Raw genomic sequence first — 144,179 nt, forward strand, 5'->3', positions numbered from 1 at the left:
TGCGTGTATGTGCATGTGGATGCACTACAACCTATATCAAGCCATTGAAATACTTCGTTATTTTATCTAATATGTGTTTGGGATATATTTTCTTCCACTTTTCTAAGCTATTACTAGCTATGAAAGTGAGCTTTTCCATTTCTAATACTTGTTCTATTGTGTTATACCATAGATATAATTCTGGTGCTTTTGGTTGTTTCCATGTCCTTGTCAGTTGTTTCAGTGCAGTAAGACGTAGCATATTAAAAATATTTCGATCCTTCGCTTTTATCTTACATTGTATGTTGATACCTAAACAATTTTCTAATGTCAGGGATTCTTTAATATCTATAATTTCTTTCATGGCCTTTTCTACCGCTTCCCAAAAGCTCTTTATTACTGGACATGTAAAAAATATATGCGTATGATTTGCTTTATTTTCCCCGCATTCTCTCCAGCAACCAGCTCCTGCTGCTGGAGACTTATTTTCCAAGCAAATTCTCTCCAATGTTTTGACTTAGTTATTTTAAAATTATCTTTTAAGGAGTCTCTCCAAGCCTCGCCTGAAATATTTATGGATAATTCTTTTTCCCATTTTTCTTTTGCCTTACTCTCCACGTTTGTTAGTTTTTGCAATATTTTATAAACATCAGAAAGTTTTCCTGTGCCTTTATTTCTATTTTCTGCCAAATATTGTAGTAATTCATTTCCCATTTTCTCTTCTGAATATTGTTTAATGTAACTCCTTACCTGTAAATATTTAAAAAGGTGTTTTTGCTCCAAGCCATATCTAGAGACCAGGGCTTCATATGTGTCCATTGTATTTTTAGTAAAACATTGTGAATATGAGATGAATCCCTTACTAGCCCACCCTTGTAAAATCCTAGCTGTTCTATTAGGTATAAAATCTGGGTCATGAATCATTTCTCGAAGTTGAACATTCTCACTTTGTGTTTTTAATCGTTTGCATAGTTGCCTCCAATTCATTATGGTATTCTCAATACAAAATACTTGTTTTTGTGTCTTTTTTCTTAAAAAGGGCAATGTTCCAATTAACCCTGCTGTTATCTCTCTCTCTATGTTTTTCCATTTTACCTCAGTATCACATTTCATCCACTTCATTATTGTTAAAATTTGTGTTGCATAGTAATAATTTTGTATATTTGGAGCACCTAAACCTCCTCCCTCTTTCTGTTGAGTTAATAATTTAAATTTAACTCTGTGTTTTCTATTATTCCAAATAAAATCCCATTTAAATTTATAACAATTTTTGAAAGATTGTTTCATCTGTATTCCAATAGTTATAGATTCACATTTATTTTCATTTATTCTATATCCTGAAACTGTACTATATTGATCAATCACATGCATTGAAAGATCAGGTGATGTTAAGTAAATCATTATATCATCTGCATATAACCCTAATTTATGTATTTCTTTCCCTATCTTTATCCCTTTAATATCTGTGTTTTGTCTTATGGCTATTGCCAGCACCTCAATATACATTGCGAAGAGGAGTGGTGAGAGAGGATCTCCTTGTCTTGTTCCTCTTTGAATAGCAAATCTCCTTGACAGAGTACCATTTGTTTTAACTATTGAAATCGGTTTACTATAAAGTGCTTGCAGCCATTGACAATATATTTCATTCATACCAAAACTCTTTATTGCCTCAAACATAAAAGGCCAGCTAACTAAATCAAAGGCTTTTTCAGCATCCAATGTCATCAAAAGAAGATCTTTATTCTTTTTTTGTGCATAATCAATTATATCCAATGTTCTTCTGATATTATCTGCCAATACCCTTCCTGGAATAAAACCGCATTGATCAGGAGTAATTATATCTATCATTACCTTTTTTAACCTATTAGCTAATATTGCTGATATTATTTTATGATCTGTATTAAGTAATGATATAGGTCTATATGATGCACATTTTGTGGCATCTTTCCCTTCTTTATGTATAAGTATTACTATAGATGATGCCCATGTTTGCGCCCATTTTCTTGTATCCAGTGCGTACCTATATGCTCTAACCAATAAAGGACTTACTTGATCATTAAACACTTTATAAAATTCATTTGTGAAACCGTCATCACCTGGAGATTTTCCATTTTTCAATCCCTGTATTTGCTTGTATACCTCTTGTATTGTTATTGGTTTTGTTAACATTGCATTATTTTCTTGTGTTACTTTTGGTAGCTCAAGATTTCTCAAATAAGCCTGAATATCTTCTCTATCTACGCTTACCTCTGTCCTATACAATTTTTCATAATAACTAGCAAATTCTTCCGCAATCTGATCCTTATCAATTATTATTTCAGCTTGTTCCCTCTTTAATTTTGTTATATGTACTTTCTTCATTTGATTCTTGAGTTTGTAAGCCAGTATTTTTAAGGACTTTGACCCGCTATCATAACTTTCTTGCTTTGTAAACCTCATTAGCTTTTCAATCTCAAATATACGTATTTTTTCTAATTCTTTTCGTTTTTCCTTTAGTTCTAGCTTGTCTTTGTTACTATTTGTCTTACTATGTCTATTCTCTATTGCTTTTATGTCCTCCATTAACTGTTTCTGTTGTGCTCGTCTTGCCTTTATTCTGGCTGAAGAATACGAAATGATATGTCCTCTCATTACAGCTTTGGCTCCTTCCCATAATGTAATTGGGTCTATTGCTTCTGTATCATTTATTTCCAAATAAACTTTTAGTTCTGTTTTAATTTTTTCTATAAACTCCGTTTCTAGCAGAAGTGAGTTGTTTAATCTCCATCAAGTGGGTGTAACTTGAGCGTATATTGTCCAATTGGCTCGAAACTTTTCAGGATTCATAAGAGTCCAACCCTGAGGACATATACATGCCGATATTGACTCAAAGTCATAGTGCCCCATAGTGGCAACAGGAAGTAGGCCTAAAAGTCAAGTTGCTATACTTTAACGTATTCCTCCTAGAGATTTCATCAGATCAACTTCAAATTCGGTCTGTGTCATCTAAAGACCTCAACGATGAAAAGTTATTAAAAGCAAAACTTTTCATCCAACGGTGTGGGTGTGGCGGGGCGGCCATTTTGAGCATTTATCGATGAAGACGTCGTAACTTTAGTGTACATTGTCCAATTTGGACAAAATTGATTTTTGGTCATAATGCCCCCCGCTGGCAACAGGAAATCAGCCTTATATGACAAACATCATCCGATTGACATGAAACTTATAATGTGTGATACATGTGATACTGAGCCGCCCTTATACTTTAACCACGCCCACTTACTCAGGCCACGCCCCCTTTTATGACTTTTGAGTCTTGTGTGTATCATTGAACTCAGCAGAGAGTTCCTTTGTCATTGGTGATGGTTTGACCCGCCTCTTATGCTTTAGCCATGCCCCCTTCTATAACTAATGACCCGTTTGATGTAGACTATTGTGTGAGGTATCATTGAACTCAGCAAAGAGTTCCTTTTTAATTGGTGACAGTTTGCCCCGCCCAATATGCTTAAGCCACGCCCCCTTTAATAACTAATGACCCATTTCTTGTACACTATTGTGTGAGATATCATTGAACTCAACAGAGAGTTCCATTTAATGCACGGTCGCAAGGAGCAGCATAGAATTGTTATCCAATCTTTCTTCAAAAAGCTTCCTTGCAAATAAGATTAAAATGATAATATCATTATTCACTATTTTGCAAACAAAAATGAATAAAAACGAGATGAGAGAATAATGTAAAATGTTTGCATACTATGTGTAATGTCTGTTGCAATAAAATTATATATTAAGACATGAGACAATCTTTGAGATATAGCAAAGGATGCTGGCCTAGTTTGTTCCCCATGAAAGACCTTACAGAAAATCAGGATACAGATCTAAGCTTTCATTGCAAGGCAATCATTGCATCTTTGTATAATCTTGCATGCCATGAAAACTTCTGAAGCATTAAATTGAAACAGGGTCGAACCACATAATGGCCCAGATAAATCAATGGGTCCATTAAAACTGTGATGAATGATAAAGAGATAATGTTATCTATGTGGAGTAAGGGGTTGTTACTGAACAAAAGCCCTTTTGCAGGTCACCCTTCTTTGAAATCATCGATTTGCACACTAAGCATTACCTGACCAATGCACCAACACAGTTTTGTTCTGCCACTGAACAGCACAGTTAGGAACTGGAGAAACCATGCTGTTATTTTTTATTGGAAGCCAGAGCATTTCTCATTGGGTATTTCTTTTCTTAGTAGAAAACTGAAACCCTACTGAACTGAATATTAATATTAGACAATTCTGCAAAATCATAGTTTAGATTCAATTCAATAACATTTATTTAAAGTGCTCATATTCTGCTCATTTTCAGGTACATAATTGTATTTAGAGGTTGTACCAGAATAGGTTTACAAGGTTTAATTTTCAAAAAACACCATATTTTTGTTATGTGTGTTGAGCTCTCTGTTTTAGCTGTAGAGTGAGGCATCACACTTCTGTTTCATCTTTGTTGGGAGTCGCACATGCTCAGAAGCTAGGTAAGCACTGCTAGCTAGTCAGTTGCAGAGTATGAGGGCGTGCCATGCTAGCATCTAGGCGAGCATTATAACGTGTTACAAAGTGACGCACGTTTGTCTCTGAAGTAAAGGCTGGACTACAATAGAGCTGTTTGGAGCAGTTTGTGAACAGTGTTTTCTGTTGGAGATGGTAAGTCCCTTTGGGGTGGACTTTGGTTTTCTTTTCACTTTGTAAACCTATAACATGCACAATAAACATATATAACACAATAAAGGAAATGGAACAAGCCAAAAAGCGTAATATGAACACTTTAATCAATATCTGTGCATGGCAACACCAGTATAGCTAAGGCGTATAGATAAGGTTAGGTAACATCAACACTAAGGTTTTGGAGAGTTTGCAGTCGTGGCCAAATGTAGTAATTATATATTACTGGTCTTAGCCACGATTCAATCTGACACTTGTAGTCATCCATCCACAACCTCAACACCTTTTATATTTCCTACATAAGGTATACATACATTCTGCATCGGCATCAAATGTTAGCATTGGATATAAATCACATCCTGCAGAATCTGCACAGTCAATAGGATTTCACTTACAAATTCAATGGTAGTTTCTCTGGTTCCATGGCTAATTTCAAATGGGAGTTAACGATGGGTGGTGATGGTCTGGCAAAGTTCTGGCAACGCAAAACCTATGACGTTTCAAAGAATTATTTTATTTTACATTTTTGTTGAAGGAGATTACTTAGGCCTAAATATACATGTCTTTTGGCTCCAGATCAACTCTATGATGTATTTGTTAGGACATCCATGTTCAAGCAGGGCCATGTAGCCAGGACTATACTGACCCAGGCTGGGCAGAGGTATTGGAGGTTGTTTAAATGGCTGACATTCCTCACTATTTTGCTGTTATTATTACCTTTATGCATCTTGCTGGAAAAATCTTAATGTGCTTAAAGTGCTCCAGTTGATTCTCTCATTGTCATCGATTGCTCCATTACAGCTGTCCACAGGGGAAACAACAACAAAAAAAGTAGCCAAAAAGTTAACAATAGCTAACAAGGAAAAGTTGCCAAGGTCCAGACCTCAGGGACCTCACTGTGTCCCAGATCCTCCCCCCCGGAAATACAATGTCACCTCTTTCAGAGCACCCTCTTCTTCTCATCCAAATACCCAATTAACTGGGGTCGTCATCCATGGCCAGCAGTGTCAGTCAACAGTGCAGGTCTGCCACAAATAAATTAGTCCTCGAGGTACCTCCGCTCCCCACATCAAACATCACACAACTAATTGGGCACTTGAAAGGCAATGAAATGACAATGTAAGATTGAATGTTGTCTTTCGAACATAATTGGAATGCAAAAGAGAAGCCCCCAGGAGAGCCATCTCCACCTTAGTGCCTTCCTGGTATATTTATTAACCTTTATCACTTCAACAGATGAGAAACATGAACTTCTCAGTTGACCTTTCAACGTTTTCGGTTAACTATGATGGATGACGTTGGGGGCAATAGAGTTCACCAGCAGCTTTGAGAATGGCAATGAGAAGGTCACGAGTTGACTGTCAAAATGTCTGAAAGTTTACAGCCGCCTGAGTGTCAGGTGTGAATAATGGCACGTCAGATATCCTTTCGCACATCGTTGCAGCTTTTTGGTTCCCAGCTCAAATTAATGAGCCTCGGCGCGAATAAAAGGCGGGGAAAGATTGATGCACCGCTGTCCTTCATGTATCACTGCCTCCCATGCCTGAATGATAATCCTGCCCATCAAAACTGGACAACAGAGCAGCTGCACACGGTTTTGAAACAAGATCTCCTTCTCTCATGCCGAGTCTTTGATGCCTGAACAACTTCCCAGTCTATCTGTTGAAACAAGTCAGACAAACTTCAGTGAATTGAGGTTCTGCGGTTGTACTAATAACTGGGCATGACTGATTTTAGGGCAGACACATGCTATTTCAAATGGTATTGAGTTTGATGTGTTAAATGTTCAAAATACATCTGCAATACTTTATTACAGACAGTGAAGCACCAGAGAGGCTGAGTGCAGCCTTGAGATTAGAGAATCCTGCTTATTACTGAACACTGACCACTGACTTTTTGGATAAAATCAAAGGAGAATGTCTGTACTGTCAGGGCAGGCAGTTAAAGTGAATTCTTTATGTATCTAAGTGACCTTGGATAAATCACTACTTTATTGGACAATCAGGAAAAATGTACTGCTTCCAAAATCAATTTTGCATGCCTTATGCAATCTTGGCCTACGGTATTTTTTACTTGAAATAGGTGTGATCACAGGAAAGCCCAGCTGAAGGGTTTGTCAGGACATCCTTCGTCCACCCATCAGTTTTGAGAAATGAAGCAATGACTTCATCCCATCTCTGCCATTAAGGGTCACTTTTCCGAAAAGAAGAGGAAGACATGATATTATACCTGCGCCCCAGGAACCCTTCCACAATGAGACAACATATTTTAAGAGCCTTGGCACATTAATTTCCCATTTTCCTCTCAATCATATCTCCCTGCTTGTGTTTGGAGTGAGCATGCTCCATAGGGAATCGATTAAATTATGCATGGGGACAAATTGATACTCTGAGCTAAAGGTGGTTCATTAATTTCTCTCCTCCATTTTCCTGTTATGATTCAGATGAATAATTGAAAATTCAATATCGTCACTGTCACCCAAAACGTCTCCGAGCGCAATGTCAGTCTCTCATTTTAAGGCATTATTAGAATGTCATGGGCGAAGCAGGCTGGAAAGAATGACGGTTTAGAGGATGGATCGACAGTTCTGCTTTTATCGCTCTCATTACTAATTCTTTCAAATGTTATATTTTAATTGCCACTGCCGTCGCCAGTGTAATGGGGACGCTGATCATTTTAAAAAGATTTCCCACTGATGTTGCAAGGCTTTTTCTTTGCATGTCTGCCTTGTGAGGGCTTTTGCCAGCCTCATAAAAAATGTGCATTCATTCTGTGCTGTAATGATCCGTTATTTCATGTCACTTTATTTCAAATATTCATCATCAATACATCATGTAAATTCATATTGTTAATTGTTCAGACACTGTGAAACTAAACAAACATAGGGAAATATATAAACAAAAAACGACTATTTTGCTTAAGAGCTTTGACCCTTATATCATTTAACTCCATAACTTAGGACAGCAGCACTCTCCTAACTATATATTATCCATTTACTTGTTTAATGTATGAATTTAATACTTTTGAATGATTTTAGGGGAGACACTAGGTGAATAGGGAAAATATCTTGACTAATAGTTATCACCATGAAATGTCCCCAGTTGATTACTGATTACATATTGTTTTGTTATACAAGTTTTCTGAAATATGAAGTTTAAATATGCAAATGAGGAAATATTTAATGCTAACTTATGTTGAATTTAGAAAAATGTGTAGTACAATAAACACCTCAATGTGTATTTTGGATGTTTTTTCCCCCCAGTAGTCTGAAAGAATACATTCTATAAAAGCAATGTAGCCCAAAACCTCAAAGTAAAAAAAAAAAATTATCATGTTTTTGCCTGTAGTGCCTCCCTTAAACACAGAAACCATCCCACAATTTGCTTCCCACTTTAACATAAAAATACTGTCATCACACTTCAAAACTACATATTGATCAAACCCACATGTGAGGACATTATTGTACAGCAGATCCTGCGATGGTACAACAAAGGCTGAAGGGGACTCATGCCAGAGAGGAGCAGTGGGCATTGGTCAGCGAGGGAGTCATAAGCTGCACTGCAGCAATCCATCATTTGGGGTTTCCAAATCTTTCCCACACCCACTGCATATTGACATACTGGGTGATACATGGTCACAGGGTACTCGGGATGTTTGATTTCAGGGCAAAGCGTATGGATTTTCTCTTCAGAGACAGCAGCACACATGGCCTTTAAACCACTCCAGTGGTCTGGTAAATAATTTATTTACTATCCTTCCTGTGGGAGCTCAAGTATAAGTAGGCCAACATGTCTGACAGCGCGGTGAAAGATGTCCCTCTGCCTGCCGGTGATAATTCTCTGCATTAGGACTTCACATTAGATTTTAACTAGCCCTCTTTCGGCTCGATAGTCGTGGCTTTGATGCCAGGTCTGCTCAGCGTTTTGATCTCAAAACAGAGAAGCCTGCAAAAAGCATGGTTTGGCAGTACTGTTTGGTTCAGATGGTGGATCAGGGGAAAAAATATACCCGACGTGAAGACCCAGAAAAAACAACACTGATCACAAGCTGGAAGATAGTCTGATGCTCCCAGTCTGGGAAACCCCCTTCAGTCTGTCTGCTTGTTATTGTGAAAGAGATGGAATTTACTTTAACTTTACAGTTGTCATTAGTTATTATTATTTTCATATTGTTGCTGATATCCCTCAGTCATGTTCTTGCTGTTGTTAAATAGAGTTGACATGGTTGTTGCTTTTGCACTAATGTTAACATAATGTTTTATTGTATGCATCTTAAAAATTTTACTTTTCCTGATTGTACTATGTACTAATGCCATTATGGTTGCTGTGCGCTTGTGATTTTTTGTCAAGAAATATCCAGCATGGTATTTACTGTAGCACATTTCCGAAGCAACTAATGAACATAATGATCTTTCAAACATGGCTGCTACGTTTTGTAGTTGGACTCAAATACAGACTCGGATACAGATCAACAGATGGAGGATCAAAGGTAAGTGTTTTATTTACAAAAGGGAAGTTGAATCCAGAATGGAAGAACAGGATATAGCGAGGGCCAGGCAGCTGAGCTGGTGAGCTAGTGTGGAGATCCAGGCTACAGACAGTGAGTTTGGAGTTCTGTCACACGGGAGAGACAAACAGGCTATTACTTGAAACGAAGAACAAAAACTAGATACTTCAAGACAAACTTAGATTCTAAATTCAAAGTTGGCCAAAGTACTTTACTACTTTAGATAGGAATAATCTGGCAGCAAACATCAGAAACCAGGAGTCTTTAAGCAGGATGGTTGATTGGAAATGACCGTCAGGTGTGTAACTCTGCCAGGAGCCAATAACTAAATGGCCACCCACAAACAGACACACACGTACAGACACAAACAGGCACGTGCACAGACATCAAAAGAGGCTTGAGCACCTGCCCTTTTTCCTCCTCGAGAGAAAGTGCCCTTTTTTATGGATGCATGTTTTTATATATATATATATATATATATATATATATATATATATATTACTTGGCTTGTGTGGAGGTGAGTGACGATGAACTAAAGACTAAGCAGCCAGTGCCTCAAGTTTACAGCTAATTATCGGAAAGACAAAACAAATAGTTAACTTCTGTCTTGCTAACATGCATGAGCTACTAGCTTATGTAATAAGTTAGTTAGGTTTAGCTGAGGCACCATGTCCCTACGTTCTAATGTACTGTACTTAATGGAGACACTCCAGGTGAACAGCTACAGTACAATCAGTGTCTAATAACATCATCACAATCACCACATTGATGTGTGAACTAATTAAAATGCGCTAATTTGCATTCATTTGACAAGGCACTGCAGGTGAACAGGATAAACAAAATAACTAAAACATTTTAGCACAGAACTTCCCCAGTTGATGAGTTAAGAGTCTTTCCCCTTTAAATGTTAGGTATAAATATGTAGATTAATTTAGAAGAAATCTACAGATGCAGCCTAAAACAAAAAACAGCTAAATATGTATTTTGGAAGTTTTATTTCAGTTAGAGTAAAAGAAGACATGGAAGTGAAATAGACCAAGATCTCAAAATTGACGAAAACATGGAAAAAAGCGTCCTGCATAAAACAGTAACTCACTAAACAGCCTTTTTCAGTTTACTGAGTTTAGTTAGTTTGTGAAGATTCTTGTTATTTATTCCAATAGCACAAAAATAATTAAAATGATTTATTGCCATTTGCAAAATAAATAAATTCTTAGTGAAACTATGTCCCTCTCCTTGGTGCAGTCACTTATTCTGAATATATACTTGAAACTAGTAGCATAGAAAACACGCACACTGTGCCAGAGTTTCCTTGCTGCTCTTTGTGATTAACCTGGTGAATACTAAAAAGTCTCTGTGTGAACTGATTATTTTATATATAGTATTTATTAAAACTATTAAACAATTGCGTAAGGGAAATAAGATAAATTGGTAAGGTAGCCAGAGTTGTGTTAATATATTTAGTGTTTTGTTTAAAGTGCTTATATTGTGCTTTTTGGCTATTTTCCTTTCCTTTATTGTGTTATATATCTTTTATTATGCATGTTATAGGTTTACAAAGTGAAAAAGCCCAAAGTCCACCCCAAAGGGACTTACCATCTCCAACAGAAAACACTGTTCACAAACTGCTCCAAACAGCTCTATTGTAGTCCAGCCTTTACTTCAGAGACAAACATGGTCACTTTGTAACACACGTTATAATGTTCGCCTAGCTGCTAGCATGGCACGCCCTCATACTCTGCTTCTGACTGGCTAGTAGTCCTTACCTAGCTACTGTGCATGTGCAACTCACAACAAAGATGGAATAGAAGTAACGATGCCTCACTCTGTAGCTAAAACAGAGAGCTCAACACACAGGGTGAAAAGAGGAGCTGCAACAATGTGCAGTACAAGTGTTTTTTGAAAATTAAACCATGTAAACCTTTTCTGATTTAACCTCTAAATACAATTATGAACCTGAAAATGAGCATAATTTGAGCACTTTAAATTTCATATAAATAATTATTTATTAACTATTAGGCCTTTTTCCTTGAGCCCCTGCTGCCCAAAATGTATCTGCACGTCCCTGGACACAAAAGAAGGAGGAGAAACACGGGACAAAACAGAAAACTGCCGAGCGCAACAGCGCTGACTATGACAGTGGAATGCATAACGTACAACCTTTATCTGCTAGACTATAGATATCTACCAGGCTACGAAGATTATGATGTATGGCTCCACAAAGATTTCACAACTAAACTTCAACCTAAAACTGTTAATTGTGACCTTTTTAAATGTATCAATTTCTATCTGTCTATAATCGAGTCCTATAATTGAAACTTGATATAATTTGTAATACTTTGGTAGGAAATCATTTGGATTATTTGCTTCAGAAACAGGTTTAAATATTCTCACTACACAGTTTTTCTTGGTTTTAAGAAAAAAAAGGTTATAAGGTCTCAGTTACAGAAAAAAATAAGATAAGATGAGATGAGAGAATAAGGGAATGAGATAGCTTGTGTCTAGCAGGAATTTATATCAGCTAATAATAAAGGCTTTCCAGACTTTTAGTAGGCTAATTAAAGGAGACATTTAGTGAAAGACAGACCTCAACAAACAAATATAGTAATTAGAAAGTAATTATTTTGCATTAATATGTTTGTAAAATATATCAGCCCTACGGCAGGTCAAGTCAAAATAATGCCTTTCCAAGTCCCCCTTTTTGGAACCAAACAGTACTGTACAGTCACGTTCCCACTTGAATAAATGTGTCAGCTTCCTCCTTCTCTTGCACAGTGATAATTCTTCAATCAGTGTGTGACAAGATAAAAAAAGTACTTGGCAGCTGTCACACATCATCAGGGAGGGGGAGCCCATGGTGGAAAATTAATGAGATCTTCCCTGAAGGCCGTCACAGTTTTGTCACAGCTGGACTCTGAGTGGTTCAGTGGCCTCATTGGGGAGATTTTTCACTATAAATCTTGTTATTGTGCATTCATGGCTAACTATGGCACACCACATGACTACAGTTTGCCATGCTTCGGTTAGCTGGAGATAATTTAAGCAAAATCACAGTGAAACAGTGTTCTGCTAGAGAAGCGTCTACTCTAATTTCATTCCAGAACATCCACCTACCCTTCTTACTTTAACAGGATAAAGAGTTAACACAGGGCTATGCTTTATTCAGCATGACTGTGTCTCACTCTGGCAGATTTCACTATACTAGTAATTTACTGGAGGTGACTGAGAAACCGCGCAGCACCAGGGGGAAAGTACATGTGTGCCTTCCATGTTTCAGGATCTGTTCACTCCACTGGTTCCCACAGAGGCCAGGGCAATGCCTTCACTCTGCTGCCTTCAGGCCACCGGCAGACTCACTGCACTGTATATAGATCCAAAGCTGGTGTGAAGCAGAGAACACATTTCCTTCTGCAAACAGAAACAAAATGTAAATAGTCACTTTGTCAATGATATCACAAATATGATAATATTATAATATCTTTTAGAAGAACTTGCATAACAATAAAGAAAATAATCCAAAATACAAAATGATTCAAATAAGAAGATTGATTTGATCCTCATCAGCTCTGTTCTGCCAGCTTTTGTTGAATTTTTATTTCTAAATGCATATAGACAAATCTCCCCCGTTTGTTTTAAACATAAACAGGTTAGTTTGTTTGCCCAGTTTTCAGAAATCTACGTCTTACGTGAATAAGTCAACCGACATATTTCATGTTAATCATCTGAAATATTAGAAAATACAACAGAGGAAGAATCTGTGATATGATCAGAAGCTCCAGAACAGGTAGTCATTTGACCTCTCAAGTATGAACTTTCATTTCAATCTTTGAATCTTCGGCACTGTGGCCAAAGTCCTTAAAATGCTCAGAAAAAAGGAAATATGAACATCTACATGTGATTTAATAGAAAGCTACTACATAAATCTTGTGGTCGGATTGATTTGTCAGCTATTCAAAATAAGTTTCACATTGACTCAGTTATTAAATTCATTGATTTATTCTTTAACTTTTGAGAAGTCTTATAGGATGCTGTAAGGATGGGTTTCACAACCCTTCCGGCATTTAATTACACATGATTGTTAAACACTTGATTATAATCAAGATAATTATGGATCAACTGAATATTTATAAGGCCTAAGAATAGGCCACCATAGAACAATACTGGTGTCAAGCAAGGACCAAATTACATTTAAACGAGCAGGCTAATTAAATATCTAAGAGGACTGTCTTCATGAGGGCGCAGGGTGCTTAAAAACTGCTACACTTCATTTTTTTAATTAAAATGTAGGTTATATGTTTGTGCCTCACACTGTAAGGTATGCTGCACTAATATTAAACAAAACAAAACAAGTTAGGATAATTCCTTAGAAAGTTCTCAGAAATAAAATGTTGGAACTAGGTTAACCCAAATTTGAGTCCACAGGGGATAACAACATATTGTAAGTCTCTTCAGAAAACAACAGCAGCAGATGATGATATTTCTAGTGCACGTTGAAATGTGTATGTGTATGAAGATCCCGGAATGAATCACCTGTGACCATGCAACAATTCCTGTTTGCGAAACAAGAATCAATCAAAAGCAAGTCTAGACATGATAAATAGCAGCCCCAAGAAACACGTAGCGATTTAATCAGCCTCATGGAGAGCCCAGGTTGAAACTGGGTGTCACAACCACAACCAGATACAGAGGCCCCCTCGAGGTTAATCTGAACTTTCAAAGAAATCCAATTAAAATGGCAGCACCAAAGAGACAAACACTTGTGCGGCATCTTTTGTGTAACACTGCTTCTGTACAAGAAAAAATAAGGTATTTTCTCACCATGACACCTAAACAGGGACATAGGGCCCAGTTCTGCAGCTGTTATAAAAGTCAGCATTTCCTTTTGTGCAGTAGAAATGTGGGGTCTGCAATGACACAAAGACTCTTTGTTCATCTGCTCCGTTTGTTTCGATGGGGTCACATTGCCATCTTTCTCTCTGACAGAAAGGAAAAGATAAGACCACGGTAGGATCCACAATTGAATCGTAACACAATAGGAACTGGGTTGTACTATAATTATATCTCAGATACCAAACCTCTGGTTACTGCCTCCCATTAACAAAAAAAGAAATTATAAACCTTCAAAATGTTTTTTTCTTTTATGACATCTTGTGCTTATTGAACAGTATGTGTGAAGAACCTAGTTCTAAAAGGATACAAAAATAGCGCACTAGTTGTTAAAATGTGCTCCCAAGGTGTATGAGTTTTTTGTCACCTGTTTTGTATTACTCCTCAGTACAACACAAATGTGTGATGATTGTTCTGTTACTTTCTTTTGAAACTTTATGAAGGATACAAAGAAGTCTACTACATGACAACACCCTTACAAAAAAGGTACTATATATTAAATAGTCTATTTTGGAGAATATTTTGCTTTAGAAGTGCAACTTGCTAGCTAGCAGACAAATCAAGCAAATATGCCAGATGCACACACACACACACACACACACACACACACAAACACACACACACACACACACACACGGTTGGGTTACTGAAACTTCATGAACTAATTGGAATGATGAAGGTGTAATGGTGGGGTCACAGCGTGTCAAAGATGACTGCAGGCAGGAGAGGAAATAATGTGGGCAGATAGGTGGGGGTTTGCATAAGTAACATCACCTGTGTGTGTGGACCATAGCTGCATTGGGCCTTTTAAAGGTCCTATGACATGCTGCTCTTTGGATGCTTTTATATAGGCCTTAGTGGTCCCCTAATACTGTATCTGAAGTCTCTTTCCCGAAATTCAGCCTTGGTGCAGAATTACAGCCATTAAAGCCAGTCCCACAATGAGCGTTCCTTAGGATGTGCTTTTTCTGTGTCTGTAGCTTTAAATGCTATTGAGGAAGAGAGAGGTGGGGCAAGGTGAAGGGTGGGGTGTGGCATTGACCAGCTTGCGGCCACAGTTGTAGCTCTATTTCCTCATGGGCGGGCCAAATTCTCTGGGCAGCTGTGGGCGGCGGGCAAAGCAGAGAAAGGGGAGGTAACCTTGCTCCTTATGACCTCATAAGGAGAAGATTCCTGATTGGTCCATCTGAGCTTTCGTTTTCTCAAAGGCAGGGCAGGATACCCAGGGCTCGGTTTACACCTATCACCATTTCTAGCAACTGGGGGACCATAGGCAGGCTGGGGGAACTCATGTTAATGTTAAAAAAAACTCATTAAGTGAAATGTTCATGCCATGGGACCTTTAATGATAAAGCAACAAGCTAGCCTCCAATAAGCTAATCTTTTCTACACACAATTCATTCATTCAAACACATAATTAAATTGAATTAAATAAACTTGAGTCCTTCCACATCTGTTGTAAAGGACATGTTCGGGTATTTAGCAGCAGGCTTTTCTCATGAACTATTTGTATTATAACAATGAAAAGTAGTAGGCTACAATGTACTGTAATTCATATATATTCCATGGTATTATTACTGTACTGTAAGCCTCACATTGACTGTGACTGTCTAAGACAGCGAAAATCTGCATACGGAGGTGGTCGGGGTGATGAATGGGTCCCAAAAGAAAGGGCTTTCAAGATAGGGAACGGAGTTTGCAGGAAAACCCAAGACTTTCACCCAGGAAACGGGTGTTTGTGTCCTGGGAGTACAACTTAAAGAGGACCAGTATTAACCCAAACCACAATCTTTTTTCTAATCTTAACAAGCCATTTTGGTGCCTAAACTTAACTTTCACGTCGCCGTATTACAGTCGCTTTTTTGTGGCTAAACTTGTCACAAAATTTGTCTCAAACTGTCACTGTCACCTTTCTCTCTGCTTAAATGTCACGACCGCTAAACTTAACTGTCATGTGGCTGTAGCCTAGAAATCTAGACGCACCCTAGTGGCAGCAAATTTATTTTGCAGCCAGGGTCAGTCTAGGCACTCTTGGCTTGCGAGTTGGAAAAACCAAATTTTGGTCAGGCCAATCACATCGTGTATAGAGTCGGTGGGCGGGCTTATGGTTGCTGCTGCTGGGAACAGCGGCCTTCTGGAAGACTTGGAGTTAAGCTTTTCTTTGAGAAAAGAACAAAGAACGGCCCAGAAATCATTCTTAAAAAAGGAAGATGTGTTCGGAGTTTTGCCGACCGGATACAGCAAAAGTTTAATCTATCAACTAGCTTCTCTACCTCCTTTGTTGCTCTGCCTGGTTGTAGCTCTATCCTATTACGTGCAGAGGGAATTTCGAAAGACAAACGGTTATCCCGTCCCTCGGATTGAGCCCTGCCAATGGTGAGTTCCCAGACCCAACATCTGGATGTGGGTCTGGCTTGTCAGGCTAATGTGGCTGGTCAAAGTCACATGTCCGGTCGGCAATCGCCGCAATTTCGAGATAAGATTTTATTGTTATGCATGAGTTTTCATACGATACCATACAAACCCGTCAATGAGAATGGGTTTAATGGCAATGCTGCTGGGTCTATTTTAGCAGGTCAGTCCATTGTTTCCGAATTGGAGTATTATTATTATTTTTAAATGGCATTGAAATGATTAGAAAACATTCTTCTAATTAAATTTTTTTGTGGAAATATTGCAGGGATTTGGCAAACTTTGAGGGGATTAGTTGACTTTGCCTTATCTATTTTCTGGAATCTAGTGTGACACGAGTCACAACTTCTGTACGCAACTTCTGTCACAACTTAGATACTCCCTGTGGTTTTGATGGGGACTGTAAATGTGAAAGTACCATGTCATCCCCTTTCCCATATCCCAATTACAACCCCTCTCACCGCTCTGTGGACAGTTAAGCAAATGGTCCATAGCTGTTCTTACCTCCACCTCCTCCACCCATGCTCAGCCCACATCAACAGCATGGCAGTTCACTGCTCACACAGTCTACCTCAACCTCTCGGTTTCTATTTTTAGGTCCAATTTGAACTGTGAGAATTTCCATTGTTGCCCCGCATCTGCTAAGAATATTGCATGTGTTTCAGGTACAGTAACCATCATTTAATGCATTCAAGCAATATCATGCAGTTTCTGACTCACTGGCTTAATGAGCAGTCTTATCTGCACCTCATAATAATACTCTTATATTTGAATTTGTTTAATGAAAGTGCATGTCGCCACGATGCCACTGCTCTAAGTTTGTTTTTAATTAAAGAAAAGTCTTTATTGAGTCCTAATAAGGCACAAACCTAAGGAGTGATGTAATATTCACTGGTACTACTTGCTACTACTAGCATGTCATAGCTCTGTGAACAATGACTGTTGAGACCTAACACTCATATTATCTCTATTCATCTGCTCTATATTTATGGGTCAGGAAATCCACCCACTCCCCAGAAAATCCTTCTGAATGTCAGCATAGCCATTTTTCCCACCTTTGTCAGTTGAGTCTTTTTTGCCAGAGCTAAACATCCATTTGGTGTCACAGATATGGAATGTGCCAAAAAATTTATATAAATCCTGCTGTCCCATTTTCATCTCCAAATGAAGTGTTCGCCGATTGTAAGTGGACTGTACTAGTTTCTAACGAGATATCTGTCTTTTCAGACTTTAAAGATTAGTACATTACAAGTATAATCAGACAACTTTAGATTTAGTTATAACAAAACTTCTGTGTTTTAAATTTTTTTAATGATTCAGGTGGTAGAGCTTCCTGGAGATGTGCTTTGCTTCGTAAATGAGACTGCAGACTTTGAAAATGTTCATTAATACTGAGATGCCCCGCAGCATAGAAATTAAATACTATGGGCCCTATCTTGCACTCAGCGCAATTGCCTTTGTACACCGATGCATGTATCATTCCCATTTTGCACCCGACGCACAGCGGACTTTTCCCTCCACAGACGCACGTTGGTAAATTAGGCAATGTATTTGAGCTCCTGGGGGCGGTTCAGCAAAAAGAGAAGGCGTGTTCCGGCGCAAACGTTACTTGGTGCTATTCTGCAGTTTCAGAAAACAATTCCGCCACTGACCAGGAAAAACCTGGTCTAAAGTCAGTAGGCGTTATTCAGATGCTATTTCAGGGGCGCATGCATGGCCATAATGTAGCGTTTGCACAACGCGCATACACTTTGCTTCTCTCATCTACACGGACGCAGCAGTTCCCATTTTTGCAAACCATACATAATTACAAAGGAAAATATTACTGAAAACGTGCTTCAGGTGTTTGGATAGGTCAGGAGGCACTTTACAGTACAGTCCTCAAAAAGTCGCAGCATTCTTTGTGGCTTGTTGTGTTTTACACAACATTTCCATGAATCATGGATGTGTTGATGACATAAATGAGGAAATATTAGAGGACTTAAGGAGACGTGATGCTGAACTACGGCGGGATATGGTCCGGGAGTAATGCGCGATGCGCTCCTGATTGAGCGGGTGGACGGAGATGGAGAGGGGGGAAGAGGAAGGGGCACAACAGGTGCAGGTGGTGCGTTTGGAGGCCCACGCTCCATGGCTGCAGCAATCCTCTTCAGACTTGAGGAGATGCGCCCGAGGGGCCGCAGCAACATCACCACCCGGTCAAGACGGACATTTATTACTTTGCCGCATCTCGCATCGGCAGCTCCCGCTGGCATGCGGCAGGAAAATCCGCCGTCATAATAGCAATCTGCCATGGAACAAGCGCGCCTGCTCTTAAAGGGAATGTGAGATGATGCTCTGATTGGTTTATTGCACGTTACACCAAAACCACACCTAGCTACTTCAGACCAACCCATTTTAGATTTGCGTCGGGCGCAAGAGTCATTTATCCCGCCGGTATAATAGCAACAGCGGCCGAGATCCGCCCACAAAGCTACTTGCGTTTTGCGTTTCATACTTGCGTTTCAGATCGTTGAAATAGGGCCCTATATCTGAATGTTGAAAATCAGTATTGTTAACCATTTAAGGCACAGCTATGGCACATTATGCTTAAAGTAATGGATAATCTGCATTTTAAGTACATAGATCTCTTATAATACCATGCATTGATAAGGATATCACATTAAATGACATCTTCTTTAAGCCACTGACTTCTGATTAAACATGAGTTGCCTGGTGCTTCTTACACAAAAGCCAGCATTTCAATTTCAAAGCTGCCCATTTGCTTGAAGCAGCACAGGGTCCCTCTGCATAAATCTTGGCCCATCTCTTGGCGGGGGAAACAAATGAGTGTCTTAAATTAAATTTGAGACAATTAGGCTGCCTGCTATATGTAATCGGTTTTCTGGAATGATCAAACGGTCACAACTCAGGCCTGCATTAGAGGAAATGTGGGCGGAATAAGAGATGCAACAAGGGAACTTGGGCTGAGGAGTCCCAGATGTTTCATCAAACAGTTTGGTAATAAGATATCACAGTGTTTCCAATGGCACCCAGTACCATCTGTATCTCTTACTTGCATTTCCTTCTTTTCTCTTTCATCCTGTTCACTACATGGACAAGGCATTGATAGCCATAGAGAGCAAGATTTATTTTACACAACTCTGTGCCACAGCTACTTCAGAGTCAAAATTCAGATGTCAGGCTCAGAGCATTACCCTCCGTTATCAAATTTCCATATACGACTGGCAGTTCAATTTTGCAGTTCAGCAGAGCTTAATCCAAAGGAGTTTCTGGGAAGTAAGGCTGCAGATTTACCACAGCAATATTTAGTGTGTTGTGTTGGAAAGTAATTACACCATGCAGAGAAAAAGACCCAAAGTTTTAGGAAGGGTAGCAACCAAGAGCTGAGAGACGGACAAGTAGCGAACACGCTAGGAAAATGTACAAGATTTTATGTTCCCTGTTGGTGTCGGCACCTTAGCCCATTTTTGCTTACAAACTGCAGGGTTGGGTCAGGCCTCAAATATTCCTAATGAACGTTAAGGGGACTATGCATTTCTTACAGTGGAAGGCAGCTTAAGGATGCTTAAAATATTTGAATGAATGACTATAATGTATACTGTTCAGAAGAAGAAAGTAGTTTTGACAAATTGTGACCTCTTCTTCACCAGTCAGTCAAACTTCTGAAGTTCGTGGACGACACCACCCTCATTGGGCTCATCTTTGGTGTGAGTCGGCTTACAGGTGGGAGATTGACCATCTTGTGACTTGGTGTAGTCAGAACAACTTGAAGCTGAAAACTCTTAAGACATGTGGAGATGGTTGTGGATTTTAGGGAGAACATAGCCCCACCCGTCCCCCATCACCCTGTGTGGTCGACACTGTGGAGTCTTTCCACTTTTTAGGCTCCATCATCACTCAGGACGTGCTCCTGCGTTGGCTGTCATTTCAGTGTCCAATAAATATCACCCACCACCACCAAAAGGAAAGAACTAACACTCAGCAATCACGCCTGGATACTTGAAGACAGAAATCACTAAAAAGGCAATGAAGTGAATACAATTTCAACAATATGGCATTTAACCATGGTTGGTGCTCTGAATTGGATCACCACAAGCAAACTGATATTCTGAGGCACATACATTGAATGTGCACCACACCTGGTTAAATGAAATGTAAGAAGATGTCTTTTTTTGCAGACAGGAGAAGCAGCAAATCAGAACAGTATGGGAGTGACAGCTTCCCTGAAGGAAAAGTTATTGAAGCAAAGCAGTATTTATAGACATGGCAAAACATTCTGTTTACTCCCTTCAATTCCTTAAGGAGGAACATGCAGTATTCATTCTCCAGGTCTACATCTTCTATTTGTGGAGGACATTTTATGTATAATGCAAGGCTCTACATGGGATTAGACGGTTTAGATGTTGTGTGGCAAAGACGTAACATCATCATATGCCAGCTAGCACTTAACACTCTAAGGAGAAATGCTCACTAATTGAGGTCAAGGGTGCTCTTTAACCATTTAAAAAAAAATCCTTTTCAGCCCATTTGTCTGCTCCTTTTAACACAATGAAATGGAGAAGTGTCCCATCGGAGTCCTGTGCTGAAATTAAAAGCCTTATAATACGTCAGACCTCTTGTCACTGAGCTGAATGGAAAAGCAGCTCTCTCGTCTATTGCTGATACGGGAGGGGAAGGGCTACTTTATTCACTAAACGGACCTATTATAGCTTCATCAGAGCCGCTGCAGCTGCTGCGATCTCACGTCAATAGACTTGTCAATCAGAGTCTCCCCAGGATGCTGTGATAGGCTACTTATCAAGGTCCCCTGGACTTAGAGCTGAAAGGTTGAGGAACAGACTTTCCTAGCAGTCAAATAGCCGCTTGCCGGAATTGAAACTAATTACATTTCTCAAGCATATATTTGCATATAGTCAAAATATGCAAAACAGAAGATAATCTATGTGCATATGGTGTGTCCATTGGATGTAAGAGAAAATAAACAAAGCTCTTTCATGGTGGTTGCCTGTCTCTGAGCATTAGTCGGAATATGGAAATTCAGCACTGCTGGCCATGCACTGTTGGTCACACTGTACATTTCCATCTACATCTGAGACCCTATTGTGTTTCACACTGTTCTCACAAACAAAGCTATGTCATATAAAAACATACATGCTGACTGTGTTGTGTTTATGTGCAGTCTGTTGTCCAGAGACTCAAGACTGAAGTTTAAGAACCGTTTACTTTTAGATATACACGTTTCTGAAAGAGAGAGCCAATGGGTGGAGCAGCTTTTCAGAGCATTAGTGAAATGATAATGAACTAAATAAAAACACAAATTTCAATCAATGCAAATGCAATTAAACATAAAATTAGGAATCATTCATGTCAGTAATAACCTTAGAAGATCAACAAGCACATTTTTGGACACTGTTTAGAGCCAAGGAGGGAAGTAGTTGGGGGAGGTAGTGTGTCTTTTATGAGTGGCAACAATTGTGTATCACATTCAAAATGGACACCAGAGAGCGGGGTTAATGTCGTAAAGCACCTTAACCCTAATGCATCACTACAGAAGAAGAAATAATACATTCGAGATCATACGCAATAAAACAGATCTCAGCTATTTTGAAAATATTCAGAAGTTTTGCCAGTAGCTTAGAGTGGCTAATTTTAGTTAATGTTGAAAAACTTTTGATAGATATTGCGGTGTAACTGACATTATAGAGTTGTGTTTGGCGAGTGGGTTGAGTAAATTGTGTAAAAGAAGTGGACGTAGCCACCGTGGACTACCCTATGCCACGAGTTTGGCATTTTGCCGGTTGCATTCCTTCTTTTTTTAGCCATAACCTTATTTGACCTTATTTGGAAGAGAGGGTGGAGCTATGCCCTAAAGCATACCCTGCTTTATCGTCTACTTGACTATAAATGGGACCATAATTTACAAAATGACCACCATGCTGTATTGAAGAAGACTTGAAATTAGCGATTGGGACCATAAACTCATTGTGAAAATGTTAGGTCATTTTCTCATAGACTTCTATACAACCATACTTTTTTTGGCAACCAGTGGACTGCTGGCCATTAGAAACAATGCAGGTGTAAGGCAGTTCCACATTGGCTTCACTCTTCAGGCTCGGAGGTTGTGGCTTGAAACCCACTCTCACTGTCTCTTAGTTCCATTAAATTGGATTATTTCTGCTTCCACGGCAGTTCTGGAAAAAAACAGTTTAACCTGACGTCAGGTCAGCACTGCAGTCGATATGCCCTTAGTATTCTTTTCTGTGCCACTATTGTCTGAGGGTCTGACATAGTAGGTCTTTAGCAAATGACCATATCGTATATCAGCAGTCAACACAGCAAGATGGTCACTGATCACAGTAATTCTGTCCATGTTTTCTCATGAAGGACATAGCTCCATCCACCCACAGGATGAAAAAAATCCTTTTCCAGATTCGAGTTCCAGTCTGTGCACACTGGCTGGTTTATGGGTCTGGTGCCCAGTGGAGAGCAGTTAATTGACATTGACTGTTGCATGTCTACCAATAGAGCCAAGCCCCCCCTGCAGCCTGAGTGCTGCTCAGAGAGCACAGAGGCAGCTCGAGCTGAAAAGGCTACCTCAGAGCATAAATACTAATGGAATTGATTTATACCTCCATTTCCTGCGTGGAGAATTCAGGAGCAGCCTAAAGTGGTGGAAACGCAGCTGCACTGTGCAACCCACAGAGGCTCTGCAGTTCTGTCACTGGATGACCAACTAGGTTTGGTGTCATTATAAAGCTGCACTGGAAAAATGGTTTTGTGAATATAATGGCACACAAGAAGACTGGAAGAAGAGAAACAAAAGGAAGATGTTGTTGGTGTGGATACATTTCAATCTCACCTCCAAAAAATGCTTGGTGAATGGGCTGATAAGGTAGATTTGGATCCAAATTTAGTTTTGGATGGCAACTAAAACTGTCATCTCTGTAGATTTAGTCTTATTCTATACAGTAGTGTATTACTAAATTCTGATTCAAGCTTAAAACACCTCACAGCTGGCTGGCTAATTAGTAGCCATTAAGCAGCCATTTACGAGGCTAATATCCACTACATTTATAATAAACACATATATAAGCTTGTGTGCAAACATTGACATAAGGAAAGAGAAGGTTAGCAAGGAAAGTTAAAAAGATGACATAACCTGAATCCATACTCTGTTAGGATGGCACTTTGGACAATTCTGCAGGACAGAATTTATGTGAAATGGTCCTATTCAGTATTTTCAAAATATGCTATTGAGTTGCATTATGAGAAGTGTAGGATTACTTTTAGTGACTAGACATAAGAAATCAAGATACCCTTCACTACCGACTGTTTTTCTTTTTCTTTTGTGTTTTATTTGTTGAAGTATCCTTTAAAGCAGCCCCTACAGGTTGGAAGCAGAATTGTCCATTACAGCTGTCATTCGAACTACAGATCCGCTACCCGATCTGGCAAACTTGCATAGTGCGGTTATAGCTGATAGAGGGCCGCAAAGCGAACGCAGACGTGCCGTTCACCCTGTTACGAGTTGATGAACCACTGAAACAATTTTGGAAACATTATTTTAAGGCACAAAATAATCTTTGGTGTTGCTTTAAAGCAGCATGGCAGAATGTAAGGATGAAAAGTTCAGAGTGGATTATGTTAAAAAATCTTCGATTTAAGATAAAGATATTTAACAAATATACTGAAGTCTTCCTACCTTAACCAAGTGTTTTAGTTTCCTACCATAACCATATCTTAGTTATACTGAAGCTGCACGTATATAGTCTTCTACTATACTTGTAAAAGTGGAACTATAAAATGCACAAGACATGTTTCTGAGCAAGCCAAAATGACTGTCTGTCTTGCTTCTTTGACTTGGATCTAAGGAAATTGTCTTGAAATCTGGTTTATAACTTCATTTGCTGTTGTGGACTACACCAGGTACACTTTTCATTAATGGGAAGCGAAGATATTGTTGTTAATAATCAAACTTAATACTACTGCCATTGCCTCTACTACTGGTACCATGCTAATAATAACAACAACCCGTCCCTGGGATCTCTGTTGAGGAACTGGCAGAGCATAAATGACTCAACATCTGTTGCAACAGACAGTGAGAATGATTTCCCCCCCCTGCTCTGCAAACCACATGTGCTTATTGAAGCACGGCAGCAAAACACCAAGTTGTCTGCTGTATCAGGGAAATTAAAGTACTTATTTATGTACAGGCTGAACTACAAAATAAATGAATGTGTTCAAATATTTGTTTTTTTTAAAGAAGTTGTGCCTCTTTGTAAAGACACAGCCGCAACGAAAATAAGGTTAACATGGCTGCTAACCTTTAAAAGTGAAATTTACTGATGTATGGGTGGAAGGTATATAAATGACATGCTTGGCATAGTACATGCTGAAAGGCGATGACAGCAACCTTTTCAAAAGAACCCTGATTTAAAATCAGAACCAAAACTCTGACAATTAATAAACCTGAAAATGTCAAAGTATCATAATCAAATTGAATTGAGTTGTAATGCCGACCTCCTTTTTGTGCAGTAATTAAACTCTGAAGTCAGTGCCATCCCTAATCTTTTCTTGGCATTCCTCCATTATCACTTGTTTGATTTAAAAGGTTTGCTGATCACAGACCCACTTATGATGAACAAACTGCGATGAGAGAGATGCTATTTGCATCGCTTTGACGTCCCTGTGGTGTGCTCACTCTGACACTTTCAAAAGTCTCTGTTTTTTGAAAAACCCTCCAATCACGATTTGAACAACACAGTGCATTCTGTTTACAGCCCTTTTCGCTTTTATTGAATAGATGTTGAAATTCCTTCTGAGAGAAATGCAACAGCCACAATAAGATGAAAAACAGAATTGACTAACAGAAAACAGCAACATGTGATATACATTGAAGGTCTTTGCACATATACTTCCTTAACGAATGCCATGCAATGGCATGTGATCCATGACTCACGTCTTAGTCTCACAAGTCAGGGATGATTTTGCCTCCCCAACCAGAAATACACTGTACGTCACTACGACTGCTTCCATATATTGTTTTTTTATTTTTTTATTTTACACAGTAGGAGCAGCAGCCAAAGGCCCGCTGCAGAACTATTTGAATGCAGAAACACAAGACGATGAAAAATTATATGAAATCACTTTATTCTCAGAGTGTGCGGTGATTCCATTTTTGCAGGAAAGTTACAGACTGAAATATCTGTCTAAAATGGCATGCAGTGAGGCTAACAGGTGGCGCTTTGAAACACATAGAAGACACAAAACGATTAGCAACAACCTTGCCTACGTCGCACACCATAAGCATGCATACATTTTGTCAACAAATAGGGAGATAGAGAGAGGAGGGAGAAGAGTGAGAAGATTTCGCAGTACAAAAGAATGCAAATTTCAAAAATACCAACCACCAGAGGACAGAAACAGGACTGGCTACAGACGGGAAAGAAAAATACTGCACGACAGTAAGCATCTTCTCAACACGTACAGAACAGAGAAAGACAGATGCAAAGAGAGAGAAACATCAGACAGTTACATTCAAGTCACATCAAAGGAGTAATTTTCTTTTTTTATGTGTCATATTTTTCAGGCAGTTTTTTAATCATATTAATGGCTGTATGAGCGGCAGAAATAAGTGACTTCAAACCGAAGTGGCTTTGTGACAACTTGACAAATACTTATTGATAACGCATGACTTGGGCAGTAGTCTATAAGCCATTTAGAGCTCAACCAATTGACATTTACAAGATGATGATGAATGGGTGTATGGGGGTGTTGGCGGATGAGATGCAAAGGGTGAAAGGATTTCAGAGCACACCAGTTTGGAAAAGACTCACTGGTAGCCTGATGAACTGCACACACTGATGATGTTTGGTGAAGAAGGTTTCGCCGCTGGGAAAGTCCTCTACTTGGGTTGACTGGGCAGTAATCATAGCTTTCTGGAATATTCTTGGGCCAAAGAAGAGACATGTCATTTAGAAATAAAGGTTGGTGTACAGTATGCGTGCTAGGCCACTGGCAATGCAATTGTTCAATTTAAGTCCAGGGCTAATAATGCTTTAGAGAAGGCTAGTTATGGTTTAAACTTCTATTCAAACTTAAAGCTAAAATACCTGAGAATTTCAGAATAAATAAGATGCAGTAAATAAATACAATGAAACCTCTTGACTGAGCCTACAACTACCAGCACTATTCTTTGGTTTGATTGGATAACTACTCTGATTATGGATTCATGTGTTGTTGATGCTCGGTTCCATAACTGCAAACAACTATTGGTTGCTAACTATATGCTAACACGCTGAACGGAGGCTGGCAAAGGCAGTTTACTAGAACAATAAAATCACAAGAAGTTCGATAAATGTGCTCTACAGGTGACCTCACTGTGCCCTCGGATGTTTTTTTTAAATATATTTTCAACATGATTACAGAGCTCACAAAGCGCTGGATTTGCCACGTCTATGCCACAGGAATGCACACATTCAGAATTTCATGTTAAGCTAGCTCAATAAAAACAGTGGCAATGTGGCAAAAAAGAAGACCTTGATGCAGCTACTGTGCTCATGTGAATCACAAAAACATTTTCTAACAAAATTGTATCACAAGTTTGAACTGATCTCTGCTAATAGCACACTTATGCTTTCCCTTAAACTTTGTGTGGGATTTTATTTTCTGTACATGGCAGCTATAAATAACTCTGCATTTAGTTGGTCAAGTCATTATTCCTCATATGTATATTTGATTCCTTCTAGCGACTATTCAGGCTATATCAACATCAAATTTAAGTTTCATCATGATACTTGTAGGATAACAAAGGCATCGACTGAGGCCGACTGTAAATATCCACGTTTGTGTGTTACCAGCACAAGTCTGGTGGAATGTCTGAAATATCTGGAATGTTCTAACAAGACACTGTGGAATGAAGGACATAAAACAAGACATATGGAGAAACCTTAGATTTCATCCTAATATGAACCCCCTTGAAATTTGTCCCATGACATTTACAAGCAGGACAGATTGGACTCTACTGAGCAGGTAAACGTTTTCTCTTGTACGGTCATGGGGCTGTCACGTTTTTCATCTAATTTCTCATTAGCATGTATTGTTAATGTCTGCATTTGAAAATTTGATTTGCCGTTTGGCTTGTGATTTTGAACACAAATCCTGCTTGTGCTCAAATTCTGTAACACATGACTGAACATTGTTTACTACACAAAACAAATCCCCCCCCCCCCACCCCCCCGTTCTATTTTATAATCAAATATGTCTGACCTATACAAAGGCTTTACTGTTACTATGCAGACACATCTGTGCCTTTAATGTCGACTAACACGTTAAGGAGAACTTTTAAACACACAACACTGAAGATTGTCTGTTATTGCTGATTTGGGTTTAACCAACGGACACAGGACAACTTCATCTCGAACAATATATTGCACTATTGTCACTGTCTGTTCACATATAGTGTGTTCACAACATGGTTGTGTTTGTGAAGTTTCTTTTTTTTCTTTTTTTTCTTACAAAACAATTGATGGAAATGTCAACAAAAATCCAAATGAACTAGCCTGGTCTAAGATTTACACGTGCTACTGCAGAAGCAGAGCAAGCGACACCTGCCACAGGACATAAAAAACTGAGTGTTCAAACACAAACATGTACAGCAAGTGAATTTAGAGTAAGAATGTCATCTAACTGCTTTGAGACGGACGTCATGTATGGAGAACATTCATAGTTTTCCCCATGCAAGAACATTTCAGACACAAAGTCAATGATCTCCTACTGGTGGACGAGATGTCAATTAAATAAAAATGGAAAACCAGTTATTGCCTCATATATTAATGTATTTCGCTTTATCATAACAAATGCAATGGTATCCAAATGTGTACTTCACTTCACAAAAGTTAACTGCATGCTTGAAAACAAAAGTAAACAAAACTAAAATATCTCATTTTAAATGAATTCCATCACTTTCTGGTTTTATAGGTGATGTTTTGACTCGACCAGTGCTCATATTACACGTTCACAATAAACCAAAGAGAACATAAAGTGGGACAGTTTACAGGGTGAATCCTCACAACGGAAAACTAATAAAAATGCAAGTATTTATATACACTCTATGTATCAAATATTAGCAAGAACAGAACAGGAAAATTCAATCAAATTTTGATATGATTTGGATAAGTTCCTAAAAGTTAAAAATATGGCTTATACTCTTAGTCATCTTGTTATATGTCATATTTCACTCATATATAATTCTCTCTTTTTTCATAACCAGAGGCTATTTACAAAGAAAAAGGGTGAATGGTCGGTGATATCTGATTTTATTGTAAGTGCCTGACATTAACAAAACGTGGCATAAGATTTGCCTTGAAGTAAAGACATTAGATCTGTGTCGGTGTTACATACTCTTAGAATAGGGTTATCAAGAAAGATGCTCTATATGAGAGATTAAAAAGTATATATCACCATCAGAGATCAGCTATTTTAAATCAAGGACAAAGTCATCCCAGGAAACTTAGAAGTTGGGTGAAAGGGGCTGGAGGGTGGAGAAAAGTGTGACTGCAGGTTTAGGCGGGGGCAGGGTGGTATACGGCAGTAGTCTTGGTTTCGATGAACGTTACGAACGTTATGAAAGTAGATTAACAAAGTTAACCACATTTCACCCAACACTGTTACTTTTTATTGAACATATCCATGAGCGGGGTCGGGATGAATTTCATGACCGTATCCACGATGCTCTCCTCTTCCTCCTCGTCGCCGCAGCCGGTGGGAACCGCCTTCTTGGGACGGGTGAGGCTGCCCTCGGAGGCCTGCTCCATAGCAGCCGCTGCCTCGGCTTCCTTCTCCTCCTTCTTCTTGATGCCATACTACACAGGACAGACAAAAAGAAAAACAGGCAAACATATTAAGCCCCATTCAGATGTATTTCTCGAGGGGTCACTGGTTTGAAGTTGAACCTTTTTTTAAAACAAATTCTAGGAGTGGTTTGACAATTTAGGAAAGACGCTCACGTCCTTTCTTGCAAAGATTTAGATTTGATTTTGATTGATTGAGACCACTTTCGCTTGTACCAGGGTACAAGCAGCCGAAATGGGTTTCCTCAGGAGGGTGGCTGGCGTCTCCCTTAGAGAGAGGGTGAGAAGCTCAGTCATCCGTGAAGAGCTCGGAGTAGAGCCGCTGCTCCTTCGCGTCGAAAGGAGCCAGTTGAGGTGGTTCGGGCATCTGGTAAGGATGCCCCCTGGGCGCCTCCCTAGGGAGGTGTTCCAGGCACGTCCAGCTGGGAGGAGGCCTCGGGGAAGACCCAGGACTAGGTGGAGGGATTATATCTCCAACCTGGCCTGGGAACGCCTCGGGATCCCCCAGTCGGAGCTGGTTAATGTGGCTCGGGAAAGGGAAGTTTGGGGTCCCCTGCTGGAGCTGCTCCCCCCACGACCCGACACCAGATAAGCGGACGAAGATGGATGGATGGATGGATGGATGAGACCACTTTCGTTTCTGTCCGCTCCCTATGAAACTATAAACTAATTAGTTTAGCTTAGCATATCGACTGAAAGCAGAGGGAGACTCCAGGAAGTCCCATAACTTTCCATTAACCACACCGTCTTTTAGGGAAGGCTAACTGTTCCCCCTACTTTTTAGTCTGTAAGCTAAGCTAGGCTAATTGCCTCTTGGCTCCTGCTGCATAATTAGCGCACACACATGAGAGCTTTATCAAATGTATCGTTAAACTTTGTCTTTCAGCACTTTTGCGCCATCCCTACCTTCAATTCAATTCAATTTTATTTATAGTATCAAATCATAACAGAGTTATCTCGAGACACTTTACAGATAGAGTAGGTCTAGACCACACACTATAAATTCCAAAACCCCAACAATTACAGTAATTCCCTCAAGAGCAAGCATTAGCAGTGGCTTCCTGCAGTACATTGTGTCCAGTAATGGGCTCTGGTTTTGTTCCTACCGTGAAAGTGCAACTTTTATATAGTTTTTTTTTTTTACTCATATTTAACCAAACACGTTCATTCTATTTTTTATCTAGTGTTCCTCTGGCCAGGCCCCTAAACCTGACCTTGACACTGCAAAGCATAGAATTGCCCCGTTTTTTTTATTTCTACCTCCTGTCTCACCTAACGTTCTGATTCACTCAGAAACGTTGTAAACTGCAGAAGTGAGGCACCATGACAAAAATGTGATTAAACACTATATTAAGCTTAGCCTTAGTTCATGCAGGACACGGAAGTCATACGCCCGCTGACTAAATCATCGTTCCTATCAGGCACACACCAATCACAGCCATCCCTGCTACACTGACGCTGCTTCACTCACTGCTGCTGCTTCTGCTGCTGGCAACGCTTTGCATCCACCACCCCTGCCTCCACCTTCCTAGTTCAGACTCCTAACATGACCATGACTCAAAGTTTAAAATTGTTTTCATTGTCTTTCTTTTGGCTCACTCATGTATTACCCAGGGGAGGTTCTGCATTGTGCTCTCTGTTTCAGCTTAGCTTGCTGCTTGGCCGGTCCAGGGAGCATTATCAAGAGCGGAGCCATCGGCGCCAAGCATATCTGTATTTCCATTTGTTGCAATATATGGTTAAATCTATGACGAAAGTGTTCCTGTCTGAAATGATTTCTATGTTTAGAATAAAGGTGGGAAATGCTTTTCCCCTCACTTCAAAAAGGAACAAAGAAGACTGGTGCTCACTCACTGCTGAGAATACTGTGACTGACTTCAAAATGTGGCAATTTTTACTTTACTTAAAAAGTAGAGAGGCGTGAGGCGTGAAATGATAATTTTATGGAATTGAGGTAAATTGGTTGAAAATGATTGGTACTCTTGCGACGTAATTCACATTTCTTCATTTGCATGAATTAGCTGCAGGCTGCTTCCTCATTAAGTTTAAGCACAATGTACTGCAGCTTTTTTGCGTCCTGCATAAACAGCAGTTACTATCGATTTCTTAAATTAGATGCAGGCGTGGAGCTGAAGAGAAATGTTGTTTTCGTGCTTGTGCTTCTGGGTTTGGGAGTGCACATGGGAGTTTTAACTGCTGCTTGGTCTAATTTGACCTTTTTGGATATTTTATGTACCAATTACAGGCAGAGGCACATAAGCGGAGTAATGTACAATGCTAACGATTACCATACAAAGCCCTGAGCCACAACAGACTTCAATTAAATCAAGACGAAGAAGAAGTGTTTAGAGGAGAAACAGCACAAAATTGCAATTTAAACATAGAAAGAATAACAACAGCTGGGAAATATGTTCACCAGCGCCTTGCTTATAGCTGTCTTGTGCAATTTGAGTCATCTCTCTGTAATACTCATCAAATGTAAAAAAAAAAGAATTGCAAATTTGATGATATCACTCAGCTGGCACCTACAATAAGAACTGGACAAATTACAACTTGATCTACATCAAGTTGGGGCGACACTGCTGATATTTTGGAGAAGGTTGTTGCACAATGACAACATGAAACAAACAAGTCTGGACAGGCTAAGACAATGTACCACTAATGATCCATGTCGGCTTAAACACTGCTTCCTTAATTGAACTTGAATCTTTTATTAATTTGAACAGATGGGGAGTGGATGATATTAGTTCTAACTTCAAGATCATTTCAGTATCATTATCTTGTTTGCATTTGTTTTGATGAAAAGGTTCCAGATCTGGGTTCACTGTTACCTAAAGTATAGTTTGAGTAAAATGACAACTGGTGGACTGCAGAGCACAGGAAGGTCAACGGGCTGAGTGATGGTTGATCTTGAGGCAGAGATGTGGAAAATGAGCTGGACTCCTTCCTGCTGCACTCCCAGGTGCACGTGAATGTGATTCTGCAGCAATAAATATTTTAAAGGACTACTAGGGTCCATTTCTGCTGTGAAGATGTTTTATCGAGGCGGGGGCAGTATAAGCATCTGTGTGTGTCTTAAAGTGAAGCAATGGGGTTGTTGAGGGAAAAATATGCAAACACTAAGGTTTTTAAATATTATTATTCAAATTAGTTTGCCATTTTTTTTAAGTTTGCATCCAGCTCAATAATATCGGCTTTTAAAACAAAAGCTTTCAAGGAACATATGAGGTCTGGAAAGTCATTTGTAAAAGAATAACAACTAAATAGAAGAATGTTTGTAATGAAAGACTTCCAAGGCTAAAACACACTGATAAATAATAGCATCTGGCTGGTTCTTTGACAACTGCTTCACTTCTGGTCTTATATAACACTGAATTTGAAGGATTCTGTCTGCAGCCAGTGAGACCATTTGGGCTCCATCTCCTTTAAGTTCTTCATCCCCTGTCAGCTAATAAGACGCAGCTTTGTGATCCCCGGTCTTAAAGCGCAAATCTTTTTCCTCAACAATAATGCAACAGCAATAAATGCCAAACCAATTTCTGCTATAAAACTAAAGGGTCAACATTCAATCAGCAGGAAGCTGCAGCAAATAATCAGTGAAAGACAGTAGAGTTTATATCTATACTTGGACTCTTCATCTTTATCTCTTCACTCTCTCAATGCTTATGGCTACAGTAACAGCAGAGCATTAAACTAATTCACATGACATGAATGCTTTTATCTTTTTTGTAGGAAACATTTATAGTATGTATGTAAATTATTGACTTCATTATTTGACAGTGAAGATTATTATTAAGGAGATATTCCAACATGGATGGAGACGAGTATCATTTATCCATCTTTAGAATAACTAGTACTAGAATAACTGTGAAAACAACATGAGCATTCAAAACTAGGTACCTTTGCACTAGAGATGAAGAGTGGAATCATGCGTGTTAGGTCAATACCTAAGATATGTTTCCTCCAGACTTTATGACAGCAAAAACATGGGTGTGATTGGTTGCTGGATACCTCCTCTGTTTTTCACTCTGCTCCCTTGATTGTTCTCTACTTTCCCTCTATGCCGCTCTGTTTTGTTCTCTCGCAATCTGTCTTAGTCGGCCTCTCTCTCACCCTCAGACTTGTTACAAAATTACAAAAGCCTGCATCAGTTGAAAGGGAAGACAGTCACGCTTAGTCAGCCCCTCACCACTCGCGCTAATCAAACACTTTCCAAAGATATGCTGTCATATCGCTCCGTCTCCCTTGTCTCTATTCTTTCCAAAACTAAACTAAAGGTCCACTGGGCATCAGTTTGAGGATCAGTTCTGCATTCCAAAGATAGCTTCACAAGGGCTACACATGGAACAGTTTTAAACCCAACTCGAAAGCTCTCAAAGAGTGTTCAAGTCAAATATTCAATGAAATATTAGCAATGTCAAGAGGAACATTTGACTGCAAGCTGCAGACACTTTGATGCCATTAATTAACATTTTACTACAGATGAATTAAATAGTAAGCATGAATTTATCAAAGACAAGATAATCTTGCAGAGCCAAAAAAGGGGTCAATAAGACAAAAAAAATCAGTTTGAAGCTTTTAAAACTGAATTTCATCACCAAGGAACCCTGTTTGTGTTAACGGAACCACATACAGCACACTTGTGTTCACGAACCTGACCAGTCTGCAACATATGCCATGCTCCGCACAGTACAGACAACTGCTTTAGATTATCCAGGTTAACTGCAAACATTGTCTCTGCAAAGACACGCTGCTGTTGAGTCTTCAAAATAAAAGTGGAATTTAATTAATCGCCATTGTATTATGGGGCTGGCAGAAATCTTAGGGGTAAAAACTCAACATATCTGCAAAAAACATGTCTGCAAAACATGTCTTCCTGTAATGTAGATGAACTCATCCTTCAATCACGCTTTAGTCGGATATTGTAGGGACATTTTTAAATAAAATGAATGTTTTGCAGAAAGTGAATATACACATGTCTGCAATAGTTAATAAAAAAAAGTAATCCAGGCAACATTAAGGGTTCAGTATGCATCACATTAAGAAAGTAGCGCGATCAATCATACAAATGGAGATAACACACTTTCAGAAAGTCTCTCCACAAATGCATTCATGGTGTTATAATCGTGTTATAATCGTTTTTTCACATGAAAAGTGACAGAAATAGTTGTGCAAAGAATTTAAAGAGAGCGTGAAAGAGACATTCAAATCCTGCTTACTTTCACAGCTGGCCAATCCCTACTTAAAGTGGGCATGTTTGTTTGTCAGTTTCGGAAAGCAGGATTCAGATACTGACCAATGATTCCACAAGCAAACAAGAACCTTTACTAGCTGTATCGGAGTATTCTTACCTTATCCCTAATGCCCTGTCGAAGGTTTTCTCTCTCTGCCTCCATTTTTGCATATTTGGCCTTCCTCTCCTCCTCCTGTTGCCTCAGCGCCTCTTGCCTTTCTTCCTCTTTTTTTGCAGCATCGGGATCCTTCTCCTCCTCCCCACCAAGCATCTTGCCCATGTCTTTGGTGGCCCCTGTTGTTGGTGGTGATAGAGAGAGAGAGAGAGAGAGAGAGAGAGAGAGTAAAGTGCGAAATAACACAAATTGTCAGGCAAAAGTCTTTGAACGAGTGATACCGGCAATTCACAGTAATTGCACATAATAGATTTCAGTTATTGGCTGTTGCTAACCATTTTGTGTGCACAGTGATACATCTAACATTTGGATAATTCAATAGACATTGCTTTGTATTTCAATCCATTTCAGGCCAGTGAAAGAGCACCACAATCTTCCCTCAAGTGAATCAAAGACAAAAGTGCCTTTGTGTCAAGTGTGACAACAGATGGAACAAGAGGTGAGTGCCACGAACAAGAGTCTGAGATAAAAGACACTGCAATAAATTATTAGCAATTTTCTTGATTGCCTTTGTCCTTTGCTATCTCCAACAGGAATTTCAGCCTCATGCAACGTGTCCACTTGGACTAAGGCTCAAGCCCTGAGAACAAAAGGCTTGAGTGCTGTTGAAAGAACCATAATAAACCAACACTGGAGGTCACTCTGCTACTAATCCCATCATACATGTTAGAAAGCCTAAACAAGAGATGAAGCAAATATGCATTTATAATTACATTCTGTTTATTACAATTTTGACTTGTATTGTAGCTTTGACTTTTTTTGTTTCCTTATTTCATCACTTCTAACTGCTAATTATTTTGGAAATTAGACATTTCCTGCCATTGCTCTGACTGTTACTTGCTCTGGATCGGAGCATCAGTTCATGTTTCTTTTTCTGATGATGGCAAAAGATGCAAGATGCAAAAAAGAAAAGTCATTTTGATTAAGTCCTCTTCTTGACGAAGTCTGGTTCATTAAAACGCCTGCAGGCACTGGCAAAGCGGCCTCAGGCGCTGACACCATGCTGTATCTTGACTTCTTCTTCTGTCTGTGTGGAGCATCTGGCGTGTGCTGCGGGCATCAAATGACAAGCTTCACATGTCCTCACACAGCTGGTGTGTTTTGTCCAACTACCCCAGTCTCCCTAGGACCTGCAATGTCCAGTGCCAATCCGGAAACAAATACCCTATGTCCTTTTGTGTAGGGATGTAGAGAGTAAGGGTGTGAAGGTTGTGATGAAGACCAGAGTTCTTGATCTGTTTTATAATTGCCTAACCTTAACCTTACACAATGTGCCACAACCACAACCACTCCCTAATGTTAACCATAAAAAAACGTGTGTGTGCACACGGTCAACACTGTTGGAGCTGTCAGGTATCAAGCCATAACAAAGCATATAAAGACATATTCTGCCATTCACTCTTGTGCAACACGAAAACAACATCCACAGACAGAGACAGAGAGAGAGATGGTCCTTCACAGAAAACATTTTGTTTTGTCAGTTCATAAAGCAGAACCTTGTAGACTAGAGTTACTTTCTTGCAGTAACACTCATAAGAACTAGTCTTAGAGAATATTTCTGTCTGCTTTGCCCCATAGGCCAAACCAAACTGCTAAATGGGCCTGCGAACTTTCCGCCTGATTTGTTGCTGGTAGCTTGAGGAGATTTCCCAAATCTTGTATGCATAGCAAGCTGACTCTGTCGCCGAAAATCCCTTCTCACTTCAGGGATATTAGATCATTCTATGGTCACGCTGAACAGAGAAACTTTTGAAAATGAAATTTGTTAAACTTTAGCGTCTGAAGATTCAAATTAAAATCACACGACATGATGACAAGAAGTACCAAGATATATATCATGAAGTCCAAGCTCAAACAAGATATAAGACCTGATCTATTTTCCCATTCTCATTAGAAGTGATCTACTACTACTACTAAAATATAAATTATTGCTAGTAAATTGTATACAATTAGGTAACAATATGGATATACAGTAAGGTAGCATCTTTAACACATGATTAACTCAATCTGACAATCTGTTTGATCTTGTTTAGTTACAATTATTCTTGCATTAAAAGAGAACTATTTTTCAGTATACATTAGCTGTCATATCAGACAGATAAACCTCTTTTTGGGGCCTACTGCTGATGTTTTTGACTTCTTTGCAACTGATGCCATTTTATCTCTTGTATTTCACATTATGAAGTGCCTTTGCCAAGCTTCCACATGACTAATCTCGATGCTCAGGGCTAATTAGCTCGTCTGATTGTGACAAAGTTGCTGCGTAGAGGCGTGAGACAGTTGTTGTTCCCAAAAGCCTTGATGTCGTCAAACGCTGCCAGCTGTGGAGTCTGGAAACGGTAAGCAAAGCAAGAAAGCTCCAGAGGAACAGCTGAGAGCCTTAGCTGCAGTTAGAAAAACATGGAAACATGGTCTAAAGTACTTAATTAGAAAGCACAATGAATAACTCCTCCCTCACCACAATCAGAGCAATTCACGGCAACTTGTTGATTACTTAAAATGGTAGAAAAAGGCAACTGCAAATAAAGGTTTTAACTGGAGTTCTAAAATATCTTCCATGACAAATACAATAAAATCTAATCTAAATCTAAACCTAAACCCATCTACCAGAACCATTCAACACTTTAAGTTATGTGCTGGTACAGCCAAAAAAATAGGATCCGATAGGAAGACAGATGTGCTGATTGACATCCCATGCAATGGCTGAATGGAACAATAAATGGCAAGGACCCTAAAGAAGAGACTGATTGAATATCAGATATCTGTGAACACCAGATCAAAACTAGTCAGGACATCAACTGGAAAGGGATCAATATTACTTTTTTACTTGCTTGTCTTTCACATGACTCAAGAAAAAGAGTCTACAGTCATGCTAGCAGCTCTGTGATGCCATAATGCTCATTGTGAAGAAAACCTAACTTTTAAATAGATATTGAAGCCAAAGTATAGGTTAATGGGAATACAAGTTGAGAATATCACAAAAACTCACAAAGACAATGTCTGCATTAAATTGCATGGTAATTCATTTAATAGATGTCGAGACATTTCACTCTGAACTGTAAATGTCAACCTGCTGGTGGTGCTAGAGAAAAAAGTCAGAGGGTCACCAAATCCTCTGGGCGCCATAAATATCTGCACCAAAGTTCATGGCAACCCATTTAATAGTTGCCGAGGCATCTCACTAGTAAAAACAATTCAAACCTCACATGAAATGAAAAGTGAAAAGTCCGGCTCAGCAGGCTTCATCCTCTGTGGATCATGAGATGTCGGTAGGAAATGTCAATGCCAATCCATCCATTGCCATCCTCAGAAACACATCGCTAGGGTGGCTAAAATTAGTTTTAAGTCATTCTATTACCCCACAGTGCTAACCTAATATGTTTAGTGCATTGCCCCAAGCAGGGAGAGCTAGTTAACCGTGCTAATTCATTACAGTTTAAAAGGGACTTTTTGTTTTAGGTCAGCTGAGACCCATGGGCTGATTTTAAAAGTAGTAGAAGGCTTTCTCTGCTTAGTTAGAATAAGATTAGAAACTGAAAAGGGATCAGGGGGCACTTTGGAAGTTATGGATTGTCGGGTCATGCGGTGGATTAGACAGGGTAGAGTTACATAAAATGCTGGCTTTAGATTTTGAGAGCGTGTGAAAACACAAGGGGAGAGTGTCTGGAAGTATCTGTGGTGCTCTGTGTGTGTGGATGAGGCTCTGCTGGGTGTTAAAGAATGGGAACAAAATGTACAGCTCTTAACTCTGTGCACAGCCACTGTGGGCTGTCAGAGCAGTAATTGAGTGTGTGTCCTCCAGGTGTATTCAAGTGTTTCCACTTGTGTGTGTATGTGGGTGTGCATGAGTTGCGTGTTTCATGCTGACGGACGGGTGAGACCACAAGAGAAGAGTCCCCTGTGGAGCCCAAAGACAGAAAAAGAGAGAGAGGGCTGAAAGAGAAGAAGGAGGAAAAAAAAGGACAGAGGAATAAGGTTAACTACTGTAGAATGAGAGCGAAAAAATGACATTGACAATGATTGTGCATAAATTAGAGATTAGCGTAACATTTACAATGATGGAAAAGAGCACTGAGGAAAAAAGAGAACAGGTGGTATTCAGGAAAGAGAAAAGAGGAATAATGCCATAGGACATTGAAGGGGAATGGTGATCGAAAGATAATCGAGAAATCCATGTCAGGGAAAAGTCATGAGGAAGAGAGAGAAGATACAAGGGAATTGGCAGATAAAGAAAGATGAGACTGGATGGCTAGGAAAAGAGAGACAGATTGAGAGAAAGAGAGAGAAAGAGATGAAAAAAGGGAAAGCGTGTTGTAAGGACCAGAGGGAAAAGGGAAAAAAGTGATAAAGCAAGAGAGAGGAAACAGCGGGATCAGCTCAAGGACTCTGTGTCCCTGCCCTCCCATCTGTCATCGGTCCTCAGCATTCCTACGACTGCCGACCAGCGGGTCCCCACGGACCACACCAACCATCATCATCAGTCTCCTGCCCGGGGCTGGGAGGAAGGTGGTCCCAAAACCTAGTGGATGACCACCAAGGGAGCCTTACCGTAAAGCAAAAAACATTGTGAATGGTTACAGCGAGAGAGCATGCTGAAAATGTTAGCTGTGTTCTTCTTTCTCTCAGTGTCCTCCGTGAGTTGTATCCCAAATCCTTTAGTCATGTTACAAGACCACAGTGAAGACAAAAAAGCTCTATAGATTCTTAACCTCTTTTAGCAAATTGTTTTAGTTTAACAGCCATGCCATCTTCCTTGTTGGAAAAATGACAAAAATGCATGCCCCTTGTTTACCTGCACCCCCCCTCTCCATCTCCTAGTAGCAGAGAGAGTGCAAGGGCAGAGGGGTAGTTGAATATGTTAAGCCTGAGTCATTGATCCTTATCTGACTGAGGTTTTCAAGTTTGAATCTATGGCCCCGACCATGGCTCTGAAATATCAGTATCCTAACTGTACTGTGTATTGATAAATCCAGGGCACTGTTTTAGGTGCTGAAGTAGCAGATGGATTTGTAATTGCAACTTTTTCTCTAAATTCCACCCTTGCTCAGTATTGACTTGGATCTGGGGTGGGCTGGGGGGTATTACAAAGAGTCTTTCATGGGGCGGATTGCTAGTCACTGGTGAACGAAACAAACTAGGTCCGCCCCCCATGTTAAAATTGTACAAATCGCCTACTGAGTATACTGCAGTATTTAACAGTCTGCTGGTAATGGCATAACTAATTGTTAATTTAGTATGCAGTATGCAATACATTATTGAGTATATAGTACACAGTATGTAGTACGCAGTATGTTAGTATGCGATTTTGAAAATAATCTACCTGACCACAACCAAACAGCAGACAGACAAAGTTAGCAATGAGCTGGTAAAGAAAATGAAACAACTACAGAACCACATATTTTCTCAGCAGTTGGTGGAGACCAAAACAGAGCTAAAAGCAGAGTGAATACAGAATATTGATGTTTAGGCTAACAGGCGGATAGAAACACAACTCTGATGGATGCTAATTTTGCTCTGTGTCTGCTGGATGTGTAAATAGATAATTGCTGAAATGTCGGCCATAACAACTTGCATCATTTTGGGGTCTTATTTTTACGTTTATCTTTAACAGATTTTACGACATAATCTGATGAATCTCACACAATCAATTTTGATAATGACCTCGTGTGCAGTTTATGGTTTTTTAAATTTGTCTTGACTGGATGAAAAAAAGGTGTTGCTGAGGTAGAAGGAACCAATCTGGTATCAGTGTGATGTTTATAAAGTGACAAAAACATGTTCACATTCACATCTCGCCTACTTTTTAAAGGTCACGTAAATGTCATAGTTGCATTGTGATGCTTTTAAAGATCCGTGGCTGAGTTTCAACTCCTACACAAAGTTTTATTGATGTCAGACCTTGAAAAGATGAGAAAAAAAGAAAAGAAAACTGAGTCACTTTTCACTCTGAGTTGTCTGTGCCGGTCCTTGACAACTATTGACTCAATCAAGGAGAATAATTTGGTTTTTGGAACACAGTTGTCCTTTGGGTAAAAGGAGAGGAGAAAGCCCTGCTCGGTACAGAAAATTGCTTCTCCATTGGGATGACCAAGGGAAGATTATTTTATAGCTGAATGCTGGCAAGTTCAGTCTCCTCTAAAGTGTCTATGAGCAAGACACAGAGCTCCCTTGCTGTGAAAGTTGTAGCTTGTACTGACAAAAATCACCAACAATTTTTAATTTTATTATTGGACTTTTCTTTAAATATAGTCTAAAATTTTACTAAAAAGTTTACTAAAAAAACTACAGTGAATTAAAGGCACCACAAGTCCAGTGGATGTGTAGGTGCCAAACGGAGTGAGGACCTCAGCAGCAGAGCAGGTGGAAATACAGGAAACATGTCAGCAATTGAAGTATTTGGCAAAGCGGACAGAAACAGGGAATGATTTTTCATGTGTTGGAAGAGAAATGAAAAGAGGACACTAAGGAAGCTCCCCCCACCCCCCTCCACCCCTCCTCCACATCATACCTCAGGAAATCTCTGGGGTACATGGGAAATGGAGGCTTGAGGTACATCATTCCTGTGCTTTATCACCTGTTCGCAACCACTATCAGTGGAAGACAGCCTCACAGAGGCTGGCCTTGGTGATGAGCGAGCAGGGACAGGAGATATTTATCACCTCTGAGGATGGCACCAAGGACGAGGCAGACCACACACACACACACGCACACACACACGCGCACGCACACACACACACACACACACACACGCACGCACACACACACACACACACACACACACACACACACACACACACACACACACACACACACACACACACACACACACACACACACACACACACACACACAGAGTGCAGGTCACCACAACCCATTTACTTGTGGGATATATTTGTTTATCTTAGTAATATGTGGATGAAGCACATTCCACTAGATTAAAGATGCAGTAGGTAAGTCTTATAAAACTAACTTTCTGTCATATTTGCTGAAACTGACCCTATGTTCCAGTAGAACTACATGAATTAGGTCAAAAGAAAAAAAAAAGACAGCTCCTCTGGCACCTCCTACAGCCTGTAGTGCCATTGGCAACATTCCACCGCTCCCGGTCGATTTTCTCCAATCAGGGCCACAGGGGTGGTCTATCTGCCTGTCAATCACTGCTCAGGCACACGCATATATAGCGTTCTCCCCTCCCCCCTCCCGCGCACGAGCTGCAGAAAGGTTTTCCAAAACTCTGAATAATGGAGTGGCTTTTCAGAGGTGGCGTGGCTGCAGGATTTTAAAGATCTGAAGAACGATGCAGATGTAGCCACATTTCCTCTCAACAGGTAACATAATTACCATGAATGATTTATCTTTCACTTGGTTATTAGTAGTCAAAAGTCCACAAAGCTACGTTGGTGAGGATGATAGTAACGTTAGCACAGTGGTCGGTCTGATATGATGCTGAAATGGCTAACGGTAGCCTGCTAGTTAGCATCGTTTTACTGTTGGTGAGTAAAGTTAACGTTGTGTTGGTGTTTAGTTATTGAACATGTTGTCTGACATGCCGGCCGGCAGTTCTGTCAAACTCCGTTGTGTGGGAGGGGCTTAGGAGACGGTTTGGGCTGCAGCAGAAAGGGGGGAGGGACTGAGAAGTTGTCGATGTTCAAATTTGTTGGCAAAGTCCTGGCTCTTCACAATCTTACCTACTGCAGCTTTAATGAGACTATCAATCATGAAAATCAGAAAGTAAATGAACTTTACATTTGATTGAAAAAAAATCTAAAACAAGTTTATGATCAGAGCACTCAACATAAGACAGCCAATGTAACAAGAACTATGTCTGATTAAGAAAGAATCCCAGTAATCTTTCTAAAAATTATCCTTAGTTATAAATCAAACCCATTAAAGATTTCAACAAAAAACTATGATACATCAAGTCAAAAATACACCAAAATGCAACATTTTCCTGCCTGAAGATTTCCAGGATGATATCACTTTAGCAGCCACTTTAATCCCCACGATCACTGGTTCATTATATGATAACTGGCTTTGTATGGAATGTAGGTCTGATAGCTTCGTCTGGCTCTCCAGATAAGGACTACTGTATTTGTGTTGGAGCATGCTCTAACAACCCGTGACAGCTCGGGGTGGCACGTTTGGTCGCGTGCCAGAGATCATGGAGAGCAATCGCAGAACTTCATATGCAATTACTCAAGCGTCACTGCAATAATGAGTCATGGAGGTGACGCTGCGGCAGGCTAAATCCTCCACGGGCGACACCGAGGACTCTACCAACCACTGAGTCATGGGGGAGCTAAAACACAGACAAATGAGAGGAAAGTTTACTGTGTACAATATGCCATTTACAGTACACTACAGAATTTTTTTTTAACATTACTTAGCTATAATTTTATTCATTGTGAAGGAAAGAAACAACATGTTAATCGCAGATACTACAACAAGAAAAACTACAAAGAACTAATTATTTTGGAGGTAAAATTGTTAAGACAATCAATAAAACATTACAATAGAGATTGTATGCATTTTTTATTAAATAGACTACATGGTGGATTAAAAAAATGTATTAAGAATCATTATACATGGTTCAACAAAGCTGGGCAACAGCACATGACTGACATGAAGCTCCTACAACACATGGGGCCCTATTTTAACGATCTAAGCACATGGCGTGAAGCACATGGCGTACTTGCATTTAGGGCGTGTCCAAATCCACTTTTGCTAGTTTGACGGCGGAAACGCATGGTTCAAAAGGGTTGTACTTAGTGTCTTAATTACTGTAATCATAGGTGTGTTTTGGGCATAACATGCAATAAATTCCCATTCCCTTTAAAAGCCAGGCGCATTGCTATTATTATGGCGGATTTGCACCGTAATATTTTTATTTGTAATCTTTTGCATGTTTGTGTGCTTCTGCACTTCCCTGTGTGTGTGTAACAAGCATAGTGTGTGCGCGCTGTGCACGAGCCTAGGCGCATTTTACTAATTTGCTGTTAAAATAACAATGAAATGCTGCGCTATTGTCTTCAGACCAGGTTTTTGTTGGTCAATGGCGCGATCACTTCCTGCTGCCTCAAGATAGCAATACGCCAAGAATTCACCTGAACACGCCTCCCTGTAAGACCAGCGCGCCCATGGGTGCACAGATGGGCACAGGTGCATTTGCTATTTAAACGACGTGGGCTCTGGACGGGAAATTGACAACTGCGTCGGTCTTAAACTAGCAAAGACACTTGGGTCGGGCTTTGGGCTGCGGCGGGTGCAAGATAGGGCTCATGAAGTGGCTTTGCTCTGTGGTAACATTATCGATTCAAGGTCTCAGCTTCGGTCATCACCCTGCTGAAGTGTCCTTAAGCAGGTTACTGAACATCGGAATGCTTCAAGGGCTAAGCTGTAAAACACAGACCTGTTATGGCTGACCCTGACCAACATGAATACAGTCAGGGATAGGAGATTGTTTGAAAATCAGTTGGTACTTTGAAGGCATAATCTAACACCAGTGTTTTTTCCTATGTCTACAGCTATGTCTGGTTTTCTGATCATTGTGTGTGCTTACACTAAAGGAAATACCTAAGAATGGCTCATGAAATGCATCTGTGAGAGACAGAGGTATTAATGCAGACTTTAACATAATGAGTTGTGCAAAGTCTTTGTAAATTCAAGGACAAACATTTTGGTTTAGTATGTATTAATGAATGAGATTCTGTTGTTTTATTGGTTATTATTAAAATAGAAAACCTAAATCATCCCCTTTCTGATGGAAACAGTTGTTTTCCTGATCAGGATTTGAATATTATGTTTGCAAACGTGGATACAAGTCTTCCAAGATGATGGGAACTACTTCCTTTCAGCTGTCACACCCCCTCAGAGTTTAAATCATGTGCATCTGTCTTGACAGTTCAATGAACTGCATCAGGATAGAGGGCTAGAGATCTTTGATGGTCTATAACCTTGAAAGTAATTCACATGACATAAGTCTGAAAAAACGCACGAGAAAACGGTGAAAAGATAAATGGTGTCTTTCAGGTGTTCATTCTTGGTCTATTACAACCATTTTAGCTTGTGTTTAATTCATTTTCTTTTAGATATCTTTATATTTTGTGTGATAATGTGTTTGTTCATTGCCCATTATTTAACTTAATGTTACTTCATGCTGTTACTTCAATACCTGGTGTGTATACACTGAATTTTCAGTCAATGATTGGTAATAAAGTATGCCCAGTCTTCATCTGCTCCACATGTAAAACAAACAGTAGCTGTTGGCAACCACCAGACAACCCCCTGACATATCTAATATCAAGTTCCTGTGGTTTATTATCCAGTTTTAATATAAATTATATCTTATAACATTTGATATTAGAATTAAAATCCTTTGTAATTTTGAAAATAATTTGTTAGCATGCAAAACGTTACAGTTCCTTCCAACTTTTTTAGCTGTAGTCTTTCAGTGCCACCTGGACGTTAGTTTCCCTTCAGCTCTCTATTATATATATATATATATATATATATATATATATATATATTATATATATATATATATATATATATAGATGCTGAAGCTAACTAGCAAGCCAATTAGCTTTGTGGAGATGCTTTTATGTGACTGAGTAAAATAAAGCAGGTAATAAGGAGCCAAAGAGGTATAATCACATACAACCCTCTGCGGACAAAAGACGCACAGGCGAGTCCAAGCCATGTTTGACAACAGTCCTACTCTAAAAGGGATATTACAAAATTTCATTTTAGACATTTATTTACTATTTTAGTCATATATTTAGCTACGCTAGTGAACCCGAGACTTTTGCAAACTTATTTCAAGCACCAAAACCATTGATTTGTTTGTTTTCACAAGAGATTTGAGAAATTTCAAAAAGCAAACATCAACTTTTCAGCTTTACGGGCCAAATTATCTCTTTATACATTGCTCTGGGCCTCACTGTACAGAAAGCTGAGTTTGTTGTGAACATTTTGATATGAAACACACGTTTGTATGCATATACCCTTAAAAGCTGAATTTAAAAAGGTATATGAAAATGCCCTTAGACCTCAGAGGGTTAAGTACACTGTTCATTGATTAAAGCTAATATTATACCTGTCAATGTTTTGCTGTGAATGAACAATGGACCTGTATAAAATCTAAATTAACTATCAGACAAAGTAGTTTTTATACTTTTTATACTAAGTTTTTTCTTTTTTTATAACCACTTATGAATCAATCTAATCACTGAGATGATGTTAGTTCATTCAAACACAAATTAATTAAGGCCTAATTATAACTGGCTTGTTGTGTGTTGCTGCTGTTCTGCCAGGTAGGAGACCTGAAAGCAATTATGTCCGAGTCAGATGTGACAAAGATTTGTGGAACTCTTTGTGGAACTAAATAATTGCTTCTGATAATTGCCTTTGAGAGGATCATACACAAGTGAGAAGTTAAATAAATGAATAATTAGATCTGTCAACTAATTAGACAAGTATATAAAAAGCTTTTCACTGATTTCATATGTAGGATTTGTTTTTGTGGCTTAAAATTAGAAGACGGTTAAGACAAATCAAAAAGTTTGATTACACTGTACTTGAAGGTATCTACATAAGAGTGACATGACACTGTCATGAATGTGTCAGAAACATAAACAAGTCATAAATGTTTATGACATAACGCTTCTTTTAGTAAGTGTCATTCAGTGTTTGTCATGACAAGTTATGATTAGAGTTAGGGTTAGGGTTCATGTGTCATGACTGTGTCATGTCACTCTTATGTAGATACCTTCAAGTAAAGTGTTACCAAAAGTTATTTATTGTGTCTCTACAATGAGATAGAGTGTGACTAAGTCTGTTTTAGTGCAGAGCTATTCAAAAGATCTGTTTTGCTAAAACTTTGTTATCCATCAGTTTCTTTTGAAGGGTGTTTTACCTTATCACACCTTCACCTAGTAATCTTCACACCCACTTTCATTTGTCCTATTTATACACTTCGTACATACCTGAGATGTGACTTCTAACACCTTTGAATCCTAACATACCAGAGCCAATTAACAGGTTAACTAATTAACAGATTCATGTATCTCCCCCTGTTATAGTTCTGTATGCAAATGAACATTAAAATAATTGTGCCTGAAGCTGAACTTTTCTAAAAGAAAATCTACAGTACGTCGCAGCTCTTGTGGATAACAAGAAAAAGCAGCATGGAATGTTGATACTTGACATGGATTGTGTGTTCCCTTTTTTTGTATTTATAGTAATCAATTCAGCTGGGAAGATGAGTATGTGTGTGTAAGAAAAAGTGATATTATATTCTACATAGAACCGTTAGTTAAAATTTCTCAGACAAGAGGCCGTCAGTTTAAAACAGAACTCTTCCAAATGCATGACTTGGAAAGGGGATTTGCTTTCGTTGTCAAACAAGATCTATGTTTAGGAGAATCCATCAATACTAGATTAGCATTTTCAGTAGTAGTATTTCCCACATGACTACAGATGCTAATGCGGCTCCCTCTTCAGCTCCGCAATAAAATTCCCCCCATCATCCATGCAGCTAAAAGACTCACACATTTCACATTAATACAATAGTAGCTTCTGACATGGTTCTCATTTTACACAATTTGCCGATCTATCTAAAAAGCAATGATCCGATCATTGCCATGATGACATCTGTTTGATAGGGATGTCATCTAAAGGCTAAAATAGAGAAAAAGATGTCTTGATGTTCATTTAAAAAATGTAGAAAACACCACTGGAAGTCATAAACCAAGCAGTGAGAGGTTCGGAATCTAAGCCTCCTGCATTTCCGACTCGCCGAGCTGTTGAAAGAGAAAAGATAATCATAAGCTATGGAGCTTTACAGGCTGAAGTATTTCAGTGTTGCATACTTGGGAGTTCTTTAAGCGGGTCAACTACTTCTTTTTTTAGTAGCCGAGTTGTTTTTGAAAGGTATTAGCCAAGGTAAACAGGAAGGCTAAATTGTATCGCAAATTGTAGTACGGACTTGCAGAAAGTCATCTTTTCAAAGCTCGGAGTATCTTTGAGAGCACTGTGATGCTGCTGTCACCTGAACTAGGCATTACCATGAAAATCCCTATGGAGCTAAGCTGGCTGAGATCCTCCTCGGGTAAGTATTCTCAGCATTATGCATGCCCATTGATCCCTAACACCCAAGACTCTGCTTCTCTCTCAACCCCCAATTGTGCTTTTAGCTCCAATTTCGCCTCCTGCCTCTACGTTAACATCAACAACTATGATTCAATCGTCTGTGCCTCCTGATGGCTTTGGAAAGTCTTGGTGTATGAATTAGCTCGACGGATCTATGGCTTCCCGCTATGCATAATCAGCCTCGCCTCATCCATCGCTGCCACTCTCTGTGTATACTCAACGATCACATGGGGGAAATCTGATTTCAATGATAACTAACACTATAACTCAAACATGAGATCGCGGCAACCTCCGCGCCGTCACCCGTGGCTCGGATTTGTGCGGCTTTGGAGTGTGTGAAATATGAAAATGCAATTCATGCCAATCCCTCTCACAGCATGAGCGGTCACGCAGGAGCAAAGACAGTGCGTACATACAGAGTAGGACAGCGGAGCTCTGCATGGCTCAGATTAGGTTGCAATTTCTAACTGTGCATGCACAAGTGTGAAAAAGGCCTGCCATTCACATACATTGTGTTTATCTGCAGTTAGATAGTCAAATGCCTTTACACACCTGTATTTTAACACGTTATATGACAAGTGATGCCACCAACGCATGGACCATCAAGGAAGACAAATACAGCTGTCAGATACAATTAATGCAGGGAAGTAAAAAAGTACAGCATTTTCTTTGAAATGTTGTTGCGGAAACGTATAAAGGCTTAAAAAAGTGAACAAATGTCTACATTTTACCAAGTAATTTTGAGGTAGTTGAGTATTTGTAATATATATATTGCTCCACTACATTTCAGTTGGAAAATTTCGAAACTTTACTCCACCTATGTATATTTGACATTAACAGTTAATGTGTGTAAGATAAAGAAGATAAAAGATCAACACACAAACGTGGTGTTCTCATAACCAGATAAACAGCTGGGCAGTGTATAATGCCGGTATAATTACCTCTACAGGGGCCATTATCCCACCTAATGAGTATTTGACTTACGTACTTTTGATACTTAAAATCCTTAACAAGCACCCATGTTTTGTTCTGCACAAGCTTGAAAATGACAAACCCAAAATAAAAATGTTATTGCTACCGTTTTAATTGCAGCATAATCGTGTTTTTTTTGAGAGCATTTCTCTTTGGAGTTTACTAATAAAAAGTCAAGAAGTTCAAGTGATGCTTGATTAAAATTTGCAAAGGCACAAACATTGTAAAAAAAAAAAAAAACACCTTTTTTATTTTATTTTTTTACTGTTTTATTTGCACTTCAGTAAGAAAGAATTTTCATGTAGACACGAGTGTCAACATCCTGAGTCATCTCGTTACCTCCTTCTGTTTCAAGGCCTAAAAGTCCTTCTGTCTAGAAGTAGAAGGAAAAGGGAACTTTAAATTTGCAAATCAAAATAGGATCATATCCTTTCCTTGAATTCACGTGCTATATCTGTTGTATTTTATGAAGAGACACCAGGTGTTCCTCATATTTTACACATTCAGCAAGACTTGGTGATCACAAAAGAAAGTTTAAAAAACTTTCCACTTCAAAGCCGAACCGTCCCTAATCCGCAACTCTGACTGGCAGAGGAGATGAATAAAGATGCACTGCAATATGTGAGCATCAACATATGTTTTATGCCTTGTCACGGAGCCAGCTGCATACTCTGATGTCAAGTTTCACTTCTGACTTATTATAGCACAATGACAGTTGTACATCTGAATTCTGTCTCTCTCTCTCTCTCTCTCCTAAATTAAAGCCTGAATGGCCAAATATAATCAGATTATTTCATATAGTGATATTTTATCCTTCCTCTCCAGTAACAGCTATAGATTCCACCAACTCCAACTCTGTGTCCCAGTTCCTTACATACAACATTTTAGATGTTAAGCCTGAAGTGTCTTCACATTGGAAAAGTGACAAGCTTAAAGGAACACGCCGACTTATTGGAACTTTAGCTTATTCACCGTAACCCCCAGAGTTAACAATCGAATACCTTCTCATTCCATGCATAGTTGAGTGCTGGCGGCTCCAGCCATCAGCCAAATCACAGAACAGGCAGGTGAATGGTGCATCCGTACTGCCTTCGAATAAGTGACAAAATAAGCGCCAACATGTGCCTATTTACTGTGTTATATGTAGTGATCACAGCGGTGCAAAAAACAATGTAACATGAGACACAGCCATCTTGTAACCCTAAACAAACCGGGAACTATATTCTCAGGCGGAAGAATATAGTACTTTGGCAGAATGATTTGCTTTGCAGCAAGCCTGTCTGAGAATATAGTTCCCGGTTTGTTTACTGTTAGAAGATGGCTGTGTCTCATGTTACGTTGTTTTTTGTACACGCGTGACTCTACAAATCACAACATGTAAATAGGAACATGTCGGCGTTATTTTGTCACTTTTGTCACAATTCGGAGCAGTAGGATTACTGGAACCATTCACCTGCATGTTCTGTGCTAGGCTAAGCTACCGGTGGAGCCGTCAGACAGAGTTACAGCATGCACGGAGATGAGAAGGGTATGTATTGCCTTATCTAACTCTGGGGGTTACGGTGAATAAGCTAAATTCCCAATAAGTTGGCGTGTTCCTTTAAAAGTGTATGAAAAGTTGTCAGTATGCAGATTCACTGGGCATTTAGACCAAAAATAGCACTAATCAACAACGTTATATTATGTGTCTATTTCTGGAGGGAATATAGCATTTTGAATTTCACACCAAAACAAATGATACACCCTTTTTGGCTCACACTTTTCTCCAAAAACTCCTACTTGTCACCCTGTATGAGTGGCAAGTAGGCGTAGTTGAGAGGAATTCAACTGTAAACAAGCAGAGAGGTGAGCAGTTTTTTGGTTATATTTTGGTGTTTATATTTTTTTTCAGGCTGTGCTGCATGACTAACCTGTGGAGGAAGGCTAAAAGCTGCAATTATTATCTCACAAATAGAAGTTAAAGCAGATACATTTAATGTTTTGTTTACAAAATGTCCGGTTTTGACCTAAAGCATGTCCTGACCTCCAATTTGAGAACCATAACTACGGCACATCCAACCAGTTAGGTTTGAAAAGTGTGACTGACTGCAGCAGAAATATCCCATCGTGCCTTTCTCTTGACTGATTTTCAGTCATACCACACGCTCTGGCACACTTTCATGCTGGGGAAATGTTGGAGTATTTCGAGATGTCCTCTGATGTTCACCAAGCGACCAGACCCCTGCCTCTCCCACGGCTCTTTGAAGTTTTTTCCCGAGCGAAAACAGCGAAAGAAAGTGTAAGAAGTGAGCTGAGAATCGAGGTCAGCGCTGGATTCTCTGCGAGTTTTCTGTGGCGGCGAGGCACTCCCTGATCTCCCCCCTTTTTCTCCCTGAATTTCAAGAAATGTAATCCCCCATGTGATGGAAAAGAGAAAGAAACAAGAGGGAGAATGAAGGAAGGAAGGAAAGAAGGAAGGTGAGAATCAGAAAGACACCGGGAGAGACTGAAGGGGAGGATGAAAGAAAGAAAGGGGGAAAAGAAATTGGAAAATAGAGAGAGAAGAGTTGATTGTCCCTGAGGAAAAAAAAGGAAGTAGAGCGTAACGGCGGGGTTTCTGATGCTGACTCATCCATGTCAGTGACCTTGGCTAGCAGAGGAAGGGGACCCGCACAGAATATCAATTTTCTCCTCTACAGTGGAGACGAGCCACACTTTACATGTTCTTAACCATGTTTGACAAAATCTGACAAATCATGGTTACATAAAGGCTTCATAAAGAATCTGCTGGCTCTGTTATGAAGGCCTGTTGGTGAATTAGCAAAACTATCGTGCCATTAATACTATATACCCTCTGGCAGAAAGTCGCACTCCATCGGAACCAAAACTTTACAACATAAAAAGAGTTTCTTCCCCAGGGGCGATTCTAGGATCAGACCTTTAGGGGGGCTCAGCCCCTAATGAGAATGTGACACGGTGCCTTGCAAAAGTATTAACCCCCCCCCTGCTAAATCAGTAATTTCATTAGCCGATAATCTCTGAGCTAGCTACTGAACAAAGACATCCGCAAATATTTTGTTTTTGACTAGAGTTTAGATTCTCTGCCTGAGCCCGAGCCCGAGAAAGTCGGGCCGGACCATTATTTTCCACCACTATCCTCGGGCCGGGCCCTTGATCAAGCATTTGTGTTTTGGTTTTTTTTATCATTAGGCTACTATAGCCTAATTGGGTGGGGAGAAAGCTATGCCATAATCAGAAATATTATCTATATCCGATCGGGCCCGATCTAAGCTCCATTTTTGACATAATGTTCTAACATTCAGGAATTTTAGTTTAGACTAGTTTAGACTCAGCCAAAGGCGGGAGTCTGGCAAAACCTCCTCCGATTGGCCAACACTACGTTTCTGTTAACTCTTTCCTTGACTGGGTTACAGGTGCATAGCATCGGCGACAGCCACACAAGATATTAAACCTGTTTCAAGCCCTTTGAAACTGTAATTGTTTGTCCTCTGTCACTAACAGACAAGTTGGCAAACTTGAAGCACTAAAATAGATTTAAAAAAATATATATTTTTTATTATTATTATTATTATTATTATTATTATTATTATTATTATTATTATTATTATATCTAGCGGGGCTGAGATGAAATTTTGTGGAGCTTGAGGCCCCCTAAAAAGGGTCTAAAATTAAATAAAAATTGCCAACATTCTTCCCTTCTGCATTCAGCCTTATTAACAAGGCCCCGGATCCCCCATGACACTGTCTCTTAATTTGGCCTGACATATATATTTGGTTCAGCTTTTTAGACTCTGGACGGATGTAGCTTTTAAAGAACTACACTTCAGGTACATTATTTGGGAAAAAGCAATCGTTTTGATGCACTTCCGTCCTGCTAAATGCGTCCTTCAGCGAGACACTGAATCACCTCCAACTACAGGCCTGCTGCTCTTTCTCTGATGTCTGACCTCAGAACAAAGGAAGGGCAGAAAAACCAACATTAACTGTGAACGGTATTTTTTTTAATCACTTTCATTGTCTTGGCTTTATGACGGCAAACAAATTCAATCATATCTGATGATTTCATTGAGTCTATTTCCCTGAACCCTGAAAAAAAACAGCTGTAGCAAAACCCATTTCAATTCGCTCCTCGACTATAAGTGGAATGGCTGATGTATCATGGGAGGCTGTCAAGGTAAGGTCAGTGAGGACGCTCTGATGTATTATTAGATAGAGAAGATGGATATTGAAATTCTATTCTTGGGAGGGAGAATCATTAATGCAGTTTATTATGTCTTCGTTATGAACCTTGATGAAATTAGCACGTAAAATAGGGAGATTTTCTACATAAGAGGGTAGATTATATGTTGTATTTTAGTAAACCTGCGTCAGAGTTCATATAGAGGTTTTCTCCGCCAATGTACAACTTTCCACATATTAACTGTATTTTTCTTGTCTTTTAAGTAATCAGGGGCAAAAAGTGGCTACAGTAGAAAAAGTTACAAACTAAGAGGGCTTTTGGGCTTTATTTTGAAATAAAGACTGAGGAGAAAACTAGTGGAAGTACAAAGAACAGGAGTCATAGAAAGAGCAATACAGAACATCACCATTTTACATTAATGGTGTGTTGTCATTTGTTCTGACAGTTGATCTTTTAACTAGTACAGAGGATTATTACGGCGAGCAGAATGATGCTTAAGGAGAAAGAAACAACGCATATGGCCCGTTTTGAGTCAGTAACTTTTAAATCCCTTTATCCAAACATCTTTGTCTTGCTAAGTGCTCAGGATACAAAAGACTGAGTGTCACTAAATTCTACAAGCGGGAAAAATATATTTCTATAAAGCAAGCAGGGAGACAAAAGAATTACTCCCAAATTCTCTTCAAACGCTTCCTATGCAGTCTGTCTGGTTGGCCTCATTAACATTGGCTGTCCATGATTCACTTACTGAATGCATTTTGTCCCTAACCATGATCTTCAACTATGCCTCAAAATACATCTCACAAAAAAAATTGACTTTAACTTTCAGTAACCTTAAGAAATGGAAACTTTGGTTTCTATTCAGTGCTATCTGAGCTTCAGAGTGTGCAGTGTACCCGGGCTTGATGACCACAAAAACGTTTCCCAGCAGCCTCGTGTGTGAGCGCGGTTCTGTTTAAAATTGGATGTTCCACCTTGCAGAGAACTTGTCTTTATCTCGTCTGCTTTACTCCCTCTATTTTCTTTGGTGTTAGCAGTTAGATGGCCAACTGTTGCTATCTTTACAGTGTGTTCAAGTGCAACTTTCCATATAAGATGTGAGGTAAAGACATAAAACGTTTGACTAGTTGCGGTTTGCCTTTGTCAGCGTTAGCTCTGAGTTTCAGAAACCTAAGGTCAAATGCCCTAAAAACCTCACCTTGATTTCAACTCCTTAAAGCTGCACTTATCAATATTTTTTTTTATAACCAGACAACTGCAGTTTCCTTCAGCACTGAAGGGCTTTTTTAGCCTCTTTCAGCTCAATTGTCAAGATTTTATGAAAATGTAAAACTAAATAAAACTTGTAATACATCTCTTTAGACCTGATCACGTTAGAGATATGATAACACACCCACACGTACATGTAAAACAACACACTGTATCCACACATGCTGTCACATACAAACGCTTGCTGCTGCCTTGTTAGCGGCGGTCGGCCTCTCTTTCCTCCCTTGGTCCTAGTCGGTCAGCAGCACCAGTGAAGCCGGCGCTCGCTCAGACTTCCTGTCAGACTCGATGTCTGAGAGACAGCGGCTGTGTATGACTCACCCCTCATTGACCACCAACCGCGGAACGGCTCCGGACCGGCTCCGCTGCGTGTTGGCTCCGTGCTCCGCCGTCCTTCAGGACCCACCAGGTCCGGATTTGTTGCGGAACGGCTGCGGCCATGACTGACAGCTGTAGTCAAGAGGACCCACGAGATCTCGCGAATTCACGTAGAATAGAACCACAAAACCAACAACAGTTAGTTTCCATCCAGAGGAGTAGAGGGGAAACAGCTCTGTGCTGTGTTTTCAAGGTGTAGTGCAGGGAAATATGATCCGCCGTGAGCACGGTGTATTTTATTTTGAAAATTAACTGGATGTTTTATTTTGTTTCTGTGCTCGACTTCCTGTCCCGCACTATCTGAATTGTGCTGAATTGCTGCGGAGCTCTCCAGAGTCCGGCAAAAATAGAAGCTCTGCGTATCTGCTCCGGAGGACTGTGGACCGGAGCTGGGCCGCAGTCGGAACGCAGCCGTTCTGCAGTCAGTGGAAATACACACGCTGACTTTAATGGAAACCTAATGACTCCGCCGCTGTTCCAGAGCGGATCTGCAGACGTTCCGCAGTTGGTGGAAATTGGGGATCACAGTCAGCAAGATGCATTCACTGGCCGGCGCTGCGCACATACTGTACCAGCACACAGCCGAATACACTGTGTATGAATCAGTATGCTGATGCATGTGACAGGAGCAGCTCACTCGGAAAATTAACCTTTATTCCTCGAGGTTGAACGGGGAATGCTGGTCAGTGGCAGACAATGTTAGCGCTAGGAGGAGAAACTTGTGTGTGCCAGGTTTTAGGAGGCTAACTGGACCTGGAGGGTGTCAGATGGGAAGTAAACTGATGTCAGAGCAGCTTAGATTGCTCAGCTGGCTGATGATAAAAGCCTGGCAGGAACTCCAGCTTGGCCACCAGACTGTAAAAATTAGACTGTTAATAGCATAAAGTCAGGAGTCTGGAAAGTTACTTTTTATATGCAGCATAGTTTCTGTAGAAGTCTAGTGACTGCTAGATCTTTATAGCAGCACTTTTTAATAGTGATAGACTGATTATCAGCCCTGGCTGATTATTGGTCCCTATTTTTGGCAGTTTGCAGATTTTCTGTATCAACGTTTTATTTGCCTGATAACCGATAAAGTTAATTACTTAAAAAGTGCGGCTCGGCTACAGCTCTGTGTCTGTCCCTCTGCTTCGGTTTCACTCCCCACTGAGTTTGACTTAATGTCCCGCCCGACTATCTTTTACAGTGTACTATGTTGAAAGTGTATCATTTATTAAATAATTGCTTAAAGCATTTAAACAACGTTTTGTGTTGGAGTTTGTAACATTCTAAAATCTTAGTTTTAACTTAAAGATTTTCATTTTCAAAACCTCAGCTTTGAGAGCTCAAGTTATATTTTCTTTAAAGTGAATAAAATCTGCCAGTTCAGTGAGAATATTCTATTTTAATATTCTATTCTGTTTCCGAATCAGATGATCTTCTTTCAAGTATTTTCTACATTCAAGATTGATTTGACTCATTCTGGTGCAGCATCATCTTGAGTTATTCTTTCATACTTCAAGATACTGAGACAATGCTTGGAAAAAGGTTTGCATTGGGAACAGTTAGAGAGATATTCTTGCTGCACTGACAGGTATACAGTTGAACGCATGTTTTACGTTTACCGAGCTGAAACTGAAAGCCAAGTGTTAAGCAGACACTCCTTGAAATGACAGCATGCATGAGCGCCATGAAGCTATGAGTGTTTGCCCCTTTGCTTGAAAGGTAACAGTGCAACAGCAGTTTTACATTAACACTCGGGGTGACTCGAGTTGTTCTGAACAAATCAGAGATGGTCTGAACCTGTTGACTCCAAAGTTAAGTCTCTTTGATGTGACGCCACACCGCAGCTGCTGCTGCTCAAGTGTCTCCCCTCGAGGGCGAAAAAAAAGGGAGAAACTAATTAATCAACACTTCTCACGGCACATGATTTGATATCATCTCTTTTATCACCCCAGCTGGAATCATCAGTAATTAGCAGCTTTATCATTAGCATAACATCACCGCTGCATTGGAAATTAGCCTCTTTCTCATTCTCTGTAACCGATGCAGCATAAAAGCACCGAAGAACCAGCCAGAACCAATCTCCTCATCCAGCTTCTTACTCTCATTAAGTTTATTCAGCTAACCAACAGCTCATTGACAGGCACAGAACACCAAGGAAACACACGACAGCCTTCAACTGCAAACTTCCGGAAATATCTTTTGAAAAATGCAACTATTTTGCAACAGTTAACACCATTTTTTGGGGACATAATTGAGCTGTTCATGATTTCATATTCTTTCAAATCGATCTGCAATTTATGGCTATTGTTAATCCTCAATTTTGCACAGCAGCATAGTCTTTCCTTTTTGTAAAATTGAATTTTTTTAATGGACCTTATCTAAATGTCTCTGAACAGACTGCTGTTCAAAATCAAACTTACTGTCTAGGCAGTAATATTTAAATAAGGTAAAATGCTGACAAGGAAAAAGAAGTATTAGATTTCCCCAGACATTTAGCAGATGGCCCTTGTGAAACCCTGCCGGTGCTGTGTGTTCAGTCAGACAACCATCCCTAAGCAGCAATTACTCTTATTAAATATCAAATATAATAATTCTTCATGGTTATGGTGTATGTCAGAGTGTACAAAATCAATATTTCATTATTGATATACTGGAACACAGCGTCATACTGAATATAAAACCCAGACGTTTAAATGGTGTATTGTTACTGAAACAAAATATTCTAAGCTGTGAAAATACTATGAAATGCTTTCAAAAAAATAAAATATTGCAAAATGATTGGTGCTCATTTAAAAAAATGAATAGAAATCACTTTTAGGAAACATTAACTGAGTCCAAATAAAGTTTTAAAAACACAAATAGCAACACAAACTATTTGTGCCGTCATTTCTCAATAAGACCTCATTAAATGTAAACTGCAATGATCCCTTACCCTAACCCTAACCCTAATTCTTGCAAAGAGGACAAACATGGAGACATTTGACTGAAAATTGGTTTAAACCAATGATTTTGAGAGAAATTCGGTTAGAACATTGTATATGACGATTTCCATTGACAATGGTTTTACAAATGGTTGTTAGCTTGCACTCTCTGTGATTTGCTACAGCTACTGTTTATATGTGTTCATACACTAAGAAGAAAAGAGACCCTTTGTGCTCAAAATGTTGTAATGTTCATTTTGTCCTTAATTTGTTGGAGCATACTAAAACGCACATTCTCTAGTGTGAGGCTGCAGCTTTGTCTGAACACTGCTGCTGTCGTCTCCATCAATAGTTTACGCTCTGCTCAGGCAGCTGTGGGCTTTTGTCTGCTCGTTTGGCCTGTGGGACATGTTTCTTTGTAGCACTGTAGATATGGATTGAGAAGATATCTCCTCTCCATTGTCTTGGAGGACAAAAACTGCCACATATATCTGAACTGTGCACCACCCTGATAACAAAGCTGCCAATTCAGTCTCATAATCATTCTAGCAATAGAAAGAGCAATTCTCCTTTTCAGCATGACCCTCAGGCTGCTATTGATTCTATCATTTCAACCTCCAGGGAGTCACCGGAGTAACACAACTTCAGCAATGTCACACTAACTGTACGTGTGATTGTATGTGAAGTGTTAGCACTGAGTCAGTGATAGTCTGAGCGCCTATGGAGGGACTGACCTTTCCAGCAAAAGGGTTGTCTCCACTTCTCTTTTATAATCATATAAAATCTATTCCTATCTGTGTGTTCTCTAGCAGCCTGGACAACGTCAGGGCAGTGAGATTGTATTAAATGTCTGACAGGAGGTCAATTTCCCCTGCCCTCGATTCTGACCCTCTCTTCACAAGCGAATACATTACCAAATTGCACCACTGAACCGATGAAAGGCAGCTCCACCCTACACCCTCTGCATTAGGATACGTCCTACTATTCAGCATGACAAACCAAGGACTGATATGTTGCACAAATAACATCCACACCTACAGTTTACTGCTTAAACAATTTAATGTGCTAATTAGTGAGCTTTAGAAGTGCCGCTAGGCAGATACTGTAACCTTATGCTAAGCTAAGCTAACTGGCTGCTGGGGATAACTTCATATTTACCCAGCACCTCGAGAGTGGTTAACAGTCTTTTCATCTAACTCTCAGCAGAAAGCAAGTACTGTACATGTATAAAAATACAGTGCTCAATTACCTATTTTTGAGGGGGAAATAAACTAGAATTTTTCGCCGCGAAGGCATGAACGGTCTTCTGGAGGACATCCACCAGACAAGCGGGCGCTCGTTGGATTGTTGTCGGCTGCGGGAGGCGAGGTAGGCGGGGAGGAAACAGAAGCAAGGACGCCGGTCGGGCCTGCAAGCCCGGGTAAGGAAACTACCACACTGATCGCCACTGTCGAGACTCCTACTCACCAACGCCAGATGGATCGCACACAAAATGGATATATATGCTACAAATACACGCGGAACTGCTACGTGATGATTATCACCGAAGCATGGCTGAACACACTTGCTCATCCCAGACGGCAGTTAGCAGCTAACAGGGCAGGTGAATTTAAACAATGTCTGAGTTGAAAACGCATCTTGTTGTTATGGAAGGGCCCTGTTCATGTGAGCACAGACATTTTAATTGCATTTTGTGTTTGGCACGCTTTATCTAATGCCCCCAAAACTGCCGTTTTAGCTAAGTGGGCGCTCTGGGCATTAGCTGCAGCAGCTCCGTGTTGCTAGCACCGATTTGGCTCTTTTTTTTTTCTATTGACAGGTCTTGCATATTTATAGTTTTCAAGATTACCGTAAAAATTGCCCGGAGTTCTCCTTTAATGTCATTTGGGATGGTGGTCAGTGATTCATTAAACCAGCTATGTCAGCAGACTAATTTCATGCCTCTCTCCCTCGCTGCCAGTGACACATTTAACCGTCCCCAAAATCAAGACACTTGCCATCCAACTCACATCTGCAAACTAATTAGAGCTCTATTGTGTCAGCTGGCTTCTTTTCCATGTCTGTTTTGTTTTGTTTTGTTTTTCCCACATTTTCTCTTTTTTTCCAGTGGCTTGATGTCTTACAGAGGATATACTGTATTTGCTCAGTTCTATAAACTGGCGTTCAGTGATTGAGCTTCCCATTTTGTTTTACAGCTGATCTGTTTAACTGAGAAAATGCTATTAGCAAAGACCCAATCCCTCACACTGTGGAAGCATGCAAGGAAGCTCACTTATCAAAAAAATATAAGTAGGATCCCTTTCCTTTGCAATGAATTATTGAATTATTCTCATATGGATAAGAATAGCACAGGAGAATGCCCCTGTGAAGCCCTGGGAAGAGATATGGAGTCAGAGTTAGTTAACGGGAGTATCTAACCTGTGACCTCCCGTGCCAGTATTAATGGTTCGACCTGTTTTTTTTCGGATGCCTGCTGCAGCTCTTTAGGTGAAACGCTCCAGGAAGCGTCATAAAGCTTTTTAGCAGTCAGCCAAAGTTCACACTCCCACCCACGGCAGCCTTTCTTAACGCCCACATCTCCCGAGCCTGCGTACCTTCACAAAGGTTCACAGTGAGCACAGCTCTCAGAGACCTGCAGCTGTAGCAAAGAGTTCTGCTATTCATGTTTGGAAAGAAAAGAAGTCTGCGTTTCAAAGACCTATAGAAAAAGGGCAGATAGCTATGATCTATTACAAAGTTCCTTTCTAAATTGCTTGTTGTGAGAAAAAAAAAATGTTCTGCTGTCACACAATTCAGCCTTAAAGTATTGATCTACTGCACCTCAGTGATAAATTGGAATGTTTCACAGTGCACGGTGTCAGCCGCTTTCCCTGTCCAATATACTTGTTTCTTTTTCTGTTTTTATGGCCACCTAAAATAATCTGAATGATCTTTACTGTCCTTTCATTCAAGAGGACTCAGATGGGTGTTGTTTTTGTTGTTAAGAGGGTTTTGTTTTAACATCTGATATTACTTGGCTTTTAATTAATAATGTTCCATGAATAGGCCTACATTGCAGGACTTCAGTATAATATAGATGCAGCACAAGTACAGGGTTTTCTGCTATAATAAGATTGAAATAACATACATGTAATTTCAATTTAAAGTAATTTTGATTTCAGGTTGCAAATCCCACTTACCTACCACAATCCCACACACATCACAAAACAAATAGGTAAACGCTGCAAGCAAACTTTGTGTGTGTGTGTGTGTGTGTGTGTGTGTGTGTGTGTGTGTGTGTGTGTGTGTGTGTGTGTGTGTGTGTGTGTGTTTCAAAAGTTCATGTGGGCTTCACCACACACCAGGGATATATAAAAGCCCAGACTGGAGCCCGCTGTGGACAGCATATTCAGCCTTTGAAAGCTTAGAATCAGTATTGGTGAGTTGCCAAGGTCATCACCTGAGCTAGGGGGTTTGCTGGGAAACAGATAAATCGTGCCATGACTCAGCGCTGAAGGGATCTACCCGAAAGGCTCCAGCTACAGTAATCTCAAAACGACAACAAAAGAATGGCCAGGGGGACTCCACACTGAACTGCACTTTAACTCCCACTGAAAGCATTAAAATCTGCAAAAAGGCCAACAGCTCAGAGAACAGCAGCCTGGACTGATGTCAGGATGAAGTTAAGAAAAGTACACATGCACAAGGACCATCTCAACGCATTCTCATGAACGGGTCCGTATGATATCTTATGGAAATGTATGCACACCAAAACGTATGATATCCTTCAAAATTAGGAGACAAAAATTAAGATTAGGCACCAAAACGATCAGTTAAGATTAGGAAATTAGGATTAGGATTCCTGGGTGAAAGACTTTAGTTTTCCCTGGGAAGCAAACTCCGCACTATGGCTTGAAAGTCCTGTATGTTAACTCCCACCCATCATCCCCTTATACAGCAGCCGTCAATGTAGTGACTACAGCAACAACAACAAAAAAGTGGAATGCTTATGAATTACAGTGCTTAACTTTATGTAGCTTTTTGAACAAAAGGTTCGTGAGAACAGGCTGACCATCTGCATGATTTAGCAGCACAGTAGTTTACGGGATATACCTTAAAGCGCCCATATTATGCTCATTTTCAGGTTTATAATTGTATTTTAAGGTTGTACAAGAATAGGTTTACATGGTTTAATTTTCAAAAACACCATATTTTTGTTGTACTGCACAGCTCTCTCTCACTGCTGCAGATCCTCTTTTCACCTGGTCTCTGTTTTAGCTACAGAGGGAGACCTCTTTTCATCTTCTTCTTCTGTACTATCTTTGATTGCACTCGCATATGCGCAGTAGCTCAGATGTAGATCATGTCAGCTAGCTAGCTCCATAGACAGTAAAAGAAAGGTTGTTTCTCCAACTTCGGTCAGTTACAAGGCAGGATCAGCTGGGAGACTTCTAAATTAGAGTGCACATGTAAGTAGTTCTTATGTAGATTATGGTGAACTTGTGTGTGTTGTAGCAGTGGTTTGCTATTGAGAACGAGGGAGCATGCTAGCGCTAACGCTAACGCTATGAGCTAACGGTTGCGGTTAGCCAGCTCCTTTCGGCTTGTGATGTCACAAGCCATGCAGATTTTGAATAGCTCACCAGGAGACTGAAGGCAGGACACATTCAGAAACCATATCTCACTAAAAAACAGCATGGATGGATTTTTTCCAAAGTTTGTATGTGTGTGGAAGCACCAGAGACACAAAATAACACCCCAAATCTGAGAAAAAAGTGTCTTTTTCATAATATGGGCACTTTAAACTACACAGGTATAAAGCCTGCCATCCGGTGTCTCTCATTCTTCTCCCTTTCTGCTATCTCCGCTATTTATTTTGCAAGGGCAATGCCAGGCTATCAGCACCGTGACCTCACAACAACTAAGAAAAGGGAAAAGGGCCAGATTTCAAAGATCAGGTGAACAGCTTAACCAACGTGATAAATAAATGCACAAGGTATTTAACTGTACAGTAGGTAGCCATAGCAACTGTAATTTTTTATCATGCTACATCCAGTTAACTCTCACTGGTTGAGACATATGGACCTAAACATGGATTAAATGTGCAACACACATCTTAAAATATCCCTCTTCCTGAGGTTTCTTCCATTTTCTTGACTCTTAAAAGCTTTTTGGAAGAGTTTTTCCTTATCTGAACAATCGTCTAAAGATAGAGGGTGTCATATGTTGTAAAAAATTTAAGCCACTTGGGGCAACATAGTGATTTGTGATATTGAGGCTATATAAATAGAATGGACTTGACTTGACTTGCAGTTATGCAACACCAGCATGAACTGACAGCACATTCTGTGGCCAACGTTCGCTAACTTTGGCTTCCCATTTTGGCATTATAAGCCAAAGCATTGCTTTCTCAGTAAGTGCTAACAGTGTATGGTAGTTTTCTACCTTGTTTGGCATTACTTTCATTCTCGTATGGCTGTGTCCACCAAGTATGCATTAGAAAGTGTTTGATTTGGTATTTTGGTTGGTAAATCCAGCTTTTTGAGTTTGGTTTTATTGACAAATCAAACTTCCATGCCAGCCCGATCAAAAACTGCAAATACCTGCACTACTTTGCTCTTTACTTTGAATAAAAAAAACACATCAGGAATGCACCAAAGGAAATTGAACACTTTAGCTACAGTTTAAATGTGGCCTCCTCTAAATGTGTTTACCTTGCTCGCACATCTCAAGCCATCATTTCCTTATCCTCTGTGGTCATTTTCTACTTTTATTCATCTGCTCGTGTTGCTCTGTCTAGAGCAGTGAAGGAGGAATTTCCCTGCCACAGATGGTGGATGACATAGCCCTGATTTTATCAGCAGAGTCAGGGCAGTTATGTGTGCACTCTACCCCCAACCTTAACAACCCTCCCTTCGCCACACGTCCCTCTCTCTTGGCAGTGCACCGCTATCAGTCCACAAACTATAAATCCACAAAACCATACGATATAGTGAGCGCAAACATTTTCCGCTTGACTTGGCCCAGTTTGAATCAAACCACAGAAACCTTGGCAGCGTTTGGGACTAAGGACTGTTCAGAACACTCGGCATATGACAGTCAGCAGGACATGGAGCTTGGCCTGTACAGACTGCAAACAGGGAAAGCTGATAGTGAAGCACGTGGAGAAACATATAGAAACTAACTATCTGCAACAAAGGAAGCTCAACAAAGGCATGAATACAGCAGCGATTCAATATATTAATGAGTGTACTGATTGATTTGTGAAATCTGTGTAAAATATGATTGATTTCAATATATATATATTGCAAATATTGCTGAAGTCAACAGCTCAGTCTTTAGGATCCAGAGTCCTGCTGGCTTTTGTTCCTTCCCACTAATCAGGCAGTGATTTACACCTGGGAGGCCAGCTGACTGCTGTTAACACTAATTAACTGGTAAGATGGAAAGCTAGTTGTAGTCCTATCTGTAGAATTTAGAGGGGGAGATTCATCATTAAAGCCAGAGGTAAATGTTATGTGTTTTGTCTCGATTCATTGAAAACCATTTTTTTTTTAAAGGGATGATTTTGAGAGATTTCAGAGTTTGAGTAAAGCCTTGGAACTATAAAGGTGCGGTCATATGATCAAATATTCACTTAGTTGTTTTTTCTCTTCAAGTGATGGCCGTAGAACTGACTATTATTATTATTATTATTATTATTAAAGGATGCATTATCTGTTTCAGTGGCCATTCCTTAATCAATACAGTTAATATTTAAGCAATTTGACACAAGAGGGTATGATTTAACGTCATTATTGGTACGACAGTAATGTGGCTAGGAGGTTCATAAACATAGTTTATATTGCGATTATACATACAATGGTTATTAACGAAATAAAAGATATAATCAAACTATATTCATATTGTGGGGCAATTTGCCCCACAAAATCAACATTTAAAAAAAAAGCAACAGAGACAATGTCTGGTCCCTCCCTGTTTTGTCAGCCCGCCAACTTAAGCTAATGTTAGCTTTGTAGAGATTGTGTGATTTACAAACTGAAATCTTGTTGTAACTAAGATATCTGCTGACATTTTTTCATTTCCATCGACAGATTTAGCTACTATACAGCCACTTCAACTTCACATGTAGCAGGCTATTTTTCGTTGTATATTGTTGGAGTAATCAACACCATAACAGCTCTGGTTTCCTCCAGAGTTTTCAGTAATAGTGAGCATAGAAGCACCAGCCTTGGTGTGACTGCATGTGCTGCATGTCTTTTATCCACAAGGCTATTAGCTCAACCTTGTGCCATATGTCATACACTGCTCTGATGCCTCCATACCCTCCCCATCATTTCAAACCACAGCAGCACCACAAACACCTCTGGATAAAAACAAGTGTGCAGGGTGAAGATATACACACACCTGCAGAGACAGTTTGCAGTAGACGGTAGAAGTGTTCAGATTAATGATCCAGCAGACCAAATGGAGCCACACAGTTTAATGGACCTGCAGCAGCTCAGCAGTAGGGTTTGGAATTGTTTGGGTTTTTTCCGATACCGGTGCTAAAACAATACTTTTTTTGGTGTCGTTACTACCGTTTACGTCGGAACCGGTGCCTTATTGGCATCGTGTTTCGGTACCCAACCCTACTCGGCAGTAGACATAATTGATGAGTATTTTTGTTTGTTTTTCATGGAGAGGGTGTGACTGTGTTTGAGTCTATGTCCGCATATGTTAAATGTGTGTGGGTGCACTGTGCAATCTAAAGGGAATCACTCCTAATCCTCCAAGTATTTGCTGATGACGCCGTGATTTAAGCCAAGGAGCGAACAGTCTTTTTTTTGCCAAGGTGACATATTGAAGAGGGTGGCCATGTTGGATGCCAGTCAAGAAGATGCAGTGAAGGTCATCTGTTACTTTTTACCCTCGCCAGATAATTACACATTGTTCTCACTGGGCAGAGCAGCGCAGCATGTTGCACCAGAGAGCCAAGTGGAAAATTAATGGTTATCTAATAAAGACGTCACAAGGGTTATTTTAGGCAACAGTGGTTCCTTTATATAATCAGCTCAAACTACAACTTTTGCATTAAGTGGGCATGAAGAAAGACTTTCAATTCTCCACGGCACTAAATTCATTTAAAATTTAAACATTGAGGGTTAAATAAAAGTGTGTAATGCAATATCCACAAAACAATATAGTTAAATTAACATTATTGCAGCTGGAAATTATTTTTATTTTTCATTATTCTTTACTTGGCTTGCCATTTAACCAGGCTGATGTTTTAAGTTCATGCTAGCCAAACTAGCCTATCGCTATTCAGGTAAGCTAGTGCTTTGAAGATCATCCAGTTTATTGTCTTCATAGATAATGTTAAGTGACTGCAGTTGGAGCACTTCCAAGCCTTGATTGGCACAACAGTCCTGGTTAAATCAAATGCATATGATGAACAACTCTGAAAATGTGGTTCTTTAAAGGTTAATGTTTAAGTTTGCATATATAGAAATAAATATAGAAATATGACTCAAGGAGCACAACATCCAATCACACAGCTTTAACTTATGTTGTTTGTACTGATAACAACAAGCTAAAGCTAATTATTAGATTTTGTAGAAACCTGCTAAATATTTTAATCAGTTTCTTTTAGGTTCTGGTTCAGTTTTAGATGAATTTTACATTTTTGGTGCAGAACTTTGTTCCAAATTGCAAAAGCAAAGCTTTCTGAATTTGCTGAAACTCTTTTCCATACGTATATCAACAGCTGCTAAAGTTAATGAGTATTGTATTATTTAAAGCCATTTTCCATACACCAGATAGCAAACATTGAATCAAAAGAGGCTTAAGTGTTTCTTTGTAGAGAAATATTGAGGAGATTGATTATTATTGAAAAAAATCCAACTTTCTAATTCCCTGTGAGAATACAGTATGACCTTTTAGTAACTTTCACAGTGGCTGAGCTGATTAACTACTGTATGTTGTGTATATATTTCTATTTTCATTTGACCCAGAAGTTATACTAAACTACTTCTGTATTTTTTTCTGTTTGACTCTCCTGACCCAAACTAAACATTTGTTAAAGGATGTTAAATCGTCAAAAATGGACAGTGGAGGTCGGCACAGCGATTTTGCATAATGAAGGTGCAAACATTCGGGCCAAACAGATGACTCATTTTCTCACAGCACAGTCACTGCAGAGGTAGAGAGAGAGAGAGCCCATCTGTGGTGTGCATGTGTGCAATTAATGTGCTGCTCTGCGTCTCTAAACACAGTTGTGTATTTGAATATATGAGTATGTTCATGTATATTAAAGTGTATATGTTCATTTGTTCTTATTATTGCATTTGTCAACATGTTTTTGTTTATGTGTTTTCATATGTGCCTGTGGTATACCTGTGTATGTTTGCATCTGCATGTGTTTGCATTATGTCTCTAGTATTCTCTTGAGTCTTGTTTATGATTGTGCCGTCACATACACATCTGGAAAGGCATATGTTGTGTATATGGGTTTCATCGTCAGTAAGTAATACGTATAAGTAATACGTTGATTTTTGAAACCTGATTTCACAATCCTCCCCCAGTTCATCTGCAGGGGTTGTTAAGGTAGTTAAGCAACAACAGTGACTTTGTGATTTCTTGGCAGTGTGCTTAAAAACTTCACAACCCAACTTGGGTAGGAATATAACAACTGCAGTTTCTACTACTCCTGCAGCGGCCATCGATAACTTTATGCTCCTTTGTGTGTGTGTGTCACAGCAGCATGCGGCGTCTCTTTGCATCAGGATCCTCCGGGTGGCTCAGCAGGCCACAACACATCACTGGTTCCTTCTGCCTTTAGCTCAGACAGCCCTGCCACTGCCAACATGTGTGCGTATGCACGTCAAGTGTAGTGTAACCCCTGCAGAAAGTTGTGGATTGCTGCTGGCTTAACTGACCTGCTGTCCTGGCCAGTTTGTCCTCCATCTGTGTACTTGTGCAAAGTAAACCCTTTGTCTACAGTGCAAACTGCATACTAATTCAAACTATCACAGTGGAAAAACATCCTAAAACTGAATACACTGAATACATTTGAGGATTCATTGTGGCTCAACATCGACGCATAAGATCTCCAAAAAAATGCATGTGTTTATGAAGCTTTCAAATTAAATGTATGAAGCTTTCAAATTAGAAAATTGGTCGTAGGTTTCCAAAGTTGCAAACTGATTGATGGTTTGTCTTAGTAAAGAACAGTTAAGTACATTACATACGTATATTGTACACTAACTGCCACAGTAATGGACTGCCATCATTCGATTAGATTATATGTTGTGACTATGACTTGAATAAACAGAAATATACTAGACATACATGAACACTGAAGCCAACAATAGACTTTTGGTAACAGAAAACAAATGATCTGCACTCACATAGATCTATTCTACAGTAGCAGGAACCGATGTTGGTCTGCTAAGTGCCAGTGATCTACAGCAGCAGCATCATTCATTATTTGTCTGAGACAGTGACTCATATCAAACCTGCATGAAACCTTGGAAGCACTGCCATTAGCTTCTCCAGTCCATTAGCTGCTGTGCTCTGCAAGTCACACTACAATGGTAGACCATTTGTGCTTGGTTTTACCTCTCATTTAATATCAAAAGTGATACTTTTAGTGGTTTGTGCAACTTGGGAGGTAGGAAACATCTGAGAGTTACTTGGGAAGTAATTAATTAAGAAGCAATCAACATGATAAAGAACACAGTTTTGGATACAGTTTTGTTATGCACAGGGTTCGAAATGACTTAGGACTCTTGGGGGGTCCCCTAAAATGTAATTATAAAAAATACTGAAGACTACCTTGCTACACTATATACTGCAGGCAAAATTATATTGACATATTTTGAAGGTGGGATAATGGTCTTGGGATGTTTTTCATGGTTTGGGCTAGTCCCAGTATTGTAGTGGTGTCTGGAGAAGTGGATTGGCTATAATCTAACAGGTAACCCTCTAATTCTGGAGCAACAAAGTTACAGCACCTTATATAAATCCCTGACATGACAAAGTGGATAACAGGTCATTCTTTCCTTGAGCAAGGAAGTTAACTAAGTTACCTAAATCCACCAGGTGTACTCATTATGGCAGCACCATGCACCTTCAAAGGGTTTGATCAAATACAAATGGCATTTCTCATCCCTTATGTTAATGGAATTTGTAAAACAACTAGCCGCTGGATTGAATAATAATGATGTCTATAAAGACTGTACCTACATTAGATGGTTTACTTTGTTTTAAAGTAGTCAATCTATAACCTGAACTAAAATGTAATAATAATGTAATAACTATAACAATAACAATAACTTATTTCACCAGTAAATTGCTGTTTAACCCCAGATGGGAAAAGGGTATTTTACAAATACTGTGAATGCACCACGAGGCTACCTGTTTTAAGTGAATGCACCGTCTGTGTTGTTTAATTCCGACAACGGCAGCTGCGAGTGAATGCACCGTCTGTGTTGTTTAATTCCGACAACGTCATCTGCAAGTGAACGCACCGTCTGTGTTGTTTAATTCCGACCATATAAACATACTGTATATCTATGAATTGCGACAACGGTTTAATTCCGACCATATAAACATACTGTACATCTATGAATTGCGACAACGGCAGCTGCTGCGCTGCAGTGCAGACTGTTACATCCCGCTGTTGAAGTCCTCCACAGTGAAATACAGTCACACTTTACACTGTTTAACGTTAGCTGTCAGCACTTTACCGGTGTTTAATCCAGCTGCTAGCTAAAGGTAGGCTAACGTTACATGCTGTCAGGTGTAGTGTAAAGTCAACCACCGAAATGAGGCACCGAAACTTTCGTTCTTATTCGGTCTCATTACTACCGTTTACGTCGGCACCAGTTCCCTATTGGCACCGAGTTTCGGTACCCAACCCTACTGGACAATTAGGTTGTTATGCTAGCTTTGAATAACTAGTCTAACTGCTATATGTCTGCTGTTAGCTGGCAGATTATTTGGCTTCATACCTATGCTTCATACACATACAGCTAGCAAGAAACGTTGACAAACGCACTCTAATCATTACGTTACACTGGGTATCTAAGTTAGTTAATGCAACTTTTGATATAGGAACACCAACTCCAAATATTTTACTATAATAAGTAGGGGTGTGACGAGACGCTTACTCCACGAGACGAGACACATCACGAGATTGGGTTCACGAGAACGAGACGAGACGAGATTTTTCAAAAAAATTTAAAGAAATCCTCAATGATGAAATATATGAATGGAAAATTGTTTTTTTATTCAACTGAAAAATCACAAAATGCAAAACAATTTAGGTGCATTTTGAAATCAACTATTAATGATTAATGTTATTTAACTTTTTTTGTTACTATTTTAATGAATTATATGCAGTAAAGGACGTGCAAAATGTTTTGTATAAACTCTACCAACTGGCTTCTGCCCTGTACAATTTCACATGAGAAATCTAACTCCTTTCCACAAATCAAACATAAAAAATAAATGTGTGGAGGAGTCGCCGAAATCCGACATTTTCCACCACAGAAAATGGCCTCCTATCAGCTGCAATGAAAACGCCTATGTCCCTCGTTATTGCCGTGGCTCTTGCACTTAGCGGTGGCAGAGATGCAAAGGCTTTTAGAGTTGTTTGCCCTTTTAATGTTTTCGTGCTTGGGTGCAGTAGTTAGTAGAGAGCTGTGGTGGTGCTGTAAGTGTTTTTGCATAGTGCTTCGTGTTAGCCGGTTATACGGCATTTTTTCTTACAATGTTTACATATTGTGTTCGTGTTGTCTGTCACTCTTTCGCCGTTTATTATTTCCGCGGGAAAACCAAAATGTTGCCACACAAATGATTTAAAAGTGGCAGGGGGATCTTCAATAGTAATTTCACGCTCCATCACGCTGACATCACTCGCCTCACGAGACAACTTTTCACCTCCGACGGAAATCTCGTCACGTTTTCGCCTCGAGATCTCGGTAAAACGAGATCTCGTCACACCTCTAATAATAAGCAATTATTATGGAGATGTAAAAACATTATCGAAGCACTTACAGGATTTTCATTAGGGATTTCACTCTTTGTGAGGCTTCGTTTTTTGCCGCGTTCAACAATAACATACGTGTCTGCGCCATAGACTGTACTGTATGTGCCGGAGGACCACAACAACAATCTGTGATGCTATTAGCTGCCCTGATTGCTGCCCAATTGCGCTAGGAAATAAATAAATAATTGTTATAAATATAAAACGTCACTAAAGACCTATAATTTTCACAATCATTTTTAATGTTAAAAATATTTGTCGGGGACCCCCCAAAATCTAAAAATAAATTCTTATAGGGGGTCCCTAATGACTTATGGGGGGTCCGGGACCCCCCCAGACCCCCCTCATTTCGAACCCTGGTTATGCACAAACTAGGATTAAAACTAATGATATTCATGGCAGGGTTGGATCAGTGGGTAGAGCAGGCGCACATATACTGAGAGGTTTATGCCTCGACGCAGAGGTCCAGGGTTCGAATCTGACCTGTGATGATTTCCTGCATGTCTTCCCCCTCTCTCTCCCCTTTCTCACCTAGCTGTCCTATCAATAAAGGCGGAAAAGCCCCAAAAAATATTCTAACTGACATTTCAGGTACACTCACTTGTGTTCCTTGTCCTGTTAGACTCTGTTGTTCCCAGATCTCAGCAATTCAATTGGTGAATGATACTGTTCATAGCTGATAAGAACAGTTTTTAACTACGAAACTAAGACCATAGTTGTAAAAGAAGGAAAAAAACAACCTTTTCAGATGCATTGCTACTTCCCACTTAATCCCACCCACACAGCTGGCTGGATGTGGCTGGAAGGAGGCCAGCTGGTGTTGTTATAGATTCTTGGCATTGATCTCACAAATGTATGTGCTGTTAATGTTCTGCCAACAAACCTGTAAGATACGACACCGTTTACTGTCCAAGCCATTTCAGTTATAAAAGGTTTCTACCTCATTTTAACTTAAATCATTATAAAGACACGACTAAGGACAAATCAGCTACTTACAGATGTATGTACGGATTGTGTCAAAATACAACTCTTAACATTTCTAGCTGCAATATTTTATATTATATTTGAAAATGGTCAGGTGAGATCCATTGAAAGTTGGATCATAAAATAATAACACTGGGGAGAATCAACTGCAAATTTCAGTAAAAAAGACCATAATAATCTGATCACTGCATGCATGTATTGTTCAGCGAGACACGTGCGCACGCACACGCACAAGCACAAGCACATACACATACACACACACAGTCCGGAGGATGCTCCACAATACTAATGTGTGCTATCCAGTCATCCCTCTCACTGCAGTGTATAGTTAAGTGTCATGCAGCCTTATTGTACGCTATTAACTGCATTCTAGGTCAAAGCGTGAATCGGAACTAAACATCAGCTCTCACGCAGAACAGCATCTCGAACTCCACAGCTATGCAGGTCAAGTGTTTTGATTTCCTGAACTCCCCACCAAGATCAGGAAGATTCTACGTGGAGACGTTATTAGCACCGACGTGCAAAAGTATTGATGTGTTGGGTGTTTAGGTTCAGAGAGGATTTGTCTGCACGAATTGACTGATCGGGATTGCACCTTGTTAGTGTGTGTCTGTAAGTGTGCACGTGTGTTTTTTTTTCATTCAATGGCAATGTGGTAATGACATTTAGTCTGTGACATAAAATCACTCAGCAGTTCACACAAGGTGAAGGTATAAATAAGGTATCAGGAAAAACTTAAAAATATACTGTATAGTTTTATACTTTTATTTTTTTTTTAATTTAATTTCATTTTATTGTTTATTTTTACAGGGACAATGCACAATTAAGAGTAATTGCACCAGAGTTAGCTAATAGCTAGTTTACATCTGCTGTCCCTGGGCAGGTAAACAAATAAAATAACATACATTACATATACACCATATAAGACATCACAATACATACATATCCAGGAATGAATGTCTATTTAGAATTATTATATTAACTATATGGCATCAGTATAGCTAGCTATAAAAAGGAAAGGAATCGTATGTAGTGATGAACCCACACAGTACAGCCACACAATAGTATCACTATTATTATACATATATTAGTGATTTAACCATTTGACTGTGTGGGTTGGAGAAAATACCACCCTTGCTTGGACAGTGTGAAACCATACTGTAACCTGAAATGTCATTTATTCTTTGCAAACATTTGGTATTTTCGCTTTCCATGTGGCAAATACAGATGTACATTCAGCTATTTAAGGTAGCTATTCTTCTCATTCCTCTCCTGTTCTTGCAACTGTTTCCATACGGAGAAAACTCCAGGGACTTTTCATGTGGGAACGAAAAGCTTTGAGTGACAGCTCCGTCAGCCACATGGGGATTCCCTCGGGAGTTGATGGACTGCCCGCCCCCTGGCAGGCTGTTGCAGGGCAGAAAACCCCCACAGGTTGGAGAATGTCAATCAACTGCAATTTTTATATAAGAGAGAAATATAGTTCAGCTGATAATTTGAATGACTTAACCCTTGTGTTGTCTTCCTTTCGACCATGAAAAAAACTCTTTTGTTGTCCATTCTCAACGTTTTTGTTGCTTTTTTCACAGTTTTTTTTACATTTTGGTCTCTTCTTACAACATTTTTGTAGCTTTTGTCAAGTTTTCCAGTGACGTTTCTGTCACTTTTGTTGACGTTTTTGACACTTTTTATCAAGTTTTATTTTTTTATGTTTTTATCATTGTTTTTTTTTGCTTTTTCCACACAAAAGATTACGCTATTACCAACGTTTTGTCTCTTTTTTACACAGGGTCAAATTTGACCCGAGGACAACATGAGTGTTAACTTTGGCTTTTCTATTTGAACATTTTTCAAGATAAATTTTTATCAAACTTGTTTACTTTTTTCAAGCTATTTTCAAGCTTGAAGTGTATAGGTAAAGTACAGAAGAACCTTTAGCTGTTTTAGCATTATTTTTTACATTCAGACAAAAGCTAGAATTTTTAATTCCTACTATTGAAAAGGACTAGATTAGGACAGGCTTTAGTCTTGACCTGGTTTATACTCTATTGAGAAACAAGATGAAACTGCCAACCGAGGACTTTGATTTACTGTTTAGATGGTATTGATTGTTTGCAACTGTGAGCATGAATCACATGGCTGCTGCAAATAGGACATGTGTGCTCCAAACAGTCCCAGAACCAACCCGGATTAAAAGAAAATCCTTTCCTTTCTCTTTTTAATTCATGACAATAGTCCTGACTGTCCAAGCCTAAGGGGGCTTCAAACTAGATCTTTCGGACACGGCTGCTCCTGAAGACAGTGGTCTGTAACTTCAGTTTCAGAACATCCCTGAAGGTCAGTCGCCGTCACTTCACCATGATTATAACACAAACAACACACACAGAATGACACGAAGACCTTCAGGGTGAGTTGCTGGACCATGATGACAAATAAGATATCAATACATCAATCATCTTCAGGCTGGCATGTTGGAGGCCATGTGTTTGTGAAGAAAAGGTATCTGGAGTACTCTTTTTCCTTTTTAATGGTGTTTTTGACAGCTCAGAGGTGTAATCCTTTTCCTTGTTAGATGACAATGAGCCTTGTCTCCTGCCAATAGATTTCTACCTAACCATATTATCATACTGGGAACTTTATATCCACATTTCCATTGACTGACCTATTTTAAAATTAGATATGTGAAATGTTACATATTTGGCTGACTCTGCTGTTGGCTGATTAAAAAAGTAGGCTTAGTGAGCATAAAGAAACTGCAAATGCATGTTGTTGTGCAACCCTATGTTGTGCAATGACAATAAATTAAACCTTAAAATCAGACACAAATGGGCACCCGGGTAGCTCAGTTGGTACAGTGTGCGCCAATATGAAGAGTTTTACTCCTCAACGGAAAGGCCCAGGGTTTGAGTCCGACCTGCGGCAGTTTCCTGCATGTCTTCCCCCTCTCTCTCCCCTTTCATGTCTGTCCTGGTGATTAAAGGCGAAATGCCCCAAAAAAAATAAAAAAAATAAAAAAACATTTACAATTAGACATAATTAAACATTTCAATCATGAAAATGAAGTCTTCAACTCACAGTCAAATATTTTAATGCAGCTCGAAGCCAAGTTTTGGTTCACAAATTTTTTCCAAAGGAAGGCTCTACACCATAAATGATGAAAAAAGAAAACCTGTTGTACAGCGTAGGTGTCTAAAGAGGGAAGACATCATTAATGCACATCACTTTATCAGGATTACATTGCCTCCCTTCTTGGCTCATTTCTCTGAAATTGTGTTCAAATAGGCTGATATCTGCCATAACACATTATTCTTTTATGCCAAGTCAACTGAAAGCCAGTTAAGTGTAAAGAAACTCATTTGAATTGCTCACAGAGACTGCTCACCCATGCGCAAAGCTTGTATATGAAATCCAGCAGGAAGCGTGTGTCATATATATATATATATATAAATTACACATCATGTTATCGAAGCTTGTAAGGTGTGATACGTACGTTGGTGGCCTGAAATGAATATGCACACAAAAAGCATTTTGCAAGAATTGTGGGGGAAAGAAGCAATATTTGAGACACAAAAGGAATCTGTTTCCTAAGTAGAGGGCTAAAGGGCATTAATAACATGTTGTAATATCACAGTCCCGCTGATGGGAGTCTGCTGCTGCATAAAAATCCCATTTCAGCTTCACATGGCCATGTTTCCATTGTTTTAATCAAAGCTTAATATAAAAAGAAAAATGATGACGTTTTCACAATCAACTCTAGTAGCTGTACAAAGGCTGTGTGTGTGTGTCTGTGTGTGTGTGTGTTCCACAGCTCTTTTAAAAAGACAGTCCACATCAGCCTAAATAGCAGAGAATGGACAGAGCAAGATGAAGAGAGGGCAGAGAGGAGGAGAGAAAAAAAAGAAGATGAAAAGGACAAAGAGAGGGAGAGGATGAGCAAACAGGTACGACATGCGGAAGATGGCATGTAAAAGCCACTGATTTAAAAATGTGGGTTTTTGAGGGAGGGGACATGTACATCAGGGTTAAGAAGCATCAGATTTGAAAACACAAAAGAAATCCAGACAGTAGACACAAAATTACAAATGGCTCTGTAATTCCCTCTTTGAACAGGTAAACAAATAACAGCCCATATACCCAGCGGGGATGGAAGGTCACACAAGAGTAAAAAATCTCCATATAGCCTTCAGGGTTCTCCAGGTAATCCTAATTAATCCTTTAGGATAATTATGTTCCATCTCCTATGTGACCGCACAACCACAGCAAAGGGAATTGCCTCATACAGTATACTGCATATTACATTTTCACAGTTACACTATCAATATAAAGCACGAGACCCACACTAGTTTACCATATGCACTGTATGTGTGTAAATGTACTACGCAGTAGGCACTTGGAGAGGTTTTAAACTGTTTATCCCTCTACTAGAGTTTCTGACGGTATAAAATTCAAGATCTGTCTCTGTTTATTCTGTGGGTAATATTATCCCACATCCAGATCAATTCCATGAATCCATTCGGTCTGTTCTCAAAATATTATGGCAATATATTCGAAGGGCAGCTGCGGCCTCAAAGTTAGAAACGTGGCTTGTAACTGATGGGTCCTCGATTCAGCACATTTGAGGGACCCCTGAGCAAAACCACTCAACCTCCATCCAGTGAAGCTGTCCAGTGCCAACAGATCATCTAGAGAAGCATCTGTGCTCAATAAACCTGTTGTTTGTTTATCTGTGCAGCAATTTTGCTCAAAATATGCACTTACAAAAGCAGCGATACCTGACATGGATCAAAAAATTTAAACTAACAATCATGAAGAGGAATTCAAATCTGAAAATGATTGACAGCAGTGTGACTTTTCTTTTCGTTTTAGTCCCTCAGCTTCCTGACTCAGGGTGTATGTGTATGCGTCTTGCCCAAATGCTCTGCAGTTCATCCACTATAATTATCCAGTGTTATTTTCGGTTGACTCACAGAAGTTGGTCTTCTTAGAGAATCTTTACGTGTGTCCAGTAGATGTGTGTCAAAGGCTCAAATGCAGGCTGCACTGTCTGTATTGCTGTGGTTCTCCCAACATTGCATTAGCGTTCCCCTGCTGTGGGTTTCAACCGAGCCGGAGCTCTGTCGCATCCCACTGATTACGACTGTTGTGTGTGTGTGTGTGTGTGTGTGTGTGTGTGTGTGTGTGTGTGTGCGTGTGTGTTCTTGTTTGACTACATTCGTGGGGTCCAAAAACCAGGAGTCCAGTATACTTGTGGGGTCCTAACAGCTTTGTGGGGCCAAAATGCTGTACTCCACAAGTTTAAAGGGCTGTTTGATGGTTAAGACTTGGTTGTAGGATTAGGGATAGAATTAGGTGATGGTTATGGTGAGGGTAAGGGTTAAGGTTAGACATTTAGCTGTGATGGTTAAGGTTAGGGTAAGGGGCTAGGGAATGCATTATGTCAATGACGGGTCCCCACAAAGATAGTGAGACGCACTGTAGTGTGTGTGTGTGTATCTGTGTGTGTGTGTGTGTGTGTGTGTGTGTATGCATGTGCTTGGCTTTGTTTAACTGCACATCAGTGGGTTTGAATTAGATGTGTTTGCCCTGGTGGTGTGTGTCAGTGTTGACGTTTTTGTGTGTTGCTCTCCAATTTTCTGTTTTTCTATGTGGTTGTGTTAGCATCATCTCCGTCTTACTTGGGCACACACACGGATACACAGGCATGCGCCGCATGCACGCAACACACAGCATCATCTCCGTCTTTACTTGGGCACACACGGATACACACGCCACACACGCACACACGCACGCACACACGCAGACACGCACGCACACACGCACACACACAGCATCATCTCCGTCTTACTTGGGCGCACACACAGATACACACGCACACACGCACACAGCATCATCTCCGTCTTACTTGGGCACACACACGGATACACACGCACGCACGCACGCACGCACACACACACACACACACACACACACAGCATCATCTCCGTCTTACTTGGGCACACACACAAATACACAAGCGCGCGCACACACACACACACACACACACACACACAGAAACACACACTTTATCATCTAATGCCAGCTAAAGCCGACTACTAAGGCCCGCCCTAGTCCCCGTCTGTTTGTCACACACTTTACTGCTCTCTCTCTCTCTCTCTCTCTCTCTCTCTTCTCTCTCTCTCTCGCTCTCTCTCTCTTTCCCTCTCTTGTCACACACAAGCAAATATTGAATCACACACACATACACAAACAAACACACGCACACAGACAGTCCCAGTCTCCCCTATTGCTGCCTGATTGAGGTTTCCTTGCCTCGCCCTTTAGATGCTGTAATCATTAGAGGAGGAAAGAAAGGAAAGGAAAGGAAAATTGAAGGATGGGAGAGTAAAAGGGGGATAGAGAGAGTGATGGAGTAAAGGTAGAGAGGGCGGAGAGCTGTGTTGGTAGGGAGGGGAGTGATGAACAGAGAGCAAAAGACGGTGGAATAAAGGTAGTACAAAACATGACTAAAGATAAGGAAGGCTAGAGGGAGGAGTTTAGAATATAATGACGAATGAAGGGATGATAGAAGTAGGGGAGGAAAATGGAGAAAGAGAGAAACTCTGAGGCTGCAGAAGGCAGAAAACATCTCCCATTAAACGGAGATTACAGCTTCTGCCAGTCCAGAGTGCAGCCTGACTTTACAACCTCTGCCATCAGCCGCTGATGACATAACATCCCGTTTAAAAGATCAATTTGTCACTTTTTATCTCCTCCTACACCTCAATTCTTCTCCTCCTCCTCCTCCTCCTCTTCCACCAAGACTGAGGGCAGAGATGCTAGAGGAGGAGGAAGAAGGAGGAGGAGGAGGAGTTGGAGGTGCAGTTTCATCGAGAGAAAGAGGTGAGAAAGGTGACTTCTATTTAGGAGATTTTTTAGATGATGTCATCCCCTCCCCTCTCTTCCTGCATGGTTCCCCGTTTCGTGCATTAAAAGACCTACACACACTGACAAACACAAAGAAATTGCTCTAACTGCCCGGCAGACTGAACCAACTCCTCATTTGTCCTTGCTTTTCTCCCTACATGTCACCGATAAGCTATGGCCATTGGTTCTAAATCTCTGGTTTAAGGACTCCAACAGTCGTTGAACTGGTTCTATGGGGTTTGATTTTATTCACTACAGATTAAAGGATCAGACAGGTATATATATATGCTTAAAACGTTTATCTGCAAACCATATATTTCATATTGGTGCAGACCATTTTCCATGTCATTAACTTGACTCAATGACTGGTGATAATTGATGGGGAGATAAGGATAAGATTTCAAAACGACTGTGCTGCAGATGTATTTACATTTTTGTAATTTTTCTTATTAATTTTAATTTATAGGCCCTCCATTCCCACAAAGGTTTTCACTTTGATTCTGACTGATCGGATCTCTGCTCAGTTTGAAGTTGGCCATAGCTGTGCTGGGAATTGTGTGAGGTTACCAAAACTCATATACTAAAAACACATGTGTGAGGGGGTGTCAAGGGCTTTTAAGTGTTCACCGAAGTGGATTACCCGTCTTCAGAACGTTTCCAGACCCTGCCAGTTGATTTTAACATCTTGTCATCAATGAAATGAATGGAAACCAACAGCTGCATGAAAGGTAGGCTTGATTGGAAAGTATAATGTCCTGGTCACATCAAAAAGAGGCACAGTAAAGTTTATCGCCAAATATGTGTTGCAAGAAGCTTGGTGACGGAGTGACAGCTTGCGGTGCTAGTTGGTGAACTACCAACAACAAGATTACAGCTAATACGCCAGCCTGCTGGGTACATGTTAGCGCTAGTCAGTCAAAATTCTCCAAGCTAGTTGGCTGGCCAAATTTCCAATCGAAGTTGAATTCAATGTCTAAGGCTAGCATGGACATACAGCATATAAACCATGCTAGCAAACTGTTAACATGGTGATTCCATTGAAATACATAGATTTTGCTGAACATTTGTGTTTTTTAAATACTTGTTTAACCACAGCCAGGATTACAGGTATGCATAGTTATATATACAGTATTTGTATTTGTTGTTGTTTGTTGTTACCAACAGCGCACAAAATAGTATTTGCCTGGGTGCAGTTACACTTAAATCCATATGATTAGTAGTGAACTAGTCTATATCCACGACGTTCCACTTTCAGGATTTCTCCGGTGCTGCCGGAAATTCCCCTGGATCACGCTCCGGTGGATTTCTGAGGACTATGGTTAACTGCACCTCAGATCTCTGCAGGGTAAATCCAGACAGCTAGCTAGACTATCTGTCCAATCTGAGTTTTCTGTTTTCTGTTGCGTGACTAAAACAACCTTTGAACGTACACGCGTTCCACCCAAACAAGTTCCTTCCCGAGGCTATTTTGCAGAGACACCGTGGCTCTGTCAGGCACTTAGTGCCGCCCATGATTATGATTGGCTTAAAGAAATGGCAATAAACAAGAGCACGTTTTTCTCCCATCCCGGAATTCTGTGTGGAGTAGCCAGACCCTCCTCCGCAGCGCTGTGGAGGAAGGTCTGGCAATGTCAAACTAGTGGTGAACCAGCTAAAACAACCAGCATGGTCTTTTCTTATATCGCGGATTGTTAACAGACTCTTAACGCTCTCCTCAGATGAGCCATTCATCTCCTGAGAGGGGTCCTTGACATGAAAAACTTTGGGAACTTCTGATCTATGACTTGCATTTCAAAGGCTGAAAGGGCATGGATGACAGAGAGGAGCCCTTTCTTTGTGCCTTGGCGAGACGACCTTGCCCTTAACTGCACAAAACAGACAGAATACAAATCACAGCCTAGATGGGAGCAGATGGAGTGTGAGTTTCTCCTCAGAGCGCACAGAGAGAGAGAGAGAGAAGTGAGATAATAGCCCACAGCTAATCCACTGAACTCCGAAACTCATTACTCCTTAAGAAGAAAACAAAAAAACCTCACTCCCCAAGACGGAAAGAAATACTCTGCTTAAGGTCTTGGCACAAACTGCCTGGTTTTCCTCATGTGTAAAATTTCTTTTATGCACAGTTGAACGGATTTGACTCGTCTTCATTCACGAGGAGCTTTGTGCGAGCCTAGTGATGGGCACCTGCGCTAACACACCCACCAGCAGTGAGCCACACACATGCACGTCTAAATACATGATTAACACACAGCTACTGTACCTGACACAAGCAAACCGAACACACCCGCAGAGACCAGCAGCCTTAAAGCAACAGGCCAGAGTGTTGTTAAGTTTAAGCTCCTTAACTAAAGAACATGTAGACAGTTTTTCTGACCATTTATTTTAATTCAGGCTGTAAAATGTTATATCGTTGGATGTATTCTTCCCACCATTCTGGTTACTATTGGTTTGCATTAATTTTTATATGATACAAAAATGTATTGGCAGACTCCTGACACTTGCTTTTGTTGTGTACTCCATCACAATGATTATCTAATGACTTCCTGGAACCAAAGATCATTTTTGTGAATTCAATTCCCAATTTGCAGCATACTCGACTGTATATACAAGAGAAGAAGAGTTGCAATCAGGCCTATCTTGTCCTGTGAAAATGTAAACATTGGGAAAAGGGAGTAGGCAGTACAATGCAGCAGCATTGTGTATCGCTGAAATAATGAGAAATGCCTGCCCAACCGACAACATGACAGCTTCATCCAAAATTCTTTCAGAGTAAGTTTACAGCAGGAGTCCCAAAGTAGACAGCACTTATTATGAAATAACTTAAGCGTAACACCAATGACAGACACACGTTTCTGTGTCCAGAGGATGATGGAGCTTCACATCCAGCAGCTGTTTAATGAAGTGGATAATATGCTAGGGCTGTGCAATTAATCAAATTCTGATCGCGATTTCGAATTTGGCTCCTAACGATCAGAAAAACAATGTAATTGAGAAAAATGATTATTTTGCACATTACGTTTTGCAAGTAAACCCTTATTTTGCTTTGTATTCTGAATGACACGCTTTCGCCCCTCCCGAAGGCTAAACTCACTCAGCCAATGGTCAGCAAGCTCCTGTTTGGGGTATCTGGTGGCATTTATAAAGCAGGGCAAGTGAAGATAGCAGTGAGAGAGAAGAAGCGTTTGGTGAACATGAAGGGGAGAGCAAATTCTGTCATCACTGTTTTTTAAGTGCAATAAATGCAACATCTTTCCAAAAGTCAATTAGTAATCGTGGTAAATAATCATGATTTCAATATTGACCAAATAATTGCGATTATGATTTTTTTCCATAATCGAGAAGCTCTATCATGTTCGCCCCATGCTTTAACATCTGTACCTGCGGCACTGTACAGATTTGCTGCGTCATGACCTCATATCCTACACCCCCTCCAGAGAAACAGTGTCGACTGCACATGCCACAATAAGTCATGCAATAAACAACAAGCGGTCAAGCAGGGTGTGTGAGTGTGTATGTGTAGCAATTTGTTGAGTTAGTGCACCTGCTGCAGTGCAATGTCAATAAACTGAATGGGAAGGTTATCCATGAACCAATTAGGATTTATTTGAATCAAAGTGATGACAAATCTGGGATTATTTTTTTATGTCAATCAAATCTGATCAAACCACACAGTTTAGGACTGTTAAACTCTTAATAAATAATAATAATATATATTTTTTTATCTTTTAACTTGTTTATTTAGTCATGAATATGTATTGCTATGGGGAAAAACTTACGATTTGAAAACAAGTTTTCAGGGGCTTTAAGCCTTATAAATACAGAAATTATTTTCAGTGCAGATACACACTGTCTGATGCTGTCCTGACGGCACCACCAACAGCAGACCAGGGTTGGATTTCCACTCTGCTCTGAGGGCTCGCTACGGACAAATCACAAAGCAGCGTCTCTGCTGTGTTCAAACCACTGAGGTCCTTTCACCTTCCACTGCACCATATGCATATTCATACATAATAACGAGTTCATATTCCTTAAAAATGCATTACTCTGTTATGATAATCTCATGTCCGGGGAGTTGTTGCAGCAACAGCAATTAGAAAATCATTCACATGCCTGCATGCTGGAATGACATTTTTGCAGATTAGATTCAGACTTAATTATCTTTTTCCCCATTCAGGTGGAAAATGTGTACTCAGCATGTCGAGATAAGACGCGCTGCAGCGTCCAGTCAAGAGGCGCCACTTAGAGTCTGGTTAATGGTAAGACTGAGCCACAGCTATAAGACCTGTTTAAACACCTCTTGGTAAACAGGTTGCGCTCACTAGAAAATGAAGTGCCCTTTGGCCACAGCGGTTTAGTCTACGTTACAAATCACCAGCCTGTTACAGTAAGCTGTACTCAGTGTGCCTCAGGGGCCAACTACGCCATGTGTGCAGCAAGCCAGCAGCAGATGTGAAAAAAGAAAGCATTCAGGGAAAGGAAGACAAAAAAGAAATGAAACAACAACTGACTTCCTCCACTGCAGATGACTGAAGGGAATAACGATGTGTGAATTTGTGCACCAAGACGTGAAATTGGGAAGGCACTGGATATCATAAAGTCTGACAGAAGTTTGCAGGAAAATAAAACCTCCAGGAAAAGCACAAACACCATCGCACTCACACACGCATATTATTCACACTCTGGGGTGCAACAGTCGGGGGAAAAAAAGGTCGGTCTTACCTCCCAACGCTTGTTTCATAACGAAATTCATGATGATGGCTTTTAATTCCCTGCCTTCCTTGTCCGAGCAATGTTACATTCAATCGTGACGGAAAAGTAGAAGTCCTTTGTAGCCAGATCTGGAAAAAAAAAAAAAAAAAATCAATAATCCTAATCTTCATAATCCTTAAATTTATAAACAAGACCTCAAAAGCAATGAACAATGAAACATAGTATACAGGAAGATTGGTCATGACTTGAAATGTGATAAGATAAGGAGGTCAGTATAAACTCACTTTACACGACTACAGACACACTGCCCATTAAATATGTAAAGAAGGTTGTGGAAATATTAAACATTCATTTCTCCACATTTAGCTCCAATTACAGCTTGCACGAAGTCAAACAGCCACATGTAGGCTTACAGAATCTGGATTTGTGTGTTAGGCACGTTTCTACAATGCGCCAATTGAAGGACACCAAGGTCAATGGTTCAAACACAACCTGAACACAACTGGGGGGGAAAAAAACAGTAAATCACCAAACACCTCGAATCTACAGACCAAGTCAGCAGCTATGGCTTAGCGTTTCCTCGCAAAATGTGACGCCTTTTTTAAGAAGCCCGGACAGTTGAGTGTTTAGTGTCAGGCACTGACGGGAGTACGTGTCACGACGATCGGTGATAACCTCTATGCGGCCGAGCTCTGCCCGCAGCCAAGCGAGTTTGGACAAAGTGCACGGTGCAAGTCCTCAGCTTGGCAGGGGACCGTCTGTTGTCACGCATGTGGACGCCGGACTAAACCACCGCTGAGTATTTTTCCTGATCATGTGGTAAAACTTTCCATCCTCCATTGGAGGAACATTGGACACAGCCATCCCACTCCGGCATAAAAAAAATAAATAAATAAAAAAAAATAAAAGCCGCTCAACTGTATAGTGCGTTAATTAGACAGCAATGCACACGGATGCATCAAGCTGATGTTTACAGCATAACATGAGTAGTGGACGTGCAGTAAATGTGTTCAAAATTCGACCTGGTTGTGCATTCGCGTGCAAAGAGACAGAGATGGTGTAAAGAAAAGCGGGAATATTACACATGCACTTCCTTGTTTGATCAGAGCCAGGTTTCAGCACCACCGCGAGTGGACAGCTCCTCTCAAACGTTGAATTGCATTGAAGCAACAGCAGCATCAAGCATCGATTTACCTCCGTCCGGCGACAGGCTGAAATCCTTCTCACACACTCACACACCAAACAAGGGATCAGAGAGCAGACAGAGCTTCAGCTTCAGCACTCTCCGGAACCAAGTTATCCTGCAGCAGCAGCAGCACAAGCTAATCTAACTGCTCGTCCCTTGCATCTCCGGCTCCCGGGGCTGGAAAAAAAAAGGACGTCCTTGGTGTCTCCTCCTGCTTGCTGTTTCGTCTTCCTGCTCACACACTCACTTACACAAACACACACACGGGCGCGTAGAGAGAAAGAGGAGGAGTAGAAAGGGGGTGGTGGTGGTGGTTTTTGGAGGGGGGAAGTAGCTGCCGTTCACACAGTCATGGGGAGAGAGAAACGTCCCACTAACGTCCTCCTGACCGATAGAGAGAGATCAATTATTCAGCCCTCACGCTGGCTGGCTGCTCCGTCCTACAGCCCCCCCCCCTTTTTCTGCAACGGGGAGAGGGACTCCTTTTACACTTAAAACGGTACTGCCAAATATAACAGAAATATGTTGTGTATGGGGTAAATGCTGGATGTCTTTTTGCTTTTCTGCACTGTCTCGTGTAATGTCTTGTGGTTGGCATTGGATGCGATGTGAAAAATCACAAAATGTTCCTATGTGGTTCCTTCCATGTTACCATGGCTGTGCTATTTCCTACACCATATTGTTATTTATTATATTTGACTTGTTACATTATGATATTTTTCTAGACATCAGGACATGTCAGTGGTGTGCATAAACTGTGTAAGAGCAGGGCTGAACTGAAAAAGAGGCACCTTTTCCTGATACCCGGGATGCTTCCCCTCTGACGCGACCTGAGGGGCAAAAATAAAGCATGGAAGTATTCTGTTATGGTCAAGCACCAAGACCACCCCTGTGGATGCCACTGAGGCTAATGCTACATGCAGACATTTCCAGCTGAGCAAAGCTGTTTAACCCTTTCACTTGGATTTCACAGCTATGTTTCAGGGTGGGCTGTACTCAGCTAGCTGCATCACTGTAGCACGGAAGAAAAATAAATAGAACACAGTATACGCCAATGACAATATTTTTCAGCCGCACCAAATTACAATCTTTTAGTAGGCTACTTTATTGTATAGCTGTTACAGGATTGCTTGAAGATTCCTTCGACGTAAATGTAAATGGACTGTATTTAAATAGCGCTTTTCTAGTCTTAACGACTCAAAGCGCTTTTACATAGCACAGGAACCATTCACCATTCACACACATTCATACGCTGTGGCCGAGGCTACCGTACAGGGTGCACAGGATAAACATTCACACACATTTACACACCGATGGCACAGCATCGGGAGCAATTTGTGGTTCAGTGTCTTGCCCAAGGACACTGTGACATGGGACTGCAGGGCCAGGGATCAAACCACCAACCTTCCGTTAACTAATCTAATTAATCTTTATCCATTTCTTTGTCTAGGCCTACATGTGAAAAACATGAATGTAGACAAACAGGGATGTTTAACCATTATATGAAGTCCAATTCTGATTGAATAATCATGCCGAAATCCATCCTTCTTTCCTTGCCTCCCTCCTCTTCTTTTCTTCCCTCTGTACTTCCGTTCTTCCTTCCCTATCTATCTTTACGGAAATCGCAGTTTGCCATAAGTAGTACTACACAGTCTGTGAAACAGTTGTATAATAGCTTTAGTGGGTCTTTAGAGTGTCTGAGATACTGACTCATGTTGGAAAGAGACCACAAGTTTTTAGGAGAAAGCCTGCCATGCAAACTGCAGCAAGGAGTTTAAAATATGTGTGCATTTACCAGACAGGGGAAGTCTAACATAACATGCTATTGAGTTGCATTATAGGAAATGTGGGATGTAGCATTGTTTGACCCATAGTAGTGTCTGATAGTCAGGATATCTCATCCTCAGTTGCATCAATTTTGATCTGTCTCTTGTAAGACTTCCAACATTGCAATACTAAATTAATATGGGTACCACTTTAATAGTAAAAAAAGTAATAGCTATGGTGGCGATTTTATTGTTTGTTAAAAAAAAGAAAAGTGAAAGTATTGTCACAATACAGAGCCATCACATTTTCCAAGATGTTATAAAAACCTGCACTTTTCACAGGATGCAGTACAAATGAACCAGAGTTAAAGCTATAGTCCGTAGTTTCTGTCTCCCCCATGAGGAATTCTAAGTAATGACAAAACCACTTTCAGCGCGTCCACATGATACAAGCCTCGTAACCGACTCTTCAGAAGAGGTCATTATCTTCGCTCAAGTTTCTGTGAGCGAAAGTCACCGGACAACACAATCTTCTGAACATAGTCATACTGAGAAATCCAGAGAGAGTTGTGTGGAGCTGATAGTCTTAACTAGCTTTGTAGCAACTCATTTGATAATGTCTTGAATTTCACGGACGCTTATTAATATCAAAAAGTTACGCACTAAAGGTTTAATAGATGAGAGATACGTTGACCTAGGGCTGGGCGATATGGAGAAAATCAAATATCACAATATTTTTGACCAAATACCTCGATAATGATATTGCAACGATATGTAGTGTTAACTATTGTTGCTTTCACAAAATACTGACACAATGAGATCTTTGATAAATAATCATCAGTAATGTGGATATAATGACTAAGTGGGTAAAGGCAAATAATAGAACAGTTATAACAGTCTGGTAAGTTCACAAAATGACATCACTTTACTGTAATGCATCCTTTAAAACCAGGAAAAGACAACACTTATGCGATATTACGATATATCATAATATCATATCATATCGATATCACGATATCGAGATAATATCGATATATTGCCCAGCTCTATGTTGACCCATGATACAAAGGTTTTTCTTATTCTAACATCCCAGGCCACACTTTCCTGTCCAGGAAATGAAACCAGTAACCTTACAGTTAATACGATATTTTCAAAGTGGGTGTCTGTATTCTTAGCGAAAGTGAGAAGATTGTTTTCTTCACTCTCAACACATTTAAGGAGTTTGACCATTAGAGTCACAACTGTGACCATACCTTACCACCCAAGGTCTAATGAAGGTGCTGCCAGGTCTTCACAGGTTTATGATGACTACTGTGACAATGTGAGGAAGTGTGAGGCGGAATGGATCGGAATAAAGTGATAGAAGGAAACACTCAACTGAAACGTTTTGTATTTTCGTATACAAACTTTGACAACAATGGAAAAAAAAAACTGATCATAGTTAACACTCTCAGGAGACTCTCAAGGAGAACACAGCAGTGGACCGTTAGTAAATGTAAAAGTAATGTGTCATTCACTATGCAAGCAACATGACTGTATGTCACTTCTTCTCTGACCAATTAGGCGGTAAGTAGGTTTTTTTTTTCTTTGTGTATAGTTGAGCAGAATTCAGTTTTTCTAGTCACCCAGCTTGATATGAAAAATAGGAAAATAATGAGCCTCCACTGACTTGTGGAGCATTTTGTTTAAAATCAGAATGCCTGAATCTGACTGAGAGCATATTTAATTATTTTCTTTGCTGATTCCATTTAAAATGCTATTTTTTTGGTCTGTGTAGTTTTTATGGAACCTAGCCAAGCTCTACTCAAAGGGAGAGACATTTCTTTGACCTTCGCCGGCTCTATATCGAAATGGGTCCCAGCTCCCTCAAATCTGTCTGCACTCTTAATCCAGCTCCAGATTTGAGAGCTTGCAGAGACAGATTCATCCATACTATATGACACTATATGTCACACATTCTAAATATTCTGGATCTTTTTTCACCAGTTACATACAGTTAAGAGTTATATCACAATTCAAACACAGCACACCATTGTTATGGCTGCTGCATTACAACCAATGGAAAAGAAAGGGGGATGTGCCATAAGGGATACTGATACTAGGCGCTGTTAACTTGAACCTAGTAGATATAATATAACTTTGAGCTGGTTTGCAGGGAGGATTTAACCCGTTAAACTGATCATATCAGTGGCACCAAACATAAAACAGTACCAAACTTTATCCTGATAGATGTGTTCTGCAAATGTATGCAAAGCTGTGACACAGAAATTTCACATCCTACACTCTTTGAGCTGTAACTCATTTAGCATCCGATTCACCATTCACTGATGTTCTTTGGTTGCATGATTTATATGTAAAATCGTGCCAATTTGAGGCCCTTCACTATTCAGCTGTGTAACAGGGACTTGACATATTTCCTGGCATTAGGCTGCATTTAGAGAATTTGAATCCCCTTTCTCATTTTATCTTACCCGTTGATTTGAGGAATATTGGTGTTGAACATCGTGCCAAACTCACATAATTAGGCTTCCTCAATTTCCCCGCCAATGTAGTTTCCCCAAATACTGTGGCTCAGGCGAGATGAAAGTAAGTCAATTCATTTATTTGCTCGTTTTTATGTGTGCAACTGCACATACATGAGGCTTGAGTGTATCTGCTAAGCTTCTTCAGTTTAAAATGATGTAAGAAAAACAAAGGGCATTAACTGCATTGAGCTATGGCTTTTCAGTTTTAAGCAGCACAGAGCAATTAACTTTTACTAAATACATCTGTCTTATTCTTTAAAAAAAAGAAGAAGCATGCAGCAGAGCAGGAATGCAGTAGGTTAACACTTGTGTGTGGTTTGAACATTAGTGCACATTCTTGCACATGCAGACATAAATGTATTTATTTCTTCACTTCAGTTGTAAGGACGTGAAGTGAAACCTAAGAACAAACTATACTGTAAAATGTCTAAATCCAGTCCAGAGAAGACCTGGATTCACGAAAGCTAAATCTTTTCCTTCCTTCTTCACGTCCCTTTGGTTTCTTTTCACATGAAGCATCAAAGACCAGCTGGGCGGACTAACACGAGCACATTGAGCATGTGTTGCTGATGTCACCTTACAGGATTTATGGAAGTCCTTGAACTTTTTATTGCACCGACTTGCTGATGGCAGCTTTCATACACAGGCCATACACGTTGACTGTTTTTGTCAATTTATTCTTACTTTGTCTTGCAACTTTGTATCATTTTTTAGAGAATGCAAACAGTTGCATAATGATTACCGTTGACGTATTGCAGATTGCAGTTTATTTTACATGGAATAAGTAAGAATATGTAAATTGAGACATGAGATGTGTCTGAAAGCTTAGTACGTAGATCTTGTGATAAGGTATGTTTGCCAAAACAATGTTTAAAATGCTCCTATCCTTCAAGATGGCTTATGGACTGACTTTTTATTTTTATTTTTATTTTTGATGACTTTTAACAAAACATTTTTTGTGAAGTGACCTTGGGTCACTTCACAAGGCGCTTTACATACAATGTATTATTATTATTATTATTATTATTATTATTATTATTATTATTATTATTATTTTAGCTGATAAAAAATTTAATTCCAATGTGCTCTCCATTCAGCTCTAAGCATCTGCTGTCAAACTACAGTACTGCTGTTGCGACAGGGTCCGCCCAGGGTGGATTTGGCCAAAGCAGAGGTCATTTGCGTCCACCCACAAGCCTCCATCAGCCCCTGAGATGACTATTGATCAGAAACGTAGATCAATCGTAACTCACATTTAGTGATTTTTTTGAAAAGCCATTTTTGTCGTTGCTTGTATTGCTTTGCCAATGGGCAAAAACTGTTGTCTGGTTTGGTGAAGCAGGTTTGCTGACAAAGAGATAATTGTTTCAAATAATTTCTCTCAATTTTCTTTTTTCTTTGTTTTCCTTGTTCTTGTGTGAGTGAAGATGGCTTTTGCAAGCTTATGTTTAGCAGTACTTAGTATTAACATAACATGAATCGTCAGTGACTTATCCATTACTACTGAGTAAATCCAACTTAGAGCGTGCATGCCTGTTTCTAAATCCACTGTTCAGGTCACAATTTCCTGTTAAGTGTCAAAGGTTTCATATGGTTTATTCTGTATATCATACACATGAATGGTATCCTAAAAACACTTGTCTGCAGTAGTAGTTTCCCAGTAGTTCCTTCATTAGAAATTAAAATGACATTCCATGAAGAAACAACCAACTGCATACAGACACCTTGCACACTTAGAGGTTGGACACTCAACCACTCATACCTCAAATCTTACTTTTAATTAAAATCAAACCTTTCCCCTAAACCTAACCTGATGCAATGTTCCTGATACTTCACTTCCTCCTGGGCACATTTCGTTGAGAGGATAGCGCACAAGAGCATATGCCATCATCCCCTCTCTCACACACACATACTCCCCTGACGTCTTGTTAATTCAACTCAGACCCACTCTAATGTACTATATTCTCCTTTTTTCTCACTGTCTTGTCTCCCCCACACACACACACTGACCTGCACAAGCTGAGGTGTGCGTTAAAGTGGCGAGATGACCTGTAAACCAACTTGGGAAGCCTGCAGGAAGCCATTTACATGTTGCATTTATTCCCCAGTGTGGTTGCTGATCTGTGCTCAGCCCAAATATTTCCCCAGAGAATACAGATGGATAACCTTGTGGGGACCTAATGTTAATCCCGAGATAGGTGATGAGTCCCCATAATGTGACTGTGGGGACAGATTTTTTCCTCATAATATGGTTACTTAAACTACACACACATAAACAGTGCTCAGCAGATAAAAAAAAACAAATAGAAAATCAAACAATTACATGGAGCTGCAAGTTACAGAATCCACCACTGAAGTCAATAATCTGAAAACTTTACCAAAGATAATAATTACCATAACCATTGCTATGTTGGTCCCTTTGGTGTTGTTGCTTTTTATTATGTGGATACCTTGAGTAATTGAAGCTTTATTAGCATGCATTCACATTGACTAAGCTTGCATTATTAAATTGCTCACCATGAAGTGCTGCCTTGAAGTTTTGGATGTTTTTTTTTTTCATAATAAAACCAAATTGTTCAACTGGGCAATCATATGCCACCCAAAGGCCTCGTTGAAATACAGACATCCCAGTTTTCAGAAAACAATCTAATCCATGGTTAGGTGCTATATCCTCCAGCTCAGCAGAATCAAAAGTCTCTCTGAGCTTTCATATTTATAGTGGAGGATGAAGTACGAAGCCAGGAAGATCAGAACAGAAATGTAGTCCCAAATTCTGGGACTCTGGTGGCTTTACAGTTGAGTCCCAGATGCCGAGGTAGCCATGTGGGTATACAGCCTGCAGAGCGAGGATGGATTAATGATATGAAGGAGAAGAAGCCTGAAAACATCACATGTATTACTATTTCCTGCAGTATTATCAGGTTTCTTGAATTTACACAAGTTAGTTTTAGGATCCCTTGCTAGAGAGCTACTGCAGCTTAACATTTTGGTGGCAGGAGTCAATAAGTCAACCTCAGCAACTCAAGCAGTTGGAATCAGAGTTGGAATTGACTCTAAAAATGTCTCCATCACATCTAAAGTCTGACAGCTCACGATAGCCAAAAGGAAAATGCTACAGAAAGAGAGACAAATGTGCTCACAGTTCCTTTGCAGTGAATCAGTACATGCCCCTTCATTTCAATGGGATTGGATGATTTGTCATCTGCGGGCTCATTTTCAGCTTGATTACGGCAGTGGGACGGAAATTACATCCTGAGGTCTCCTACCCTATTTAATATCGACCTTAAGGTGTGACTCTTAGTCATTCCAACATTCTGCAAAAAATATATTACTATTGGAGGCAGCAATACTGAGGTATTTGCCAATGCTTCATAGCAATGTGTTGGCCACAGTACAGCCATATAATGTGGCCATAGAACATAATCATATCAGGTGGTATTTTCTTTCTGATTGTAGCAGCTGCAATCTAAGTTGCAAACTCTGAGCATTTGTCACGGACCATTACATTACACCTGTTTGGTGTCTGATATATTTATACCTTCTGCATGATGAAAAAAGCTCTCATAAGACAGAACTATTCAACAACCTATATATAATACTTTTGTACCGGCCGGGAGGACTTTTAAATTTTCACACTTTCATTTAATCGGTTTCTGCTTTTTTGCTATGCAGCTCGAGTACTGATCAATGTAAAACATTTTAACACCAGAACAAAACCGATAATCCACTGGACTTGTTTAAGTGAAGTTAAAGATATTTTTGCCACTCATCATTTCCAAGGCCCTGCACACCCACACAGGTGTTTTCAGTTATTTTCGCTGATTAGAACTTGTTAGGTGCATCTATGTTTGGAATTACGTGAGCGCACCAAAGTCCACGCACCAAAACGGGAGTTGAAAATGTCTTTTGATTTGATGCTGGGAGCTGAAATACATTTCTCGAAAAGCTGTGTGACGGAGAAGCTCAAACAGGAAGAAAGGCTGAAGATTTTGACACATCAACAGTCAAAAAGGAGGAACTGCCAGAGAATAGAGATGTCTAATCAGCCAATCACAGTCAGTTGTGTTTCACGCTGTGTCCGGTGACTGACTGCTCGCACTCAACTCCTGTGTTGCTGAGATTTGTGCAGAAGGCTTTGCTGTATCAAAAATCAATGTTTTTGTTTGAATTCACAACCTTAACCACATGTTTTAAAACTGCAACCATTGTAAAATGGCCGCCTATCGCTGGTACAACGACATATTGAAACAAACATATTGAATTGAATTGAATTTAGTTTTCCTCTTAACTTAATTTTGATTGCAGTTCAGTTATAACAACGTCCTTTTTAGGAGACAGGGTTGGTGTGAGAGGGGCAACGATTGTTAACCTGTTGATGTAAACTGTGCTGAAAAGTGAGAACTGTGGGAATAACAGGAGCTGCACCACTATAAACTTTGAACTATCAGTGCTATGCAATAAAGCACATCACTTGCATAGGTGTAACATCGGTGTGTAGGGCCTTCAAGTTCTGATGTCTGGCAGGCAATACTCAGCATTTATCCCTATAAAGATGCCTCACATCATAGTAGATTGGGACACACTTGAGGACACGTCTCCAGAAGACTGGTCTCCACTGGTTTTGTGTGCAGAGCATCTTCCGTTTTTCTCTATAGGTTTTCCAGAACTGTTCTGTGGCTTCCTGCTATGTACTTCTCACTCTGTATTATATTCTAAACGCCTCCTTCATGTTATACTTGCTATGTACAAATGTATCCTGATCTGAACCTCTTCTGAGGCCAGCTCAGTGACACAGAAAGCACCTTATTCTGTTAGCTACACTTCATCTCTCATGTTCAACTTTCACAAATTTTCCCCCTCGTCTGCCATTATTATTCCAGGGTCATACAAGGGAGCACAGTGTTGCACATTGGCGAAATGATCATTGATTTCACTATCAAATTACAATAGATATGTATAGGATGATCTCAGTATTACGTATTTGTTAATTTTTTTTGCATTACCGATCAATTTTTTTTTTTTCTCGCCGACACAGCCAAAGTTCCTAGTGATGAGGACATAAATCATGGGTAATAATGTTCCATGGAAGGAAATGGGCTGCTGAAATGAATCATGGTTATGATGTTGAATGGGTTCAGCGTTGAACCGACAGGGACATCATGACAGGGAGGGAAAGTGTCGGCTGAAATCAGAGGATACAACATCAGAGTGATCAAAGTGTATTTACATATCATGTATAATGCTGACAAGCAACCTACTTTGAAAATTACCAGTATTTAAAAATGATATGCAAAATGATTGTACTAAAGAATTGGCATAAATTTAATATCCCTGCCTTACTCTCGTTAGCATACTGTGTTTTGAATCATGGTTATGATGTTGAATGGGTTCAGCGTTGTGTAATGCTGACAAGCAACCTACTTTGAAAATTACCAGTATTTAAAAATGATATGCAAAATGATTGTACTAAAGAATTGGCATAAATTTAATATCCCTGCCTTACTCTCGTTAGCATACTGTGTTTGAATAGTGACAATGGAAGATAAATTATTTTTTTTTATATTTTTGATAATTACATTTACAAATGATTTATCATATTTCTTCAAACTTCCATTTAATTAATTTTGTTTTGAGGGTTGAAGAGCAGAAGTTAATTGAGTGCTCAAAAATATCTTCAATCCAAAAATAGGTAATGTAATGGTCCATAAAGGTGAGAAAAACAAGCTAGCAAGACATGCAAAACATGCATGTTATTTATGGCTTCGCTTATATGGCTTGTAACAAATGAAAATCTCTTGTGCACTATTTTAAACACAGTTTCCCCACTTTCAGCCTGACATATTTGAAACTTTGGGTTCTCTATAGACTTTGAACAATCTTGGCTGCACAGCATGAGTTTGTAATGAATGAACCCCACTGGCATGTCCTTGTGGTTTAGGAGGTTAAATAATGGCACATGGACACACAGAGTAAAAAAAAGTAACAGTAGTCCATTCCCATCCTGTGATCACATCCCTCCACCATAAAAGAGAAAGGGGCTTTCCTCTGTTCCTCTGAGTTTTTTTACACTACTTTCTAGTTCTCCCTCTCCACGTTCTTTATAAGTGGTAAAGTATTTCTCTCACTTACAAAGTGTGTTATCGTAAGCCATTTTCACAAACTTTTTTTGAGACCAGCTCTGAAACAAGAGAACAAGTACATCATTATATTGATATCTCTATGGCCACTAGGAGAATCCCCCTCACTCCCTTCCTCTCCTCCACCTGGTAACAGCCACAGACTTGAGAGGCATTTGATAATAAAAAAATTGTCTTGCCCTTGAGTGTTGAGCGTGGTGTGTGGCGCGAGGGTGATGTTTATTAGAAGTGTATGAGGGGTGTGTAATTGGCTCCTGAAGTGAAAGAGAGAGTTAGGTAAAAATCCAATGCTCTTGTGGGCGTCTCTGAATAGGTCCTTTTGTTGGAGTGAGTCTTCAGTTATTGTGGGCTGCATCAGAATAGTTTCTGCAGGGAACTTCCACAGAATTGGGCTGGTGATATGGGAGGAACTGTCACTCGTTGATATCAGTTCTTAGTGCAGTAAATAATCAATTTGTCCATTCATGTAGTAATTACCGTGAGAGGAAAGGAGGAAGGGAGGTGGCAAAGTATAGGAGCACCAAGGAGGCAAGTTGGGATGATGGATGGGTCAAACAAACACAGGACTCACTCAGGAAACCAGGAGTTAGTTCAACTGCCATTTTCAAATAACCCATGTTTTACGGACCTTAGTCCGCGATGTCACGTTACGTCTTCATTTTAGTAGTTTTACGTGACAAATTTTAAGCCAATCTCTGATGGTATTCCTACCCTGAGTATTTTTGTTGCCTAAACTTAACTAGTTCCATTTCACGTTTATTACCTCTTTAGTCTATATCCACGACGTTCCACTTCCAGGTATCCGTTACCTTCTGCTTTCTTTGTTTTGTAATTTGAAACTCCGGTGGATTTCTGAGGACTATGGTTAACTTCTCCTCAGATCTCTGCAGGGTAAATCCACACAGCTAGCTAGACTATCTGTCCAATCTGTCCAAAAAAAGTTTTCTGTTGCACGACTAAAACAAACTTTGAACGTATCTTTTGTTCCACTAAAACAAGTTCCTTCCCGAGGCTATTTTGCAGCGGCACTGTGGCTCCGTCAGGAGCTTAGCACTGGCCAAGATGATTGTGATTGGTTTAAAGAAATGCCAATAAACGAGAGTATGTTTTTTTCCCATCCCGGAATGCTGCGTGGACAAGCCAGATCTTCCTCCGCAGCGCTGTGGAGGAAGGTCTGGCAATGCGAGACTACTACCTGTTGAAACTGCACCAGTTACCTTAAATAGAACCATCACATGATTACAGTCACATGATTAAACCGCCACCGTGCGGCAGTAAATAGAACGATCATATGTGTCATATTTAGGAGTCTATGGAAATCGACCTATAAAGTTGTTTAGGTATGAGGATGTGTTGATCTCAAGGTGATAGAAGGCTAAAAAAGATAGTCCAGGATGCTACGGAGATAGAGCAGGTCGTCCACTAATGACAGGGTTGGCTGTTCAGTTCCTAGCTCCTCCTGTTGTTGAGGGCATAACAGGAAGTAATAAAGAAAAATGCTGCAGAGACAGACTGCACCAAGTTAATTACAGCAAAAATATAGCCTTCTGAGTTTTAATTTTGCAGAATCACATTGTTGCTTCCTGGCCCAGTATGGATCTGGAATGGTATGCTATGATGGTAATTTCCAAGCATATTTTCATTAGATGCCGTGGCTTAATTGTCTTAGGAAGTTCACTAAAACAGGAAGATAAAAAGAACAAATAGGAAGCAAAGAAAAAGCACAATGGTACATGTATGGGACGATGAACCAAAACAATGACAATGACAAAATAAACTGTAGAGTTAAAACTAGCCACAATATAAATAAATTCATATTAGTATATTGTATCCTGCAAAATCCTTTGGACTGCAACTTCTATTTTCAATTAATTATAAAATGGTTCACTAAAAGGTTACATAACATTAGAAATAAGAGGCTGCTGCGAGTGGGATTGTATCTGATCAACTTTAAACTGTGCCATTTATGTATGGCCGGGTTAGCTCAGTCGGTAGAGCAGGCGCACATATATAGAGGTTTATTCCTCGACGCAGTGGCTGCCAGTTCAACTCAGACCTGTGTCCATCTGCTGCATGTCATTCCCCCACTCTCTCTCTCCGCTTTCATGTCTTCATCTGTCCTGTGGAAATAAAGGCCTAAAAATGCCCCAAAAAATAATCTTAAAAAAAATAAATAAGAAACTCTGCCATTTATTCTGTCTTTTCAGCTTTTACAAGTCTGAGAATCTCACGGAAATAAGTTCTCACCTGGTGGCTCTCCCAAAAGCAGGCTGCAGATGATAAAAGGCAATCAGACCTGGGATCAGTGCTCTGAGGAGGTTTTTAAACTTGTTGATTGCAGGAAAAAATCCTCCACTCTTCATGCATGCCAGTGGGAAGCCAAAGAGGCTCTCGCTGCAGTGCAGTCAATCTCAGCAGGATATGGAGCCACTGCTGGGGAAAGTAAAATGTTCGATCAGGGTTGAAGAGGACAGAAATAGTCCTGGTGTGCATGAAAAAAGGCCAAAAACGTTATATAAACTTTTTATATAAACTTTTTAAATGTGCTTTTAGAGGAATAGAAATGTAGCCACGGCAAATATTAAACACAAACCAAACACGTAATATCTTCCAGATTTCCAGACTCTCAACTTCAGGTGGTAAAAAAATATAAAAGGACAGCTTGTGAAAAAGCTTGGTATCAGTTTCAGAAGCTTAAAAGAGATCTCCATTGACACTGCAGCCCCCGAGAAAGCTTTCACCTCGGATGACAAATAACCAGTTACCCCATGATGCATGGAGGTGCCATTGTCCCTAAGCCAGCTTTATTAAAATAATCAATCTGGAACACAGCGGAGGTTTGCGTTTGTTTGCACGCTATGCCCTCATATTGCATTAATAGAAATGATTAATATTTAATGGCAGCTTGGGCGGCGTTTTCGAGGAACTTGTGTGGGCCACACATGTGCCAGGGAAAGTCAGAGGTGTTGAATAGCTTAACTCTATTATAAAGTTTGAGAGAAATGTCTAAACTTAGTTAATAAATCAAAAGTTCTTAAAGGTCATCACCGACTTTCTAAAATGTTGAGTTGTTAAAAGTTTCTAAACCATGGACTTCAGTTGCTGGTGTGTGGGAATGAATGCAGCCTAATGCAACATTTAATAGAAAAACATCATTTGAAACCCTTAAATAGAGCGGTAAAATACACATCTTGGTCCGTCAGGATCCAAAGTATGAAGAACATAATAGAATTGGACAGTGCATTATGTCCTAAAGGTGTGTGAATACATTTACACCTGCGAGCTTGACATTTGGAGTGCAGGACATCTGATGAAGAGCGCAGCACTTACAGCATCACCTCGCAGATGCTGATAATTCCGTGCACTCTGGCTCTGCTTTCTTCCTCCTTGCATTTGTCAGACCCATCTCATGATGCAAAACAGCCAGGCAGAAACATCTGCCCGACAAAACGGAAGGCTGTGCCAGAAACACAATGTGCAGACAATAAATGGGCACATCATTTTAACCAAATTATGTCAAGCCTGAACAATAAGCAAGGGTCTGATCAAAAACAGTAGTTTTCTATGAACACGTTTTCAATTTACAAGACAAATTCAAAGCTGGAAATGAACAACTTCATCTTGACATTTAGGTAGACAATATAAAGCCACAGAATATCAAAATCACAGATATGCATGGGTTACGGACTACTTTTCTGTACATTTGCTTGCTTTTCTACTTGCTATTATAGGGGAATCAGTGAAGAGGACAATTATTGGAAAATGAGTATACATAAAAACTAACAAAAATTAGTTATTGGAACAAAAATAACTTAAAGTTAATGAACCTTCCGTATTCTTTAGTTTTTTACACCTCTCTTTGTTTTTGACAAAGCAGCTTATCCCTGTGATTCTAAAGTAATCACTGCCAATGTGATAAATGTCATTTTCAATAATCAATTCCTATTGAAATATGTACATTGTAACATTTTTAAAACAAAAAATAATGGGGGCCAGGCAGCTATAAACATGCTAGCAGATTAGCTTGTTAGCGATAGTAATCTCGCGTTGCCAGACCTATGTCCACAGCACTGCGGAGGAAGGTGTGGCCCTTCCACACAACATTCCTGGATAGGAGAAAAACGTTTGCATTGTGATAAACCAGAGATAAGCTCCAGACAAAATGGCCTTGGGAAGGACCTTGTTTTTTATTGAAGGAAGTTAACTGTTCACACAATAAAGTAACGTGAGCTATATACATAGCTGGATACATGATTAAACCTCATTTGCTCTTACCAGTGTATCGCCATGTCTATTTCGTCCATAGCAAATCCCCGCCAATCGGTCCCAAAACGTCCCAGTGCCAAAAATATATTCTTTGTAAATCTTTACAATCATTCCCCAAACAAGCCAAGCAGGCCTGCCTTTTTGCACAACCTAAATTTTCCTTAAAACTTGCCATTTTCAGCCTGTAACATCACTCATAGGTCCCGGTTATTGTTGCTCAATCCGAGTTTACAGGTAACTCAAAGAAAGCTGAAAATTAGGGAAATCTGGTGGAATTTCCGGTGCCACCGGAACTATCCCATAAATGAACCATCGTCTGTATGAACTAGCGATAGTGCCACCACAGTCAGCCACATAGCAGTCCTTCGAGAGTCAGGAGATATTTGGCTGGCAGTTGGTTTAATGAGAACCTGTATAGGTTATCGATAAAGTTCCATCGCTAATCATTCACATCAGCTGGCCACTCCGATATATTGCAGGAAGCATTAGCAGGATGTCCACCAACACCGACATATACTGTCGGACACACACAGGGGAGGCAGGAATGCTGTCTTGTCAGATTCATTAGGAGCCTTAAGGTCACTGAGGCTATCATCACAGCCTTTATTTTATTTGGGCAGAAGGGGCAAATCTTATTCTCGTAATGAGCAGAAAATAGGACCCAGAACCCACAGAGATGGTGAAGGTCTGTCTAGCACCTTCTGTTGCTGACATTTTTGTCCCTGCTCAGGCTTCAGAGGAAGGGACAAGGGTGAGAGGTTGAGGTTGGGGACAGAGGAAGCATGCAGGGACACTCTCACCTGAGCCGCCTCGGAGGATGCGTCTTCCTCTGCTTGTTTTTTTTTATCCGTGGTGAGACGACCAGCAGACAGCGAGTGCAAGCTGCTAATGAGGGCAAAGCTCGCTCAACGTGACTCTCAGCTCATTGCGAAGGTTGCTGTCGTTACCAGAGCATACACTAAAAATAAGTGAGAGGAATGTGGTGTCAAAGCAAATAAAAATGATTTGTCTTCACACTGGAAAAGATGCCATCCATTTCCAAGAGACCGAAGCAAGAATTTAGTTAGTTAGTTTATTGTCCCCGTGGGGAAATTAGGTTGCAGCGGCAATCACAAAGCATATTTGACAAGAAAAGGCAAGCAACAGAACAACAATGAACACAATTTTAGACATATAGACTGGGTCCAGACTGGCTGGGAAAAGAATAAAAACAAAGTAAGAAAACCCAGTTACCATACAGAAATATCATTTAAGAAATAACCTATTCCCAACTTTTACTCAATATTACACCACTAATGTATTACTAATGTACTAATGTATGCCATTAGTGCTGAAACAAAGAGAGCGAGGCCAGATGAGATACAACATTTAAAACTGAAAACAGATGAACTGAAAAAGGAGAAAATGCTTGTATGACTGAATGTGCAGTGAATCGGTTATTCAATACAAGTAAATGGAATAGCCTTTTTGAAAATGAAACTTAATATGTTTGGGGTTTTGAATATTTGCAACATCAAAATGATGGAAGAAGAGTAGTCAAAAGAGATTGAATGAAGCATTGTTGATTTTGGTCTTTCAATGTGTTTTGTTGAAAAAGTAAAACACAGTAAATTGAAGAAGTAAAATATCATACAACGCCAGTCTTATCTTTGAATAGAAGCCAACAAGAGCATTTAATAAATTAACGCCCCTAGCGGTGGCAGGAAATACGTCCTGTGTGAAAGTCCTGTGTTTATTTGACCCATGCACCACCACAACCTGCCTCGTTTTATGGAGATTTGGCGCTCTTATACTCCGTCACCTTACTTCCTGCTTTGCTCCGGGCATAACTACGGCCACTAGAGGGCGCCGTCACTTTAAATGTAAATTATAACTCGTAATTGATGCTTGAACAAACAACTTACGTGGGCGTTTTTCGGGGGAGGACAGTCTCATAGCAGCAGGAGACAACCAGTCCAACCGCAGTAAATGTTTTAACAACTGGAGTAACATCTAGCATCTTGACTCCATCTACAAAGTAGATGTCTCTGTGGGAGACTGCATCGCTGAATGATTGGGAGACTCTTGTACCGTGGTTTGTATGTTACCTTCTGTCAGCAATACCCAAACATCTGGAAACAGCAGTCTCAATTTGTAAACTTCTGACCCAAACATGGTTTCTGTACGATATACTGTAGGTATAGATACAATAATGAGCTGCATCAATCTGTTGTTCCTGCCAGGTGTAGCCTGTTTGACCTTTGAGACTGTAATGTGAGCTTGTTATTCTAAGTCATCTACTGTATGAGGTCTTTGGGGTGTCATCCTGTACCTAAACGTGTGACTTACAAATTGGATATTTTAAAAATATATATGTAATACTTTTTACAGTGTGAATCATGGTCCTGCAGACGCTATCTGTGTAATGAAGTTATCTGTGTTAGAATGTCAGTGATAAATGGGTGGAAATTAAGCTGTTACCAATAATTTGTTCACCACTTCCTTCCTTCCCACACAAATGGCAGATTTTTATTTATCTAAAACAATAATAAAAAATTAAAACAGTGGGATTTTGTGCACACATATTCAATCGCAACCATGCAAAATCATCTGTGCTGATAGAGATGCCATCTTTAATTAAGGTCTGTGCATATATTGAAAAGCTTTTTCATGCACTCATAGAGAGATTAAGAAGAGATTCCCTTTTAGCAAGCCGAGGCAAACATCCAGTTTCGTCACAAGGGGAGTGACACACATTTGTAAAGAAGGATGTTTAGTATTTTCCCCGTTGCCTCTACTAGAAAGTTGTACTATATAGGGATGTTCCCATGGTGATGCATACCATTTCATCTTCTAAATACGATGAGATATTTATAGCCTGTATGTTACTTCCTTGAGAGGCTTTGAAATTGTAATAGGTCTCTTTGCTACTAGCAGCGAAAAGTTAGGTTGATTTTAAAATTGGTTGTGTGCATATGATGTATAAGCAACATAGAAAGTAATATACTGTAAATATGTAACGAAGGATGGAGATACCTAAAGAGGGTGTTTGGTATGTTGGTCAATTCAGTAACATTTCCAACAAATGTTAACAGCTCGTCAAGATCTTTTTTTGAAGTCCCCTCTTGGAACTTGTTTTTTAAAAAATTTTATTATTGCATATTGATATCATATATCAATTGATTATGTGATTGTATCATGTGATCAACAGTTGAGTTCATCAATGTCTACAAAAATGATAAAAATCTTAATAAAGATAAATGATCCTTTCTGAACAAATATAAGGTTGTTTAAACAAAACACAATGTGATCATCTCTTACCACTGACAGATGGACATGACTGGCTTTACATATATGGATGCATTTGACCTAATTTGAACACATTCCCTGTTAGTTCGAATTTGTTCCTGCTCGACGTTTTGACAGCCCAGGTCTGCACACCTCTTATAATAATAATAATAATAATAATAAATTGAATTTATATAGCGCTTTTCATGGACTCAAAGTCTGTAAATATATTTCCCTGCATGTATTTTCTTTTTAACACCTTGGTTTGCTCTTAGACCTTTGCCTCTGCCTAGCTCTCTTTGGATTGTTTGCATGTTTTGGACTGACCTCATGCTGCCAACTGTAAATCTGCTTGATGGCCTTTTTTTCTGCTTTTGAGTTGACCTTCTCAGTGTGTGACAGCTTGATCCTCTTTTCCCCTTTTTAAAATGTAGTTCAAGTTATTTACTAAAAATGTAGGTTTATAACATAAGGAAATGATAGCTCAACCTAAAGGGTTTAAGTCAACCAATTAAGTTAGTGCAATTATTTCTGTATGCAGAGAATCTATAAGTGATCATTTGCATAATTACAAGAAGAATATTTGAACGATGCTTGTATGTATATATGCATTTCTTTTGTTATGCTATTGCTTGCTTGCTTTTATCTTGATGATTTTCTTGATGGTGTTTCTTTTGGGATTACACCAAGGAAACATATCCAGCTCTGGTGGGTTAAAATGTTCTCTATTCTTCTTAAAAACCACAGGAAACACTTAGGAACACAATTGTAAATTTGCACAACACCAAGTTGTGCTGATGTGCTAAATCCCACACATTTAGTCCTCAGTGCAGGTCAACAAAAGCTAAGCATTATTATTATGTAAATACTAATTCACCCTGCCTGTCTGAGGCACGAGCAGCAGTGGCTGCTCTCCCAGCTCTCTCAGGCTAATGTGATATTACACAGGCGTGTGCAAGCATCCTGGTTATATCTGAGCCCCCTAAAATTCTTTAATGGACTCAATTATGCCTTAATCAAAATGAGTGAATCAGAATGTATTTCTTCCTCCTTCATCCTCCTTTGCCCCAAGCCTCTTTCACCCCCAAGAAACAGACATTAAAGTCTCCATACAGTAACATGGTCAGAGATGAGCTAATTAAAACCAGCCAGCAGCCAAAAGATGGAAGAAGAAAAGTTAATATTGGTTGGCTCTTGGTTCATACAAATGTCATGATTTGATGATATTTTTAGCTTCATTAACTGTTGTCTCAGCCAGCCAGTGTCAGCAAATGTTCATTTTATTAGGCTTTTCTTTTATTTCTAAAAAAATCTTCATTTTAAAATAAATGAAGATCACATGTGTGTTGTGAACATACAGAGTCTACACAGCAGATAATACATTTTCTCCATGTAAATACTTCTGTCATTCCTCTAAATCAGTTATTTCCGCAAAGATAAAAACCATGAGACCAGATAATGAAGAAGAATATATTAATTATACTTTCTGTGTCTCTGACATTAGAACTGGTACTCTCATCAGGCTTGTCACATTCCCTCTAAGAGAAGAACTTGACTTTAATATGAACAGTTTACTTTGAAGTTGTATGAGCTTTCATTTTCAACTTTCATGAGTTCTTTGGAACTTGAATTTCAAGATCTCTTTTGTACTGTAAGTTCGCACAAACCCACCACTGAACTCACCGAGATTCAGACCTCTGTATTTTTCCAAGGTTTAGCCTATATAATAAAAGTACGACAACGTATTAGGGCCATTCTGGGTAATTTAAAAAAAATTACAGAGCCCATGGTTGGCGGTAATAATTTTAATAAAAACTCAACTTGTGTTGCAGTCTCAAAACTCTGCTTGAAAAGCAAAACACAGCAATGTAAATGTAGCCTATGATGTCGGGGGTTTCTCCCAGCCTTCGAGTGGGGCCATTGGGAATAGGAAAACCATTTTGTATATGTTTAACTCAATTTATATGTTAACCATTTACCTCACACGTTGTTTCCAGTTATCTGTAATGTATTGTTGGAAAGTCAACTATTTACTATTTTTTTGGCCATTTGGGAGCATTAATGGATTTATATGGTTGCTTTCACAGCTTGGTCCGCTTAAAAACAGGGGTCTCGGTTCGCTTCCAAGTGAACTAGAGTTTGGTTCACTTCAGGTGAGAACGCGATCCGACCCAAATACAGTAAGTGAACCAAAAACGGAGCATTTACTAGCCTGCAATTTCAACCTTGCACACAATTTACGGACTACTATATGATTTAAGGCATTAATCTTCAACAGGGGGTACGGGACCCATAGGGGGTCCTCAGAGTTGCTGCAGGAGGGGCCACCAAATTACTGATCGATGGTTTAAAAAGAAAATATGTCTGAAAAAAGTAGAATACGTTAACATGAATCCAACACAATATTAGTAAAGATACATGTTTTTTTTTTGTACACAACATTGATGATAGGCTTAGTAATCAACAGATACAGTTATGCTTAAGGATTCACTGTGCCACATTTCATCATTAAAACATGATGTATAAATAAATGAACATGCCAACAATTTTTATTTTTAAAAGCTTGGTATTGTATGCACCATAAAAAGGTATGTGTAAAGGCTTTAGGCCGCCCTACACGTTATTGTTATTATTTAATATGCAACTTAATGTTATACAATATACGTAGTACAGGGTCCCTGCTTTGTCTATTTTTCAGCTAGGGGTCCTTGGCCTAAAAAACGTTGAAGACCCCTGATTTAAGGGATGATAACATTCAGATCCATATTGTGAGCACACAATTTGCTGTCTATCAGCTGCTCATTGTTCACCTTCTTCTAAATATTAGAAACACTAAAGCAGAACCAGAAAACCCAAGATGTTATAAATTTGATGTTGTTCCTATTTCTGAGACCAGAAGTGTAGGCGATTATCGGATATTCTGTCCACATCAGGACATCTGTGCACATCTGACTTCACAATTAATTTTTTCTTATAATTTCCTCCTATGTATTTTTAAGGTGGCAACGAGCCATTCCATTCTGTAGTAAAATATTTGTATTCAAAATTCTAGAGCAAAAAATACAATAATATATAGAAACATAGCAGCAGGATATACGGTACTGCAGCTGCACTGGAGATGATACCTGAGGTCTGACACCGTGCCATGAATGAAACAAGGAACAGGAAGGATTGGAGTATTGTGATTGTTGCAGGTAAAACCATGTTATGTTTGCAACCGCTCCATCAGTCCTCTGCCCCATGTGGTGCCAGTCACAGTCAGATGAATACATATCATATTACCTCACACACAAAGATGAGAAAACCCATTAAAACAGCTCATGTCATGGGAAATGACAAGGCTGGGAAGAGAGAGAAAACCAGTAATCGCTCTCTTTCCGTTTCTCTCTCTAATGCAGTTATTTTCCTTGAAGGCTGTGTGGTTTGCTTGCGTATGAGATGAAAAGCCCATAGCTATGTGTATATTGATGGACATTTCTTTGTCCGGTACCCCTCATTTTGTACTGAACAGAGCTAGTTCATTTCAGAATAAATCGTTTTGAGGATTATTACCCCAGTACAACAAATCACAACAATAAAAAGTGTCATTACCCTGTTATCTTGCAGCAGTTTGGTAGTCGTGTCATGGCTGTGCTGCAATTGGTTATGAATTTCTGAGATGGTTCTATTTGGTGTAATATATGTGGTGTAATATATATATATAACAAGATTCCCTCCAAAATGTTAAAATAATGGATATAATCATCTTGATTTAGCTAAATTGCTTCGGGCATGTAGAAAATTGATTATTCCAAATGGCAAAGAGAATCTTGAAATGGTTTTTACTTCAATGCCCATTCATTCTGTCAGGTCAATCTGGGCATTCTGTGATGCTTTGAAGGAAAACAGAATGAAAAGAGGTTTCACTTTTTCTTCTTTAGCTGTGGTGTGTGCTAAAAAGAACGACATGGACTGAATCCTGCTGGCCAGTCACCTGTCTGGGACAAATGCCATGCAGCTGTGCAAACCTATTGCCAGACAAGAGCATGGATATTGGACAATTCTGCAAAACCCTTGATTGAGTGGCATTCACATCCAATGGGGGCATGGCAACAGTATGTTCACAAGCCATTCTATTCTGTAATAAAATATTTGTATTCAAAATTCTAGAGCAAAACATACAATAATATATAGAAACTTATTGGAGCAAAGAAAACCCATAGCAGCAGGATATACGGTACTTCAGCTGCACAGGAGATGATAACTGAGGTCTGACACCGTGCCATGAATGAAACAGTTGCCAACAATGAAACAATTTATTTTTTAATTTTTTATTTAACCTTTATTTAACCAGGTAGGCCACTGAGAACAGGTTCCCATTTGCAACGGCGACCTGGCCAAGAAAAGCATAAGCGTGCAAGACAACATACAGTTTCACATTCAATACAATACAGGAATACAGAATACAATAGGCTACATAAAGTGCAGATTAAGTAGGCATTACAAAGCCGGCGCAAAGTGAGGTGTAAGTCGATGGATATGCGAAAGTGATATGGTAATAACACAATATACATGAATAGACAGTCTATATCACTGGTGAAATGTAGTAAAGAGTTAAAAAAACTGTTGCAAATTGTGGTCTAGTTAGTGATGTAGATCAGTTATAACGCAATATATATGAATAGACAGTCTATATAAATGCTGAAATGTAGTGAAGAGTCAATATACAGTTAGTGCAAGTTGTGGTCTAGTTAGTGATGTAGATCAGTAATAACACAGTAAACATGAATAGACAGTCTATATAAATGCTGAGAAGTAGTAAAGAGTCAATGTACAGTTAGTGCAAAGTGTGGTCTAGATAGTGATGTAGATCAGTAATAACACAGTATACATGTATAGACAGTCTATATAAATGCTGAAAAGTAGTAAAGAGTCAATATACAGTTAGTGCAGATTGTGGTCTAGATAGTGATGTAGATCAGTAGATGTACAAAAATTGTGTGACAACAAAGGTGGGAATAATAACAGTTGAGCATACCAGGGCAGATGAATAGTGCAAAAGAGTGTAAACAGATATGATAGCAATGCAGGTGAAGATGTGCATCTGTGCAACTATGCAATGGGACATGGCAGAGATAATGGAATAAGGGTGTGCAAAACAGTGGATGAAAGATGGGGAACAGTTAGTACTTACAGTGATCGGGCAGGAGCTCAGACAGACGTACTTTGAAGGCAGTTAGTAGGATAAGGGTTGTGAGTTTCAGGTTTTTTTGTGGTGCATTCCAGTCATTTGGACTTTTAAATGAGTTGGTACCAGTGAGTTAAGCGTTGAGTGTGTAACGAGGGCCAGTCAACTAATGCATAGAGGTTGCAGTGGTGGGTGTTATAAGGGGCTCTGGTCCCAAAATGTATGGCACTATGGTATACAACATTCAGTTTTTTCAGGAGAGAGCTTGAGGCAGTTCTGTAAATGACATCACTGAAATCGAGAATTGGTAAAATTGTCATTTTCACCAAAGCGAGTTTGGCAGCATGAGTGAAGGAGGCCCTGTTGCGGAATAGGAAACCGATCCTAGACTTAACTTTAGATTGAAACATGGCTACAGTTAGTAAAAATACAAATGTCGCTTCCAGTTCTCCTAAAGGTCTCCGGTATGAAAGTCAGAGTCACTACACTCACATTTACCACCTAGACAACTTTTCTTTCCACTTCATATATATTTTTCCTGTACTTGCACTAAATGTTGCCATTTAATATAAATTGTAAATTGTCCACGATCAACCCAATTCCTAGCATACTAGGCTGAGCTACTATGACATGCACCGGGCAGGTATAGCCTGGGATCTTTATCACATTCACATTTATCAAGTAAGGTCTTCAAATATTTAAGAAAAACTCTTACAGCACAAGTACAAGCAGAAAGACACTCTCTCACCCTCTGAATTCAACCAAAGAAAATCTTGGTCAACTGAAATTCTAACTACTCTTTAACCAATCGATTGGTCGATGGGTTTTTCCATTCCCTCCTTATATCACACCATATCTGCCTTGCATATTTAATGCTCTACCTGGCCCCATTTACTAGCCCCATCTCTTGTCCTGGGGGTGTATCTTCAGAACCCTTCTGGTTTCTTGGCATCGCCCCCCTTGCTAGCAAAGGTCTCAAGTGTGCTTTCTGGTCAAATTATTTTTTAGCAACCCTGGATTGCATGCATAGACAGCTATTTCAAGCAGTAATGCAATTTTACTGCCAATTTTCATGCAGGAGGCAGTGATGCAGAGAAACGTAAAGGTGAGGAGATGGGCCTGTAAAGCATTTACCTTCAAAATTGCCATCCAGGGGTGCTATAGTCTCATTACGATTTAATATTATCATATTCGAATTTCAGGCTTTTTTGTAGCTGGATATATAATTAGTAAATAACATCATATAATTTCTATAGTTTGTAGCTGACTTTACAAGCTTACTTTGCTCTCGGCTGTTTAAACAGGTGACGTGACGTCTACGACATTCTAAAACCAGCCTCTGCGACTTGACCAGCTGAGTCACAGGCGACGCCATCTTGGGTCGAGCTTAGACAGACTGCTTCAACTTTTCTCTGCAACATTCTAAAACGGTTTTGTCTCGTTGCGAATCTTTGGTCTGAACTGGGCTTAAGACTCATTCATAAGCTTTTGTTTGTAGTCCATTTGTAGTTTGAGTAGCACTGACCAATCACGCTTGAGATGGCTTTGGTTGCATGCAGGTAAACAGTCTGTGTGAAGAGCAAAAGAGGCGATGGTTTAGCTTTTTTTTTTTTTTTTTTTTTTTTTAATGTATATTTTCTGCATTCATATGCAGATATCTGTTATAGAGGACGTTGTCTCTTAACTCCAACTCCATTCTCGCATCTCAAGTTGTTTATCGGACTGAAAACAATGACCGGCGCACAGAAGAGGAAGTCTTGGCCTAAATATCCAAAGGCGACGACGAAAACCCCCTAAATATTGTCCGTTGTCCCCAGAGGCTAAATCTTCATCAGACCAAGAGCCAATGGGTTCCGAGATTGGTCCCTTTTAGTTCGTAAATGCAATTGATGCATGTATTTGTTTTCTTTTATGGATATTTGTAAGCTAGCTATAAAAAGTGTTATTGTTGTAACTCACCTGCCAAAGTGCACAATATTCATCTTCTAGTGTTTTTGGCAGTTACCAAATATCTTCAGGTGCCATGCATGGGACAGATTTGCATGTAGACTGGGAAAACCAAGATTGACAATCAGATTTCTGATCTAGCTAATGGTGCATGGCTATGCGCAAGTGTAAACGGAAGCATGTGAAAAAGCATGTGGATTTTATCCAGATATGACACACTCAACACGACAAGATGTAAACAGGGTCATATTTTCCTTTAAAATGGATGTTGCTAATCTAATATAGATAATAAATGTAATATATGTCAGATCAGATCAGTTGAATACATCTTTGTGGTCTTTTTTATAAGCGGCTTTTTTCAGTCTGTTGCATGTACAAAACTGGCATTCCTGTAATATCAGCAGGCAGCAAACTAAAGTCACTTGCTGTGTGCTGTCAGTTCGAGTATTCAGAGCATCTTGAGTCGAGTGTCGGAGGCACCCTGAACTCTCAGTGCCACGGGCAAGTCCAACACTTCTCAAACACACTGATCTCTCGCTCGGCTTTGAGAGATGACATTCCATCGCTGAAGTGAAAGCAATGTCAAAAAGAAGTATGTGAAGACATGCAGGCTTCTTTAAATTCACTGCACTAAATTTCACTATAATCTGTCAATAGCTTATTTTATTGTCATGTACATTAGGTCTTCCAGGGGGCACAGTTAAAAGCAGTCTCAGCGAGTGATTTATCATCAATTACATAAATGTTTTACTATGAAAACTAGGTAGTAAATAACCAACATGACACTGGACTCTGTGGGAGCGAAAGCATCGATACAATATTAAAATCACCTGCCGTGCTCTGTGGTGAGCATGTAATGAGTCAGCAGGAAGTTATTATGTGCTTTGCTAATGGATAATTTTTGTTTACTGATAATTGACACATTAGCGGTGTTTCCACACACACTCTCTCTCACACACACACACACACACACACACACACACACACACACACACAAGCATGTCATGCTTTGAAACAGCTAAAGCAACTGGTTACTTTATGCAATATGATCAAATGTGGGGATATTATAATATGTTTTCATTACTTTTCAATATACAGTATTAATAGTATTGTATATTACCTATATATCGCAGGATATACAGGGGCAATTACGTAGCTTTACCTAACATTGACTATACAAGTTCCATATTTACATTGTAATTTGACTATGAAAATATGTTTTGTCATATACAACAAAATATTTTTGCTACTTTGTGACGCTTTTAATGTGTCACTTTCTTGATACAATGTAACAGAGGCATTAATTGCACTGTTTATTTTTAGGCCACATATGTTACTGAATTGCATTTTATACACACCGTTGATAAAAACTGAACGTGGTAAGATAGGATGTTTTTTGTGAAAGAGTTGTATTGGATTGAAGTGTACCAAATATACTGCTTTGGTTGCATGGAAACATTTTTCACTTTAGTTTTTATTCACCATCTGTGCAACCTCTGACTCACACAAGATTATTTTGAAGTCAACAACCTCTGGGTATCCTGCTCTGCCTCTGAGAAAATGAAAGCTCAGAAGAGCCAATCTGGAATCTTGTCCTTATGAGGTCATAAGGAGCAAGGTTACCTCCCCTTTCTCTGCTTTGCCCACCCAGAGAATTTGGCCAGGCCATGAAAGAGAGACATCATGGCTTTCAAACGAACAAACGATGTCTAGACTGATAAGACGGAATGAATAAGAAAACTGCTTTGTTCCACTTCAGTTAGGGAGATCATGGGTGGGTTACTTGTCTCTTTTCTCTCTTTGCCCTGCGGAGCTGGAACCACATCCCACTACAAAATTACACTATACAGGCGGTGGAATGTCTGTTCAAATAATTCTAACAGATTGTGAAAAGGAGTTTATTCTTACCAAGTTGTGTTAACAACACCATATCAAATCAACAATGAAATCACTAATATAAGAGATGGAAAAACACTGTCGTTTATGTATGTATTCACATATTATTTATGGTGTTGAACAATAAACCCACCATTACATAGAGACAGTTATTGCCTATGAGAAATGTAACCTTACACTCCGAACAACAGAGGCAGAGAGGTGATTATACATTTGAGTTGGCCACTTAACTATTAAACAGCATACAGGTGGTAAATGTGACTTTCATTTTGAAATGAATGTCTTCAAAACCATCTGAATATATGTTGTGGTTTTGTGTGTTGTTGACAATAAATTCAGCTCTCATATTCAAGTGACTGTGTCCAGCTCGAGAACAGCTCTGTCATCATGACAATGGCACAAATTTTGATGTCATGTCATCCTATAATAGGACAAAATGAGATGAGATCGAATGCATCACAGTGATTACAGCCTTGTTGTTATGGCAATAACAGGGAGACTCATGTTATCCAAATGAACAATTGGATTACATTACTGTAGAGCAGATGTATTTTGTTTCAATTAGTTCAAGTTATATGTGATTAATGAAAATGCATATAATAATGCAGCACGGAAGCATGAACATTATTTTGAAAAGAGTGCAGCTGAAATTGTGTAATGTCATATACCCTACTGGTTAATCAGTAATTAGCATTAACATTAACATGATCCTCATCTAGCGATTCCTCTTTAGTCCTGATTGCAAGTTCACTCCCAAAACTCCTTTACTTGCTACCTTAACCTTTTTTTCCAAATGTTTCCAAGTCCTGATTATCCAACATCAATATCCGTTTTGCCTTCAGTGAACAGCACAAAAACCCTCGAGACATGTTGATTGAAAGCTGTGCCTCCCATGGCCTCAGCCAAGGCTTGTTCTTTTGAGAAAGATTGACCAAGAACACATTTTTATTTACACCAGAGGCCTGTGGAGGGGCCACCGCAGAAAGGATAGAAAGAGACCTGAGCCATGTTGGTCAGCCAGGTGCTACTGTATATCTTCAGCCAAAACACTTTCATTTCATTTCAAGTTGTTAAGATTCTTTGGAAGTTAGTATCATGTTTTGTTATTCAAATTCAATTAAAATCTTCTCACTGGGTGCTTGATTGCAGTCAGCGGCAAATGGCCAAATTACACTGATCATGCGAAGTTTAAATTCAATATTAAATTAGAAATATGACAAAGGAGAGTGGTTTGACAATTTTCGTCAGAATAACCCTAAATATTTATCACAGCTCTGATATTTCCTTGGCATGTTAGGTCGAATCAGTGTCTTACTAGTTCAGGGTGAATTCAGGGTGGTGCTGGTGGAAGAGCTGGGGAGTCACAAATGTATTAGATATTGCTGCATGGATATTCAAAAACTATCTTCTAATAATTTCATTTAAAAGGACTTTATAATACTGAATATGCATGTATACATAATACATACCAAGGCACTCATTAGAAAAGGAATAAACTAATTTAGTTTAAGACATGCAACAAAGAGTGACTTTTACATTACTGTAGGCGTACAACATGTACAATGAGCCATATTATTAAATGACACTGATATTTAGATTTTAAATATTAAACGTAAAAAAAGTAAAGTACATTTGTGCACACTCATACCTTGGAGCAGAAGTCCGACTCTTTCTGTCAGACTCCATTACATCATTTAGCCCACATGATCAAGAAACACTTACTCCCATTTGCATTCTAATCATGTTTTATTCCTCGGCAGCTCTACGGCTGATTGGCGTTGTAATGACTGAAAAAGTGTATTTTTTGTCTGCAGGATGTGGTGACAGAACATTTTGTTGGCAGAACACCCTCTGATTTGCATTCTAATTAGTACTTTAACAAAATGGCAATAGTCTCAAAACTGCTATTGCCAGTTCCGCCTGAACACTTAGTTTGCTCTTAATGGCAAAATACATTTTGGACAAAACTTTGAGATTCTGGCATTCATGACAGCTTCCAGTTAAGTGCAGTTTGGCATTTCAGCACACATAAACCAGTTTCCCAACAAGCAAATAATAATATTGGATTTTCTTTTTAAAGAATACAGCTCACATTTAAAATGTATTTAAGATAGTAAATAACTAGACAAATTATTGCAATGCCCAGGAGGAAAGTTACAGTTTTTTTTGTCAGGTGTAGTGTATGCATCTCGTCAGGCAGAAATAAAATTAAGCAAAGCAGAGAGCTAATTCTTGCTCATTGCAACCTGTTTGGAAAGGTTTTTAATTTTGGGTCTGTACTGGTCGTCATATTACATCATTCCTGGCCACGAAAATACTAGTTTCTGATTGGCTGGCAGGTGGTGGTTAAACTCTCATAACAGCAAATCAAAACAGAGATCTGATTAACAGTTCCAGCACTATTCTAAATCTGTGTGCAAGGTGTATTAGTCTGCAAATAACCATAGCAACAATACTATTGCTTAAAGGTACACTGTGTAGTGTTGTAAGTATTTTATCAGATAAAATCAATGTCTTCATTCATAAATATGTCCTCATTGGTGTAAAATGACCTCTGCCAATGATGTGACTTATCCTCGTAAGCGAAGAATTTATTATCTGTATTTACATTGGACGGGCAAGTCCAAGGAGGCTTCCATGTCGTTCCGCCATTTTGAAAAACAATAATGGCTGAGAGAGACATAAAGCACTAGCCTATACTTGTCTCGCTAATCCACAACGCGTTTTCGTTCAGAGCCAGCGTCACGTGACTGAAACCAGCTGAAACTGAGAAGGAGATCAATGAGCTCTTGTCACTGTCCCCGGCAAATTTGAAAGCCTGCATTGCACTTTAGTTCATAATGGAGGATCATACTTACACTGTAAACCCGGATAATAGAATCTACTTAAAAAATCAAGGTAACTCGTTGCCTTAAAATTTTTAAGTAATGAAGCATTAGTTGAATAAGTGAAGTGGACTACGTTCAATGTACTTGAGCCCATAATGGAATGGAATAGAACATTTAAGTTGAATGTACTAATAACTGTGTTACAGTAACTGAAGATACTTAGTTTAAACAATCATTCCCTGCCCATTTATTTAACTCAGCTTGTTAAGTAAGCATTACTCCATTACCAATTCAACTAAATTGTATATTCTAACTGACCCAACTTAACTTTTTATTTCCTGAAACTCAAAATATGTCTTTCAATCAATAGAGCATAGAATAGTGTAAAATACATACATACAACTGCAACATTACACTGATCCAATTTTTTTTATTGAACATGTATTTTTTTTCAGCAAGAAAAGAAACAAAGCCATGGCCTAATAGGCTTCTAGTATGTAGTTTCCTCAGTGATGGCATGAAAAGAAAAAAAATCTCTTCCTCTTTACCTCCAATCATTACAATATTGTACTGCGCCTCTTCAAATTTGGTTGACAAACTGGCAAGATAAAACTCAGCCCTGCTGAACACTGGCATCTTAACATTTACAAATACCAAATGTATACATGGAAAAACAAAAAAGCGTGTGAGAATGAAAGAAGAAAGAACGGGAGGGTGAAAAAAATAACAGAGCAGATACCTGTATGGAGAGCCCATACTCTCCCCTCCACCTTCAGAAGTACAATCAAAAGTGTTCTTCATGTACTTTGGGTAGTTGAGATGCAGTGCATAGGTAAGTCCGAAGACAATGTACATGGCCTGGGGCAGGCTCTCAACATCCATCACAATGTTTCCCTCCAAGATGATTCCCACTGAGGATGCATTGTGGTGAAGGGACTGCGTGTGTGGAGTGATGTTTTCCTGTTCATGGCAGAGGATCCCCACTGGCACATCATTGTACGAACCTTCTTCATCATCAACGTCCTGAAAAAAGGAACCGGGCATGATTACATCAACATGACAACATAGTGCTACAAACACCCTATATAGGTACACAGCCCACATGTCTGTCCTATCCAGTGTCCACCCACTGCCCAGTGCAGCGGCCGCTACAGAAAATCACTCAGGACAGTTGCAAGAAGCATCCACAAATTTTTTTTCAAACAACAATAACAATAAAAAAGAAACTATTAACACATGCACACCTTAAAATGTATGGTAGGGGAGAGGAGGGGAGGTAGAGAACAGGGGGAGCAAGGGAGGGGAGGTAGAGAAAAATCAAAGTGGCTTACAAAGCAGGCCTTGAAGAAGGTGGATGGATCGTCACTAAGAATGGCAGGAAGCCTGCGTGAGGACGAGGCATCTGACTTCTGATCCTAAGCCTGGTGGATTGAGGGAGCAGAGAGCTTACACCCTTAAAATAGGGTCCCATATGTTACCCTGAACACTATGTGCACACATATAATCAATAATACACAGCAGAGCCATTTACGTTACTGCACCCACCTGTTAACTCACACACAGTGTTCTTGACATTATGCATACACGTAGTTATTTGCATACCTCATTTACAGATCAGTTAGCAAAACCTGGCAAACTAATGTAATGGGTGGCAAGGTATTACTCTGAGGAGTTGGTTTAGTCAATTCAACTCCATTACACATAGGCTACTCAAAGTTAAAGAGAAGAAAGCGTCTACCAACAGGATATCTCACATTACCAGACATTTATTTACACCATGTGTGTTCTTTCAAGCTCAATTAAGTATCAGACTATCTGATCTAAGACGTAAATATAGAGTTGAAAATCAACTAACCTTTTTTTGTCGCATCGGGTTAGCCAAGACCTGCCCTGTGAGGCCCCTCTTTGCCTTGAAGATTTCCATGAGCCTGGGACTATAATGGTCAAGGGCCTCGTAGAACTCCTGTCTCAGGCTCCTACCAACCACCCAGCTGAACTCCAGACACACCTGAAACATGTAAAAACAAAACATGTTCAGGTTCAAATGAGTTGACACCATGATGTGATGTTTTTATGCATTATGAATTATGATTTTTAACTTGCATTAGCTGTCTGGGACCCAGCTGGCATTCGACTGACATTAAACGTTTAAATATTGTTGAAATAATGTCAGTTTATGAAAAACATTAATTCAACGTCAAAACAACGTTGAACACCAAATAGTTGAAGTGGTGTTGTTAACTCACTCCGGTTCAACATAGAAATATCAACAATTTTTGAGTTTTACGTCAAATCAACATTATTTTTACGACCATGACTTTTAAACATTTTGTTGAAATATATCAGTAGAAAAATAACGTTGTTCCAACATCTAAACAATGCTGATCAATTAACTGTTGAAAAAGTGTTGATACATGAATAATGATACAACGGTGAAAGACCAACTCTGAAATTAAACGTTTGTTGAGTCGTGACAAAGAATTTCTTCTTTGGTCGTGATAAAAGCGCTTTCTACATCTCCCAAGCGTGCTTTGAGAGCAACTCCAGTCCGATTGATCATTTTGGAATGTCGTTCAATAAAAGGGCTTGATTGGAGGACGGCGTTTGTCCGTCAGACAAAGAGGGTGACTAGAACTGAATTCTATTGGCTCTGGCCGGTTCCAGACAACACCGCTTGCGCATGCGCAAAGGTGTGTCTGTGTCGTCATCGTCAGGCTAGCTTAACCTGGACCGGTTCGGACTGAATTTGGGGGTAACAGCTCAAACGGTAAGCAAAGTTTTTGAAGTCACATTTTATAACTAGAAAATTCCTAAATAAATTTTGAGTGTGTCTGACTCTGGCCCATATATTAATACATATTGTGTTAATTAATATTGTGTGTATGGGCAGACTAGCTAGTTTAACCAACGAACCGCGTTGTGTGCGCTAACCGCCAACAGCCTGTGTGTGTGTGTGTGTGTGTGTGTGTGTGTGTGTGTGTGTGTGTGTGTGTGTGTGTGTGTGTGTGTGTGTGTGTGTCGCGTATAAACCGCCGTTAGTATGCTAGGGAGTGTGTGTGCGACGTGGCACATTGACACACTTTCCATCCACAAACTTTAAAAAATAAGGTTGAGATTTCACATTCTTCTTCCTTCTCTTTTCAGAGATTTGGAAGAACATGACCTGAAAGTCGTTCTTCAACGGATTACCCCCATACCTAATCCAACTATTTATTTAAATCTGAAAGTAACTTACTGCACTTCTGAGTGTGTAGGGTGCGTGCGGAAGTTAACCTTTTTGACCACCAGCCTGCCACAGTGACTTTTTACCAGCCAGTTGTTTTTTTTGTCTCATAAAGGTGAAAAACAGGACTCTGTTGTGTCTCTATGATCCTGTCCTATTCATGGTAGCCTACTCATGGACATTGCGCCCCGTTTCACGTGCGGTAGTAGGGGGCCGCCTTGATAATACTCGCATAGGGATTCACATAGACAGTGAAAGTTGCAAAAAGTTTACATTTGTTTTGTAAAGTTCTTTTAAAAATAAAAGGAAACTTTTGGGGGCGAATAATAATTATTACTATTAATTAATTACTCTGGCTGAGATTTCTCTAGGAACCAAAAAAGCTCAGGATGCTGCAAATGTTGGTATAATATGAAAATGGCTGGTGGATTTAAGACAAAAAATAATAATTTATTGAATTAATCAAATATGAACATATCTGTCACTGGCAGTGGCTTGTTGATCTTGACATTGTTAGTTAATTAATTGTGTGTGTGTGTGTGTGTCTCAGTCGGGGAGAACGAGCGAGGACCCGCCCGCTGCAGAGAGCCGACAGGATTGAAACAGTGACTTTACAGTGAAAAATCATTAGAGCGTGCACATTGATTGAAAATGTTAAAATATGTTGGCAGGATGGTCTGAAATGTTTTGACGGTCTTTGGCTGTACGTTTTGTTGGTAAATGTGAGATGTTTGAGTCACACACACGTCTCGTCTTCATAACAGAAACAAGGAAATGAATTTTGACCCGTTTTCACTCCCGCTTGGTCAGTGGCTGCACGGGACTGCAGGGATTGTTGCGAGTAGTGAAAATGCTGGTGGTCGGGTGTTAATTTCCGGCCCTGGTGTGTGTGTTGTGCTAGTAGTAGCTAATGCACCCGGAGGACAACAAGTGCTATAAAAACAAAGACAACAAAAGGGTTAAATAATTAATCTTGTAAAGTGCTGGCAAAGTTTCATTATGACAGTTGGCTTGTTCACCTTGGTGACCACTACAAACTCCTCGTCCTCATAATGTGCCTGCTTGTCATGTCAAGAAGTCAATGGCCGCGTGAACTAACTTTATGTTCCTTTTTGTATTAGTTTATAGTGATTATGTTCCCTGTCATATACTGTCATGCACTCCCCCCACACCCACTTACTCACTCTCTGCAAAATTTTCATAATGAACTTGATTGCAATATAATATTCTAATATAAATCTGTTTTACCATGGCAGAACTATGACAAATAAAATGATGGCCATAATGAGCCTCAGAGGAAGAAGTGGGAAGGTTGCCTTCATGAAGACTCATCTCTACAAGATAATCTGTGGTGAGTTTGCTTTAACATATAAGTTTTGGTAAAATGTTTTAAATAATTGAATATAGTAAGCTGAATAATAATTCATAAGAAAAAATCATTTTAGTTGTTGAGGACTCTACAGAGCATGCTCTAATATTATATATAATACTCCATTCTGGGCTCTAGACTAACTTCTCTACCGGCAGCACTGGTTACTACCAACTGCCTTTTGTTGTTCGCCCAAAGCACATGATTATCAATGACGTGCACGTTGATAAATACTAATTTATATACTTGAAACATTGGCAATGCCACAAAAGTTGTAATATTTTAATTTGAGAGGTTAGCGTTTGCTTAATACTGATCTGTTTTTTGTTTTCCCTTCATCAGACGCTGTCTTGAGCTCATATGATAAAACTACAACAAAAGTGGACAAATACATGGCCAAATACTTGATATATGCACCAGAGAGGACGGGTGGCAGTGGCAGAAAGAAGTAACAAGAAGGGAAGATTTAACCAGCAGTGTTCAATGTTGCCCAATGTTTGGGCCATTTTTCTAAAGGTTAAAGTTCGACACGCGGTAAAATTATCTTGTGCGGAAATGTTGGCACACTTGCAGCTATGTAATAAATCATGTTTTTACGTCAGTGAAATGTCTTTATTAATCTTCTTCCTGGTCTTGCTTTGACCAATTGGCTTCTTCCTAGTGTTTATGTATCTATTTCAAGGTGTTTGGTGTTACTGTTGAGCACATCAATACTTTAGTGAAAACAGTTTAACAAAATAAACTATGTTGAAAAGCAGGACTTTATAGTGACGTTGAAATTTCAACGTTGATTGGATTTGCAAAATCTAAACTAAAATCAATGTTGATTCAACGTTGGCAAATTCACCTATGTTGAGAAACGGACGCTTGGAATGATGTTGCTATTTCAACGTTGATTAGATTTGCAAAATCAAAACAAAATCCAATGGTTATCCAACACTGGAACCTGACGTTGATTCAACAGTGACTAGACGCAATTAACGCCAACTGGGGAGCGACATATAATTCGGCGTATTTGGCCTAGCTAACGTCTACCAGTGAACACATACGTTAGCTAAGAGAGTGTGAGGCAGAGTTGCTGGTTAGCTACCTTGCTAGCTTGTTAATAACTAGCTACGTTTGTTTTGTTTGTTTTTTCGCTTTTTTATTAACTTACTATAGAAATGAAACTATGATATAACTCAAAGTAGTCTATATATCTATCATATATATATCTGTATATCAAAGTTTCATTTCTATAGTGTTGTCCCCATGAAAATATATAATAAAATATTTGTAAAAATGTGAGGTGTTTACTCATTTTCGTGACAATATGCTGCAACTCTAGCTAGCAGTCGGGACTGCAACGGCATGCAACTAGTGCCATGTTCCAAATTACCGTTTTGTGGCTGAACTCGGTTCATTCAACCAAGGCTTCAAACGTGGGTCAAACAACTTGCTTGCTAGAACGTCAGTTGTCGAAAATTTCCAATACAGCTTTGTCTTTGTTCTGTTCCGTCTCTGTTCTGTCATCAATGCCACTCTGTCAAAACTGGTATAAACTAGATTTTTGGTGGTTGCATGGGTGACGCGTCAATGCGGGTTAGGCAAAACTTGATGATATTGAGTTGTTTGAACTCAAACACATAATTACAATAAGGTAGGCCATTAAAAGTACAGTTTACTCAGAATTCATAATTAATGTAAAGAAATGACAAATGTTTAAGTAATACAAACTCAGTTTGTTTGAGTAGAAAGTATTGATTAAACTTTAAAAACGCAATTACAATAAGAAAGGACATGAAAAAGTTCATCTTAATCAGAATTAACAAGTGATGTCAATAAATTAGACACATTTAAGTAATATTAACTCAATATTTTGAGTTGAATCAAAATCTGGGTTTACAGTGTATGCCGAGCCACAGGAGAAGGAATCCTCGTCGCCAAAAAGCGATAATAACGAACCTCATCACCCGAAAGAAAACTCGATGAATAGCATCTTGGTACATAGCGGCTACCGTATTTGCAACACGCATTTGAAAAAGTGAGGCGCTAGATAGCACTATTCGTATGTACCTTTAATGCATTGTTACCAGGCAATAACTCTTTAAAACAGAGTTCAACTTTGAGAAAAGGATGATGATTACCTTGGCCTCAGACTTGGAGGTGCTGACTAGACTACTCTAGTACTAATACAGTATCACCTTTGGACCTGTACTACTTCACCAAAAAATGTGATGTCTTATATTACTATTTCTAAGGCCTTTTATCCCAGATATGAAACACAGAATTATTGCAGTTTATCCATGAAATTAATCACATTTTAAAGCAGAATTTAAGCAAAAATACTCCTATGAATGATGTCAAACCATTCTATGAACTATAATTTCCATCACCTTTCGTAGACTGAGAACTTCCAGGTTTTATTTTACCATCTAGAAAGTTGCTTGGCTTCTCCTTCAGTAACAGTCAACAAACCATAAATCTCAGCAGCTGACGGAAACACAGAGACGCTTTAAAGTCAATATCCCTCGATGCAAACTCGCACCAGCCTTCTCTAGGCAGTCCCCTTCGTCACAGACACCACTTAGACCAGAGCTGCACTTCAGGTTTCACATTAATATGCAGAAGAAATCATCCAATCATCACCCAGACGGATTAGTGTCACTTAAGGAAAGCTGCCGATTTTATCATAATCTAACACGATATGAAAGTGATCCGTATCTTACAGCCTGGTCCCATAACATTTTGAGTAAAGAGTGTGCTTTTGTTGAATGAAAAAAAAAAAAAAAAAAAAATCAGTTCTTCTCAGTAAATGAAGTTGCTGAAAAGTTAACTTTTGAGGACTAATGACCTGCCTCCTGTACGTGCTATTTGGCTCTCTTAACAATGGCAATATAGCTTCTCATTCAGGTTTGGAGAATTAATGAAAAAAACTATTGGCAGAAAAACAATAAGGTCAGTGCAGCATTTGACAAAAGCTACAATATGTCATTAGGGACAACTCTACATAATCTGTATTGAATGGCCTTGCTTGTTTCCCCTGCGCCATCATTGTCAAATTTATTCACAATTATAAACCTGCAAATCCCCTGCTGTTCAGAGCTGCCATTTCCCTACCATTAGGTCAACAGTCAAAGCACTGACTAATCATTCGTCATATTCCCTAATGTGTTTTAAAGATTGAAATGAACTCAGAGACCTTTGTCTTGGAAAAGCTTACAATGAACACCATTCTTCAGCCATGATTTGCATGAATTTGTCTTTAATTTCAGATCTTTGAGTGGGTTTAAAGAACTTATTTTCTCAGCAACCTTTTTTTATAATACATGTTCCATCAGTGATGGTTGATGTCAGAAATGTTGGTTTTGGTCTGATGAAATGCCACAACAGGTATTGCAGACATTTAATTTGCAAAATCTTTGAATGTACTTTCAGAAAGACAAAAGCAGAAATGCAGCTCTTTACAGTAGCAACTGAAAGCTAATATCAACTTGTATGCAGTCCTCCTTGCTGCTCTGTGGTCTCTTTTTCGGTACGTTTAAAGAATGTTGTGGGGCTGTAGCAGACAGCCGTCTTTTAAATATCACGGATGGCAAAAAAAGCCTGAGAAAAATGAGCAAATTCTGCTATAACTTCCCTCAGCCATTGTAGATGCCATTACAGTAGATTAACAATCATGCTGTAATGTAGCACAGGATTTAGTCTTTATCTTTGTGTAGAAATATTCACATGAAAAGCAATACTTTACAAAAAGATGCAGGTATGGGTCAGTCAGTATTGTATTGTAAATATCCTCAACCAGAGGCGGCGCCAGGGAGGGGCTAGGGGGTGCTGTAGCTACCCCTAGGATTGCCATAGCACCCCCTTAGCACCGCCAAGAAATTGCTGTGGTTGATTTATAAATAAATAAAGAATCGTTAATGTGTAAATAGTATCATTTATATTTGAAAAATGAATACATTAATAAAACAAACAGGTGATCGTATTTGGCCAAAGGGTGCAGCACACACTGAACTTTTGACCTTACTTCCGCAGTAACGTTTTCACACAGAAGAAGAAGAGCTCAATATTTGGAGCCGTTAGGATTAGAGAAGTGAGTCTAACGCTAGCAATGGATAGTTTTTTACTCCCTCAACGTCAAGGTGTGGAGACTTCTGTAAATGAGACTGAGAGATATGGTGAACCTTTCACCAACCGGGACGAAGAAAAGCAGCCGGAGGAAGCTGATCTGACCGCGGCCGTGATTGCTGCTGAGGATGCTTAACATCACCCTGCTGTACATGACATTAGACCAGGGGATCGCACAGCCAGGCCACAGTGGGTGAGTCAGCTGTTAGGGGTCCATGCAAGAACTTTACTCTTATCTCTGTCTCGTAGAAGAGCATTACAGTAAACATGTGTTTTACAGAAATGTGAATAAATGGATCACCGAATCTAAAGTTATACAGGACACTGGACATCGGTTTATTTTTAGCCCAGAAAACGTGTTCGCCCTCAGTGGCTTATTTAGATATATTAAGTCACTACAGATATGACTACAGTATTTTGCGACAATACGTGCGTGTAAAAATCGGTGTGAGGCATAGCGCGTGTGTGTTTATGTGTGTTTATGTGTGTGCTTGGCTATGGGTGGTGTATTGGACTGCTGCATTACTCTTCTGAGCCAATGTATGAGAGCTGCACTAATGATTGTTTGAACCCGGCTTGTTGGCTGGTATTTGAAATATGTTTGGTGGGCTAATCAGAGTTCTATGATGTTGTATCAGCAACTTTAAATCAATCTCTCTCGTTCGCTCGCTTAATAAACCGCGGCGGAGGTGAGTGGGCATCTGCGGGAGTGTTTGTAAGCGAGTGTGTGAGCCTATTTGTGTCAAGGGAAACTCAAAATTTCAGAGCACCCTCACTGAAACGTCCAGCAACCCCAAAGCTCCAGCAAAAGAACATCTATGGCGCCCCGCCACTGTCCTCAACAGAAATCATAGTATGTATATTATGAAGTCAGCCCAATATTATAGTAATTACATCCATTTGGGACAATTTCGCCCCGCACTATTTACATCCAGTGGCCTGCCGATACAGGAAATAATGTGCCTTTAATGTAGCAAGGTGGAAAGTAAAGGTATAGAGGTTGGGTTGGTAGAGGGGCATGTAGCACGTCCAATGTTTTTAGACCTAACCACACCTGAACCATACGTTACATTTTCCATATGACCAAAACAGAAGCTGCAGAGTTGGGTGATCATTCTCTGTTGGTTTGTCAAAGCACATTACACAGTCATTTGATTATCTGTTAATATAGAAATAGTGATTAGTGAAGCTTTGGACTATTCCTTAGTTGGCTGGGAACCTTCTGAAGCTGCCTTGTGGACTCTGGGTGTCCCAGGGACAGTGAATCACCAACCATTGTGCTGTGGGAAAAGCTTTGGCCGCACTGCGTCATTTGGTTTCACTTCTCCTCTACAAAAAAATAAAGAGTAACGCTATACCAAGCCACAGCAGGGGAGTGGTGCTACACCAGTCAGACACCAGTCAGAGGGAATAGTTCAAAGCTCGGAAACAAAAGCATCCTGGGGGATGTGAGGCTCAAGTGCTACAGAATTGAGCAGAATCTTGATGGCAGCGCTGGCGTCTGCTACTTCATACAACTGCATTGCGTCTACATCAGTGGAATATGGTTGTACTGTATGTGTGTGTTGTTCTCCCTCTTGTCTTCTTTGTTTCTCTCAGTTTAGCTCGTTGTGATTTAGCCTACAGACATTTTACCAAAACACCCATCACAATTATCAAAAGAATGAAAATCTTCCACTTTTACTCTATATGTTTTCAGAAATGGGGATTTAAAAGAATTGTGCGGGAGTTTGAAGCTCCTTTCAGTGTTTGGGTTGTGTGGGGAATAAAGGCGGCACATGGTGCTCATGTCTCCCATGTTCCTCCTGCATCAGATCTTAATATATTTTGAAAATTGGGGCAAAAAAGCAGGTCTGGAATGAAAAAGCAGGGATGGTATAGTCTTAAATTGCCTTAGGGTTAGGGGTGGTGGTGGAGACGGTAGGAGAGAGGGAATGGGTTAGTGATTTTGAAATAAATCAAATGGGATTTGAGGACTTGTTTATGTGATATGATTGTATTTGAGGTAATTGTAATTTGTGTAACAATATAAGTGATGCAAGATAAACTCATACACTGATTACAGACACAATATTTACATTATGAAACAATTAATCTGCATAGTGTGTATTTACTTACTCAGAGATGTACTAAAGCTCTGCCCATGTATGTGCTATTACCAGCCATGTGTCTGGTCAAACTGTCACTAAATCAGAGTCCCCAACTGCCTCTGTCACTTTGCTGTAAATTGCCGTGGATAAGGGCAAAAGTTCAACACCCCCAAACAATTGTGGCTTTACAGCTGTGACAAATCTCCCAGCATCCATATCTGGCTCCATCACTGAGCTCCTCAGAATACTATCTTAATGTCTTGGTTAGGAACACAGCTCGTTAAAAAAAAAAATAAATAAATAAACTGTGCTCAGTAAAACTTGACTCCAAATTGAGATTACGGACACAAAAAAATATTTTCCTGATGCTTTCAACAGCATCTCACCGTCCTTTTTTAGTAAACAGACCCACTGGTCAATATCTACTGCAGATTTGTGCAGCTCATATGTTTGGCCCTTCCCTGAGACAGTAAATAAAGCATACAGGTAGAAAAAAAATGGATGTGGTTGAAAGTCTGCGCGCTCACTGCTCCGTGCAGAAATGGTCCAAACAGCCCTGATGAAGTATTGATTTTCTTGGTGCAGTCTGGGTAATGAAGATAACTTTTAGTATTGACAGAATACATAAACAATCCTTTTGGAAACTGCTTGACTGCCTCTGCTTCTGTCTCCTACAACATTTTAATGGCCCCGGTTAAATATAAATGTAAATGTAAGCAAGCCAAATTTCCTACAGTGACATTAGGAAGCAGTGAGCAGAAACAAATCAATTTGGAGCACGCAGCGCTTTAAAACTCAAATCATAAAAAACAAGGGTGAATAATGATTTTTGGAAAAATGACTTCAAAATGCTACCCGTGTATGCTTCTCGCTGCTGTGTCTAGTTTATCTAGTGCTCTGTGTATGTCACTGGTAATGTCCTCTCTTTCATCTTAAACCACAAGTGAGAGTCATCACAATGTATTTTACTTCTTCAGTAATTCAATCAGCTGATTTAATTGACAATTGTGCTTTCTGATTGCCTTACTAATGCTGAATTAATGCCATTGTTATAACTTGGGATATATCAGGGATAGTTCCAAGATGGTTACTCGCATTGCAAGCTGTGTAGTCACACCATATAAATGGAAAAGTAGCCTCAATTAGCTATTTTCCAGCTAGGCTATATATTAACTACACAGATAAGCAATTTTTTTATTAGCAGAATCTATTGTATAAGATGAGTTTAATGGCATTATTTGTAATGTTGTAATGCTAAAGTAATGTCGGCTTTCCAGGCATTTTGGCAGGACTTTTCTTCCCTGAAAAGCGACTCAATAAGATATTTGCACAATCAGGAATTATGGCCCACATCCCCATTCGTTATCATTCATACAGTGCTCTGACTGGTTTGTTTGTTTTGTCAACCAGGGAAACAGTCATAAATGGGTTAATATTAAACTGTCACCCATTTTCCAAAGCATACCATAGTATTTTAGGTTTTAAAAGCTTTAAAAGCTGATTCTGCTGCAGTGGTGCGTGCGATAACGTGAAGGTGCAAGTTGCAGATCGCTGCATTTTTTCTTGTGATTTGAGTACATTGGTAGCATTATGTATCGATTTTTGATTGCCATCTAGTGTTTTTCTAATGAGCACAGACTGAGGCGTGGCTTTTGGCTATGGATATAGATAAGGTGACTTTGTGTCTGGCTCAGAGCTAATCACAAAGACAAACAAGCAGCAGTATCCTCTATAAGTCAGAATCATTGTCTGATCAAAAGGTCAGTATAATTTAAATCCTCCCTTGGGCAAGACACAACTTGCTCCTGTAAAGTGGATTTTATTGTACAACACAAAGCATTTATGTTGGGAAATTTGTGAATTTAAAGCAGGATGTTGAATATTTTTTGTTAAATATTAAACATATGGTTTTAGTATATTTGTTCCTCTTTTGGCATGCTTCACCTCCATCAGATTCTCCACAGTTTAGGGCTGATAAGCGATTTGGAAGATAACTTTTTCCTTTTTTTCCCCTCTGAGAGAAGTTGCCCTTGTATCTAAAGACTCAGGATATAACAAGGACAAATGGGAAACCACACCACACATAACACAACTGCACATAACACAACTGCCACCATACTATTTGAAATATGCACTGATAAGTGCCTCTTCACTGCTTTCCTGTTCAAAAACATGTGGTTCCACAGCACAACAACAACAACAACAACAACAACAACAACTGTGTTCTCATTCAACATGCTCTCCCCCATGGCTTAGTGTTCAACAGAAATGATGTGAGGACAATAACCAGCCTGTATATCTCAGTTTTATCCAGAACATCGCAGAAGATACATCGGCGAAGTCTCCATATTTTTGTGTTTGAGACTAATCTGGTGAGAAAGAAAGACACAGAGTGCTTGAGATGTGTTTGCCTATTCGTCTATTTATATGTGTGTGCAGGCCTCCATATTTTTCTGTATTAATATCTGAGTTTATACAATTGTCAGTGCATGTATGCATGTAGATAGGTAGAGAAGCCACAGTATAGCTAACATAGAAAACAGCGCCATAACACAATTGTCAAGGAAAAAAAATAAATGTATATTCAGTCAATTGTTAGGGTTTGTGATAAAAAATTGTTTGTACAGGTCAATATTCTCATAAGGCTGCCTATACAACCTGAAGTAGCAACAGCAAACTCATAGTACACACAGTGATTATAATCTGAAAGGACAGCATAAACCTTTTCTAAAATGTTTGCATAAGTGCAGGCTGGCAACAAAACACAATACCACTAAAGTAAATGGCTGAGGACGTTAAGACATAAGTCAACAAATCATCGTAAGTAGGCTACATAACATTTTAAAAGAAACTACACAATAAGCTGTTACAACAAAGCGTAACTTCACTGATTTTAGGCATCGATGTCTGTTTACAGGTGTTGGGGAGTACTATGTATGGGGATTAAAGCCTTTTGAGTCTCCGGAGGGAGCTGTTTGCCTCAAGCGATCAAGTCACTTAAGTCACTTAAGTCAGCATCAGTTAGGGCTGAAGACTACAAGTTTAAAATGAAAAAAGTCTGGGGGTGTGGAGTTAGAAAGAAGTGAGCATATGGTAAATAAAATGTTTTCAATGTCTTCAAATGAACGACAGTGCATCTTGGATAATATCTAGTTCTGTTAATATAGACATGGTAGCTAGTTAGCATACTAGCCAACTACTCGGTCTGATGGCAATTTAGCCTCTGGGGGCAACGGCCAATACTTTTGGGTGTTCCAGTGTAGCCAGTGTATCCGGGTTAAGACTTCCTCTTCCATGCGCCAGTCATTGTTTACAGTTAGGCAATACTTTTTTAAGTGTTTAAGGTCCAGACAACATTTCAACTAATTTCTATAAACAGATATATGCATGTGAATGCAGATAAATTACCCCAAAAAGCTGATAAAACGCTAAATGGTTGTCAGACGATAGCCGATGGGAGATGTAGGCAAATGTGTTTTGCCTCTTTTGCCCTCCACACAGACTGTTTACCTGCATGCAACCAAAGCCTGCTCAAATGTGATTGGTCAATATACTACTCATACTACAAACGGAAACCTGAACACTTCCGATACCAAAATCCTACCAAAAGCCCTTTACATTTCATCATTCACCCCGATTTACACACACATTCATACACCGGTGGCCGAGGTTACCATACAAGGTGCCACCTGCTCATCAGATAACACACATTCAATATCTTGCTCAGTATCTTGTCCACGGACACTCTGACATGTAGACTGCAGGGGCCAGGGATCGAACCACCAGACAGCAGCTCTACCTCCTGAGCAACAGCCACTCAGATATCTGTTTAAAGAGATTAACTGGATACTGACTCCACCGCTTCAAAGTTTGGACTAAGTAGAAAAGTTAAAAGTGGACTTCACTACGTCACTCCCAAATCTTTGTACTTAACGGAAGCTCTAACGTGTGTTTACATCTGCTAATCGTTCTAATAAGAGGGTGTCATGTATATGTGTGTGTGAATGCCTGTATGTGTATATGCTTGGCTGTGTTTGTGTGTGTGTCTGAGACCTGAAGTTCATACAGTGTATCTGGGTGGACTGACAGTGGGTAATTAGCTGCACACATTTAGCTGCGGTGCTTTCCGTGTCCGCCTTTAAGGTGTCAGCTGTAGATAGCGGCCGTCTTCATGTGTGATGGATGTTGTAATTACAGCAGGCGGGAGAGCTGGCGACTAAAATTGGAAATAAAGTGTAGTTTGGCCCAATCATGAGACCCTTTTACCAGGACCAGTCTCTCTGCCAACCAAACTTTTTTTTTTTTTTAGATTAGCTGGTTTTGTTTGTGACTCAAGTCCCAAGGAGCTTGAGATAACTTTGTAACTCCACCACTGTGGGTCCTGGGATAAATTGCCTCTGGGCGCAGCTTCGCAGATGCCACAGATGTATGGCCTGCCTCAGAATCTGTCACTTTAATTTAACTACATCAAAGGATAGGTTCTCTGAATAATGCACTGCACCATGGGGAGGGGGGCAGGATACAACTCCTGACAGCTGCATTTTGGGGAACCTGCAGAGAGAGAGACAGAGAGAGACTGACAGAAAGGGCGATGCGGAAAAGCACTGGGAATTCTTCAGCTTAATTGCATTGTGTTTGAAATCCCCCAGTTCCTCAATAAGTGAACTGTATCTAAAATAATAAATAAAAAATTGTTCTGCCTACGTGGTTAAAATTGGATAATTTTCTGCTGACAGAAAACCTTTCTACCGCAGGTAAGTGGAGGATTGTTGTTGTAGCATCTCAACTAATGGTGACAAACTGTTTCAAAGGCTTGTTCAGTTTCTTGGTGGGAAACGACAGACATCTACACACATGCTGCACAACAGCAGTAGGGCTGGGAATCTCTCGGCACCTCACGATCCGATTCCTACGATGGCCTACCATACGATTATAAAACAGTTATCGATGCACCAAACATTTTAAATTTCTATACATAATTAGTTTTTTTCTCACAGTTTTTTTTTCACTGTGCCGATGAAAGGATCCAGCGAGTGCTGCGTCAACGATGTCAGAGCGGTTTCACGCGGCGACACTACAGTGTGGCGATCAGCTGAGAATCCCGCCTTCACTGAGGGGGTACTATCTACAGTGGAAAACAAAATAGAGAAAAGCGACTGGTACCAAAAGTGAGTTCAGTGAAGTCGTGCTGAACCATGCAGTGGAAATAAGGCATAAGACCACTGGACCACAATGATGCTCCCATGACTGTAAATTTCACACTTAGTTAAAGTGGTTATATGTAACTTTCATTTTGTGTTGAAATCAGCGGCCCCTTTGGACAAACCACACTTGCTGTCATCAAGTCAAGGTCTAGGATTTAGCGTTACGAGGTGGTCATATAGTTACGATGAATGTTTTGCTCAGACAGAACGTCATTCATTTACAATAAGAGAATACGGTACAGATGCATGCATCAGAATTGCATTACAATTCGCAATACAGATAACTTAGGAAACTAATTGGATGTAGAATACGCACGACGCTTTTACAAAAATACAGGGGACACAAACGAAAAGGAGTGGCCAACATAAACACGGACTAAAAGGAATCAAACGTCCGCACTAAACGGAAGGGGGATGTCATTTAATGTTGGCTACTAACGTACAACCACTTTGATCAATGTAAAGTTATTTTATGAATGAAATAGATATATTACATACCTGAGAGCCAATTCTGGTCATTTATGATCATCAGATGGAAAAATACACAGTTTACTCTATGTCTTCTTATATGTCTTTTTTCAGCAGGTGTTGAAGCCTAAAGAAACCAGAGGCTCCTGGGAAGCTAAAAAGTTTGTTTAGCGTGTTATAGTGACTTTGTTCCTGCAGAAAAGATTTTTAATAAAAACAGTGTTTGGGTTGAACTCTCCCTGTTGACCATCTGTGTGCCCCTGAACCTGCAGAAGTATTAGTTTGTTTTTTTAATATAAGCGTAGCAAATGTAAATCCTCCCCCGACACACACCTTCTGTATACAGCTCTGGGTTTGATTTACACAGTGGTGGAGGAAGTGCTGAATCTCAGTACTTAAGTAAAAGTACAAATAACCAGAGACATATTTACTTTAGTAAAAGTAGATGTACCACAATGACAACCCTACTTAAGTAAAAGTAAAAAGTACCTGATTTTAAATGTACTTTAAGTATTAAAAGTAAAAGTACTTGCATAACAATTTATTCTCTTAATCTTATTTGCATATTACCAAAAGAAACTTGGTTAGTTGGTTAGTTTGCACCTTGGTCAGTGAGGTCACTGTGTCTAGTGACCAGTGATTTACAAAGGGGGTTATTTTGATGCTAAGCTGACCACAAACAAGGCCATGTATTGTGGTAGTGGAAAATTATCCATACTGTCCACTACCACAAACAAGGCCTGGCTTTTAAAAAAAGTTCCTATCCCAACCAGCATAAAACGGAAATATGTTGTTAAAATCGGAATGCCGTTGGTTTTATTCATTGATGTATTTTAGGAGGGTTTTATTTCCTTCAACCATAATAAGTAAGCAAATAAAGTGTGTGAAGCAGCAGAAATGGGGAAGCGATGTGAAGAGGTCCAGCCAAATAAATAAGATATGAACGCAGCCTGGTGGAGAAGTAAACAACGCTGTGGAGAGAAAAAGATGGTAACTATGATTAAAAACAGGAATAATAAGAAAAAAGAATGTATTACCGAGGGTCAGCGGTGCTGATGCACAGGCTCTGGAGCACCGGAGCCGGCTTGGAAGCCGATGAATGTTCGGTGGTGCCAGATATATATCTATGGCATCCAAACTTCACTGGTGAGCCAAACGTGTGACGGTCAGGAAGACATTTTGGTGGGGGGTGGAAACTGATCAGAAAATGTAACGAAAATGTAACAGAACGTTGTAGAAATGTAGTGGAGTAGAAAGTATAGATAATTGCTGCAAAATGTAACGAAGTAAAAGTCAAAAGTATGCATATTATAGATAATACAAATGTGAAAAGTGAAAGAAAAAAAAAATTTTACATAGAGGAAAACAGCCTGTCTGGTTATGACAAAAACCAAAAGGCTCTTTCCAAGCAATTCTCAAATAGCTTTTGTATCTCAAAATCTATCCTTTGACTGCTGTCATGTTGAAATTTGAGCGTTCCTCAGGATTCAAACAAGAATCTGTTTCACAAAAAAGGATGAAAAGCTGCGAAGACTAGGTTTTATCGCCCCCAAAAATATGTATTTTCCATGTTGTTAACCATTAAACTGCACACTTAACTCATCTGTAAAGTCATCTCTGACAGCATGAAGGTTTATTCACAACCTCTCCACCAATGCTTCATTATGCAAATAATTTAGGAAATCAGTAGTTGCCTGGCTGATGCGACGACAGACAGATGAAGATGTAAAAACAGAAGAATTGGACCTAACCAATGAAGAACTAAGAGTAATAGGAAAACTGAAATTTGCCCGTTTTGAACCACTTGATCTTTTGGACTCTGGATTTGTTTGACTGTGTGGACTGCCTCATGAACTCGTAAGCTTTTGTCCCTTCATGGTCAATAATAATCTGAACCGTATCAGTCTGCCAAGCTGTCTGCAATCGGGTCATATCCCTGTTGCCCTGCCTGCACCAACTGTGACATTCTTCTTTTTTTTTTCTTTTTTTTTTGTGGCATTTTAGGCATTTATTTGATAGGACAGCCTAGATATGAAAGGGTAGAGAGAGGTGGAATGACATGCAGCAAAGTTCCACTGGTCGGAACCGAACCCACGGCTGCTGCGTCGAGGACTGAGCCCCTGCATATTGCGGCTAGCTCTACCAGGTGAGTTACTTAGGTGCCCCCAACTGTGACATTATTCTATATTATTTCTGAAATTGTTAACAAAATAAGCACATTTCTAATAAATGCTACCTTTATTTTTAACAGCTGAAAACATTTGACAATGTTGTCCGAAACCCTTTACTAACTACTCATCAGTTTTCCAGCGATAGTTTCTCTGTCTCTGAGGTTGATTTCTTGGCTTTCTGAGCAGCTCTACTGGAAGTACGTGACTAATGTGCAGCTTAATCAAGGCAATCGTTTGAAAGGTCATCTAATGAGTTGAAATGAAGATCATATGCTAGCCTTTATCCCTCTCTGTGGTATGTCGTGGTGAGCTGGGAACACCTGCCGCCTCCTGTCAAAACATTAGCTCATGGTAATTGCCTAAAGTGATCTCCTTGTTTTACCAGATCGACTGTGTGCCACCAGAAGAAGTAGTAAAGATCTCATACAGACGATTTATGAATAGAGGATGCACACTGTATATAATCTTATTTTAAAGCAGAATTCAGAAGCTCCTAAATGGTCTCATTAAAATTGTTATTATACATTTGGAGCTAAAAATGGTTTGACTATATCTACTTAGTATTAGCATGTGTTGCAGGTAAAGAAATTGCAAGAAACTATGTTTGATATACTAAGAATTTCCAACAGGAAATGCTTTTGGTGAGAAACGTAATGCCACATTAAATGTGTTTATCATAATCAGAAAATGTCAGAAAAAATGAATTGTCTTTCTTCAGTCTTTAAGAAAATATAACGTATCTTGGACCGGTTATATGTTGTGTTGGTTTCCAAAATGTTTAAACATTTGTATCACTAGGTATATACTGATTAGCGATCCTCATTCTGTATAAGGATTTTAAAGATTTTCCCAGATGGGGATATTAAATAATGACTTTTAGTGGGTGTGAAGCATTATTTGGCATCCCTCTGTATGGCAAAAGCTTAGCTCGTTTTATTTGCAAGACATGTGGTTCTCCTTCTGTCTTATGTGGTATTGAAAGAAAATAATATAAATTTGCAACTTACTGGAGCCCTTTCAATGGGAACTGGGTCGATAAGCACAAGCTGGGTTTAGACAGGTGCTAACCAAAAGCCCAATAGAATAGTCTTTATTGTCATTGTACATGTACAACAAAATTGGATGCAGTCATTTCAGTGAAAACATGCTCAAAAGCGCAAAACAGGTGAATAAATAAATATAAAAGAGCCTCTAAAATGTACTATAAAAATATATCAAAGAGACAGAAGCTATAACTTGATTTACTTTTTCCTGAGAATGTCCATCACTTTAAGTAGTCTTCCTACTATGCTTTCTCTCAGTTCTAACATATGTTTGGTGAAATGAAAAATCCACCAGCCACATTATTGGCACTAGTAGCAGTAACAGCAGTGCTATGAAACCCTTCCTGCTTTTTGACTCCTGAGTCAACCGGCATTGCAACAGATTGCGTTTTTATGTCCCCATAATTCATGATCGCAGTCGGCTGCCTTCACTTTCATCAGCCAAACCACACGCTTTACAGCCCGGTACGCTGCCAGTATTTAAAACCAAGGCTTTTTATGAGACATCCTCAATTGAGACAAGACCCAAACACCCCATGTTGTGTTGTATATTGCAATTCTATAGGACGATCACTGGATTCAGCTCGTCCTAATCCAGAAAACGACCGTATAGGTCGATTGTGCAAGCAGCTCATAGCTTTTATGGTCGTAGTTATTATGGCAAGCAACAAACCAGGAAGTGAGCGCCAAATTCCACAAAAGGAGGCAGGTGGGGGGGGTGGCTCGGTCCAACAAACGGGACTTTCACTCATGGCACTGGAATTTGCATCCTTTGTGAAACCAAAAGTCAACCTTCACTTTTCTGTTCAAATTAGTTTATTAGGATTTTGAAATTGGACAGACATCTGCCTTCAATGTGAGACATTCCCACTCTTAGTCGTCTTATAATTCTAATTTTGCCAAATTAATTTCTATTGAGGCTTCCTCCTCCACTGGCTTCCCTTCTCGTCTTATATTCTCTTCCTTTTCCCTCTTTCCTCTCCCACTTTTTTTTTGGTCTCATCTTGTCTCCTCTCCTCTGCTCCCCTCTTCTGACTTTTTGTCAACTTCTTCGATCTTTTTTCACCGCTTCCTCTCCTCTACCCTTTCGTATCCTCGTTTTCTCTTTTCTCTGTTCCACTCATTTCTCCTTTCCTCCTCGTTGCACTCAGAGGACTCCTGTGGATACCGAAAGGTCAGTGAATCTGGGACAATTAAATACACACACGCACCAGTTTCCGAAACATTATAGCGAGGAGACACGCACACACACACACACACACACAGCCAGTCCAGCAGGTGACGCAAACTCGAACCCAGCATGTGAAGGCTGATCGTTTTTGAAAGAAGAAATCACAATAGGTGTCCTATAATGGCGCTGTAAAACACATCAGGCCCACAGTTTCACATATAATCCACACATGTGATCCATGGACTGTGACATTTAATTCACACTTTGGACAATTTGTTGCGCAAAACGGAGAACAATTTAAAGTAACTGGTGCATCTTTTGAGGAAAATGCACAACATTTAATTGAGATGGCCGTATATGTGTTAACTTTAATCACCTACAGGTAACAAGTTTCTTACTTTCTATATAAAAAAAGTATACAGATGCTCCAATTTAAGAAGAAATGCCATAGCGAGTAGTATGAAAGGACGTGAGTCCGTGGAGGGAGGTTGGGGTGACGGATGGGTAAACCCAGGAGAGCCGGGATCGTGTCCCGCGTGTGGTGTTTGTCGCCCGTTTTTTTTTCATATTTCTTTTTTTAAGCCTTCCCCAATGTTCTTTTCCTAAACCAAACCGTTTATTGTTTTCCTAAGCGTGTGACGTTGGTCACCGTCGTGTTTTTGTCTTTTTTTTCTGTTACCGAAGCCTCCTTTCCCAATGTTCTTTTCCTAAACCTTTTATTTTTTTTTTTTTTACACACGTGTGACGTTCTTGCGATAGTACGGCACGTTCTCGCGATAGTACGGCATGTTCTCACGATAACATGCCACGTGGCGACGATACACATGGAAAGCTCAAAATGCATACAGATAACACGCCATTTGGCTTAAGGAAAGTGCTGTGTATGTTTACGCAAAGTCATGATGCAATGTTGGGCAAAAAGAAATACCCTGAATTTGAAGTGGAGCATGTCTAACTTCCCTAAGGGGCGTTTAGTCTCACAGCAGGCCTTCTGCTCATTACGGCAAGATTTTGATTTGCTTCACCCCTGTCAGATTTTCTGACAGCCCATCAATGGAGCATGTTGTGTTCATATGGTAGAGGTTGCATGTGCTGTATGTTGGAGAAGGATTGCTTCCAATGAATCTCACATTTCCAGTTGATGTGATGTCTGTTTTAATTTCAACTGATGAATTAAAGTTATAAATCCAATTTAATTTTTTTTTACATGAAAAAAATTAAGCATTGCCCAAATTAAATGCAACGATTTATGTAGACAAATACTCAACATGGTGTCTTTGCCTTTTTTTTAGCCTCCTGGAAAGTTGACATTTTTGAGGTGCAAGATATTCATTAATCAATGACAAAATTTAACTGGCTTCTTGAAAATCCAGTTTGAAAGAGAAGTGGGTACCACTTAGAAATCACCTTGCACACACTGTATATCGACTCTTGATTGGATCTGTATTTTTCTTGATTCTTTGTTGTATTTTGTAAGTTTATATTTTGTGTTATTACTGTGTGACTATGTTGTCTCGCACGTTTATGCTTTATCTTGGCCAGGTCGTCGTTGCAAATAAGAATTTGTTTGTTCTCAATCAACTTACCTGTTTAAATAAAGGTCAAAAAATAAAAATCTAATAATAAAAAGTATACCTGCATCAGTGTCATTCCTAGCAGCAGCAGGCAGTTGTTTTCAGTGTACTGTAAATCCACTATTTGCAACCTGTCCAGCACATAGATTCATTAAGAACTGGATAATGTGTTTAAAGATGGTGCCCCATTCATTCCTAAGAATGTTGTTTACCGAAAAAGTCTACCTCGTACTTTTTTTGTTTTTGGAACTATAGACCACACTAAAGTAGTAGCCGGTTATAAGCATGCATGCCTGTGACTTCCTTTGGCCGAGCCAGCTGACTTCCTGTTGGCTATCTAAAAGTGCATTACTTGGTCTAGCACCAAACAGCAGACAGACACAGTTAATGGTTTTGGTGAACATATTGAAGCGTTTAGCGCCCGATGTTCTTCTAATAAGGTGGCAATATGTCAATATTGTGTTTACTGCTTGTTCTGCTGCCCCAAGTGGCCAAAATAAGTGAATTGATCGATACTGCTGTAAAATGCAAATATAAAATCTTTTGGGGGTGAAAAAAACATTGTAACATACACAAGTCTGTTTGTAAGCTCTGTATCCATGAGGCTCCACAGTTTCATGCATCCTTTTTTCTACGAGACTTGGCTGGAAAAGCTATTTTTAAAGGCAGCTCCACTGTCACTGTAGCCCAGCAGCCTTGAGGCACCGTAGCCCAGTGGAAACTGTCGTTTTAACCAAACCGCAGCCACACAGCGTGTATTTTACTTTTTGAGCAACACACTGTACGAGGTCCTGTTGGAGAAACTGTCTTTGAAGGAAGCCTTGTTGTCACAATGCCATAACAACCTGCAGGCCTCCATGCCTCATTGAAAGCCGCATTCCACTGTAGTCTGATGGTCCCTGTGTAAGACGGACACTGTGTTGTTGTCATTAGCAAAGAGGGATGATTGGAAGACCTGAGCTTTTGGCAGCTGCTGAGGGATCTGTTCTCAAGGCAAACACCCAGTCGTGTTTAATTCAAAGCCCTTCCGCAGAAAGTTGGCTCAAGGTCGGAGGGCTCTAACAAGCTTTAAAAGTCATCCAGAAAGCTTTCATGTCAGCGCTCATCATCTCAGCCATGTATACTAGTTGCCCACTAATGAGATTTGTCACGTTCCTGGCATTCCTCTTTGGTCATCGGGTTATGCCCTAGACGGTTAGATACAGAAGCTGTGGTAAGGACAAAGTGTTTTTAAAAGCCTCACTTGCTGTTTTCATGACTGATGTGGTCGCCCACCCTCTCCTCAGTCACACACACACACACACACACACACACACACACACACACACACACACAGTGGCGGTGCTGTGAATCACATTATTTGTTCCAAGTCAATGTTTGTGTCAGAGACAGAGAGAACAAATGGCAAAAATAGTCGTGTGTGTGACGTATATTTGTATTTTAGACTTCAAGAGTGAGGATGTTTTGGGAAAGTGAAGACATTTTGTCTGATTCTCACTTTCAGACTTTTAGTGTTAAGACTTGGTCTGGTTTTAAGTTATGGTCAGGTTAAGAGAAGGCCAAACCATTTGGTTAAAAGCAGGCGGAGGGGCTGTGGGGACCACAGTTTGTTCATAGATTGTGGGGACTCACATATCTGGTGACAAAATGCTGGTCCCCACAAGGCTAACCATGTATTTTAGGGCTAATATTTCATGGTTTATCTCAAAATTAGTCTCAGGTTAAAGTTAGTTTTAGGATTGTGATTTATGTAGTGGTCATGGTTAAAGGGGTGATATAATGATTATATAGGGTATTTCACACTGTTCCTTAAGGTCTCCTAATGGGGTATGTAACATTGGTTGGGCTGAAAATGGCCTGGTTGATATTTTATTGGCCATTATGCATCCCTGTTTTTTGGCCCCATTTGTAACAGGAGCTTTTCTTCCAAATATGGTATGTTTATGAATATTCAGATGAGCTGTGCGCTGATTGGTTGAGCGAATCCCCATACACACATTAGAGACGCCACAGAATCTCATATTCCAAACACTGCAATGTTTCCTTACCAAATTCACTTTTGAGACTTTTTTATGTGAGAAATCAACTATATAAAGCTAAAATATGGGCCGTTTTACGAAAATGTATGGCTAATTGCAAATTTGGTAAGACGTGTCGGAGCTCCACACAGTCTGACGAGAAGCGGCAGCCTGCTGGGCTCCATACCCAGGGCAAAGTCACCCTTTGTGGATTACTGCACTACCAGGGCTCCGTGGCCGGCTGCCGGCATAACTATAATATATTTACAGTTTGAATTTCGTCACTGCACTTATATCACAGCTACCCCAAGGTCTTATAAAGCTAACCGTTGTGTAAGATTTCTATTTAAGGCATTTTTGTGAATGTCAGGGGTCTTGTTAGGAGGACCAGCTAGCCAGCTATGTGTCCCATTCAATACAATGGGAAACGATCTCGGCTAGCTACACTTTCGGCATAACTATAGTATATTTACAGTTTGAATTTCGTCAGGGCATGTATATTACAGGTTCCCCAAGGTCTTACAAAGCTTAGCTGACACTTGTCCGATTTCGGATTTCAATTTAATGCATTTTTGTGAATTTCAGAGGTCTCATTAGGAGGAGGCTAGCTAGCGCTCATTGACGGACTCCAGCTCACCGCGGGCTCTATCAATCTATCTAATCAAAGAGGCGTTTATTTCCCCAATCGTTTGTTCTATGTATGTCCTCGTTACTCACTAAACTGTCATTATTCAACTATGACAAGGTAAAATCGGTTTTGCATTCTATCACCCCTTTAAGGTCCGAGGTAGCCTCCTGAAAATTAATGTAAGATAACATATTTCCTTCACACATTCCCTTTTAATACATTTGTTCTCTTATAAGCAGCATACTCTTGCAGAACATTACCTCAGTGTATCTAAGAGGAGTTGATTGGATTGTTGATCCATTCCAATGATAACAATTACAGGCTTGTGTCTGGAGATTTGTGGCCTTAGTCATTGCTACATTTCATAATGGAAGAAAGACCTTTATGTGAGCGACATGAGACATCTCATTCAAGAGAACCGTAACAAATGACAAGTGTTATGAATTATTCCAGTAGCTACCATGGTGACATTTAAGTTCTTAACCAAATATTTCTGATTGTTCCCTGCTCTCATTAGCGAGCTTACATGTCGATATTATGACAATTAGTTTGTCATTTGCAGAGACTGTCCTTTCCCGAAAAACACAAAACATATTTTATTTGTCATTGTTAGGCAGCAGCTCTCTCTAGTGGCCATAATAATTGTGACCTGAGCAAAGCAGGTAGTACAACCCCAAAATTCCACCAGGCACGGATGCTGCCCGTCTCGGTTTTGTTCCGTCGTCCGCCATGCATCATACCACACAGGGAGCGTCAGAACCGGAGTGTTTTTCCTGCCCCACTCAACCTCGAGCCCTTCCACTCCCAGTTGAAAGCCCCAGCTATGTCAAAACTACACCTGGCGCGTATTTTTAGCGGAGAGACATTTTTGGGACGCTGGTGGAATAACAAGCATTGTCTTGAGTGGCCGCGATTTTAGGTATGAATGCCAAACAAACACAGGACTTTCCCCCAGGAGACCAGGGTGCATGTCCCGTTTAAAAAGAAAAAGAAACGGAGAGTTGTTTTTTTTTACTTTACAGAACTATGTCACCTGTGTCACCTGCATCAATTGCGTAACTAGAATTGAAGTAAGGTAACAAACGTACTGATTTGAACCCAAACCATAATCTTTTTCTAAGACCTAAGTTTTGTTGCCTATAACCTAAACAAAGGAGTTTCTGTGCCTATACATAACCAAACTATGACCGCTTCACGTTAACGACGTGTTCACATGGAAATGGAAAATGTTCCTGTGGGTTGTCATTACAGCCAACACTAGGTGCACTAATTTATGAAACGCTTCTATGGGTCGTTTAGAAGGTAGGAATAAAGAACCTATACCAGCGCATGGTTTGGAGGACTTGTTGCATTTACAGGACAGGTCCGGATGTCTTTTCAACTCCAAAAGATCCACTATACTGCTGCAAAAAGGGCAACACCATAGAACATCTTTGCGAATACCACTGACTTTAAGCTAAACTATGTTAATAGGTTCATACAAAGGGTCTTAAGGCTAAACTAAATTAAACATAAACCAACCCAAAGACGATATTGGCTTCCACCTCTAAGGTTTTATTTCTTTATTATCGACCATTGTTAATTTATTGCACTAGCTGAGATATTGTGCTGAGAGGGCATATAGTTTCTATATTTAAGTGCCTGATGAAACATGTCAGAAGTAGATCTGCTGAATCATGTGTGTGTCATTATGTGTGTCTAATTTACTCATTCACTGGCCAATCCATTTCATGCATCATTAAGACGTTACCACCCACTGCTAATTTACCTTACATTTGTGGGGGAAGAAACGTATTGAATTGGCACTATGAGAGGGAAGTTGGTGGTTCTCCGATAAATGTCAGTTAAGCCTGGATTATTTTGGAGCGAACATCCTTTTAGTTATTGACTCTTGTACTTGTGGCTTTAGCATTCAGCCAAAGTGGTTTCTTCTTGGTTTCCAGTTAACTGGAATACATCTTTATGCAATTCTCTTCAGTAATAAGGTTACAGATCAAATATATACATACATACATACATACATACATACATACATACATACATACATACATACATACATACATACATACATACATAGGTGATACAGACAAATGTTTAAAAAGTTTATAAAAATATTTTAAAAAGAGGGGCACAGTATAACATAAGGTTTGTATAAGATAATTAATCCTTTAAAGTTAGATTGATTTCATTAACCGAACATATTTTTAATCATTCCATGATTTTGAACTTATTTATTATTTTCCTCTTTCTTCTTCTCCTGACAACAAATAAGATCCTGCTTGAATAATGTTGATGTGATAGTTTGCAATTGAGCACTAACCCATTATGCCATGTGGCCATTTGGTCCCAACCTGACAAAATCAAGGTTATTGCCAGGGATACCTTTTTTGTGATTGCAAACACACACACAAAAAAAAAAGAAGAAAAAGAATGGATTCAGGGCCAAACACCAAAGGCTGTGTGTGCTTCTGTTGCCTGTGTTGGACAGAATGCCATCTTGTATTGGCTGCAAGCTTTGATGAATCCGGTCACAGCAGTAACAGCTGACTGCATTACTCTCATCTCTCCAAAATATCTTATTAGAGAGGAGATGTGTGAACGCTCAGCAAGATGAATGATATGTTTCTACTTAAGCCTGAAAGCCAATTTAGCCGACAGAGTTGCCTATAACTTGAAGAGAGAACAAAGGTGGTCAGTTGTCGGCCCTACCGTGCTTGCAGCACAGTCTATAGAGCGAGAGATGGCATGACTGCAAACACACTGGGCCTAATTTACTAACACTAGCGCAGTTTGCGCTGCGTCTGTTTATGCGAGTTTGGTAATAGCGCGCACTATGCTTCCACATTTTGCGTAGTATTTATCAACCCTGACACCCATCAGGCAATCAGCGTCTTTCTCCGCCCACTATACCGTAAATTGCGCTGTAGCAAAGCGGTACTGGTGCTATGATATGGCTGAGTGCAGACTGCGATATTCCCACTGCTGATGACTGTTTGAAATGATCCTGATACCAATATTTGTAATGTAGCGAGGAGTTTAATAACTTCTGGAATGGGATGTGAACGCTGAGTGCGAGATTCAATTTCATCTTTGATTTCTTCCAGTAACTCTAATATTGCATGGCTGCTTGATCTGTAACGCTAAATGATATTGTGTTCACTGACAAAGTGTGATTCTTGTGTTAAAAATATTTTCAGCCTCGCCTATGTCTTCGTCTTGCTCAAATTACTGTTGCCATTTCACCAGCGGCATAAAGGTCTACGAGGAAACTCGATTGCAGCTGGTTTAGACCTGCTTTTAAGAGCCGGAGAATTTCCCCCGCAGAATAGAGGCGCGCTCTTACTGACAGTCTTTGTAAATACCACGGAATATAGAATTAGGGGCACTTTGCGCTTATCCTCCCACCTTTTTGGGTGGACCTCCCACTTTCCCCACGACCCTCCCACGAACGCATATTGAAAGCGCAACTGGTCTCTTCTCGCTCATGTGGCAGACAATCTGCGATTTTACCCAAGTGCACCCTGTTTGTACAGCCCGGTCTCATGGAAGTTCGTGTAAATGTGACGTTATTTGAATCTATTGATACGTGTTCACGGAGACGTTTTTGTTGTTTTTTACGTGGTGGACAACACGAAAATGTGAATTAATGTATTTCAATGGGAAGCATATTTCGTGGCCACAGCACAAAATTGTAGGGAGTAATATAAAAAGCCGAAAATCCGCGTAGGGAGGTTGGTCGGGGTGGTGGATGGGTCAAACAACACAGGACTTTCACCCGGGGGCGCTTTGTTTCCGGAGGGCGTCCCTAAGGCGCCCTTTCCCCGTAAAGTTTTTCCTAAACCCAACCTCCGCCATCCCTTTTTTGGGGGCCGTCCCCAGCGGCGGCCGTCGCGGGGCGCCTCCCGGCTTATGGAGCGTCCTTTTCAGCCGCCTCCGGCGGTCCCCAGCGGCCGCCCCCGCTGGCGCCTCCGGCTTATGGAGCGTCCTTTTCAGCCGCCTCCGCGGGTCCCCGCGGGCCGCCTCGGGGGCGTCTCCGGCTTATGGAGCGTCCTTTTGGCCGCCTCCGGCAGGTCCCCAGCGGGCCTCCCGGCTTATGGAGCGCCTTTTGGCCGCCTCCGGCGTCCTTTCCCGAGAAAATAACGTTACATTTACACGTAAAAAATAACGTTACATTTACACGTAAAAAATAACGTTACATTTACACGTAAAAAACAAGAAAAACGTCTCCGTGAACACTTATCAATAGATTAAGAATAATGTGGACATAACACGTACTGCCGTGAGACCGGGTTGGTTTGTAAATAGCCCGCATCGGTTACGTCCGTCTTTGCGACCAATTAGCGCCTGGAAACAGGCGCAAACGGCTTGATAAATCTAGCCCACTGTGTCTATGTCAGTAGTGGTAAATAATTAAGGGCCTTTACCTCAGTGTTGACATTTCCACTAATGGCGGCAGAGTGATCCCGCCCAGCTGAAGTGACTCAGGCTACCGACTGACTGACTGACTCTCATTACAAACACATACAAACGCAGACACATTCTCACTATGAATAGGCCGATCCCAGGTCCTGCCTGTTCTCGCAATCCCAGCTTGTTAAGAGGGAGAAATTACAGGCTGTTAGTGAAATCACAGGCTGTTGTACCAATAACAGGAATGAGCCATTTGTGACACGCTGTGTCATTCATTTCATGTCATTTCTCATTATTAGTAAAGTCTTTATACAGCAGACAATCGCTAAGTCATTATGTGAACTGGAAAATATCTATGAAAACCAAGGGAACTACTCACTATGTCTTTTGTAAAAAAGGTTGGTTGTGAATAAGACAAGTGTCAAGTTTGTAACTGCCTTGCAGTTCACATGTAATTTGATAATATTTTAGGGTATTTAGGTAAAAAGACAATAATTTGAGAGAACCCATAAACC

At 39.8% G+C, this 144,179-nt stretch overlaps 1 protein-coding gene across 5 annotated transcripts; it reads right to left on the reverse strand.

The window, feature by feature from the left end:
* Positions 1-25,612: 25,612 nt before the first annotated feature.
* Positions 25,613-84,691, reverse strand: LOC120567091 (complexin-1-like). 5 transcript variants are annotated; one of them, XM_039813897.1, is made up of 4 exons: positions 84,395-84,691; positions 83,210-83,328; positions 34,684-34,859; positions 25,613-29,344 (listed from the first exon to the last, which is right to left on the reverse strand). In XM_039813897.1, the coding sequence occupies exons 2-4, from the start codon at positions 83,238-83,240 to the stop codon at positions 29,150-29,152; spliced, it is 402 nt and encodes a 133-aa protein (XP_039669831.1). In that variant the 5' UTR covers positions 83,241-83,328; positions 84,395-84,691; the 3' UTR covers positions 25,613-29,149. The 5 variants fall into 5 exon arrangements, with proteins under 5 accessions (XP_039669831.1, XP_039669832.1, XP_039669833.1 ...); XM_039813898.1 differs by lacking the exon at positions 84,395-84,691 and adding an exon at positions 83,752-83,970; XM_039813899.1 differs by lacking the exon at positions 84,395-84,691 and adding an exon at positions 83,737-83,970.
* Between the last annotated feature and the right edge of the window lie 59,488 nt (positions 84,692-144,179).

Source organism: Perca fluviatilis, chromosome 10 (assembly GCF_010015445.1).
Source record: "Perca fluviatilis chromosome 10, GENO_Pfluv_1.0, whole genome shotgun sequence".
Taxonomy (NCBI): domain Eukaryota; kingdom Metazoa; phylum Chordata; class Actinopteri; order Perciformes; family Percidae; genus Perca; species Perca fluviatilis.

What these genes read in the sequence shown, in the direction of transcription:
- LOC120567091 (XM_039813896.1), bottom strand. Translation starts at nt 37,986, where the DNA reads ATGAAGCCTGCTGAGCCGGACTTTTCACTTTTCATTTCAT. An exon ending in CTTTTCACTTTTCATTTCAT is followed by an intron (nt 34,860 to 37,946) that starts GTGAGGTTTGAA and finishes CACCAACAACAG; the next exon opens with GGGCCACCAAAGACATGGGC. An exon ending in GACAGGGCATTAGGGATAAG is followed by an intron (nt 29,345 to 34,683) that starts GTAAGAATACTC and finishes TGTCCTGTGTAG; the next exon opens with TATGGCATCAAGAAGAAGGA.